At 50.2% G+C, this 109,814-nt stretch overlaps 1 protein-coding gene across 1 annotated transcript; it reads right to left on the bottom strand.

The window, feature by feature from the left end:
• Positions 1-49,049: 49,049 nt before the first annotated feature.
• MN1 (MN1 proto-oncogene, transcriptional regulator) lies at positions 49,050-103,198 on the bottom strand. The gene is made up of 2 exons (XM_003905360.4): positions 98,212-103,198; positions 49,050-51,894 (listed from the first exon to the last, which is right to left on the bottom strand). The coding sequence occupies exons 1-2, from the start codon at positions 101,987-101,989 to the stop codon at positions 51,713-51,715; spliced, it is 3,960 nt and encodes a 1,319-aa protein (XP_003905409.1). The 5' UTR covers positions 101,990-103,198; the 3' UTR covers positions 49,050-51,712.
• Positions 103,199-109,814: the final 6,616 nt, after the last annotated feature.

The following is a 109,814-nucleotide window of genomic DNA, read 5'->3' as shown; positions in this document are numbered from 1 at the left end:
AAGAAAGAAAGAAAGAAAGAAAGAAAGAAAGAAAGAAAGAAAGAAAGAAAGAAAGAAAGAAAGAAAGAAAGAAAGAAAGAAAGAAAGAAGGAAAGGAAGAAGGACAGGAAAGGGAAAGGGAAAGAAAGAGGAATGGGGGAAAGAAAGAGAGAGAGACAGAAAACAGGATGCCCAGAGAAAATTTCTAGCACAATAGCAGCCTCCCACAACTTGTGCCCCTCCAAGATGTCCAAAACAGGTATATCCTTGTTTGGCATCCATGGGTATCTGGCCTTTTCCCGCTAATAACCATGCCTCCCCTCTCTACAGGCAGCTGCTTGCAACCTTTGAATGTTCCTGGCTCAGTCTCAAAAACTAGAATCCTTGGCCGCCCTCTCAAAGGGATTAAATCACTCAAAAACAAAGTTAAACAACTTAGAGATAGTAGCAAGAACCACAACAAGGTGTAACAAAGGATCCGCGGCCATCACACTGAGCCCTTGGTGACTGTCTGGGTAGAAGGCACCCTGTTCTGCCCTGCCCTGGTTCTCTTATATACTCCTAAGGAGAGTTCATGCATTCCAGTAAATGCATCATCTTTCTTTGGGTCAGTTTGGCATTGCACTTCCCTTCTTTCCAGATTATTTCAAGAGGTGATCCTTGCTATTAACCAAACCTGCTCAGTACATGCCACACTGGTATGAAGCCCAGTTGGCCGCAAGGAGTGGGTGATCAAAATTTAGAGGCTGAGGCAGAAGGATCGCTTGAAGCTAGGAATTCAAAACCAACCTGGGCAACATAGCAAGACCCTCTCTCTACAAAAATAAAAAATAGCCAAGTGTGGTGGTGTGTATCTAGTAGTCCTAGCTACTCAGGAGGCTGAGATGGGAGGAGCTCTTGAGTTCAGGAGTTCGAGGCTGCAGTGAGCTGTGATTGTGCCACTGTACTCCAGCCTGGGTGACAGCTCAAGACTCTGTTTAAAAAAAAAAAAAAAAATTAGCGGCCCCCCAGGGAAGGGTTTCTAGCCATCTGACTTGGGAATCGTGGGGATTCCTGTTCTTCCTCCATCTGCACCCCCAGACTCAGGCATATGAGTTGCTACCAGGCCACCTTCTCACCAAGAGTTAGAAGATCTGCCCACAGAGCTGGGGAAGAGGTGGAGCTGTCATGAATAGTGAAGATCTGTGCACTCATTCTGGAAGCATCTTATTGACAAACGAGTCAGTGGTGTAGCTACAGCAGGCAGCCTTGTCCATCACATTTCTCCTCTCAGCCAAACTCCTTGGCCCGCCCTCCAGGGCTTTTCATGGACTTGTACCTACTGACTTTGTCTGACTCACATCCTTCCATATCCCAACTTCCCCTCTTTATTCCAGCCCCATCAGACCAGGCAGCAGTCCCTTTTCAGCCTCCGCACCTGTGCACATGCTGGTTCCTTTTTCTGTGCCGGGTAAATTCATGTGCGATACCCAGCTAAAATGTCCCTTCCTCCAGGAAGCTCTTCTGGTCCTGAGTCTGTCTCTCACCTTAATCTGACGTTCTGGGTCCATCTCCCCCATTGGGCTAGAAGGTTCTTGAGGGTGTGAACTTTGTGTTTTACACCTTCACAGTTGGCCAGCACCCGGTACCAGACAGTCCTATGGAGTTACGTCACTTAAGCTTCGGAGCCTCAGCTTCCTCTACTGGATAATGGGATTTCCATGCCAACCTCCTAGCATCGTGGGGAGGAGGGAATGAGCAAGGCCTGTGAAGCTCCACCAGAAGCTGCCCCTCATAGCAGTCCCAGGGCTGGGCAGAACAGTGCCAGCCCCGACCTGGGGGCAGTGAGGATGATGACCAGTATGCATGAGTCCCCCGCCGCAGAGGTACAGACTACGGGTCATTCACTCCTTGTGGCTCAAAGCCACCTTCGTCTCCTGTCCTCCCCCTGACCCTGCAGAGGGAGCAGTCCCTGCCAGGTTAACACTCACTGACCTCATACCACACCGGTCAAGAGACCAAAAGGAGAACTCGTTTCCCAGCCAGGGGCCAGCTGTCCTCACAGGAGTCACGAGGCTCAGCACAGGTGAAAGCTGAGCCTGAGTCACGGAGGCGCCTGCCTCCTGCCCCCAGCCCTAGCAGGACTCAGACAGAACAGGGTGAGGCTCTCCCAGGTCCCAAAGACCTCCTGGTGCCAGGAGCTTCCCAGATGTCATCTCACATCCCCGCACCAGCCTGGTGAGGGGTGCACCCTTAGCATCCCCACTGTACAGATGGGAAAAATGAGGCTGAGTGTTGAATGACGTGCCCAAGGTCTCACAGCTGCTAAGTGGGGGAGCCAGGATTTGAACCCATGTTCCTAGGACATTCCAGTCTTCTCCACTTCCTGACCTTGGTCAGTTTCTGCTGTGGGTGTTTTCAGCCTGGGAACTCCCTCCCCTCCCCAATATCCACACTCTTTATTCAGGTGTGCAGCTGAGGGGGCCTTTGAGAAACAGCAGGTAACGATACAGGTTCTCACCCAAAGCTCTGGGATATTGTCTCCTCCGAGGGTCAGAGGGTTGGGAGCCTAGCTCAGCCAGCCCATAACTCACAGCCCGGACACAGGGGGCTTGTGCCAGAAGATCGAGCCCCAGCTGACCCCCCTGCTGTGTGGAGAGGGTCAGGAAGGGGCCCAGATCCACCCTCCCACCTGGCGACTGCATTTATTGAGTGCCTGCTCTAGTCACCACCCAACGAGTGGCTTGCTTTCACTTCCTTGCGTGTGTCCCGCATGACCCCACCTCCCAGTCTTTATGCCCGCAGGCCCTCCCTCATCTACTCAGCAGACATGCATTGAGCCCCTACTGTGTTAGGCACTGAGAAGAGGGCAGGGGACAAGGTGAACACAGTCTCTGCTCTGTTATCACGTGGAGGAAACACAATATACAGCAAAGTGAACCAGTCGCTAAATAAGTCAAGATTGCATGGAGCTGCAGAGGAAATGAACTGAGCACTGTGCATCACGTGGGGGCAGTCAGGAGGGCTCCCTGGAGGAAGAGGCACCTGAGCTGAATGCTTAGAGATGAGAAGGCAAGGGTCTGGAGGAGGAGCATGGATTCGCGTTAATGAAACAAGAGAAGCATTTGCACAGTTCCCGCCATACAGTGGGGCTCCCTCAATGTCATTCATGGTGTCTGCCTAATATAACACGATATAACCACACCATCCTTCAGCCACCGAGCGCTTTATAATTTATGTAGTGCAGAGCACTTCACAGTTTCTATCGCGTATTCCCACTCAAGACCTTCCTAGCTCCTCACATCTGCCCTGAGGTGCAGAGATGAGGACACTGAGGTTGAGAGGAAAATGTCACCCAAGGTCACCCAGGCAAATGTCTCCCTCCTCGCCCAGGCCTCCTGCCTCTTTCTACCTGCCTCCCCACCTGCCTTTCCCTAGAAGGCAGCGGCTGGAGGACTCCTGCCTTCACCCCCTCACAGGCCCACCAGCCTCCCGGGAGGGAGGGCGGCTCTGCACCAGCCCATATATAACCCACTCCACGCACCTTCTCCACATTAATAAATGGGGAACAGTGGGGTCATAAATCCTGGGGCTGCCAATGTCCCCGGGACCAGCTCTTTCTCTGGCCACGCACTAGTACTTTTTACAACCCATTAATTAGTCCCTCTAATAAAGTTTGACAAAATGATAACTTGCCCATGAAAAGTGTTGTAATAAATACATTTTCCCTAACTTTTGACCATTCGAGCATGGCCGCCTCATAAACCCTCTGCCACGGTTCACTGCCTTATTGTCTCTCTATATTTCTCCATCACCAAGGAAGTTCAGGGCCTGGGGCCTCATGGACTCAGGACAGGCCTGGGCCTGATTCTGGGAACCCAGCATCATCAGGGAGACAGCCACGGGTGGTCCCTCCTCTGCTCAAGACCTGCAGTGGTTCCCACCCCCACAGAATGGCAGTTGCCAGGCTCTAGTCTCTCCTTCCTGAGTCCTGTTCTATCCATGTGGCCCCTGAACAAACATTTTCTGGACATTATGTTTTCTTCAAACTGATTCTCTTAAATAACCTTATTTTGCAAGGAAGCTTTAGATCATCATTATGGAAAACTGGAAACACCATGTAATAATCACTGAAAAGGGGCTGGGCGTGGTGGCTCACGCCTGTAATCCCAGCACTTTGGGAGGCCGAGACGGGCGGATCATGAGGTCAGGAGATCGAGACCATCCTGGCTAACACAGTGAAACCCCGTCTCTACTAAAAAAACACAAAAAAAAGGGCGAGGCAGCGGGCGCCTGTAGTCCCAGCTACTCGGGAGGCTGAGGCGGGAGAATAGCGTAAACCCGGGAGGCAGAGCTTGCAGTGAACTGAGATCGGGCCACTGCCCTCCAGCCTGGGCAACAGAGCGAGACTCCGTCTCAAAAATAATAATAATAATAATAATAATAATCACTGAAAAGGAAATTAAAATAAACACAATGCAAACAAAAGATGTCACTAGGTCAGGCACGGTGGCTCACGCCTATAATCTCAGCACTTCGGGAGGCCGAGGAGAGCAGATCGCTTGAGCTCAGGAGTTCAAGACCAGCCTGGGCAACATGGCAAAACCCTGTCTCTACAAAAAATACAAAAATTAGCCAGGCCTGGTGTCGTGTGCCTGTAGTCCCAGCTACTTGAATGGCTGAAACAGGAGGATCGCTTGAGCCTGAGAGGTCGAGGCTGCAGTGAGCTGTGTTCACGTCACTGCACTCCAGCCCCGGGTGACAAAGGGAGACCCTGTCTCAAAAATAAAAAATAAAAAAGTCACTAAATCTCAGACAACCATTACTGTTTTTTTCCTGGCACTTTGAGCCCAAGGTCTGTCTTCCCTCTTTTTGTTGTAAAGGAAGTTCAGTGAGGCTAAACAGGCATTAAAGACATATCAGCACCAAGCTGAGACTTTCTCGCCGGTGTAGACAGAAGGTCTGAAAAAGAATTTCAAGAGGAATGACGTCCCTTGGAGAGTCTCTGGGATTGACTCAGCATTAACAATTACATAATGAATGCCCAGGTGTCGTGGATCATGCCTGAAATCCCAGCACTCTGGGAGGTTGAGGCAGTTGGATTGCTTGAGCTCAGGAGTTCAAGACCACCCTGGGCAACATAGCGAGACCCCAGCTCTACAAAGTTTAAAAATTAGTCAGGTATGGTGGTGTGTGCCTGTAGTGCCAGCTACTTGGGAGGCTGAGGCAGGAAGACGGCTTGAACCCAGGAGTTTGTGGCTGCAGTGAGCCATGATCATACCACTGCACTCCAGCCTGAGTGACAGAGCAAGACTCTATCTCAAAAAAAAAAAAAAATTGTAAATGAAATCATTGTTTCCTTTCTGATCACTTTCCTGATTACTAACAAGAAGAAAACCTCGGTTTGGTGCTGATGTGTCTTTAACGCCTCCCCTTTTGCTAGCTCCCTTTTTAACAAAAACCAAGCAGACCTCAGGCTGAGAGCCCTCAGTGGACGGTAGCGCCTGGCTGGACTTTCACAGATCGCTCTGCTTTGTTTTTGTTGCACTTTTGTTTAAGGTCACCGTCTTTTCAGGGCAAGTGGAACGTGCTTTTCATTTACTCTGGCAGTATAAAGTGTCCTTTTTAAATACGCTCATTTAAGCTGAAAGAATGAGTTGGTTTCATGAAAAGTACCGAATCAATATGAGCATCGGTAGAAGAGAAATTAGGAAAAATGGCAAAGTGGAAAGTGGATGATGGGCTGGAGGGGCTCTTTCGGGGCAGTTGGGGGCTCCCAGGTTCACAGCCCAATCAACATAAAGAGCAGTCCCTCATTTCACAGTTTGCAAAAGGCTTTTCCAAGCATCGTCTCAGTCAATGCATCCTATGCCCGGTGACCCTGTTTTCCAGGGCCTCACCCACAGCCAAGGCCACGTCTTGTAAGCATCCCAGCTGCCAATCACAGACTATTGCGGGCACTTTATAGACATCGCTGAACCATGCCCTACACCTGGCTTGAGTGGAAGACACAACTCGGACCCCACATGCCAGAAGAGGAAACTGAGGCTCCAAGAGTCACATGGCAGTTTTTTTCCTGCAGCAGTTGTGACAAATTCGCACAAACTCATTGGCTGACAACAACAGAAATGCATTCCCTGACAGTCTGGAAACGGAAGCCTGAAATCAAGGCATCAGCAGAGCCATCCTCCCTCCAAAGCCTCTCAGGGGGATCCTTCCTTGTCTCTTCCAGCTTCCGGTGGCCCCCGGCATTCCTTGGCTGGTGGCTGCATCCTTTCAGTCTCTGCCTCCATTCCCACACGGCCTTCTCTTCTGCGGCCTCCTCCCTCCTTCTCCTTCTCCAAGGACACCAGTCACTGGCCTCCGGGCCCTCCCTAATCCCAGTTGATACCGTCTCAAGATCCTTTATTTATTTACATCTGCAAAGATACTTTTTCCAAACAGTGACATTCACAGTTTCTGGGGGACATCTTCTGGGAAGTGGGTGGGGTCACCATTTAACCCACAGCAAGCAGTATCAGGATTGATGCTTAGAACGGAGCCTGGTTTCCTTCACTGGACACACAGGCGCACAGCGGAGCCCACCTCCCCTGCCCGTACCGCCATGGGTTGCCCACCCCGCCTCCTCAGACCCACAAACTCAAGGCGCCTGGTGAAACAGCAGGCACCTGGTGTGGCAGGAACCAGGCCTCGCACCGTCTCACGCTCCCATTTAATTAGGACAGAAGACTGAACTCTGCTCAATGATACCGGCATCAGCCCACTCACCTGCTTAGGGACCCATCTCTTTGAGGAAATTTATAGCCGTAATTTAGTAGGTGAATTATGGCTGCTGGCACCTGAGCCATGAGAATTGCCCGGGAACATTAAACCCACCTGCTAACACCCCTTGATGCTGGAACCACCCTCACGGCGCCTGTAAAACAGGGAATGGCAGAGAATGGGGACCCTCCTGGGAGCCACAGGGCCCCCAGGACCGCAGCAGCCTCCTGAGCTGGGGGCAGAGAACTGGGTTTTCCTCCAAGTGCTGCCTCACTGGGTGACCTGTAGTGGGTCCTCGGCCCTTTCTGAGTGCCAGTGGCCTGGCGATGCCAAGTGTAGTGTGCTGGCCAGCAGCATCTAGGAGATGGTTAGAACTGCAGACACTCAGCAACCCTCACTGAATCCAGACCTGCACGTTACCAGGTCCCCACTCCAGGGGTGTGTGGCCAGAGTGACGCTTGGGAAGCGCTGGCAGAAGCACAGGATGGAGTATGTCTTGGTCTCTGGGAGGTGCTATAACAAAACACCACAGAGTGAGTGGCTTATGAGCCACAGGAATTCACTACTCACAGTTCTGGAGGCTGGAAATCCAAAATCAAGGCACATGGGCAGGTTCAGAGTCAGGTGAAGGCCCACTTCCTGGTTCCTAGACTGACTTCTCGTCTCACCTGGTGGAACAGGCAAGGAAGCCCTCTGGGGCCACTTTTATAAGGGCACTAGTCACATTCACAAGGGATGGACTCTCGTTACCTAATCACCTCCCAAAGGACCCACCTCCTAACACCATCACCTTGGGTGTTAGATTTCAACATACAAATTCTAGGGTGACACAAACATTCCAACCATAGCAGGGCACAAACCATGCAAGCCTGGTACACCACGAATCCAGTCCCCAACATGGACCATGCACATGCTCACAGTCCCTGCCACCCCTCAGAGACACCACACATGGTGCACACACACCTCACTTCACACATTCGTGGAAACGCACGCTCCAATACACAGCACACACAGCACACATTCATATATGCACCTGTGCGCAATCTGTGCCCATTCCCAAATGTGTCAGTGATGGTAGGATTGCAGGCAGCTGAGAAAGACTGCTTGAGGTTCTCATACACATTTGTCCATTCAGCATATTTACTAGCCAATGACTGGGAGCCAGGCATGCAACAGGTGTCAGTGTATGAAGTTAAAGAAGGAGGAGTCCCTGGCCCTCAGCTCAAGGTCACGATGTGGTCTGATTGATGCAATAACAGGTGGATACACACAGTAATGGGAGAGGGAAGGGGAGGAGATCAACCAGCCCTTGGGGAGAAGGTGGACCAGAGAGGCTTCCCAGACAAAAAGACCTGGGCTGGATCCTAGCAAATAAGTATGAGTGTTCTTGGCAGGCAAAGTAAGTGTATTCTTCTGTTTTCACACTGCTGTAAAGAACTTCCTGAGATTGGGTAACTTATAAAGGAAAGCAGTTTAATCGACTCACAGTCTATCTTGCCTGGGGAGGCCTCAGAAAACTTATGATCATGGCAGAAGGTCAAGGGGAAGCAAGGCACCTTCTTCACAAAGCATCAGGAAGGAGAAGTGTTGAGCGAAGGGGGTAGAGCGTTATTATACCATCAGATCTCGTGAGAACTCACTATCACAAGAACAGCATGGCGGAAACCATCCCCATGATTCAATTACCCCCACCTGGTCTTTCCCTTGACATGTAGGAATTATGGGGATTACAATTCGAGATGAGATTTGGGTAGGGACACAGAGCCTAACCATATCAGTAAGAAAGGACATTTTCAGTAGAGAGAACAGAAGCAGCAAAGTCTTAGAGGCATAAATAGGTGGCTCAGGGCAGGCGAAGGTGCAGAATGTATGCCTTGCCCTGATACCAAGGTTCCTAAATTGGACTCAAGTCCTCTTATCCTCTCCACTCCCCCGCCGCCCACACCCCAATCAGGCCACCCTCACCTCTTCCTTGCACCAAAACAACAGCATTCTTGCAGGGCTCCTTGCTGGACTTAAGTCTTACTCCTTCCAGACCCACTCACCTCCCTTTACAGCCTCAGGGACCTTCCTACCATGCAAATCTGATCATATCACCCTCTTGATAAGCCCTGCCTTGGCTCCCTAGTGCCCTAAGACTAAAGACTAAAGTTTCCAGGTCTCTCAGGTTCTGTCCAACTCTCATATCAAGTTGCATCTGCAATGCTGTTGTAATCTCACCCAGCTCCCTCACACTGCCTTACCTTTACATGCACCATTTCTTCTGCCTGAACGTCCCTTTCCCAACCCCCTTCTCCACCTGTCAAACTCCTATTCATCCTGCAAAACCCATGCTGCCAAAGGTCTTTTCATCCAAAATGCCTTCCATGAGAGATGCTGGGAAAGGGAGAAATAATTAAGCATTGGGGTCAGGTCTTCAGTGGTTTCTCAGAAATTCAGGCTCTGGGATGAGACAGGGGCAGGAATGTGCAGGGGTTTTGAGGTTCAAACACATCCACAAGGCAACCCCAAAACATTTTGCCGAGTTTTTTCTCTTTCTTTCTTTTTTAAATTAGATTTTCATATTTCAGAGATTAAGAAGCTGGAAACATTTTCCATGATAATCTTTCCTAGTGCCTCAAGACAGCCAAACTGGTTTTATTTTTATTCACTCAGATCTGAGCTTTTTGAGCACTTAGGACAAATGAAGCCCTATTTCACAAAGAAGGAAAACACACAGAACCCACCCCCTAGAGGCCTGCACTAGACTGAGGACATGGGTAAATAACAACAACAATAATGATAACGATGGCTGTCAGGGCTCCGGGAAGGGGTACTACAGACAAGGTCTCTGACCACAAAAGAGGCTGCACAAATCCACATAAAACTACCTCAAACCAGCGAGGCAGTAGGTCATGCGCTGAACTAAGGTGTGAGGAGATTTCAGAGGCTGTAGAAGGGCCGTGTGGCAATCCAGGAGGGCTTTATGGAGGAGGGAAGTTTCTCCTCCTACAGCCTCAGTGACCTAAATTCCCCCTAATGAAGACAGGCTACTGGGGCCTGGCCTGGGTGTGCTGGTCCCTTGCAGCTATTTCAGGCACCCTGTGCTCCATCGAGGCAAAAGTATACTCCTAAGTGACTTTTCAAATGAGATTGTTCAGAATTCCCAGCCAGTGCAATTAATGGATCCCAAACACTGTTAATCATGTTTTCTGTAGCCAGTGTATACAGAGGCTGATCGATCCTCCCTGAACAGCCAATTACGGAGGCACCGCAGATCAAGCCCGCCTGGAGAGGTAAAGAGGCCACGCCTGGTGCCAGCGGGGGGTTTTAGAGACTTTTCACCAAGCAAGGCTCCATGCGAACCCACCTGCCTGCCTTCGGGGTGTGGCACCAGCAGACTCAAGCCAGATGGAGTTGCATGCTCACACCCAGAGAGCAGAAGACCCTGAGACCTTTTCACTTGGGAGGGAGCAAACGAGCCTGATTTCTGAGTGTGCTACCGTGTGTGCATGTGAGGTGTCTTTGTGCCAGGTACGTGTGTGTATATGTGCAGAAGAGGTGGCTGCGGGTGCTAGTGAGTGAGTGTGTGTGGGGGCATGACTGGAAGGATGTATGGTTGAAGAGATGAGTGTGCATGTTTGTGTCTGAAAGCTACATGTTATTGCAACTGTGGGCATGTTTGGGTCCAATCAATCTGCTATAACAAAATACTGTAGACTGGATGGCTTGCAAACAATAGAAACTTACTTCTCATGGTTCTAGAGGCTGGGGAGTCCAAGACCAAAGCTGTGGTAGATTCCATGTTTGGTGAGGGCTGGCTTCCTGGTTGAGAGCTGGCCCCTCCTTCTCAAAGTGTCTTCACAAGATGGCAGGGGTGAAGAAGCTCTCCAGGGCCTTTTTTATTTTTTGGGACAAAGTCTTGCTCTGTTGCCCAGGCTAGAGTGCAGTGGTGTGATCTCAGCTCACTGCAACCTCCACCACCCGGGTTGAAGCAACTCTCATGTCTCAGCCTCCCAGGGAGCTGGGATTACAGGCATGTGCCACCACACTGGCTAATTTTTTGTACTTTTACTAGAAATGGGGTTTCTCCATGTTGGCCAGGTTGGTCTCAAACCCCTGGCCTCAAGTGATCCGCCTGCCTCAGCCTCCCAAAGTGCTGGGATTACAGGCACGAGCTACTGCACCTGGGCTAGAGCCTCTTTTTTTATGAATATTTTTTTGAGACAGGGTCTTGCTCTGTCACCCAGCCTGGAGTGTAGTGGTACAATCACAGCTCACTGCAGCCTCCAACTCCTAGGCTCAAGCAATCCTCCCATGGAATCCCATGTATCTGGGACTATAAGCACGTGCTACCACATTCAGCTGACTTTTTTTTTTTTAAGTAGAGACACAGCCTCACTATGTTGCCCAGGCTGGTCTCAAGCTCTTGAGCTCGAGAAATCCTCCCACATTGGCCTCCCAAAGTGCTTGGATTACAGGTATGAGCCACCACACCTGGCCTGGGACCTCTTTTATAACAGCACTACTATGGTTTGAATGTCTCCTCCAAAGTTCACATTGAAACTTAATTGCCATTGTAAGGGTACTGAGAGATGGGGCCTTAAGAGGTGCTTAGGTTATGAGGGCTCTGCCCTCATGAATGGATTAATGCCATTATCATAGGAGTAGGTCAATTATGGTGAGAATGATAAAAGGATGAGTTTTGCCCAACTCTCTCTTGGTCTCATGCACTCACTTGCTATGTGATGCCTTCTGCCATGTTCTGATGCAGCACAAAGGTCCTCAACAGATGCCAGCACCATGCTCTTGGACTTCCCAGCCTCCAGAACGATGAGAAATAAATTTTTTATTATAAATTACCCAGTCACCAGTATTCTGTGATAACATGAGAAACAGGACTAAGACAAACACTGATGCCGTATATGACATGAGGGCTCCATACCCATGACCGAATCACTGCCCAATGTCCCCACCTCCTAATACCAATACCTTGGGGGTTAGGTTTCAACATATGAATTTTGGGGCAACACAAACATTCAGTCTCTAGTGGGGTAGATGTAGGTGTTAACCAGGTTAAGTGTGGGAATGTGTGCAAAATTAAAGTGTGCCTGTGAGTGTGTGGAGCAGTGACAAAGAGGGTGTGTTGATCAGAGCCACTCTGAAAAAGTGTGTTCATGAGTGAGGGATGGGTGTGAGTTAAGTGCAAGTACACATGTGTTGCCAAGGGTAGGCATAGTGAACAAACAGTATGTGGCTGAAAATGTGTGTGTGACTGGCAGAGGTAGGGACAGCGAGTGTGTTAGTGAAGGGGGTCCCATGGGAAGAAACGTGGGTGCATTGGTGGTCTGTAGTATTCAAAGGCATAGATAGTCTTTGCCCCTCCATGCAGAAGGATCACTCTGTCTTGACAGTCAACATGGCCACAGGACTTGCTCTGGTCAATAAAATGTGAAAATACCATGTGTCACTTTCAGGTGGAGTTTCAAGAGCCTCTCCCTGGTTCACTGTCTCCTTTGCTCTTCCATGACCACGAGAAGAGAGAGGCTGCATATCAGTGTGCTGGGAGGAAAGATAAAGTGAAAGAGAGCCCTCACCCTGCCATGATGGATAGAGCGTGAGCAGGAAATAAGCCCCTATGGATCCAGCCCAGGCTGACTGATACAGGGACTGGGTGTGAATGAGGGGAAGTGGGAGTGGGTGGGGCAGAGAGAGTAAGATAGCATAGGTGTGAGTGAAACCTCTATGGCTGAACAATGCTGTGTTGAGGGATGTTTGTTACTGTGGCATAATCCATCCTGTGCTGACTGATACAGGGACTATGCGTCCTGGTCAGTAAGGGAATGTGGGAAGATGAATTTGTGAGTGAGACTGTGCATGTGACTATGTCCAGTTGCTGTGAGTGAGTGAGGTTGTGAATAGGGGTGTGAGGGAGGTCTGAAGGAGGTATTAAGGGTGTAAGGGGCACCTTCCCCCACCTGGCACCTTCTCTGTATCTGGGGCCCCAGGCAGAAGTTGTACAGAGTATCCTCCCACTGTCCACACCGGATACCAGTGGCACCTGCACTCCTTCCTCTTTGCCACTGAAATTTCTCTCAAATCATTCAGCTTCTCTTCCCCATCATGCTACCTACTAACCTAACCTATTCTCCCTACTGCTGGCCCCTATCATGTCCATCTGGAGGGCACAGCTGCTCCCTCCAACTGCACCCGCACTTTCAGGCCTTTCTTGGCACAGCAACCAGAAGGCTCTTTCTAAACCCAAGTCTGACTCTACCTTTCCCTTCTTTAAAACCCTCCGTGGCTCCCGCAGCCCCATCACTCTCCTCCCCATAGCCGAGTCTTGACTCACCCTGTCTCTCTCAGGCTCCTGCCACACTGACCTCCATTCAACCTGTCAGAGCTCATGCTTCCTCTCCCCGAAGACCCTTCACACATGCTGTTCCCTCCCAGCCTAGAATGCTTGTCCCTTCTGCTCTTTACCTAGTTCATATCTCAGCTGCCACTTCCTCCAGGAAGCCCTTCCTGATATACACTCTCATCACTCTATATGTCTCTCTCTCTTGAAGCACTGTGTGCTTACTCTGTGAGCTCCCTGTTGGGGAGTGGGGAGTGGGGACTGGGTAGGGCCAGGATCTGCTCTTGTTCACCACTGTGTCCCTAATACTGGCACTGTGCCTGGCACACAGTAGGCACACAATAAATGCTTGTGAATGAGCAAATGACTGACTATGCATGTGTGCATGTGTGTATGTGGGTGTGATGTGTATGTGGGTGTGCCCCTGCAGTGACAGCTTCTAGAACCCAGCCTGGCCCATGCTCTTTCTTCTGTGCCTCTCCCTCCCCCAACAAGAACCTCAGGGGATGGGACAGCCTCCCCATCTTTTCTGCACATCTCAGGGGCAAGCAGGGGTGACCTAAGGGGAGAGAGGGGCTGCAGGACTCAGGCAAGGAAAGGAAGATCTGGCTGCAACCAGCAAGGCAGGCTTGGAGGGGATGGCACTACCCTAATCACACGTAGAGAGTCAGGGAAGATTGGAACACAGGTCACTGGGGACTGAGACTGGTGGGGTGGCGAGGGCTGTCCATGTGGAGGGTAGAGCAGTGAGAAAGGGAAGCAAGAAACTGACTTCTTTAAATTTAAGCTTCATCACTGCAGGGACCACATCTGTTGTATTCACCACTGTAATCTCCAAAGTATAGTATCTGGCACATAATTAGTGCTCAATAAATACGGGGGAGAGAAAAGAAGGACAGTTTATTGTTCCCTAGGGCTTTGGGGGTTTTTTTAGAGATGGGGTCTCACTATGTTGCCCAGGCTGGTCTCGAACTCTTGGCTTCAAGCGACCCTCCCACTTCAGCCCTCCAAAGTGCTGGTATGACAGGCAGGAGCCACCGTGCCCGCCCTCTCCAGGATTTTTATAAATCAGTCCGGGAGTCCTGGGCTCCAATTGAGATTCTGCCGTGTATCAGCCGTGTGAGTCTGGGCAGTCCATTTGCCTTTTTGTAACTCTGTGTCCTCATTAGTAACATAAAAGTGAGATTCGCAGGCCCCTGTGATAGACAATTGTTTCTGCCTGTCCAGCACCCTGATTCTCCCTCAGGAATCATCCATCATTCTCCCACCTCCCTTGGACTGTGATGTTAGTTGTTTTTCGATTTTTTTTGTTTGTTTGTGTTTGTTTGTTTGTTGAGACGGAGTCTTGTTCTGTTGCCCAGGCTGGAGTACAGTGGCGCGATCTCAGCTCACTGCAACCTCTGCCTCCAGAGTTCAAGTGATTCTCCTGCCTCAGCCTCCCAAGGACCTGGGATTACAAGCATGTGCCACCATGCCCAGTTAATTTTTGTGTTTTTTCAGAAGAGACGAGATTTCACCATTTGGCCAGGCTGGTCTAGAACTCGAGACCTCAAGTGATCCTCCTGCCTTGGCCTCCCTCTGTGATGTTTAAGAGAGACTGATCCCAGTCCCCAGCTCTTAGAAGGGCACATGACCTGGGCTTGGCCAATCAAAGAGCTCCATTCCTAGTCCTGTGATTGGCTCAGGAACAGGCACGTGACCCAAGTACAATCAGTGAGAATGAGTCCAGGAACTTGTGCCTGGAACTTGTGCTGAAACTATTAATAAAAAGCTTTTTATGTTTTTCTTGTCATAGTTCTGACAAGAGAATATAGTTCTGGGATTACTCATGATTCTGAAAAAAAGAGCTTGCCTGTGAGGAAAATAGGACCAGGTCCTGTCCTGTGAACATTGTTGGAACACCTGGATCCAGCCATGCCTGAAGCCAGTCCTGAGCTCTGTGTGTGTGTGTGTGTGTGTGTGTGTGTGTGTGGCTGGCACATAAGTAAAGCTATACAAATGGTAGCTGTAATTAGCAGAATAGGATATGGCACACAGTAGGTACTTGGTGATGTTAGTGCCTGCCTTCTTTCATTCCCCTGCCCCTGGAAACATTGTAGCCTTACTGCCACCTCTTTTTCTGTCCATTATAGATGCTTCCAGAAGGATTGTGGGGCCACGTTCAGGGCATGAGAAAAATGTGTTAATGGTACAATGTCTGTCAGGGCATTTTCCCATCAAGCTGTTCTTCCCCACTGAAGATGCTTAAGGGATAAGACAGATGCCAAAAGTAATGAGGCCGAGAGAGCTGCCGTGGTCCTTGCCTGGCAAATTCACAGCTGCAAACCATTCAGGCCCTGGGGCAGCCACAGAGAGGGGAGGAGCAGAGAGCCCTCGGGGATCTTCGGGGACTGGGCACCTCTGCATTAGGCCAACAGTGGGACCTGGGGTTTGAGAGCTCTGGGCAAGTTCCCATCAGCAAGATTGTGAGTGCATTTAGTGAACGCCTACTGGATGCAAGGCCTGTGCAGTAGTGAATAATAAGAAATGAGGAAACTAGGCCGGGCGCGGTGGCTCAAGCCTGTAATCCCAGCACTTTGGGAGGCCGAGACGGGCGGATCACGAGGTCAGCAGATCGAGACCATCCTGGCTAACACGGTGAAACCCCGTCTCTACTAAAAAATACAAAAAACTAGCCGGGCGAGGTGGCGGGCGCCTGTAATCCCAGCTACTCGGGAGGCTGAGGCAGGAGAATGGCGTAAACCCGGGAGGCGGAGCTTGCAGTGAGCTGAGATCCGGCCACTGCATTCCAGCCTGGGCGACAGAGCGAGACTTCCTCTCAAAAAAAAAAAAAAAAAAGAAAGAAAGAAAGAAATGAGGAAACTAGATCAGAGAGAGAAGACCTACACTGAGTAGGTGGTTTTTAACTCCTTATTGGTTGAAAGAGTGGACCTTCAGAGATCCGATCCATGGATAGCCTTCACGCCCCAAATGGCCAGGTCAGTATGGGCAGGGGCGGCACTAACCTGGCTGAACGTGGGGAGGGAGCAGAGAGGGCTTCCTTGGGGTTGCTTGTGGACTGAGTTGAGCCTTAAAAGAATGAGGTCTTAGCAATGAGAAATCCTGTGTGATGGGGTAGAGAGAAATTCCTGGGAGGGGCAAAGGAGCAACATGCCCCCAGACTATACAGGGAAGCCGGCCGGCTCCAAGCGCAACAGGTACCTTACAGATCATGCTAAGGAGCTCAGGCTTTGGGCTGGAGCACAGGGGAGCTATGGGAGGGCTCTGAGCAAAGGAGTTAGATTTGGGCTTTAGATTTAGAGTTAGATTTGATTTCGATTTGGGCTTAAGAAAAACCTCTCTAGCTACTGTCGGATAGCTTCGAAGGAGAAATCCCGGAGGACGTTAGCATCAATCAGGTGAGTGATACTGGGGGCTGAGACTGATGCCAGAGATTTCAGAAGCAAAATCGAAAAGCTTGGCAGGTTTTTGAGTCAGATGGAAGGCAGCGTGGAGGAGGCCCAGGGAAAGAAATAGGACACTCAAGTTCAAGGCCTGGCCTTCTGGGGCTGGGATGCAGTTTCCTCTTCTGAAAAATGGGACTTCATCAAATCTGCCCTGCTAAACTCAGAGAGTTGGCATGAAAAGCAAGTGATAGGATGACTGGGAAAATGCCTTGAATTGTATACACCTGGGTCGGCAAAGGTTATCTGTAAAGAGCCAGATAGTAACTACTGTAGGCTTTGCGAGCCGTAAGTTCTCTGTCCCTCCTACCACTCAACTCTGCACCACAGACCATACATAAACAGGTGGGTGTGGCCGTATGCCAATCAAACTTTATTAGCCAGGGGGTTGTGGTTTGCCAGCCTGATTTAAGGCAATATGCAAATGCCAACACTTTCTTCTTAGCACTCCTGATATCTCTTCTCTCTTGGCCCTGATTTCTTCCTATTTTCTCTGTCTCCAAAGATCACAGCCCAGACAAAAAGAAAGTACACTTGGCCCTCCATATATGTGGATTCCACATCCATGGACTCAACAAACCGCAGAGTGAAAATATTTGGAAAAAATAAAATGGATGGTTGTGTCTGTACTGAACATGACTTTTTTCCTTGTCATTATTCCCATTCCCTGAACAAGACGGTGTAACAACTTTTCACATAGCATTTACATTGTATTGGTATTATAACTAGTTTAGAAATGACTTAAAGTATGTGGGAGGATATGCGTAGGTTACATGCAGATAGTACTCCCTTTGTATATAAAGAACTTGAGCATCTGTGGATTTTCATACCCATGGGGTATCCTGGCACAAATTCCCCATGGATACTGAGGGATGGCTCTACTTCTCCATAGGTACTCATTATATAAATAAGGAAACTAGATCAGAGTGAAAAGATCTACACTCAGTAGGTGGTTTTTAACTACTTATTGGATGAATGAATGGACCTTCGGAGATCCAATCCATGGATAGCATTCATGCCCTAAATGGCCAATCCTATACTCGTGGCAGACATCACAAATCAATCCCAGCATGCTTCTCCATGGAGCATTGATTCGGCTTCTAATTTCTCAAGTCAACGTTCCAAGCAGCCACCTTCAATTGAGAGTGGCACGTAAGAAGAAATGGAAACTAGTTCAACCCTTCTATTTTGTAGATGAGGAAATGAAGGCAAAATAAGGTCTCCTGGGGGGGGTCTGTGTGGACCAGCTGGTGCCCTCTGGCTGCCTGTTTCATCCAGCCTATCCAGAAGCTCCAGAGAAGCCCTCGTCCAGCTGGGCAGGCAGGGGGTGCCAGAGAGAAGCACAGCTGGGCAGCTGGCATGGGCTCATCCCAGCGCCTCCCTGCCCAGCCACGCTGCGCTCGGCTCTGGCGGGGTCCCTTCTGTCCCCTGCCCGCCTGCTCCCCACAGCTGCTCTTTTGAAAGCCCTGCATGGGAAGCTGTTGATGTGTCTCTCTGTCCCCTTTTCAGACCATTGTCCCCTCGCTGGCGCCAGCCGTGTTCTTCTCTTGGCTGCTTAATTAACAGTATTATTAAAGCCTAGAGGAAAGAGTCACCCAGATCCTCCCTCAAAGCCACTTACGCTTGGGAAGAGGAGCTGCAAGCAGACAGGAAGCAGGGGCTGGTGCCAGGAGATGCCCCCTCCCTGCCTCCAGGGCTCTTCACTTGCCAATGCCCAGTGGAACCACTTTTCCCCACCTTCCTGGGGCAGCCATTGAGGGCCCCGGAGGGAAGAGGCAGGGAGGAAATGACTTGCAGCAAGCTTGTCTGGAAGCACCCAGGCCTGGTTGATAAACCCTGCTCTCAGTAATGGGTGCAAGTCTTTGGGGAGAGGAGCTAGGCCCCCAGCCCCAGGATCAGCTCAGAACTCAACAGTCACATCCTCACTACTTCTATGCAGAGAAGCAGCAGAAGCAGTAACTGGAAAACATGTCCAGTAGCTGTGTGACCTTGGGCCAAACCATCAGCGTCTCTGTGCTCAATTTCTCCTGTGTAAAAAGTGCTTCTAATGCACCTGGTCTAGTGATAAGCACTTCATGTGCATTATCTTACCTATTCCTTGTTCCAATAATCTACTGCTATATTACAGATCACCCCAAAACATGGTGCCTTAAAGCAACAACAATCACAATCTGTAATTTATGCAGGGTGCAGGGGGAGAGCTCATCTCAGCTGCACACAGCATCAGCTGAGACAACTTAACTGTGGGGTAGAGAACCCACCTCCAAAATAGCTCACTCACATGACTGGCACGTTGGTTCTGGCTGTTAGCTGGGATCTCAGCTGGAGCTATCCACTGGGGGCATGAGGGTGGGGTCTCCATTCCTCTCCATGGGCTTCTTGGGCTTCCTCACAACATGGCAGCCAGGTTCTGGGAAATAGGAACTTAGTGCATGGCATTGTCATGACCTGGCCTCAGAAGTTATAGCATCACCTCCACGCTACTCTGCTGATTGAGGCAATTCAAATGCCCACCTACGTTCAAGGAGAGGGGACTTCCATTCAACTTCTTGATGAGGAAATGGCGAGATTCTGCAAAGGCATAAGGAATGAGAGATGTGGTTATGACCATCTTTGAAAAACACAATCTGCCACATTCTTCAAAACAACTGGGAGGTCGATGCGATTATTATTTCCATTTTACAGATTAGGAAACTGAGAATTTAAGCCATTCAGAGAAGTTAAGTAATTTACCCAAAGCCACACAGTTTTGTGGCTGAGCAGGGTCATGAACATCTGCAGTCTGACTTCAAAACATACAGTTTTTCAAACTTTTTTTTAGCTGCAAAACATATCCTCCTAATAAAATATTCTGGGAGAGATTTGTGAAAGGAGGTCAAAACAGAGAGAGTGGGGACTTGAACCCTGCCATTGCCTCCGGGATCTTCTCAGGAACTCGAGTTTCCAAAAAAGCTTGAAAATCCCAAGGTAAGCTGCTCTCCAAGTTAACAGGCGACAAGGAAATCTCCCCTCCATCGTCTGGCTGGTCTACCTGGTCTAGACTCTGCTCCTGTCATCTTATTTTATGGGCTTCCTGGATTGCTACCTATATTAGCCCATTCTCACACTGCTATAAAGAACTATCAGAGACTGCATAATCTATGAAGAAAATAGATTTAATTGACTCACAGTTCCACAGGCTGTACAGGAAGCATGGCTGGAAAGCCTCAGGAAACTTATGCTCATGGCAGAAGATGAAGAGGAAGTAAGCACGTCTTTACCATGGAGAGAAGGAGAGTGAGGGAGCAAAGGGGAAAGTGCTACACACTTTTTAACACCAGATCTCACAACAACTCCCTCACTATCACGAGAACAGCAAGGGGAAAATCTGTCCCCATGTTCCAATCACCGCCCACCAGGTCCCTCCCCTAACACTGGGGATTATAATTCAACATGAGATTTGGGTGAGGACTCAGAGCCAAACCGTATCACTGTCCCCCCTCTGAGTTTATCCCAGCAACCCAGGTGGCTTCTCCATACCTGCCACCCTCATCCCAACTCCCAGTTCTTGTTGGAAGTGATGTTTAAAACAAACAGCACTGGCCGGGCGTGGTGGCTCACCCCTGTAATCCCAGCACTTTGGGAGGACAAGGCAGGGAGATCACAAGGTCAGGAGATCAAGACCATCCTGGCCAATGTGGTGAAACCCCATCTCTACTAAAATACAAAAAATTAGCCTGGCATGGTGGTGCACATCTGTAGTCCCAGCTACTTGGAAGGCTGAGGGAGTGGAATCACTTGAACCTGGGAGGCAGAGGTTGCAGCGAGCTGAGATCGTGCCACTGCACTCCAGCCTGGCAACAGAGCAAGACTTCATCTCAAAAAAGCAAACAAACAACAACAACAACAACAAAAATAGCACTCTGCCAGGTAAAGGAAGTTGGAGGAAGGGTGGTCTAAACAGAGGGGCCACCACATGCCAAACCCTGGAGTACGGGGCAGCCAGGGCAGGGAGTGACATGAGCAGGGAGTGGCATGAGATGAGGCTGGCAGGAAGGCAGGATTCGAGAGCACAGAGTGGAGAACTTTGTTTTGAAGGCAATGGGAGTAGAACCATGGGAGGGTTTTGAGCAGGGGAGAGCGTGATTGGATTTGGTCTTTTGAAGGAGCACTCTGGCCAAGGTGTGGACAATAGATTGTGGGAAGGAGGCTGGACTGCCAGGGTTCCACCATCCTAAGGCTGGTGGCAGAGGGTGGAGAGCACCATTAGGTCTTGGTGCTCCGTGGAGGTGGAGAGAGGGCACCCGGGACTCAGGTTGGGAGACAGAGTGAATGGTCAGTTCTGGCTGGACTTACTGTCTCTGTTCCTAGGAAATTCCCAACTAGACAGCTCCCAGCGACAGGGGAGCAGAGAGGAAGAGTGGAGTGACTCATCGGAGCCCCACCCAGGCTGCACGCCTGGCTGCTCCAACATCTGCCCCAGGCTTCTACCGAGCTCTGTCTGCCTGAACGTCACTTCCCAGGACGCCTGACGTATTTTTGCATGGTGACTTTGACATGAACACTGCAAAAAGAGGGGTTTAAAAATAACCACCTTGTCACGAAGAATAGGGAGGAGAGACACCCCCTCCCCATGCAAAGGAATGAGGTGGAGAGTCACCCAAGACTTCTTGGAGTTGTGCCCATCAATGCCACTCCCTCCCCCACACCTTGCACCTGATCAGGACAACTTTATGGAGATTTACTGATGCCCCATGCTCAGGAGTCTTTCTGCTGCTTTAAACAAATCATCTCTGTGCATCAGTGTTGTCTGCCTGCTTCATTCTCTCTCTTCCCAGGACTCAGCAAAGCAGAGGAAAATAGCTCACAGGGCTACCTGGTGACCCAGGAGACCCTGCGAGGGCATTGCTTCTAGCCTGGCTCTGTACACATGTGCACCCGGCTTCAAATTTTCTCCCTCTCCCTTCCTTGCCGGGTGATGTTGAGCAAGTGATTTGACCTCTCTGGGCCTCAACTCCCACATCTGTAAAATGGAGCCCAAAACACAGGAAGAATGGAGAGGCGTGGGAGGCATGGGGCTGGTATCTGAAAAGCTGGAGCTGGAATCTCCCACGTCCACTAGACAGGTCCAGCGAGTACTTACTTTCCATCCAGACAGTCGGCAGAGCACACAGCCCTTGGGGACAGCCTGAGTGCCTTCAAGCAGTTTGATTAATGTTCCATTTAGTGCAATAAACAATACAATTACTCAACTCCTGCAAACTCTACTCTGAATGGGGTGGGCAGGTGGGGCGCGCAGGCTAGGATGCAGCTTTGGATTCATCCTTGCTATTAATTACAGGTACTTAAGCACAGCCGTAGAAAACCAATGTCACACCTTCTCCGTGGCTGAAAGGGTGGATGCAGGGAGCAGACAAGAAGGGGTCTCAGGGTCCTCCATTGTGACATCCAGCAAAGGAGACACAGAGATGGCTTAGGGAAGACATTTTCTCCCCCACTTTCTCTCCCACTATCCTTATCTGTTCTCTTTGTCACAATAAATCTGCATGACAAAATAATGACATGTCCTCAGTGGTGCCCACGTTAAGCATTTATTTGTTGCTTGCGCATCTAGGATGCTTGGCCAGGTGGCTCTGCAAGTCATGGCTGCATTTTCTCTCATGTCCGGGGTTCGGCTGGCTGTCGGCTGGTCTAGGCTGGCCTCAGCTGGAAAGACTTGGGTAACTCGGTTCTGTCCCCCACATGCCTCTTACCCTCCCGCATGCTAGCCCAGGCATGTCCTTCTCTTGGCAAGGGCAGGAGGCAAGAGCGAACGAGCCCAGTCACAACAGGATTTCTGAGTCCTATTGCTTACATCCTGTTGGCCAAAGCAAGTCACATGGCTGAGCCCAAAGTCAGAAGAGGAGGACACCATAGGGTCACGTGGCAAAGGGTGTGAACACAGGGAGGGGTAGGAAATGGGACCGTTATTGTAATCAGCCTACCGCTGCCTAACCTCTTCCTGGTCCAAAAGCACAGAGCTGAGAAAGGGAGAATAGGCACCAGAGAAAAGCCTTTGTGTAGGGGGATAGAATGTGTTGTGTGTGGTTTTTGTTTTGTTTGCTTTTTGAGACAGGGTCAGTTCTACCACCCAGGCTGCCACCCAGTACTATGGTATAATCACAGCTCACTGCAGCCTCAACCTCCCAGGCTCAAGCCATCTCAGCGTTCCAAGTAGCTGGGACCACAGATGTGCACCGCCATACTCAGCTAATCTTTTTTTCTATATTTTTAGTAGAGGCAGAGGTCTCCCTATGTTTCCCAGGTTGGTCTCGAACTCCTAGCCTCAAGCCATCCTCTTACCTCAGCCTCCTGAGTAGCTGGAACCACAGCTGGCATGGAACCCACCATGCCTGGCTAATTTAAAAAAAAAAAAAATTTTTAATCCGGGCATGGTGACTCATGCCTGTAATTCCAGCCCTTTGGGAGGCTGAGGTGGGTGGATCATGAGGTCAGGAGTTCACAACCAGCCTGGTCAAGATGGTGAAACCTCGTCTCTACTAAAAAAAAATACAAAAATTAGCCAGGCATGGTGGTGGGCTCCTGTAATCCCAGCTACTCAGGCGGCTGAGGCAGAGAATTGCTTGAACCCAGGAGATGGAGGTTGCAGTCAGCCGAGATTGTGCCACTGCACTCCAGACTGGGCAACAGAGCGAGACTCTATCTCAAAAAAAAAAAAAATTTTTTTTTTTTTTAGTAGAGGCGGGTCTCATTATGTTGCCCAGGCTAGTCTTGAACTTCTGGCTTGAAGTTATCCTCATGCCTCGGCCTCCCAAAATCCTGAGATTACAGGTGTTAGCCACCATGCCCAACCTAGAATATTAACTGACAGGCGTATATTAGAACTGTGCAAAGGACATGAAATCCAGCATCTAAAGGGCAGAACTGAGGTTGGTTTTGTTTGTTCTGCAGCAGCATGAGGAGCACACATTTTTTTCATCAAGTCTGAAAAGCAAAAATCTAGGAATGTTTGGTTTGCTTTTATTCAACCAATGCTGAGATTTCAATCATGGAATCTCCGGCAATCTAAAACAAATGGTCCATTAGGAAGTTGTTGCCTGGGGAATCCTTACTGAGCCTCTGGCTTGCCTTGGCGAGGATCTCATGCAGAACGCTGCCATGGACCCAACCCATGGAGGAACCTGCACCTCTCCTGGAATGTGAGTCATCCTGAGAGCTGGCATGGGTGACCCCCATTCCAGGGAGGTTAATTACAAGATCTTGGACCCAGAGCTAGAACTCCAACTACCCCCACCCCCACAATAAGAAAGCCAACACTGACAAAGAGAATCTCCTTGAATTCTCCCCACTTTGGGAAGTAGGTACTATTTTTGTCTGCATTTTATTGGTGATGAAACTGAGGCTGAGAAAGGAAGATTAGCAGCTGGTAATAAAGTGGGAGGCAGGATGCAAGCTCAGGAGGTCCGATACCAGAGCCTTTGCTGCTGTTTCCCAAGCCTCCCTGCAGTGGAAATGCACAGGAGATGCCAGACCTAAGCTGGCTATTGTAAGCATCCAGCCCAGTCCACAGTGGGCCACAGGAGACCCACAGAGGAGCCCACCTGCAGATCTAGTGTCCATGGACTGAGGGCCCAATCAACCTGCTTATCTGCTTAGAGCTCATCAATACAGACTCCTACTGTCTCAATTTCTATTTTCCTAAATGCCTTTTCCCAGCTTGATACATTCAAAATATATTCTCCAGCTTTCCAACCCAAGCCTCTACCCCTCCTCACTTCCCCTTGGCTTGACTCCATGCCCCCAAATTTCTTAGAAATAATCCCAATTGGGCTGGGCGTTGTGGCTCACACCTGTAATCCCAGCACTTTGGGAGGCCGAGGCAAGTGAATCATGAGGTCAAGAGATCCAGACCATCCTGGTTAACATGGTGAAACCCCATCTCTACTAAAAATACAAAAATCAGCCAGGTGTGGTGGCGGGCGCCTGTAGTCCCAGCTCAGGAGGCTGAGGCAGGAGAATTGCTTGAACCCAGGAGGCGGAGTTTGCAGTGAGCTGAGATCGTGCCACTGCACTCCAGCCTGGTGACAGAGTGAGACTCCATCTGAAAAAAAAAAAAAAAAGAAAGAAACAACCCCAATTGGATTCACTCACAAAAATGTCTCTGTATCAATTAGGTTTTGCTGTGCAACAAACTATGTTAAAACTTGCTGGCTTAAAACAAGAAACATACTTAGCTCACAATTCTACTGATCTGCAGTTGGGCTGAGCTCAATATGGCTGTTTTTCTGGTCATGACTGGACTCACTCATGTATCTGCAGTCAGCTACCAGGTGGGTCAAGGCTGGCCTCAACTAGGACAGCTTGGCTCTCATCCTCCATCATGTTACCCCAGGCTTATTTTCATGGCAGATGAAGGTTTTTTGAGAAAGCATAGAAACTGAAAATTTCCTTTAGGCCCTCCTTGGTAGTAGCACAATGCCATTTCTGCCATACTCTACTGGCTAACACAAGTCCAGTGCTATGGACTAAATTGCTTCGCTCCAACATTCATATATTGATGCCCTAACCCCCAATGTGACTATATCTGGAGGCAAGGTCTTTAAGAGGTGATTGAGGATAAATGGAGTCATAAGGGTGGGGCCCTAATCCAATCAGACTGTGGCCTTGTAAGAAAGTTAACAGGGAGATCTCTCCCTCTCTCCACCATGTGAGGACACAGTAAGAAGGTGGCTGTCTGCAAGCCAGGAAGAGAGCCCTCACCAGCATCCAACCGTGTTTGGCACCCTGATCTCAGACTTCCAGGCTCCAAAACTATGAGAAAATAAATTTCTGTTGTTTAAGCCACCCAGTCTATGGCACTTTGTTATGGCAGCCCGGGCTAACTAAGACATCCAGAGTCAAGATATGGGGAATAGATTCCATCTTTTGGTGGAAGGAGTTGCAAAGCCACATCATAAAGGGGCATGATAAGGGAAGGAGTGGGTAAAGATAAACTGAGGACTTTTCCAGTCAGTTTAACACCACAGAGCTCACAATGTAGAATTTCTGTGCACCAGCTTTGAAATAACACAGGCATTGTGGCTCTGCCATTTTCTAGCCACTTGGTATTTGGTAAGTCACCCAAACTCCCTAAGCCTCTATGTATTCATCTGCCAAATGGGAATAAAAATAGTGTCTACCTCATAAGGCCATCATGAGAACTAAAAAAGACAACATGTTTGAAGTGATTGCCACCCTGTAGGTGCTCAATAAATCTTTGCTCTTCATCATCAATACCACCTGCACAGACCAGTAACATGGGGGTTGAAAACTGGACCTGAGTTTAAATTCTAGCTCTGTCATTTGTCAGCTGTGTGGCCTGGAGTAAGCCCCTTGACCCTCTGCACCTCTATTCCCATATGTGCAAAATGGAGAAAATAATAAACACTACCTCCAGGGACACTGCAGAAATCAGTATAATAATTTCAACGAGAAGCTCAGCTCAGTAGCTGGCACAGCATTGAGTTCTTGGAAAATTGACATGATTATGATTACTGACATCTGTAAATAGAAATAGGGATACCCATTTGAAGAGTGGCTCCGAGGAACAACAAGGGTAATGAACCACACAGGTGCCTTGGAAGTCAGGAAAGGCTTGCATTTATCAATATGGTTTTAGTTGTATAAGACAGAAACACAAATTCAGTTAGTTTAAGCAAAACAGGCATTGTTCTTAGCTCTTGTTACCAAAAATTCTGTGAGAAGGACAGGTGTGAGACAGGCTTCCAGGATGCCAACCTCATCTAGACATTGCCTTTGACTTCATCTGCCTCTCTTTTTACTGGTCAATTTCTTTTTTCCTTATCTTCACAGAGTGGGGAACACAGCCACAGACAGCTCAGGACTCGCCTTCGTAGAGGAAAAGGGTCTGCCTTCATCTAGCCCAAGGGCAAATATCCCAGAGAAGAGCTCTGATTGGCCCAGTAAGAGTCACATGACCATATTTAGCCCAGTCATAGCAGTCAGAGAGTAGGACAGTATGATTGGCAGCCCCCATCAGAAGCACATATTGAGAAGAGGAAGAACAGATGCCTGGAAGGAAAGGACGGTTGTGGAATTAGTGGGAGTATATTCTGTGTAGATGAAACCAAAAGGCCTGCTTTTGATGCAGGACAGGTGAGCCCCAAAATTGGGGCTTAGCCTGGGAGGGTTCTTGGCTTTGCCTAGGAAAGAATTCAAGCACAAGCCAGTGGTGTTAAACAACAACTTTTATTGAAGTGTCAGTGTACAGCAGCAGAGGTACTGCTCCTTGCAAATCAGGGCTACCCCATAGGCAGTGTGCCCAGAGTAGCAGCTCAGAGACAGTCCTGCAGTCATATTTATACCCACTTCTCATTACATGCAAAATAAGGAGCAGTTTATGCAGAAATTTCTAGGAAAAGGATGGTAACTTCTGAGGTTGTCATGGAAAGGGGCATAACTTCTAGGTGTTGCCATGGCAATGGCAAACTGACATGGCACACTGGTGGGTGAGTCTTGTGGAAAGCTGCTTCCATCCTGGCCCTGTTTTAGCTAGTCTTCAATTTCGTCCAGTGTCTGAACCCCACCTCTGGAGTTGAGTTCTGCCTCCTACTTCACTTTGGCTCTGCTCAATTCCCTCTAAATCTGCTTTCCCCATTTGACAGTAGAAACCCTTAAGGCTCAGCAAGGTCAAGAGACTCAGGTCACAAAGTAGGAAAATGTAAAAGTAACTTTTAAACTTCATTCTTGACACTATGTGATGCTGTGCCATCTGGAAGGGTCCCTTTTGCCTGCACAGCCCTGCTCTGTACGTCACCCAGCCTGGCCCAATTTCCCTGTATCTTGGTCTCTGTCCATGTGTCCTTGGCACACATACAGAACGAGTTAAGGCATTCAGTTGCTCCCTCCTGGACCAGTTGCCATAGTCCAGCACTGCAGGCCCATTCAGCTGAGTCTTGGAGTTGTCAAACATCTCAGAAGCAGTCACCTACATATTTCAGGTCCAGCCAATGCAGCCTGCCTTTGTCCAGCACCATTCGCTGCATATTTCAAGAGAAATTGGATCCATATGACCAAATTCCTCCACACTCATCTCACTCAGGCAGGGTTTGGCATGAAAGGGCTGTGGGCTATGGAAAGGTTTCCCTCCCTCCTGCTTGGGATCAGAGCACAGCTACTGATGCCAAGGGGATGACAAGCCCCCAGCTGAAAGTGCAACCAGAGCCTTCAAAGGCTTAGCCCACAGGGTCAGAGCAGGACAAAGGCCTAGGAAGAGAGAAACCTGACATCTCAGCACCCTGGGCACAGGGGAAGGCTAGGGCACAGCCCTTCCCAGCTGCTGGCTGAAAACAGGATGCATGGAGTCCAGAGCTCAGTGCTCAGAAGTCAGGCCAATCTGGCACCCCATCCCTACTCTGCCACTCTGTAGCCAGATGGCCACAGGCAAGTCTCAGTTTCCTCATGTGAAAAATGGGGATTAAAGTGATGTCAATCCCATGGGAAAGTGGCCTCATAATGACATTGAGATGAAGAATACGAAAGTAAATGTCAGTTGGTACTATTATTATATTGTTACCACCATCATCATCACCTTCATCAGCATCACCACCATCATCATTAAAATCATCACCATCATCACCATCACCATCATTATCATCTCATCATCATCGCCACCATCACTATCACCATCGTCATCACCACTATCACTATCATCATCATCAGTATCACCACCATTATCACCATCAAAACCACCATCAATATAATCACCACCCATCACTATCATTATAATTTCATTATTACTTTATTTTCATTAATAATTTATTACATATATATATTACATGCTACACACATTTATACATTAAATATTACTTATATTACGACATAGTCACCCATTTATTATTATTACTTACTTACATGAGATATAATTATTGGCCATTTATTATTAACATATATACACATGACATGACACATTTTATATTATTATTACGACATGAGACATTGTATTAATGCATTTTATTACGCATATAATTAATGACATATTTAATTTATGATATATAATTACATGACACATTTACATATTACGACATTACTTTATTTACGAGACATTACGATGACATGCCACATATTGCCACACAGAGACATTATTTATTATTTCATTATTAGACACATTTATATTAATACTTAAATTAATTTATTACATTATTGCTTAATGACATTGTTATTATACTATTATTACTTACACATTTATTATATATATACACATGCATTTAATATATTATTACGCATTTTACTTATTATTATTTATTATTTATATTATTATTATTATTATTGGCATTTAATATTACGACATAATGCATTTAATAATTATTATGACATTATTATTATACTATTACTTACGTGACATGATATTTATTATATGGCAGGATTACATTACTTTACGCATTTATTACATGACATGCATTTATTTATATTTATTTATCACTATTATCTTCACCATATCTTTACCATCATCATCACTATTACCATTATATGAAACTTAGTGGTTAGGCCAGCTCTGATGACTTCATCCCCAAAGCCACTGTCCTCCTGCAGGTCACCATCATCTTTAGCCTGGAGCACTGATAAAATCCTGTAACTGCCTAGCTGCCTCTAGTGTCACTCCCTCCAAAACCTTGCTTCTGCTCAAAGCCATTCCATCATCACGTGGCATCAGGGGCCTTTCCCCTTGTTCCCCTTTCTGCCTTATCACTCACACCTACAATCACATCAAGTGGCTCCCCTTTCTACAAAATATGCCATGCTTCCCTATATTTCCTGTACGATATACCTGCTGTTCCTGCCACACAGAATATTCTTCCCAGTTTCCTCTCAAGCTCCCAGTGACCTTTCAGGATTCAGTTCAAATGGCTCCTCAACAAAACTCCACTCTATCCTAGCTGGACAGCATTGCCCGTAGAAGTCTCTGGACTTCTTTGTCAAAAAGGGAGACAAGCGTGAATTGGAGACAGGTGTAAAAGAGGTATTAGCACCAACAGGAGTCTTTCCCTGATGCCATGAGAGGAATTGGGAGGAAATAGCTCTCTCAATGGGGAATTCAAAATTATTTATCTCATGTCCCGCTAAGGGGAATGCACCCAGCCCTTCGGCGAGGACACACTGGCATGCATGATGTACCAGGGAGGGCTTCACACAGAAGTCTGCCTCCCCCACAATCCTCTCTGCGCAGAGCCAGCCCCACATTTGTAGGAGACATGCCTGTTTTATGGCTGAAGTTATATAACTCATCCTTCTCTGGAGCAGACATTCTTAGTTCAAACCCTGACCCCACCCCTTCCCGTCTATTTGAAGGACTTAGTTCTCCTCGGCTATACAGTGGTTGGTTGTGCTGAAGGACCTCTGGGAACCCTTCCTGTCCTAAGCAGAGAGACAATAGCCTGTGAATCTGGCAGACCTGTATTCCATCTGACAGATCTGGCCACCTTAACGTGAGAATGGGAGTTACCCTGCAAGTTTGCCGGAAGTTCCAGCCCTCTGCTTGCTGTCAGCAGGCTCTGAGCCTCGGTGTCCCTAGCAGGGCAGATAATGGGCTCTCCTCTTGCACAGGACTCTTGTGAAGTCTGAATGGTTCTTTCTGAACACGAAGCCAGGCATAGGGGACGCCCCTGCAGCCCTAGCTGTGCATGACTCATGACTCTTATCCGCTCCGCAACAAGAGCCCAGCCCCTGTGGCCTCTGGCTGGGAGGGGGTTGGAGAGCGAGTTCAGGGAAGCCAGACGCCAGGAAGGGCCACACCCAGTGCCTACTGCTCTCCCCCAACCCCCCACACTCTTTTAAATCTGCAGCCTGCGTGACAGTGCATTTGGCTGGATCCTTAAAAAAAAAATAATTTCAGAGAAAATGCAAATGACACAGGAAAAAGAGTTGCAGATGGTGCCTGACGCCCACAAGAGCACCGCCCTGGCCCCTCCCAGGTCCTGCAGCAGCACCCCTCTTGCCCACCCCCACCAAGCTGACTTATGGCCACCTTAGGGTGGCCCAAGGGAGCCAGACAAATGGGAAGGGCCCGGCCTCTTTCCTGAAGGAAAGAAAGGAGGGAGGGGGTGGAGCTGTCTATCACCTACTGGCTGACCCTGCTTCACGCCATCTCAGCTGCACACCTCCTAGGTGTCAGGCCCTGCCCTGGCGACACCACTAGGATTTGATCTGACCCCTCTGCCCCAGGAAGGAGACAGATACCTTAAAACTTCAATGCCTTAGGGAACTATGCTAAGGGAGGCTTACCTGCTTCATTGATTCACTTCCTACCAGTCTTTCCTTTCTCTTTCTGCTCCAGTCACACTGGCCAACTTGCTGTTTCTTCACACTCATCAAACTCTCCCTACCTCTGGGCCTTTGCCCTTGCCTTCCTCTGCCTGGAAGTTCTCAAATCCTTCCTTTTCCAAAGACCTTCTCTGATCACCCAGTACACAGTAGTTCCACTTCATCACTCTTTATTAGAGCACACAGTTCATATCCTTCATAACTGTTTTTACAGCTAATAACAATGTATTGGTTTGTGTTTCCTTGTTAATTGGTGGCAACAAGTCAGTGTATTGTTCAGTGTTTCCCCAGGGCCTACCACAATGCCTAGAATATGAAGGTGCTCAATTATTTGTAGGAGGGAGAAATGAAATGTTCCTTGCTTGGGTGCTTCAAAAAACAAAGAGGTATTTGAGCAGGGTTCTGAAGGATGGTTAGGAGGCCATGGGCAGGGGAGAAGGTAATGGGGACAGATGAATAAAATAAAGGAAATGGAGGCAGAAGAATGAAAGAGCAGGGAAACTTGAGCATGCAGGCCTAAACATGAGGTTCAGGGCCCACAGGTGAGCTTCAAATGGCGTGGCCTTAAGCCCAGCTCCCCTATTCACAATGATCCTGGGGTTGTAACTTCAGGTTCCTGAGCTCTGTTTCCTCTCTCTAAAACAATGGGGTTGGGTGAGGATTTGTAGAAAAGATACATGGGCTTAGCACAGTACTGGACACATAGTCAGCTGGATAAACAAGGCAGCTGCTATTTTCATGCAGAGATTCAGCTGAGGGACTTCTGGTCCCCAGGCTAGGAGAGAGAGAAGGGAGGGAGAGAGGGTAGGAGAAAGAAGAAGACAGAGAGAAGAAGGGAGGGAGGGAGAGAAAGAGAGAGAGGGAGAGAAAGAAAGAAGGAAGAAAGAACAAAAAGAAAGGAAAGAAGAAAGAAAGAAAGAAAGAGAGCGAGAAAGACAAAGAAGAAAGAGAGAAATAAAGAAAGAAGAAAGAAAGAGAGAGAAAGGAAGGAAGGAAGGAAGGAAGGAGGAAAGAAAGAAAGAAAGAGAGGAAGGAAGGAAGGAGAAAGAGAAAGAAGAAAGAAAGAAAGAAAAAGAGAAAAAAGAGAGAAGGAAAGAAAGAAGGAAGGAAGGAAGGAAGAAAAAGAAAGAAAGAAAGAAAGAGAAAGAAAGAAAGAAAGAAAGAAAGAAAGAGAAAGAAAGAAAGAAAGAAAGAAAGAAAGAAAAGAAAGAAAGAAAGAAAGAAAGAAAGAAAGAAAGAAAGAAAGAAAGAAAGAGAGAGAAGAAACCTGAGACATCTAGGCCATCAGCAGGGCTGTCAGGAATTCCTTCAGCTTCATGCAGAGAGCCAAGTTCCAAGTTGAAATCTTGGCTGGGGGCCTGGGCCAAAGAAATGCAGGCCTAGAATTTGGAGTCACATGGACCCCTTGAGCAACGCTTTGAGAGACTCTGCTTAAACCTCCGTCTTTGCCTTCACCTAATCCTCAAGGTTCCCGGCTTTGGTAGTTTCCGTTGAAACTCTTTCAGCTGCCCTTTGCCCACCAGGCTGCACCCTCTTCCAGGAATGCCCTTTCTCCAGCTGTTGAAACTCCCAGGAAATTTTCCGCCATCTCCAGTGGCACTTCAGTCAGGCACTAGCACTAATGCCCAACCCTTTGGCCACTTACAGGACAATGATAGTCCTGACCTTGGTCTCAGGGTCTGAAAGTTTCCAATCAGTGCACTTAGGCTAGGAATAGAGAATCCCACCCACCAAACTAGAAGTTCCTCAAGGAGTGGGATCAGGTTCACCTCGCCCAGCACGCAGGAAGTGGTGGTCAGCTGATGTTTGTTGAATGAATAAATAAGCAAATGCTTGAACTATAAGAGGCAGAGGAATGAGCTTAACCCCACTTCTGCCCTCACCAACACCCCATCCCCATGACACAAATCTCATTTCCAATCCAATCAGGAGGAAACTGAGGTTCGGGGAGGTCCTAGTTTGGCCATCTCTGATCTCATCTGAGTTTCTGTCCCTCTCAGAGCCTCAGTTTCCCCATCTGTATGGGAAGTAGCACCCCTGAAGCAGGGCCAGCTTCATGAGTGTGTGACGGGGGAAGTCATAAGCAGGCTGTGTCTAAGACTAGGTGGGAATGGTGACGTCCCCAGGAGGTCCCACTCTCCATACACTTTTCTTTACCTTGAGGGCAGAAAGAGGCAATGATGTTCTAAGACACACAGAGGACCAATGTTTAATTAAAGGACTCATGTTTACTTCTGCAGGAAAAGAATGAAGGAAAGAGGAAGACAGAGAACCCATAGTTCCTTTTTCTTTCAGCCTTTCCTCACTCTTCAGTAAGCCAAAAGTAGAGAGTGTTCGAACAGTATGCCTGTGGCAAGAAGTGAAATAAAAACAATCGATTTGGTCAGGCACAGTGGCTCACACCCATAATCCCAGCACTTTGGGAGGTCAAGGCAGGAGGATCACTTGAGGTCAGGAGTTTGAGACTGGTCTGGGCAACATAGCAAGACCCCCATCTCAACAAAAATTTAAAAATTTAGCCCAGGTGTGGTAGCGTGTGCCTGTAGTCCTAGCTACGCAGGAGGCTGAGGCAGGAGGATCTCTTGAGCCCAGGAGTTCAAGGCAGCAGTGAGTTAGGATAGCACTACTATACTCCAGCTAGAGTGACAGAACAAGGCAATGTCTCAAAATAACAACAACAATAATAATAATAACTGTTGAGTTAGTTTTGAGCAGCATTTCTGTCATTCTGGTAATAATGAAATACCTGTATGTGTGCAAGCTATAAATATGAATTGTGTCATTTCAGTGATTCTGCTTACAAGTTAAATGCTCTAATATTTGCACTTAATGTAGGCATTGTATAATATAAATATGAGTGATAAAATTCATGCTAATAACTTATAAAAGTTTAATTTTTCTTTACTTAGAAGGATATTAAATAGCAAATAAAAAATGCCATGACAAGGCAAGAGAGAGAGACTACAGAAGAAAGGAAAAAGTCTTTATATTTCAGTACCTTTCTTAATGCCATTTTTTTCTGCTTTTTGAACAAGGAGCCTGGAATTTTTTATCTGTTTTTCTGAGACACAAGGTCTCACTTTGTCGCCCAGGTTGGAGTGATGTGGCACAATCGTAGCTCACTGCAGCCTCCACTCCTGGCCTCAAGCCATCCTCTTGTCTCAACCTCCCAAGAGGCTGGGACTACAGGTGCATGCCTCCACATCCAGCTAATTTTTCTATTCTATTCTTTGTAGGGACGGAGTCTTGCCGTGTTGCCCAGGCTGGTCCTGAACTCCTGCCCTCAAGTGATCCTCCTGCCTCGGCCTCTGAAAGTGACCCGTGATACCTGTAATCCAAAAGCCTGTGTTTTTATTTTGCACCAGGCCCTGCAAATGATGTGGCCAACCTGCCTTGAAGGCAAGAAGCCCACCCCAACCAAATCTGAGCTCACAGCTCACAGCCCTTGATCCCCCACGCACATGTGACACTGGCCTGGCCACCTCTCCACCTGCCCAGCACAGGAGGACAGCAGGCTCCAGGATGGGACAGTTGGGCAGCCAGGGTAATCTCTCAACCTGGGATATGCTGCCTGCCCAGAAGACTGAATTCCAGAGCCTACATCCAGTGGGGCAAGTCAGAGGGTCTGGACAAGAGCCTGGGCCTCTGGGGTCTTTTAAGTGGCCCCGTGTCCCCAGCCCCAAGTGATACAGCTGCTTTCTGAAGGGGGAAATCTCTGCTCCAAGCTCCAGGGAGAAAAGCCACTTCATTTTGGAGCCTGAGCAGCTCTAGGTCCCTTCCACACCCATCAGCAAATTCAGTCCTTCCAGAAGGCCTTCAGTGGGAGCCACGGAGCCCATTGTACAGCTGACGAAACTGAGGCCTCCAAAGCCACCTGGCTTGCCTAAGGCCACACAGTGAGCAGGAAGTCTGGTGGAACTCCAACCCGGGATCATCCCATGCTCCAGAGTCGCACACAGCATTCTTCTAGCCCAGGGAGAGCCAGGCTCTGGGAATCACAGACGACTCAGGCTGTGGGCACCCGTGGCAGGTCCCTTCACACCCTGGCCTATTCCCTTATCTTCAAGTCGGCCACATCAGGAGCCCTTCACCATCCCATCGCCACGCCCACCTTTAACTCGATACGGGGAAAAGATCCTAAGAAAACACAAGTGTTCTGGATGGACAGCACTGGTTCAGATTCTGGCTACTGGCCCCGGGCAGACGCTCTCCCTCCACACTGGCTTCCTCATGTGTGAGCAAGGCTTGATGCCTCCAGAAACCCCCAGGTCCGTGTAGACGCAGGTGTAGACATTGCCCCACACACCCCATGGTGAGCCCCATGGGACAGGGGCTTCGCTCCGTCTCCCGGTGAATCAATCCCCCAAGCCTGAAACAGAATCTGGCACATAGATGCTCAATAAATATTTGCTGAATGAATGAATGAATAATGGCAGTAAAGCTTCACACTCAATTATGTGCAATCCTAAAATCGAAAACGGCTCTCAAAACAGAGAGATCTTCTCAAACTCACATGCCTGAAGGTCTTTATTTATCCCAACCTAATGTGAATATTCCAACGAGTTCTAATATTTGATGTCAGCCTGCCGGGATGTCACAGAGCACATGCTCTACAGCCCTGGCTTGCTCACCTTTCTGGGTTCTCCGAAATTCTGAATTTTAAGATACAGCTGGCCCCAGGGGGTTCCAGTACACCATGATGGTCTCTGTATCTATATCAACAGTATTCAGCTCCACACTTCATGACTGGAACAGTGAGAGGTAATAACCAGCCACTGAAAACAGTGCACGTTATCTCACTGTAACCCAATCATCTCCATCTCACAGATGGGTAAATCGAGGCTCCCAGAGTCAAGATCCTAGGGTTCATGCCAGGTTTGCATGGTAGAAGCAGGATTTGAACCCAGTCCCTGTGGGCTCCTGCCTTATCAGCTCCTGTCTGTTGCTCGCCCACCTCTTTCCTCCCCACCTCTGCCTGGCCTTGGTGCCTCAATGAGCCCTTTGTTCTCCAAAGGGCCCGGGAGCTCCTGCAGATCCCTTCCTGGGACAAAGCCATCGAGGGGTGGGGGCTGCTTGGGGTGCCCGATGGGGGCTCCAGAAGCATGGCTGGAAAGAATGAGCCCCTGCAGGTGAGATTTCCGTGGGGTCAGACTCCTCCAACCTTTCAGGAGGAGATGAAATGGTGGGGGCAAAGGCTGCGGCCACAGCACGCACTGAAACTGATTTGAGTGGTCTCCAAGGCTCACCAGCCCGCATCCCACCAGCCTGACCTGGAGAGGCCAGAGAAGCGGGAGTTCCCACCTCCCCATAGGAGGGAGGCTGCCAGGAGCTCCTTTCTGGGCCCAGGATCTCAGCCTTGTGCCACCCAGGGGCAGACAGCCATGAAAACCAGGTGCCTCTTTCTGTCTCAGCCTCTCCTCCCTGCATCCCCAGTAAACAGCAGCCAGAATAACAGGAAAAGAGTTGACCTGGACCTGCAGGAATAGGGGGCTTGGGGTGGGGGTGGGACAGTGCATTTATCCAGCGCTTACTGCATGTGAGGCACAGAACTGGGCAGAGAGAGCCAAAAAGACCTGGCTGCTTGGACCCTGAAGGACCCAAGTTAGGTCGTGTTCTGCCCTTGACTGGCTGTGTGGCCTCAGGCAAGTGGCTGTGCCTCACTGAGCCTCATTTGTGTCCCCCGGTGGAGACTTTGGAGCTAGCCCGACCTGGCCCTGTGAGGTGCGTGCTCTAGCTGCAGTCTGATTGAATCCTCATAACCCGAAGAGGGGAGCTGCCACTGTCTGCCTGGGTGACCTCTGTCAATGGTCTTCACCTCTGTGTCTCAGTTTCCTCCTCTGGAAAGTAGAGTTCATAATATAATCTGGCTCCTAGGGCTGTGAATATAACTCATCAGTGAATGTACAATGCTTGGATCAGGTCTCTGCACGTAGCAGGCATCATACATGCGTTTCCCATTATTGTTAATTACTAGTACCCCCATTTTGCAAAGAAGAAAACTGAGGCACGGAATGGTTAATCCTACCACCAACAGCTGCTGACAAGTACCAAATGTTCCCTCAGAGCAGGCCTTGTGCAAGGCCTTTTTATTGCATTTAAGTTAGTTTGTACATTATATGCAGAAATCAGCCCCATTTTGCAGGCGAGGAAACTGAGGCTTGGAGAATGGCCACTCAGCTCGTGAGCAGCATATAGACCTGATGAACTGTCTGCTACCCAGACCCCACCTTGGTATAACAAGGTTAATGTCCACTGCCAGACCCAGGCTCTAGTCCCTCCTGGGTCCTCCCTCCCTGTCAAAAAACAAGGTAACCACAGGGCCTTGCTGGGTGGGGGCAGGGTTATCCCTGTTTGCTCAAATCCGTACAAAGGTGCCAATAGGAGAGGCCCCCTTGCCAGTCCACAAGCTTGGAGCTCAGAGTTTCCCAAACGTATATGTGGTCAGCCATTCACCTCCTGGACAAACTTGGCCGAAAGACTACACATCACCAAGCTTCAGTTTCCCATCTGCAAACGAGGAAGGATTCTGAGGCCTTTGCTTGCACGGCTGCCTGAGCATTGATTGTACAGTGAGCGGCTCACCAGCACTTGGTACACGGTAGGTAATCAACAACCCCTGGCTGCACAGATTCTGATACCAACCAAGGGCATCAGCAGTGTCCTCCCACCCCTAGCTGCAGTTTACCATTTTCAACGTCCCCCTTTTCATTTTTATCTCAGGTAAGTCTTGCCTTGAGAGGTACCCGGGACAGATGCCAGTTTAAGCTCATCTGTGAGATGAGAAAACCAAAGCCTAGGATAACCCACAGCGCGGGCTTCCTTGCATCATCTGTCCAAACCCCACCATGTACCCTGCCCTGCCGGGCCAGGGCCTTCGGGTGGCTGCAGAGCAGCAAGCAGAGGTTTGGATGGGGGGGTGGATGGACCTGGGTTTGAGTCAGTTTTGTGTGTGACCCCAAGGCAAATCACTCCCTATCTCCAAGCCTCTGTTTCCTTCCCCGGAAAATGGGGTTGTTGCATGAGAAGTCCCTGGACATGTGCTCCATGAGTGGCAGCTGGTGTCAGGGGCAGCACTTACAATCCCTTCCCCATCCCAGCAAGCCAGGAATGGTAGTGGAAACCCCGGACGCTTTATAACATGGAGCTCCCAGCTCAAGTGAGAGAAGCAGCACGGCCATTCCTTTGTGGATCTGAAGGTCTCCTTTCCTGCATCCCTGACCCCAGCACTGTCCCCTCGGACCCATCCACTTCTGCACACACAGATCCTTGTGTCACCTTCCTTGGAAAAACAAAGTGAGATGAGTGGCTGACACCTAATGAGCTTTGTTGAGTGAAGACAGAGAACCTGGGAAATAGATGAGGCCCAGGTAATGAGGTAGCAGGTGAGGTCAGGACCAAGACAGACAACTTCAAGGGGACAGTCTGGGGTCCCAGGAGACAGTGATGAGGCAATGATGGAGCTGGCAGGGCACTTCAGCTTGGGTTTTCTTTTTTTTTCTTTTTTTTGAGACGGAGTCTTGCTCTGTCACCAGGCTGGAGTGCAATGGTGCGATCTAGGCTCACTGCAACCTCTGCCTCCTGGGTTCAAGCAATTCTCCTACCTCAGCCTCCCAAGTAGCTGGGATTACAGGCATGCACCACCACACCAAGCTAATTTTTTGTATTTTTAGAAGAGTCATGGTTTCTCCATGGTGGTCAGGCTGGTCTCTTTTAGGTTTTTTGTTTTTTGTTTTTGAGTCTTGCTCTGTCGGCCAGGCTGGAGTGCAGTGGCACAACCTTGGCTCACTGAAACCTCCGTCTTCTGGGCTCAAGCAACTCTCCTGCCTCTTCCTCGTGAGTAGCTTGGGTTACAGGCATGTGCCACCAAGCCTGGCTAATTTTTGTATTTTTAGTAGAGATGGGGTTTCACCATGTTGGCCAGGCTGGTCTTGAACTCCTGACTTAGGTAATCCGCCCACCTCGGCCTCCCAAAGTGCTGGGATTACATGAGCCACCACACCCAGTTTGTCAGACTGGTCTCAAACTCCTGACGTCAGGTGATCCACCCGCCTCAGCCTCCCAAAGTGCTGGGATTATAGGCATGAGTCACCGTACCCAGCACAGCTTGGGTTTTCAAATGCACCAGAGTAAGACGTTCAAGGGATGGAGACTGGATTCTGGAAGCCCCTTCTTATCCTGCCCCTTTGCAAACTCTGGGCCTAGTGGAATCGTTATCATCAAGGCCACGTTGGTGGTCCTCCAATTTGCCAGAGATGCTCCCACTACAGGGGCTTTGTCCTGCTGTTCTGATATCTGCTTGGCTCACTCCCCAACTTCCTCAGTCTCTTCCCCTGGCCGTCTTCAGGGAAGTATCTCTGAGAAATCCCCCATCACCCTCTATTGCCTTCCCCGCTGTATTCATCTTCATAGCAGAATTCACGCAGGACCTGTTGTGAGGTTTTGTGAGCACAGCCATGAGCGGCCCCAGGAGTACGCGTAAGCCAGAGTCAGCCTAAGCCATCAGCTCTCGTCCCCAGCCCCAAGCCTCAGGTCTCCACTCGTTAACCTCAACAACCACCAAAGGTGGGGAGGGCAGAGGGCATGGAGGAAGCAAGGGGAAACCACCAGTGGCCCCTTTCATTCCATCCGTATCTAGTGAGGACCTACTGGGTGCCAGGACCTGTGCCACCTGCTGTGGACCATGACGTGAACAAAACAAGGTTCGTGCCACGTGGAGCTGCTCTCCTCTCCAGCTACCCTGGAGCCAGGCCACAGGATAGGAGACAGCGCAAGGGAGGAGGCAAGGAGGTGGGATGTTTCATTCTGGCCCTTGCTTTGTTGCTGACCTTGAGCAAGACACGTGATTCTCTGAGCCTCTATTTCTTCACGTGTAAAATAAAGAAATTGAGCGAGGTTTCTCAGAAGTCTGGAGCAGGGTGGCATGCGAGGTGCCCAGATGCAGTCTTAAGCAATTCCCAGCCTCCCAGTGATGAAGTCACTCCTTTTCCAAGTCTTTCCAAGACTTCCTCTTGCTATGTGGAGAAGGTCTCAGCTCAGTGCTGCTAGGTCTTCATCACTCTCATGAGCACGTTGATCATGTAGAGAGAGTAGGTCTCAGGCCAGAGACCTTCAGCAGGCAATGGTGACGTTGCCGAGTTTTCGAAGTGGTCATTTTAGGATTGTAGTAGGACACATTGGTGTCTTTTTTCTAGATTCCCTCTCTGATCCATTCTCCAGAGGGAACATACTAAAATTCCAATGTAACCCCAGCTTAAAATCTGTCCTCACAGCAAAAGGATGGGACAAACAGATGAGTAGAACAGAGAGTCCAAAAACAGACCCCCACATACACGGTCAAATGATTTTCAACAAGGACACCAAAGCAATCCAACTGGGGAATGAAAAGTCTTTTCAATGCATGGTGCCGGGACAACTAGATATCATGGAAATATTTTCAAAATCACCTTTGCCTCACACCATATGAAAACGTAAGTCAAAATGTGTCATAGAGTTAAACACAAGAGCTAAACTTAAAAGCATAAAGCTACTGAAAAAGACCCTAGAGAGGGCACAAAAGAAACTTGATAAAACAAACACTGTGATATTTGAAAACTTTTGCTTTTTGAAAGACACCATGAAGAAAAGCCACAGACTGGGAGAAAATATTTGTAACACAGAGAAGGTGCTTGTATCTAGAATAGATAAAGAAACTTTTACAACTCAATAATAAAAAGGCAAACAATGTAATAAAAAAAATGGGCAAAAGATTTGAACAGAAAATTTCACCAAAGAAGATATACGGATAGCAAATAAGCACATGAAAAGATACTCAATATCATTAGAGAAATACAAATTATAACCTCAATGAGATAGCACCTCACACACACCAGAATGGCTAAAGTTTAAAAAGCAGACAAAACCAAGTGTTAGCAAAAATGTGAGAAGGAACTAGAACGCTCACACGTTGGTGTTGGGAATGCAAATGGTACAACCACTTTGAAAAGCAACCTGGCATTATCTGAAGAAGTGAAATGTATACCTCTTATATAACTCAGCCATTTCAGAAAGATGTTTAACTCTATGACAAATTTTGATTTTGATTTTCATATGGTGTAAGTCCATAAAGTTTTTGTCCACACAAAGACTTGTACACAAATGTTCATAGTAGTTTTATTCCTAGTAACCAAAAACTGAAAACAGCTCAAATGTGTATCAACAGATGAATGGATAAATAGACTGTGGTATGTCCATACAGTGAAATACTACTCAGCAATAAAAAGGAACAAACTACAACTAATATGCACAAGCTCAAAAGTATTATACAGTGTGAAAGAAGCCAGACCCAAAAGAGTGCACACCCATTTATATGACATTCGAGACCCAAGAACAGGCAAAACTGATCAATAGTGATAGAAATCGGAGCACTGGTTGCTTTGGGGATTGAGGGGTTGAGTGGGAAGGAGCAATGGAGAAGTTTCTAGGGAGCTTGTCATGTTATATCATCTCAATAGTGGTTTAGGTTACACAGGTGTATACATTCGTGAAAACACATCAAATTATACACAAGTACTGTGTATTTTATTGTATATAAATTAAACTGTTGTTAAAATGTGAAAAGCGGGGGCAGTTCTGGGTTAAATCCACAAAGGAAAAAATCCTCGCAACATGTAAAATGGTTCAGCGCTGTAGAAAAGAGTGTGGCAGGCCAGGCGCGATGGCTCACGCCTGTAATTCCAGCACTTTGGGAGGCCAAGACAGGCGGATCACAAGGTTAGGAGATCGAGACCATCCTGGCTAACATGGTGAAAACCCGTCTCCACTAAAAGACACAAAAAATTAGCCAGGCGTGGTGGCGGGTGCCTATAGTCCCAGCTACTCAGGAGGCTGAGGTGGGAGAATGGCATGAACCCAGGAGGCAGAGCTTGCAGTGAGCTGAGATCGCACCACTACACTCCAGCCTGGGTAACAGAGCGAGACTCCATCTCAAAAAAAAAAAAAAAAAAAAAAAAAAAGAGTGTGACAGTTCCTCAAAAACTTAAACATAGAATTATGATGCAACCCAGTAATTCTACTCCAAGAGAATTGAAAACACATGTTCACACAAAAACTTGTATACCTTCATAAAAACATTATTTGTAATAGCCAAAAGGTAAAAACAATCCAAATGTCCATCCACTAATGAATGAATAAACACAGGTGGCCTATCTATATAATGGAGTAGTATTCAGCCATAAAAAGGGATGAAGTACTGTTACATGCTACAATTTAAATGAACCTTGAAAACATTATGCTAAGTGAAAGAAGTCAGACATGAAAGACCACATATATATGATTCCATTTATATGAAATGTCCGGAATAAGCAAAATCATAGAGACAGGAAGTAGAAGGCTGGGCTTGGTGGCTGATGCCTGTAATCCCAGCACTTTGGGAGGCCAAGCTGGGTGGATCACCTGAGGTCGGGAATTTGAGACTAGCCTGACCAACACGGAGAAACCCCATCTCTACTAAAAAATACAAAAATTAGCCTGGCGTAGTGGCACATGCCTGTAATTCCAGCTACTCGGGAGGCTGAGGCAGGAGAATTGCTCGAACTCAGGAGGCGGAGGTTGCAGTAAGCTGAGATCATGCCATTGCACTCCAGCCTGGGCAACAGAGCAAGACTCTGTCTCAAAAAAAAAAAAAAAAAGTAGATTCCTGGTTGCCATGGGGCTGGGAGAAGGACAGGATAATGGGGAGTGACTACTAATTGATACAGGGTTTCTTTTTGGGGTGATGAGAATGTTCTGGAATTGGATAGTAATGATGGTTGCACAACATTGTGAATATACTAAAAAGCCACCAACTTACATACTTGAAATTATTAAAATGGAGAATTTTATGTCATATACATTTTTATGTAAATGTTACATACATTCTTTCTTCCATACATTTTTGGAAGGAAAAAAAGATTCTTCCAGGGTTCCTGGAGCACCTCATCAGGCTATGTTTTCGTTGCAGAGTTAGGGTCTTATCCTATTACACTGTGTTATAATGGAAGAATTTAATACTTACCCCCAGTCACCTCCAGGTTGGATGAGGTTGGACTGGAGTTAAAGGCTCGGCATCTCCCACACCCTCTGTCTCCTCTACAGCTCAATCATAGTGGCCCCAGGGCGGAGTCCTCCCAGCTGAAACTCTTGACAGCTAGGAAAATCTGTGCTTCACTCTGGTCTTGGGATCTTTTTCTAATCTTTGTAAAAATACACTGGGATGAGCATCCTTCCTTAAACCTCCTCTAGCTCACTAAGGACAGAGTGTCCACGTGACTCGTCTCCCATCCCCTCCCATGAGGCACTGGGGTATGCTGGGGCTGTCACCTGGTTAGGTGACCTCTTTACATTTTCCTGCTCCCTTTTGTGGGTGAGCATTCTCTCTTTTGCAGCCTGTGGCCACAGCCCTGCTAGACTCCCTACCCACCTTCACCCTTCCCAAAGCACCTAGAATGCATCCAATGGCATTAGGAGATCACGTGGTTTGACTTCTTCATTTCACAGATGGGGAAACTGAAGCCCTGAGACGTGAAGTCCTTCAGCTTCATACCAACAAGCAGCAGAGCCAAGTTTCAGATTGGGGATTTATTGAGCACCTACTAAGTGCTAGGCATTAGGCTAAGAAAGACTTTACAAACATTACCTCTTTGGATCTTTCAAGGGGTAAGTGCCACTACCCCTTATAGCTCATCTTATAACTGAGGGAGCTGAGGTTCAGAGAGGTGCAGTAACTTGCCCAGGGATACCCAGTAGTTATCCAACGCCCACTCTTTTTTTTTAATTTGTTACAGAGATGAGGCCTTGCTCTATAGACCAGAGTGAAGTGCAGTGACACAATCATAGTTCACTGCAGCCTCCAATACCTGGTCTTAAGTGATCCTTCTGCCTCAGCCTCCCAAGTAGCTGAAACCACAGGCGCATACCACCATACTTAGCTGATTTTTTTTTTTTTTGGTATATATTTTGGAGACATTATCTCACTATGTTGCCCAGGCTGGTCTTGAATTTCTGGCTGCAAGCAATCCTTCTGCCTCAGCTTCCCCAGTAGCTGGGATTACAGATGTGAGCCTGGCAGTCCACTCTCATATCCACTCTGCTCTCCCTCCCCATTCAAAGGCTGAGTAATCCTCAAGGCACAATTTAATAGGACCTCTAGATTAGCACTGTCCAATAGAAATAAAATAAAAGCCACATGCATAATACTCTAATTTGAATTTTTGAGTAGTCACATGTGTAGGTGTATACACCCTAAGGTGACCCCCCATGAGTCATGTCCTAGTATAATCCTCTCACCTTAAGTGTGGGTGGAATCAATGATTTCTTTCTCACTGACAGAATATGGCAAAGGTGATGGGATGTCACTCCTCTGATTAGGTTGCCTTATATGTCAAAAGGTGATGAGATGTCACTCCCATGATAACATCATGTTATATAAGACTCTGTCTCAGCAGGCTAGAGTGAGAGACTCTCCTGCTTGCCTTGAAGAAGCAAGCAGCCATGCTGTGAACAGCCGATGGCCCATATAATAGGGAACTTTCAGGATGTCTGGGAGCTGAAAGTAGCCCCAGTCATCAGCCAGTAAGAAACCAAGGCCCCAGTTATACAGCCCCCAAGTAATTCTGCCAACAATTTGGATGAGCCTGGAAACGGACTATTCCCCAGTTGTGTCTCCAGATGAGAACACAGCCCACCAACATCCTGATTGCCATCTTGTGAGTCCCAGAGCAGGGAACCCGAATATGTCAGACCTGGATTCCCGATGCACAAAAACTAGGAGATAATAAATGGATGTTGCTCCAAGCCCCTATGTTTGTAGGAATTTGTGATGTAGTAATAGAAAACTATGCTGAGTGCGGTGGCTCACACCTGTAATTTCAGCACTTTGGGAGGCCAAGGTGAGCAGATCACTTGCGGTCAGGGGTTCGAGACCAGCCTAGCCAACATGGTGAAACCCTGTCTCTACTAAAAATACAAAAATTAACTGGGCTTGATGGCACACACCTGTGGTTCCAGTTACTTAGGAAGCTGAGGCAGGAGAATCACTTGAAGCCGAGAAACAGAGGTTACAGTAAGCCAAGATCATACCACTGTACTCCAACCTGGGCAACAGAATTAGACTCTGTCTCAAAAACAAAAACAAAACAAAACAAAAAAACACCTAATACAGCACATTTTTAAAGTAAGAAAAAGAAGTGAGATTATTTTATCAACATTTTAAAAGTATATCCAAAGTATTATTTCAACATGTAATCAATACACAAAATTTTAACTTTAATTAATGAGATACTTTAAATTATTTTGTGTTTTTCATACTAAATCTTTGAAAGCTGGCATGTATTTTATACTTACAAAACATCTCAGTTTGGGTCAACCACATTTCAAGCACTCAGGAGCCACATGTGGCTAGTGGTGACCGCGTTGGGCAGCACATGTGTAGACATTTAATGGGCTGTTACCATATACCTGCATCACCTCCGCTTCAGTGCCCAGCATGTGGTAGGTGCTCAGAGGAATCCACAATTCCTGAAGTTACAAAGGGTTGATAGTCACTGAGCACTTACGGTGAGCAAGACCTGTGCAAAACCCTCACTTGAGCCTCACTATCTCCCTATGAAGTGGTCATTACTGTGAACATTCTCTCCGCTTTACAGATGAGTAAACTGAGGTGCAAAGAGTCAAGGCTCTGCAGTCCAGACCCTGGGCTATGACCTGCTCATCCATCCACTCTAGGAATCTGAGGCCCACCCAGCATCCCACCACATCCAAAAGCCCCCTCTTCTCTTCACACACAACCCAAGTGACCCCAACCCAGAGTGACTTTAAGAAGCCCTACACAAACGCCCATGAAAATGTCTCCTAGGCCTTAAGAGGGGGTGATGTCATTACTTCCCTGCCCCCTCTTTTCTCCTTTCCCTCCTAAGGACTGACCCATCTCTAACCAGGGTCCTCTCTTTTTCTAAATCCCTTAAAAACAATTTGATCTCAGAATGAAGCTTCTGATAACTTGCAGTTGAGGGCATAGGGCCGCAGATGTCCAAATTCAATGGGGCCTTGGGCCACCAGATCCCTGTCACCTCAGGGACCATCATGGTGCAACTCTGCTGTAGAGAAAGAAAAATGGAAGCCCAAAGCAGTGTCTCTCCAGCATACACTTTGAATTTCCTGTCGTATTTAGTCCAGAATCTTTCTTCAGATAACGTGGCCCCTTCTGAGGCTGCAAAAATGGAATTCGCTCAACATCCATCTGCCACAGATGGATAGTGTACCTTCCTCATACTCTGCACCATGCATGGGTCCTGTCCAGGTAGGGTCACCACCCTCCTAATCCAAGCTGGGCCAGGGTCCTCGGCTGCCTTCTACCCCTCGTTCCCATAGACTGTCAACTCAGAATGAAGAAGGCATTCTTTCTGAGGTGTGAGATGGGTGTTTCTCTGTTAGTATGGAAAGACCCCACCAGCAAGGTGGGCCAGCCTAGACCCCATCCTTGTCCTCCCCAGGGCCAACATGTATCCCAATGTCATGTGCAACCCCCACAATGTGCCAGTCCGTGCCATAGTCCTTTGGTTCTTAGGCCCTCTGAGAGTTCATTCATTCACTCATATGTTCATTTGACACCAACCTGAAGTCTCCCAGATGCCCATACCCAATACTCATCATTCTTTCACATTCCTTTCTCCTTCCTTGGGTTCTGATCATGATCATATACAACTGTCACTCTGAGCAGGAGACCTTTAAAGGTTAAAGAGATTTTTTAAGCTTCTTCCAAATTTAGGTGACTATAGAGGCTTCATCTGTAAAACTTTATATTCTGATAAATATGCCATTACCTATATAAAGAAAACTTGAAAAGTTGAAAAAAAAATACAATAAAACTTCTGCAAAATTAGGCTCAGTTTATGTGCTGGGATGAATAGGATGAACTCCTATTCATCCTTCAAAACCCTCTCTGGACATGCCCTGCTGGAGAAAGCCTTTTCCAAGCCTCCCACATGGGGTTCATGAATCTCTGAGTGACATCCATACCTTGTACCGCCATGGGTTACTGGGCATATTCCCTTCACTTTTAACTGTCAACGTACTTGTCCATCCACTCCTATTCCCTCTTTCTAGACTGTATTTTAAGAGCAGGATGATTCATGATCTCCATGACAACTGGAGTCAGAGACACTTTTTGACGGCACATCCTTGTATACTTCATCTCCCCGAGCCTATTGCCTCATCTGGGACATGGGATGAATCTGCCCTGGCATGAGGTTGCCCTGAGGATTAAATGAGAAAATATTAGTCTGTAAAGTGCCTAGTACTGAGTGTGGCTCTCGATTCATGGCAGTTTTATTACCTAGATCCTCCGCTTCTGCCACATAATAGGAGCTGAATACATCTGTTGAGTTGGAATGAAACGGTTTGAATTGCCTGCACCTATATGGTGTCCTTTGGTTACCAGTGAGGGGTGAATCCAGGTCTCTGAGTCAGTCCCAGGGAAGCAAATTTCCTCCATGGTCATTCTATCCTGTAGACGGGTCACAGGAAGTGGAAGCACCATGTCTAACTCTGAAGGGTCTGGAAGATGTGTCCTACCAAATGCCAATGGAAAGGTGTCACCAGGTGTCAGAAGGGGGCTGGCAATGCCTGTTCCCGCTCTGTGCCTAGCACTGTGCTCAGGAGTCTTCCCATAGACAGCTCTGTGGGGTCATAACACTCTTTCTGTCCACTCTACAGCCAAGAAAACTGAGGCTCAGAGAGAGTACACTGCCTACCACCTGGAGACCCAGTGCCCGCAGAGGTTTTTCCACTCAAGATTCCAGCCCCAGTGACAAAGCAACTATGGCGGGTAATCTTCCTAAATGTGTTCTTTGCTCCTGAGATAGGGAATTTCCTGGATGTCATTAAACATTTTACCAGCTTAATGCCAGTCTGGGGAGCTTCTGTTAACACGCTGCGTTAGTGTGATGTTTTCCGGGGTAGAGTCATTGGAGACATGTGTAAGCTATTTGCCTCCACACTGAGTGGCCGCACTGCAGCTCTCAATCTGCCGCCATCATTTCTGCTTCATCTTCCTGCTCCAACCTGGCATCGGGCCCACCTACATTAGCCCTCTGGTCTGCTGCGGGCTGTGAAAGAAGGTAACTGCACCTGTTATAATTATGTGTAAAATAAGAGTTCAGACCTTCTGATTCAGCAGTCTAGCACAAGGCCAGAAATCTGGAGTTAACAAGAGCCCTTAAGTGTTTCTGCGGCCAGGGTTCTGTGGACCATGCTTTGAGAAACACTGAGAGGTAAAGGTCCAAAAGGGAAGAACAGGGAGGGTCTGTAATGGCCTCAGGTCTGAGGCTGCAGATGCTGGAGTGAAGCCACTGCCCAAAGCGTGGCCCATAGGCAAACCGATCCTTTTACAGGGCTGGTGCTCACAGTGAGCTTCCAGCTAGATGTTACTTGCTCCACTCTAGAAACAAAAAACTAGGGGCTTAAGCCAGTTAAGCTGCTTGCCCAAGGTTCGTGGCTGTAAGTAGAGGAAGCAGCATGCGCCCCAGGACAGCGCGACTCCAGACTGCCATCAGCTGCCCTGTGGTCAGATCATGGTGCTGATGTTGATGCTTTATGCTTATGAAGCACTTCCTACATGTTGTGTCCAACACATTGTCTCCAATAACCACCCCATGAGCTAGACCCCTTTCAAAGATGAGAAAACGCTGGAGCTGAGAAGCTGCATAACTTGCAGGAGGTTCCCAGGCTTACTAGGAGCTGAAACTCAACACTAGAACTCAGAAGCGTAAGCATCACCCTACACAGCCACTTGGGGGGCACTTCCCTTGCCCCTCCCTCCTACATGAGTCAGATACAGGGTTCTTGGCTCCCAAAGGATCTTTCCCCCAAGGAGACGTTGGGCAATGTTCAGAGAGTTTTTTTTTTTTTTTTTTTTTGGTTGCCACAAGGGTGGGAGGTGCTACTGGCACGTAGTGGGTGGAGGTCAGGAATGCCGTTCAACCTCCTAAAATGCCTAGTTGCCCCCCTTACACTCCAGCAAAGAATTAACAGGCCCAAAATGTCAATAGTGCCAAGGCTGAGAAATACTGAAATGACCCAACTTAGAACAACATCAGTACACACACACAGACACACACACACTACAGCATCCAAACCTACACCCGTACATCCCATAGAATCTGAAGAGATTGATGTAAAAAGGGGATAGAGTTGGGGGGAAACAAAGCAAGCAAGCCCCACCCACAAATATACCACAGTCACCATTAACGTCATATTTATTGTTATTTAACTGCTCAGGAAAACATATACAGGTATATACAATATGCAGGAATACAGAAGACTGCACTTTACATATTTTTTTTAAAAAAGAAAGAAAAAAATAACACTCAATTTCATGAGCTATTGTCACAGTCTTCCAACCAAGCATTTCAGAAATGAATTTCTTTTAAGAGTCAAAAAAGATTACAGGATTGCCTAACACACAGCAGAGTTAAGTTTTCATATTTTACATGTGCAATAACATTTTCGTTTTCTTTTCTAAAGAGTTTGCTATGCAGTACTGATTACCAGTGTTCGGAGTCTAGTGTGTTGGGTGTGTTTTTCATTTACTTTTATTCTTTCCATTAAACCAAATTTAATGAAATAACATCCTTTTGCTTAAGGCTATTTTTAAAGCTGTTTCATTCTGGGGGTCGTGGGGAGCGAGAAAGTTTTTAAAACTTCAGGGGTTTCCGAGGTTGCCAGGACCATGAGCTAATTGGCAAAGTGTTGATGACTCAACGCTGGGAAAGTCAAAGACAGAAGTTAAGACACTTTGCTCCCCGGCCTTAAGCAATTAAGGAGAAATCATTCCTGTTTCAAAAGTAAAATGATGAAGCTCTCAAACAGCTGTACACTGCAGAATCAGAGCGGTCACGGAGTTTTGTCCAGAATACGGTCAACTCTCCCACAGCCCACAGTGGGGGAAAATTCTCTTCCCTTTCCATTCCTTTTGTAGCAGAACGCAGGAACTGCCTCGGCTCATACCTTTCTCGCTGATCAATTCATGCCACCTGCTTTGTCTGCCCTCTGAAGCCGGGGTTTGCCCCAGGTCAAGACTGCCCAGGCGAGAACCGCAGACTCAGACCCCAGCCAAAAGGGCCGGCAGAAGGAAAGAGGGGAGAAGGGAGGGGAAAGAGTGAGGTTTTTCTGAAAGCTCCTCTCCCTTTGCTGAAGAGTTCTTTGAAATAAACAATGTGGGTGTTGTATGGTGAGCCCAGAGCCTTCAGGTCACTTGCTAAAAAAAGCCCGGATCTGCAAACTCTGAGGACCTGGAGGGGGTGGAGGAGCTCAAAGTGGAGCGTTTTAGTAAGACAGGCTCGATAACAATAACTGAAATTAAATATAACCATCACCGATTTGGGTGAAGTGGTATCAGTCACTTCTTGTCTAACCCACCCGGGAATCTATATGCCCCCCACCACAAGCCATAAATGGCTTTTGCAGGCATCAACAGCACCCAAAAGTGCCTGTCCATGCCAACCACCACTCATCTCTGCTCAAAGCAGTTATTCCTTTGTGAGATGCTTGGGACATGGCTCTAGTTTTGCAACAGGGTAAGATTCCATCAAAAGTTGGGGAGGGGGCAGAAGAATTCCAGGGTTCAAAACTAAAAGGCATAGGAATCAAAGTCATTTTGTTATATTCTCTTTCTTCGTCCTCTAGCCCTCGGGAGTCTGCAGATCCCTGCAAAGAAAGACACCCAGGCTCAGAGAAGGCTGAGCAGGCTGAGCAAGAGGGTGCCTCATCCGGGGGTGGGGTTGCCCAGGTTGGACTGGGGATGGAATGGGAGAGGTGGAGGAGATACACACAGTCCCCTCCTTCTTCCCTGGGATGCCCGGCCAGGAACAGCTTTCAGAAAAGGGAAAGGGCTGAGAACTCAGCCTCCTCCAACTCCAGCGCCCGAGGCACAGCTGGCCTGACTGCAGCAAGGACAGCAACCTGGCTCCAAAGACTGCAGGCTGGGAGCACACCATCCCCCATGCAGACCAAAGGCTGCTTAGCACAGCGTGAAAATGCAGGGCCTGGGCATTTGCGAGGAGGCCCAGAAAAGGAGAGAAAACACTACTGTCGAACATTCCAACTCCTTCCCACAGAGCAAAGCTGGACACGTCCTCACGTCCATCGCAGAGAGGGGCGGCTTCCAGCAGGAGAAGAGAGAACCCAAGTGGAAGGGAACTGAAGGCTGAGCACTGTGTTTGCAGGAACGAAAATATATTTTCTTAGGGAACAGACAAAACAAAATCCCAGGCGGAATACCTAAGGGGGGCATTCACTGTTTGGCTCCTGCCTAACTGATGACACTTGGGTGTCAATATATAATATTGTGAAGACAATTTGACTTTCACCCGGCAATATTCCAGAACTACTATTCTCCAGGATTTCCATTTTAATAAGCAGTGAACAAAGCAAAAAGAAAATAAAAGGGGAGGGGGGAAGAAAAGGAAAAAGAATAAAAAAGAAAGCAACTCTTGTCTTATTATGAAATAACAATACTTGGACATACAGCAGCATGAAAATAAAACAAGGAAAGAGGTCATCTAAAAAATGTATGCCAAGATTACCGAAACATGGGGAGTATCTAGAGGAAAAAGGCTTAAGCAAAAGTTTGCTAACTGCAGAAGGGTTAACACTGGTAACATACTGTGGCAGACAAGTTTCTTTTTTAAAAAAACTTTTGAGGTTCCCCCCCCATTTTAAATTAACCCTTTCCGGTCCATATGCCACTAAGCAGGTACCAACCTAGAGAAAAAAAAAAAAATCATACACTCAGCAATAGTGGCCCTTTCAAATTAACAGAGGGGTGGGGTCAGGTTGAGGGGGAAGGAGACAGAGAAGGGGAGGGGAAGGGCCTGGTAGAGGAGGGGGTCTTTCTTGTCATTCAAGTTAGGGCGGCCACAAATGTCCCGAATCTGTTGGAGATGTCAGAATGCAGGGACCGCCAGGTGGGCACGGAGGCCCGAGCCTTGGCGTCACCCACGTCGTCTGTGCAGTGGACAGACAGGCACTGCAAGTGGCTGCCAGGCTGGGTTGCTGAGGCCTTGTTTGCCGGGAGGTCGTGGGCTGTGGAGAGAGAAGGAAGAGAGGACATTAGTGGCATGCTCATCTCTGAGGGACACCATAATGGGGGCCAAAGTGGCAGAGGCATACAAGAGAGGCACCGTCCACGCCCTCTTTCCATGGCTAAAGCTGGTCCTGGAGGATCTAGAGATGTTGTTTTGAATCCTCCTGCTGTTACCTCTGATTCATCTGTGAGATCTCAGCCAAGGGAAGACCCACCCTGTTGGGCCTCAGTTTCCCCACTGGGAAATAGGAAAGTGAGGCAGGATAAACTCAAGAGTTTGCCCATCTCTGATGCACCAGAGTTCCCAAAAGATTAACTGGACATGATCTAAGTCAGGAATGCTTCCTGGAGGAGGGGCATCTAAACTGGGCATCAAAGGATGTGTAGGAGTTCGCCACATGCCGTGAAAGGGTGGAGGGGAGGATTGTCTGGGTCCAGAACACAGCCTGTTTGTGTGTCATCCTCTGGACAGACATTTGCTCACGGTCTACCATGAGCTGGGAACTTTCTTAAAATGTGCCAGACTGCATACCAACTCCAGGAGTAAGGATGATCACCTCTGCTTTATAGCTAAGAAAACTGAGACTCAGAGAGGGAAAATGACTTGCCCCAAGTCACATAGGAGAAAGTGTGGAGTCACAGCACCCTTCCCAGAGGAGCAGGAAGGATGGAGAAGGTGCCTGTGGACACCCAGCTTGGCACAGCTGAGTCACAAAGGCTAGAAACCCACAGCTCCCCAAGCCCCAAGTGCTCCCCAATCCTCAAGCACTCCCCAAGCCCCAAGCACTCCCCAGGACTTTCCAATTGCTCCCTTTTCAGCCCCCTCCCACCTCTGAAGGTTCTGCCCCTCACTGGTGTGCAGGGGCTGAGGCTCCATGGAAGTGACTTTGAGAGTGGGGACATGGGAGAGGAGGAGCCCTTCAGGACACCTGCCTATGTCTTTCATTCCCTCCTATGCTCTGGCCATAGCTTTCTCAGACTCCATTTTACAGATGAGAAGTCTGAGCCCCAGAAAGGCACAGAAACTTTCCTGGGGTCACACAGCTCCAACGTAACAGCTGAGAGAATCCAGTTCTAGCTCCACAAAGGGACCCAAGGCCAGTCCCCTCCTCTGAAAATGGGGGTGTCTGCCCGGCTCATGCACCTCCTTATGATGGCTAGTCAACTAGGCTGTTGATATGTACAAGGTGTTTGTATAAACTATAAAGTGCTGTCTTCACAAGGACAGAGGGTGAAGTGTTCAGAGCAGGAAAGACAGAGAATCTGAGCTCCCCGGTCAGACCAGCACAAAAGCACCATTCTCAGCTGCTACATGAAAGGACTCTGGGTGCCTGGGGTGGGGGAGTCTATTCCTCTCCCATACCCTTAATGAAAATCCCCTGATCCCCCTTCTCATTGAGTCACACAATGCCAGAAAGCACCACAGATCACAGGGATGTCTGTGTTAAATGTGCTTGAGGAGAAAGGAGTCTGACAACCATTCACATCTTAGTATAAATTAGACCAGAGCAGGCAATTTGCAGGACTTCTCATTTACGGCTACCATGTGACCACTGGCTCTGTCCTGAGACCTGCCATATGTCAATGAAGACTCTCATTATTCTCATTTCCTAGAGTCTGACTTTAGAGTATGCCCACGGTCACACAGCCTGGAAGGGACAGAAAGCTGGGTTTGAATATGGGCTGATGTTGAATTTCTGCCTCAGTAGAAGTGAAAAAAAGCTGAGATTGGGGGCGGGGGGCTCTGCTCCAGGTGAGGGAGCACACCCAGATACTGAACTCCACGACCGGCCTGCCCTCAATCCTCTGTGCAAGCCCAGCCAAGGGCCCTGTGCCAGGCAGGAGTCACCCGCCCGCCCTGCCCTCTGGGATTAAGCAGGAGGCCTCCCCCAGGAGCTGAGCCACTGCGTGCAGAGAAAATCCTCCCAGAGGGATGGGCCCAGGCAGTTGAGGACAGGCCATGACTAACTGGGCTTGGGGCCCCCACCCTGGAGCCCCAGAGACACCTTGCTTTGGGATCTGCATGCTGGGAGGAGCTGGAGCTGGGGAGGAAGGCGCCTTCCTTGGCCACTTCATTCATTCATGCAATTAACATGCCTTTATTGAGGACCTTCTATATGCCAGGCATGGTACAAGCCTGCGGATCTAGCATGGAACAGGATAGACACTGTCCCCACCCTTCTCCTGGAGCTGATGGTGAGGCCCGGAAACAGTATCTCTTTGTGACCAAAGCACAGTCACTTTGGAGTCACAGCCCCACTACTATGTGGCCAAGGCTCTTCTGGACCTCAGTTTCCCCACTGGTAAAATGGGGATGACGTCATCTCCCCTGGGGCCTTGTAATGGCCTGGCACACAGAGAGACCCCCAAACAGTGCTGCTGGGGCTGTCTTTCGTATCTGGGAGGGTCAGGGGTGAGGGGGGCCTTGCAGCCACTTAGAAGCCCCTAAAGCCCCATTACTTCCTGGGGCCCAGCCAGGTGGGCATGTTCCTGGCCATGAAACAGAAGTCTTTGCCCCATTTCACAGAAGGAGAAACTGAGGTTCTGAATCCAAGGTTTCAAAGCTAGTTCGTAGTGGTGAAATCTGGATGTTGTTAATACCCCACCCAGGGCTTCCTGGAGAGAAGGTACCCCAGGAAGCTTAAGGCATCAGAGGCAGGGTTTCCAGGAACATGGCAGGCCCTGGATTCTGGCAATACTGAGGCACAGTGCCCGAACCTTTGCTCTTGAACCCATGCTTGCCTTGTTCCCAGTGACCCCTCCACCCTCCCCTGCTTAATATCTCCAAAGGAATTTTATTCCAGCACTGCAAGATCTGGATTGGCGGGGGTGGGGTGAGGGAAGTAGTACCTACCACAGAGAGAGAGAAAAAGAAAGAAAATCTGAAAGGGGGATATTTCCCCAACTTTGCACACATTATCTCAAGGAATGAACACAGCAATGCTTGTGCCCACTTTACAGATGAGGAAACAGACTCCGAGGGATAAAGCTCCTTGCCAAAGGAGAGAGAAACTCTTTGCTCTGGGGCTGCAAGCACCCAGAAGGTGAAAGAAAATTCCTGAGCAACACACCGGGCAGAGGAAGCTGCGTCTGCCAAGCAATGGGTAAGACAGACGCAAATGGCCAGATTTTCTAAAGATGCTTTCAGACATGAGCGTGCGGTGCGCTAATGCCAGAAACCATTGCCGTTCTTATTAGGGGTGGACTTAATGAGGGCGTCCCAGGCACACAACTGAACACTTCCATGTATTATCTAACTCCATCCCCCAGCAAGCCCATCAGTGGGGGGGCCCCTTCTCCCCACCCTGGCAGGGCCACCCTGGGCTCAGAGAGGGCGAGAGGCTTGCCAGATGTCACAAAGCATGGGTGCAGGATTCCCCAGCCTCCGCCTAGAATGAGCAAAAGAGCCTACCAGTCTGGTATCCACAGGGAACATTTTTAAGAGAGAATATTATTCTTCAGTTCTTGACAACCCAAGCATGACTGAACTCATCCTCCCGCCGGATTCATTCCAGCTAGGGGGACCTAACACGCCCTCAGACCGCGGCTCCCCAGGGCTGCCGAGTCGCTGCCGATAAATCAGTCTCATGGAAGCCGCCTCAAGTCACGGCCTGCCCCAGCTCCAGAGAGGCCCTCAGTCTCCACTCCTCGAGGCGGCAAGCATGCCAGCCCCCACACCAGGACCCAGAGATAAAACCACCCCCTTCCCAAGCTCCCAGGGTTGAGGGAGACCCTGGAGTCACTCAGCGCCCGGCACTGGCAGACACCACAGAACCCAGTGGGTGCTGTTCTGTTTTCCACTTGATTATCAGCCTCCCCCATCAGACTGTGGCCATGTGGAGAGGGGCAGGTTTGGCCTGTTCACCTCTGGATCCTGCATGCGCTGGGCCCTCAGTTGGGTCCAGTGCACTGACTATGAAGCGCCCTTCATCCCCATTTGACAGATGAGAAGACTGAGGCTTGAAGGGCCAGGAGCTACCCACGGGTCACCCAGGGTCAGGTCACCAGCTCTAGGGGTGTGGCTCTCTCCTCTCAGCCCAGGATTCCCAGCTGGTCAGGCCAGGGTGGAATCCCAAATGCCCTGTACCTGGGCAGCTCCTGTCTGCAGAGCCACAGTTTCCTCATCTGCAATTTGGGGATGGTGATTCCTGCTGAGTCCAGCTAACAGCAGCGTGGGGCAACCTCACAAGAGACTGGCAATACCATGTACATGTTGGGGGGTCAGTCCCAGAGGCTGGGGCAACGTCGTCTCAAAACAGATAACCTTTCGTGTGCCTCACTTGATTCAGGCAGCACTGGGCGGGGACGGGGGGGGGGGGTGAGGGGGGGGGCCTCTGGTTCTTGGGGACTGATGGACACGCCTGCCCAGCAAGGAAAGACTGAAGGACGGTTTTTAAGGACAGATACGATCAGAAAGAACCACCTCACGCCCCATGCCCAGGGTCAAGGCCCAGAGCTGAGACAGACACCCCTGCTGTTTCTCCTCCCAAAAGCACTTCTCAGCTTTTCTTCATGGCACAAATCCTTGCTGATCTTCCAGCCTCTTCCTACTACCCCGTCACCCCTGCCCTGAACACCACAGCATTTCTTCTGGTCATCATGCTGCAGAGGTTCAGGCTGCCCCCTGCTCACCCCGCTGCAATCACAAGACCCACGTCGGACTCTGTCTTCCAAACTTCTCCATCCACAATGGAGACAGTAAGTTCCATTAAGGGAAGGAGAGAACCAGGAGCAGGTGCCAAAAAAAGCAATTGCGTGAATAACTCCAAGTCACTCCATTTCTCTTACAGGGTTCAACGATGATAGCGGCCACCATTCGTGGAGCAAGGAACTTTTGGGCACATCGCTTCATCTCTCAGAACCTTGGCTCTACGAAACGGGGAAAATAATAGGACTGGCCGTCATGGAGGCAGTTAGGAGAATTTAGTGAAATGATCCATGCAAAATGCTTAGCACGTGGGGCGCTCCTGCCAACACTGGCTCTGAGTACAGCCTGTCGATGTTGTTGGCCAGCCGGCAGGTGACAGTGGGGACCTGCAGGGCTGGGTCCACGGAGGGCTGAGTGACCCTTCTGCAGGCTGTGCCTGGGGTGAAGGGAGAATGGAAAAGAGGGGACGTTTACCTGGGGATGATGCATTTTAAATTTTGCTTCTAGAGATGCCACCCACCCGTAGAGGGGGCCGAGTTTTCTTTTTTTCTTTAAAGTCAGCAAAATAGGCCTCATCATCACCCTGCTCTGCACTAAAATCCCCGGACCAGGTTTCCATGTGGGTGAGCCACGTGCTCAGGCGTCGTGAGCCGGGCGGAGGTGGCTGCCACCTCCCACGCCAGGCAAAGGGCTGCCTTGGTGGTTCTCCCAGCCACAGTTCCACCACTGAGCCCCAGGGAAGGAGACTCCTGACCCAGCCACCTCCTGCCCCGCTGCCTACCTGAGGGAAAGCCAGGGGCATTTGGGGGGAAGGACAGAGCCCAACAATTGCCCATATCAAGGGCTCCCTGGGTACTCCCCCAGAGCATGGCCCAGGCCAGGTGCTAACCTCTTCTGTCATATGGGAAGAATAAAAGAACCTACCTCACGGGCTGCTAGAAGGATTAAGTGAGATGATAGCTGGAAAGCCTTCAACATACGGTGAGCCCTTTGTCAAAAAAGGGTAGCTGCTCTGACACTTACCATTCTTCTGTTGTTGCTGTTGCTGTTTTTCTTTTAGAGACAGAGTCTCACTCTGTCACCCAGGCTGGAGGGCAGTGGCACAAAAAAAAGAACTCACTGCAACCTCAACCTCCTGGCGTCAAGCAATCTTCCCACTTCATCCTCCCAAGTAGCTGGGACTATAGGTGCCCACTACCATACCTGGCTAATTTTTTAAAATTTATTTTGTAGAGATGAGGATCTCACTATGTTGCCAAGTCTAGTCTTGTATTCCTGGGTTCAAGCAATCCTCCCATCTCAGCCTCCCGAAGTGCTGGGATTACAGGGGTGAGCCACCATGCTTGGCCACATTTTTCCTTCTAATCCCCTAACCTGGTACTACTGTTGCTCTTTACAGATGAACTGAAAGACGGTCCAGAGAGTCAGAGCCTGATCAAGGTCACACGGAGTCAGAGGCAGAGCCAGGCCTGCAATCCAGCCTCTGGTTTTCGTTTTGTTTTTTGTACAGATGGGGTCTTGCTATATTGCCCAGGCTGGTCTCAAACTCCTGGGCTCAAGTGATCTGCCCACCTCAGCCTCCCAAAGTGCTGGGATTACAGGCGTGAGCCACCACGCCCAGCCCACTGTTACTGTTCTTGGCACTGGAGGCAGCCAGAGCTAGAAGTGCCATGTGCTAGCTTCGTGCCATGGGGCAGTTTCTTCGTCCCTGTGGGTGCTGGAAGCTGCCGAGGCTGGGGTCAGGGTGCAATCCCAGGCCGAGCCAGAGAATGAGAATTCCGGGCGTATTTTTAACTCGGAGCTTATGTAAGAAGCAGTGTGGGCCCCAGCACACAATAGCGGATGACTCTCGCCCAACTCACCCTCGCTGGATTCCGACAAAGGGAAGTGTATTTTGGTTTTTCCTTTATTTGGACCTGGTGCGGGGAGACATTGGGTTCTGTGACAGCTGCCACTCAACTGGGGGGCTGGGCGATGGGCCTGGAAGCTGAGGCAGGTCTGGTGGCCACAGGGCTGAGCCACCACCTCTTGGAGCCTTCGTGCTACAGCCTGGGAGTCCCTTAGCCCCCCCGCCCCACACTTATCTGTGACCCCCAGACCTTGGCAGCTTTTCTGTTCCTCACCTCCTTAGAAGGGCAGGGCCACTGCATCCAAGCCAGCCCCAGGCATTCCAGGTCACTCTTCACTCTTCCCCATCCCCCACAGTCAGCCCAGGCACCAAGGAGCGAAGAGGTTGCCTCCAAAGTCTGCCCACTTTTCTCCTGCCCCACTGCCCTACCCTGGCCCACACACCCACCATCTCCTGCCTGCAGCTGCCACCTTGCCTCACTGCTTACACACTGCCCTCCAAACCTGTGAGCTGGAGGAGTTTCCTGAAGCACCAACCACAGCAGGCCTCTCTCCTGCTTGAAACTTCCATGGCTCCCCAGTACCTCCTAGCTTTGCATGCCCTAGCCCGACTCCCTCTCAGGCCTCCAACCTCATCTCAGTGCTTTCTCCTGCACTGCAAGCCCCAGCTATACATTCCCTCAACAGAGTCCTGATCCTTCCACCTCCACACCTTTGCTGCTACGGTTTTTTCTGCCTAGCGCACCTGCCCCTCCCCACCCCAGGTGACTCCTGCCACCCTACCTGGCTGTCAGCCCCATGGCGATGTTTCCCCAATGCCCCTACTCTGAGATATGTACACTTCTCTCCCTGCTGGCAGACAGCACCCTGGCCCCGGCTACCATGATGGTAATGATACTGCTAGCTGCAGCCTGGCTGGCTTCAGGGACATGCTCACATATCTCGCTCTGGCAGAGGGGTGTTCTGAGGTCAGGGTCGCTCACCAACAGGCCACAAAACACAGAAAACATCACGGGGGACTTTGGAGTCAGATGGCCAAGGTCTGTATCCTGGTTCCTGGCATTTTTCCCAGCAGCTCAAGCTTAGGCAAGTCACTTTCCCTCTCTGAGCCTCACCTTCCTTCTCTGTGAAATGGGAAGGGGATAAGGTTCCATTGTGCCTGGCATAAGGCAGGTGCCCAGGAAAATGCTACCAGCTATCAGGGCAGACAGAAGTCACAGGAGTAGACAGTCTTGCCCAGTAGAAAGTACAGTCACAGGCTTTTTTTTTTTTTTTTTTTTTTTTTTTTGGACAAGGTCTAGCTCTATTACCCAGGTTGGAGTGCAGTGGTATGATCACAGCTCACTACAACCTCTGCCTCCCAGGCTCAAGCAATACTCCCACCTCAGCCTCCCAAGTAGCTGGGACTACAGGCGTGCGCCACCACGCCCGGCTAATTCTTGTATTTTTTTATAGAGATAGGATTTCACCATGTTGCCCAAGCTGGTCTCGAACTCATAAGCTCAAGCAATCCACCTGCCTTGGCCTCCTGAAGCATTGGGATTATAGGCGTGAGCCACCGTGCTTGGTGGTCACAGGCTTTTGACTGCAGCGCTAAGACCTGTCTCCAAGAACGCACCACTGAGAATGTGGAGGACTTGACCCCTGTGGAGTTGGCCCCCCCCGGCCCAACTAGAACCCATTTGCAGGGCCCCACAACCCCAAGAACGACCCTGCCTTGGCTGCCTGTGCACACTTGATCCCTGGGCCACGTCCCCTTCCATAGAAAGATAGATGGGGCCTGGGAAACTCAAAGACTCTGGGCTCAGGGGCAGAAACAGCAAATCTCAGCCAGAAGTCAGAGATCAGAAAGAGGGTCTACATGGCCACCAACCAAGTGAGAAAACAGCAAATCTTAAACTTCACGGTTGGCCCCCACCCCAACCCTCCCATACACGCATCAGCTTAGAGGTTGTCTCAGCTCTGAGCTTGGAGATCTGAGTTCAAAGCCCACCACGGTCTGAATCTCAACTCTGCCCCTCACTAGCTCTGTGATCTTGGGCGGGTCTACTTGCTGAGCCTCAGTTTCCCTATCTGTAGAAGGGGATAACAATCCCTCTAGTGACAATGGCCTGGAAACCCTGAGGGCCAACATGCCCACGTGGCTCCCACCTACTTCCTGGCACACAGTAGGCACCTGGTAAGTATTTGTTAAATGTTTTAATGAATGGCTCACATTTTCATCTCAGCTCTGTCCCCTTGCTTGCTGTGTGATCCCCCTCTCTGGGCCTATTTGGCAAGTCACTAAAATGACTAGTGGTTTGGGTGAATGTATAACTCTCCCCACAAATCCCTTCTGTCCCTCTGGGGCAATCGGATTTCACATTTCAGCTGGGTGAGGTGGCTTACATATGTAATCCCAGCAATTTGGGAGGAACAGGTGGGAGGATAGCTTAAGGCCAGGAGTTCAAGACCAGCCTGACCCTGTCTCTGTAAAAAGCTTTTTTAAATTAACCAGACATTGGCTGGGCGTGGTGGCTCACACCTGCAATCCCAGCACTTTGTGAGACCGAGGTGGGCGGATCACTTGAGGTCAGGAGTTCGTGACCAGCCTGGCCAACATGGTCCCATCTCTACTAAAAATACAAAAATTAGTCGGGAGTGGTGGCGCATTCCTGTACTCTCAACTACTTGGGAGGCTGAGGCAGGAGAATCGCTTGAACCTGGAAGGCAGAGCTTGCAGTGAGCCAAGGTAACGCCACTGCACTCCAGCCTGGGCCACAGAGTGAGACTCCATCTCAAAGAAAAATATATATATATTAACCAGACATGGTGGTGCATGCTGGTAGTCCCAGCTGCTTGGGAGGCTGGGGCAGGAGGATCTATTGAGCCCAGGAGATTGAGGCTGCAGTAAGCTGGGATCATGCCACTGCACTCCAGTCTGAGTAACAGAGCAAGACCCTGTCTCTAAAAAAAATAAAGAAATATTTTACATTTGATATAGGCAAGAGGCTGGTCCAGGAGTTCTCCCTAAGTAAAGGCCACTGAGACACCTTGACCTGAGCTCAAGGAACCACCACCCACAACCCCAAGGATGGGGACTGAGGGACAGTGGCCAACAGCCTGAGTGACACTTCAAGCACCCCACCAGGGCCACGCAGAGCCCAAAGCAGGCCCAAGGGACCAGCCACTCCTTGGCCCAGCCCTGTGCCTGTGTCTCCTGCCCTTTCTCTCCCCCTCATCAGTGACAACTTCTAGCAATAATATCACCGTGGCAATCGAGAAAAAGAAAAAGGAAAACAGACCACGTCTCTGTGCCAGTCAGTTCCAGGGCGTGACCGTGAACATGGCCTGCAGGCTCAGTCGGTCTCAGTGAATGATCCCAACACCCAGTGGGAGAGAGGGCCCGACACACTAGCCCATTTTACAGCAGAGGACACTGAGCCTCAAGGAGGTGATGCCACAGGCCCAGGGTCACACAGCCAGCCAGTCGCAGAGCCAAGGTCACACCCAGAGATGTCTGATGTCACAGTATGTGGTTTTTATCAAAGTCGCATGAAAAAGGGAAACATCATTAGCCAAAGTGACTGGCTCAATCTCTCCCACCCCACCACCACCCCCAATTTCTCTCTTGCAAGCATTCTCCTCCTCTCAATCTGTCTCGATCTTGCTCGCTCTCTCTCTCCCTCAGGTCTTGCTCTTATTCACCCTCCCTCTGTCCATCATCCATCCTCTCTCTCTCCCTCTCTCTTCTTCTTCTTCTTTCTGCCCCTCCATCCATATCTCTCTCCCTCCCTCTCTCCTTCTCCCCCTCCCTCTTACTTCCTAATTCTTCTTATTTCTCTCTCTCTCTCTCTCTCTCACTTTTTGGGGAAAAAGAAAACAAGCCCGAGGCTCGCAGATGGGATGAGAACTTCCCAGGGTGACAGAGAAGCTGAGGACAAAATCCGACAGCCCCCCACCCCTTCAACGCTTCTTCCCTCACCACTGATGTCACTGAAGTTTCAGCTGCAACCTTCCCCCATCTGACAGGAGACGGCACACGGCGGGGACAGGGGCTCCTGGGGGCAGGGAGGGCCTGCATTCCCCTTCTGCCCTGGGCACAGAGCCAGGTGCAAAGACAGCCTCCCAACTCATGATAGGCGGGAGGGCCCTACAAGGCCCCCCCTTTCCAGGCCCCACGAGGGTGAAGCAGAGGCCTCGCGCCGGCCGCTGCAGCAGTGCAGTCTGGTGAGAGACTGGGCCAGGCCTCTGGAAGCCTTCGGAAATTAATTTGAGTTGACTTGGCTGAGGGCAGCTGTCATTTAGATTGAGAACTGGCCGAGGGCTCCACGGAGGAGAGGCTGCAAGGACATCATCGGAACCAGGCTGCCAGGAGCTGGGGGCAGGACCGGGAAATGCAGGAGGAGGCTGGGTCCTGGGGACCGTCCCTGGCCCTGAAGGAGGGGATGAGGTAGTGCGCGACAGCCACGGACAGCAGGATGGACAGAGCAGGCTCCTCGCACCAGGCCTGGGCGTCTCTGATTGGGCTCCTTGTCCTGGCACCTCCGGCCACGCAGCCAGTGACCTGTGACAGATGCAGCCCTGCACACCCCCGGGCCACTCCTGACCTGTATGCTGCTAAGATGTGACAGGCCCCGGGGGGCTGAGGGCTGGTCGCTCAGCCTGCACCTTCCTCCTGATAGCGGCGTTGCCAGGGTGCTTATGCAACAGCACAGCCCGTCAGTTCTGGGGAAATTCACTCCTCTGAGCCTCAATTTCCTCATCTATGAAATGGGGATGGAGACAGTATCGTTCTCATAGGAGGGAGGGCCCGGGGGCAGTGCAAGCACAGTGCTTAGCACAGTGCCAGGGACTGACTTCACCCCATAAATAGCAGCTGCCACTCCGGAGAGACTCTCAAATATAATAATAGTATTTGCTGGTAATACCGGTAATGCTGGTAATAGTGTCACCAGTAAGTACTATTATTATATTTGAGAGTCCCTCAGCCCTGTCTCCAGCGCAGTCCTCCCACTCTCTGTTTTCTTGCCTTCTTGCCCAAGATTCACCCACATAGTGTTAGACCACATACTGAGTGGCCCTGGGCAGGATGCTGTACCTCTCTGAGCCCCAGCATGCTCACATAGAAACTGGAGCAACTAAGCACCAGTGCTGACACCTCACTGAGCTCCTAGCATTCTGCCTGGCAAGTGGTAAGTCATTCAACAAATAATGATTTCTATTTATTAAAAACAAAAACAAAAACAAAAACAAACAAACAAAAAAAACAAGCAAACAAATAGAGGCCAAGTGCGGTGGCTCACCACTGTAATTCCAACACTTTGGGAAGCCGACGCAGGAGGATTGCTTGAGCCCAGGAGTTCAAGACCATCCTAGGCAACATAGCAGGACCCTGTCTCAAAATAAAAATAAAAAATAAAACATTAGCCAAGTGTGGTTGTGTGTGCCTATGGTCTTAGCTACTTGGGAGGCTAAGGTGAGAGGATCAGTTGAGCCTAGGAGTTCGAGGCTGCAGTGAGCTGTGATGGTGCTGTTGCACTCCAGCCTGGGTGACAGAGCAAGAGCTTATCTCGAAAGAAAGAAAGAAGAAGGAAGGAAGGGAGGGAGGGAGGGAGGGAGAGAGAGAGAGAGAGAAAAGGAAGGAAGGAAGGAAGGAAGGAAGGAAGGAAGGAAGGAAGGAAGGAAGAAGGAAGGAAGGAAGGAAGGAAGGAAGGAAAGAAAGAAAGAAAGAAAGAAAGAAAGAAAGAAAGAAAGAAAGAAAGAAAGAAAGAAAGAAAAGAAAGAAAGAAAGAAAGAAAGAAAGAAGGAAGGAAGGAAAGAAGGAAAGAAGGAAAGAGAAAGAAAGAGAAAAAACAACATTCACATTTATTTGGAATTAGAACCTCATTGCTTCCAGCCCATTGGAGGAAAAATGAGGTTCAGTGCAAGTCTGGATTTTTAAAACACACATTTTCAAAGTGCTGATACTTTGGGTGCAGGTCCTGTGGAGCACCTGCCTCATCCCCCCATCCATGGGTCTGCCAGGAGTTCTGGGGTGTTCTCCTGTGTCGGGTCAGCACAGCTGGCAAGGGGCCGGCTTACCCGCGTAAGTTCCCACGCACTGCTTCATCCCCGGGGAAGGGCTTTGCATAGGGGTCAGCTGGGCAGTCATGTACTTTGGAGACAGAGGCCTGGGTTTGAAATCCATCCCTGCCACTGTGGGGTTGTGGGATCCTGGATCAACCACTTTGACACCTCCATTGCCTCCTCTGAAAAATGGGTGTGGTCATTCCTTCCTTGCAAAGAGGGGGATGAATTGGTACCCAACCAACACTCAAAGTCCTGCTACCATTGTCAATTCCCCAAGCCTGGGCCTAGGGCAGCCTGGAGGAAGGGAATCCTCGTGAGGCCACTAACAACGTGGCAATGAGCTGATCACAGCCACACGTGTGCCTCCAGCCATGTGCTGGGCACTGAGCTCAGAGAGGGGAACCCAACAGAGGTCCCACCCCCAAGAGCTCCCACCCTATGGGAGAGGTATTCCAGCAAACATGAACCTGTAAAACAGAGCAGGAACTCCACCAGAGCAAAAGGCAGGCCTGTGTTGTGAGATCTGAGTGGAGAACTGGGGATCCTGGAAGACTTCACAGAGGAGGGGGTGTGCAAGTTGGGGGTTAAGAATGAGTAGCAAGCTCTGCGGGAAGAGAAGGCAAGAGGAGCACTCCAAATCCAGGCGTGACTCCTTCCAAAGCAAGAGACTGGCCCAGGGACCCTGATTTAGGGATGGGTGTGAAACGAGGGAAGAGGAGGCTGCAAAATTCAAGTGAAGTCAGTCACGGAGACCACTGGAAGAAGTTAGACCGTGTTCCTGCCACCAATGGGGAGCCAAGGAAGGCTTCTAAGCAGAGAAGGAGCATCGAGAATCCATCAAAATTAATAAAGAGGCTTGCACCTCATGCATCTAGCCTTGCCATAGAACACCTGACTTAGAAACATACTCCCATACTGAGAACCAAGTCCCTTGTATTCTCCAACTCTGAGCAAGGTGGGGGGAAAGAGTCCCACTTCCATGGGAACAGTACCTTGAGAGAGCTTGGGTCTCACTGGACTGGCCCAGTGCCCAAGGCAGCTTCTGAGTCAGATGCCTCTAACTTGGGGCCCCAAGAAATTCAGCTTAGTTCCTCATTCCAGCCCTGCCACATCTCAGGCGGTGACCTCTACAAAGGACTCCACCTCCCTGTGCCTCCGCTTCCCCTCTGCAGAATGGATGTGATCATCATGCTCTGTGCATTACATCACCAAGTCCTCTCTGAGGCTACAGGTAGGGAATCGGAAGCCTGAGAGGAATGGGGACCTGTGCCAGGTCATCCAACAGTGAGCAGAAGGGTTGAGGGCAAGTCACTTAATCTGTTTGTGTCTTGGTTTTCCCATCTGTGAAATGAGATCTTAGACCTACCGGGCAGGGCTGCCAGGAGAATGACATATGATAATATTAACAATAACATAATTACAGCTAGTACCTATCACATGTTCATTCTTTCAAATTCAATAATTCCTCATGTAACCTTGGAGGAAGCATCTATTCTCTTAGTCCCATTTTTCAGATAAAGACCCTGCTAGGGTCAACCCACTACACCCCACAAATCAAAACTGGCCCACTCCCTGTTTTTGTAAATAAAGTTTTATCAGAACACAGCCCTGCTCATTTGTTTACATTTTGTTTATGGCTGTTTTCCTAGAGGTGCATCAGATTGTAAGCACTGGGGCAGAGCTCTCCAGAGAAATGGTTAACCAAATATCTGGGCACCTCATGACCCAGTCAAGGTAACACATAAAATTAACCATCACAGTGTATAACCCACAAACCTAAAATATTTGCTATAAATAGGGCCCTTTGCAGAGAAGGTATGCTGACCCTTGAACCTGAGGCTCAGAGACGTGATGTCACTTGTCCAACTTCGCATAAGAGGAGGTTGCAAGCCACGTACCCAGTAGGTGCTCAGTCCATGCACCTGATCTATGAAGATTCATGCTGTCACTTTTAGGGAGTCAGAAATGTCCTCGTCATTTGCTATGGCCCTCAGCTTCCTTCTTGGGCTACAGCAGAAACCTCTCTTTCTACTTAAAAATCAATAGAATATTATTAGGAGCAGAGGGTTGCTGTTAAAAAAATAATAATCATAATTCCAGAACACATCCATAAAAAAGGAGAAAGGTGGGTTTTCCGAGGCCGAGTGAGTCGGCCACGTCAGGCAGGAGGGAGACTCGAGCGGGGGCTCCCAGCACTTACCCCTGCAAGGCCTCTGAGGACCCCCATGTGGGCTGTATTGCCTGCCCAGCAAAGAACAGTTCAGCTTCAACTCCAAAAGGACAGAGTGATGGGCAAAGTGGACAGTGACCGGCCAGGCAAGTGAGAACTAGGTGGACGGTAGTGGGTGGAGCACTGATCCGGGGCTGGCCCGGATTCTCTGCACAGCCCTGTGAGAACCAAGGCCACGCAGCAAAAATGGCTGAGCCTGGACTCGAACCCCGGTCTATGTGAGTCCAGAGGCTGTGTCTTCTTACCCACTCCCTGGTGTGTGCCTGGTGCAGGGGGTGGAGAGAGACAGGGGGAGCAGCAGGAGGTGGTCTGGGCTTAGAAGGAGCTGGTTAATTATTTCCATTAAAACAACGGGGAACAAAGCCCCCGGGGTGCCTGTACCCGGCACACCCATCTTCAGTGGCAACCACCCTAGCGTTCCGGCAGATCCAGCTTTTGGCTTTCCAGGAAGAAGTGCGCCTGCCGCAAACAACCCCCAACTTGCTTTCCCTCTGGACTGGGCTCTCCTCCCCAACTCAGGAAGCCAAAGCTGGGCTCTGCCGGGAGCTGGCTGTGTGATTTCAGGCACATCACTTGCCTTCTCTGAACTGATCTCCCTTTTGAAAGTCACAGGAGTGTCAGCTGCCAGGACCAGAACTCCGTGACCTAAAGATGCCACCCAAGTGGGTGTTCCCCATCCCGAATTATCCTGTGGACTGCTGGAAAATATTCGCTGGTCTTTACCTTGGGGGCAGGAGAGAGGATTGAGTGATGCTGACTGGCTTGGCTCTCCATGCTCTTGCTGGGCCTGCAACACCCACTGTCGTCTCTGGCGCTGACCTGGGAAGGTGGCGTGTGGTCTCTAGGGGAAGGTGGGGGCCGCCACACTCCTTCCAGCAGAAAGTGTGGGAAGAGGCGGGTGCAGGGGAGCAGGGTAAGTGACTAAGTCAACCCTGGCCTCACCTTCTGTCAAATTTTCTACAGACAAGACAAATTTTGCAACACCTATACCCTACCTCTCAGGATTTTCCGGATTTGGCCTATGTCTCTGGTATAGAGAAGCAGGATTAAGCCCCAGTGCCTCTTCCTCCAAGGGCGGAAGTCACAGCCCCTTGTCCCTGTGGTCTTCTGAGGATGGCAGAACCAGACCTAGGAAGACTGGGCTGGCAGATGCTATTTACTAGGGAAACCAAGGCCATAGAGGGGTAAGTCAAGGGCAGAAGTGTGACTAGATCAGAGGATTTTGGCCCTACTGCCAAAGCCAGCACTAGATTCCCTCCTTGTCCCGAAGGCTTAACCATGGAGCTTGTGGTACGCCATCACTAAGGGGTGATAACACTATTCCTGTCATCTCTGCCGTCTTCCTGGACCACCACTTTCCTTTCTCTCTTCACCTGGCTAACTCTTCTCCATCTTCCTTCATCAAGGAGGTCTCTTCAAGTCCCTCAGTGGGCTCCAGTGCCCCTCAGACTGTGACACTTCATGCCAACCCTAATTGTGCTGAACTTTTCCTGTTTGTCCTGCTCTTTGCCGTGGCCCCAACAGTATGAGTTCCATGAAGCTGGGGGCCTTGTATCACTTGTATCACCTATTTACTTCCCACTCTGACCGTAGCACCTGGCATATAGTAGGCCCTCAGTGTGCTGACTACATCAATTCCCGGGAACAGGAACAAGCCCTAAAGAGTCCCTAAAATGAGAAAGACTCAAACCACATCACCTGAGCCTCCAGACAGACCTGAAAAGGAGCTTTTCAAGGCTTCCTGGGTGCCAATAATACAAGACTTCATTGGAAGGCTTGCCACATTTACTGAGAGGGGCGACAACTCTCTCACAAATCACCTAGAGATTGAGGAATTATATCTACTCACTTCCCATAACCCCAACCCAGCCAACAGACTTCCTTCAAAGTTTGAAGGTTAGACTTCTTGTTTATTTTATTTCATTTACTTATTTATTTTTTTGAGATGGAGTCTCGCTCTGTCACCCAGGCTGGAGTGCAGTGGCCAGATCTCAGCTCACTGCAAGCTCCGCCTCCCGGGTTTATGCCATTCTCCTGCCTCAGTCTCCTGAGTAGCTGGGACTACAGGCGCCCACCACCAGGCCTGGCTAGTTTTTTGTATTTTTTTAGTAGAGACGGGGTTTCACCATGTTAGCCAGGATGGTCTCGATCTCCTGACCTTGTGATCCGCCCGTCTCGGCCTCCCAAAGTGCTGGGATTACAGGCTTGAGCCACCGCGCCCGGTCAACTTCTTGTTTATTTTAGACCCTGCTGGTGTGTGCAAAAACCCCAAAATGGAGGTGCCTGTAATAAAGACAGAAACGCAGGAGTCCCCTGGCATGAGCTGACAAGGGCCAGCAATTTCTCCCTGCCCAGGGTGATCACCCAGAAAGGCCATTCTCCCAACCAACATGCCACCCAGCCCTGAGACTGGACCTACAGGGATAATCTCTGAGATGAGTTTCAAGTCAATTCCAAGCATGGAAATTGGTGAAATTACCCTCCACCGCTCCAACATCATCTCTGGGCAGGAAGGCTGGGGCAGGTAGAGGTGTTGGTTGAGGGTTTTGGGGGTTTTGGCAGAAAGAAAAAAAAGAGAGAGAGAGAGAGTATCAGCACATTGGAGGCTAATTTTTTCCCAGGGAAGAGAACCACATGCCAGGCACTATTCTAAGCATTTCATGTATATTACTTCATCGGGTCCTCCCTTCAAAGGCAGGGGCTGTTATTCCTTTTTAAAGGATGCAGAAACAGGTTCAGAGACGTGGGGTGACTTGCCCAACACCACACAGCGAGGGAGCTGCCAACTCAGGATGAAGCCACATCAGTTTCCAAAGCATCTTCTACTTTTTCCCCACACCAGAGAGAGAGACAATGGGAGGAGGAGGCAAGAAGGGAGAGAAAGAGGGAAGGGAAAAATAAAATACGTCTCCCACTCTCCCAAACACCCATCATCCTGCCTTCCCCTTTGGCCCGCCGACTCTGCATCTGGAAATGCCTTCCTGTTTCCTGGATTGCCACAGGGAGTAAGAGATGGGCATACTCATCCAGGGGTTAGGGAGTGGGTCTGATTCAGGCCAGGTCTCATCCACTCACAGGGTCTGAGCCATGGAGAACCAGGCCCCCAAGGAGGCATGCAATGCAAAAGAGAAAAGCGTTTACCCTCGTATGCAGAGCTCACCCACCTGAGCAAAACTCCTGCAGAGGTGGTTTCCAGCTGCCTGTGGGTGGAGCTACAGAGAGTGCTGCTTGATGTCGGTTGCCAAGCAACAGGCTTTCACCCAAAGACCCACCCAGACTTTATGCACACTGGGGTATAAAAAGTAGATGCCTTGGGAGCTCCTACAAGCTCAGGAGCTCTATGAGTCTAGAGTTGGGTTGTCCAACACGGTAGCCACTAGCCATGCGCGGCTTTCACATTTTTTAAATAAAATCTGAAAACTGGCCAGGCATGGTGGTGCACAGCCTGTAATCCCAGTACTTTGGGAGGCCAAGGCAGGAGGATCACTTGAGACCAGGAGTTTGAGGCTGCAGTAGGCTATGATCATGCCACTGCACTCCAGCCTGGGCCACATGGTGTGACTCTGTCTCTAAAAAAAAATAATTAATTAATTAAAAATAAATTCCTCATTCATGACTAGCAATATTTCAAATGTTTGACAGCTGTGTGTTGTCAGTGGATACTGTACAGGACAGGGCTGATGGAGGACATTCCCATCACTCCAGAAAGTTCTGTGGGACAATACTGGTCTAGAAAAATAATCTACAAACTCTCTCCCAGTCTGCATCAGTGGCTGCCATGACAACTAATTTTCTTACAAAAAGCAAAAGCCCCATCAGTTTCAAGTAGGCAGGTTCCATAGACTGATGTAAATTCAGGGCTGAAAGGAGCTGGTCATCTTTTCTAGGATTATCAACCACCCGAGGCTCCCACCAAAGCATATTTCACCTTAAGTCCATGGCAGACATTGCTAATCAACTGCAGCACTTCCTCCTAGGGAACTCGGACACGGCTTCAGAGTCTTTCTTGACACAATGCTGCAGGTCGCCAAAACTAATCCAGATTAGCACTTGATATTGAATCTGTAATCTGACCTATTGCAATCACAAAGAGGGAGAAACTGAAGCCCAGTGAAATAAAGTGAATTGCCTGAGGTCAGATGATGAGTCAAGGCCAGAACAGGATTAAAATTCACACCCCCAGCCTCCTGTTCTCCCCCAGCATGCCTCCCCAATTAAGGCATGGTGGAAATTCGCAATCCTCAGAAATGAGGATTGGAAATACAGTGGGTGAGAATGAAGTAGAATGATGATAATAACAAAGCAAAAATACCAAGGATGCCTTTTTTTTTTTTTTTTTTTTTTTTTTGAGATGGAGTCTCACTCTGTAACCCAAGCTGGAGTGCAGTGGCGCCATCTCGGCTCACTGCAAGCTCCGCCTCCTAGGTTCATGCCTTTCTCCTTGCCTCAGCCTCCCCAGTAGCTGGGACTACACGCACCCGCCACCATGCCCAGCTAATTTTTTTTTTTTGTATTTTTAGTAGAGACAGGGTGTCACCGCGTTCGCCAGGATGGTCTCGATCTCCTGACCTCCTGATCCGCCAGCCTCAGCCTCCCAAAGTGCTGGGATTACAGGTGTGAGCCACCGTGCCCGGCAAGGATGCCAATTTTTTTTTAATCATCTGCTATGTGGCCAGCCCCAAGTCTCAGTTTTCACTGGTACCTTCCTTTATTCTCATGTCAATCTATAATGTATTGCATTACTATCCCCCAGATCATGAGGAAAAGGAGAGTCGATGGCTCAGAGAGATTCATCCAAGGCCACATAGTCACTAATTGGCAATCATAATCCAATATTGACAATGAGCATCCAGGGTGTTCAGCACTGACCACGCACAATTTCACAGTCCTCATCCTAACCTAGAGAACACAGTCCAAGCTTCATCTTACAACCTTCCCTCCCAAATCCTTTCTGGCCAGCAGAGCAGATAGCTCCCACAAGCCTTAGCCACGAGGCAGTGCAAATGCTGGTCGGGTGTAACCTGGATTTTAGAACCACTGGAAGGATGACGGAGAGAGATTCTTGTCACCCCAGAGTCACGGTCCATAGACAGTTGCGGGTTTGAAAGGCAGTCATTTCCAGGTTGAAACACTGAGGCTCAGGGAAGACAGGACTGACGTGGCTCCCAGTCCAGTGCATTTTCCAACACGTAAATTTCTGGAGAAGACTCTGGGGCCCGCCCAGGCAGAGAATCATGTGGATTCAGGATCCACCTCTCCCAGCTGTGTGACTTTGGACAAGGCACTTTCCCTCTCTGGGCCTCAGTCTCCCTGCAATGGAAGTAATAGTCCTGCCTTGATCAAAGAACATACGAAAAGTTTAAACATACCAGCATAACGTGAAAAAGAAATGATTATCACCGAACTTCACAGTACAAACCTGGTTTTTATTTTATTTTATTTTATTTTATTTTATTTTATTTTATTTTTGAGACAGGGTCTTACCTTGTCACCCTGGCTGGAGAGTACTGGCGGAATCACAGCTTACTCTAGTCTCAACCTCACAGACCCAAGCAATCCCCCACCTCAACCTTCCCAGTAGCTGAGACTATAGGCATGAGCCACCATGCCCGGTTACTTTTTTTTTTTTTTTTTTAAGTAGAGATGGGGTCTGGCTATGTTGCCTAGGCTGGTCTTGAACTTCTGGCCTCAAGCAATTCTTCCCACCTCAGCCTCCCAAAGTGCCGGGAATATAGTATGAGCCACCACATCCAGTCCCTGTTTTTAACTTACTCTTAAATATGCCCATAAAAGGTATTTTGAGTCCAGAAAATAATAGTAGTCGTGTCCATTTATTTGGCAGTTTGCCTGTGCTGAGCACTGCATTAAGTACATTTCATCTGTCAACTTGGGGGTGGCAAACCCAAATTTGGCCCAGTGGCCAAATCTGGCCCCCTATCTGACTTTTGGGTCTTGGAGGGTTAAAAACAAAACAAAAAAACAAGACAACAACAACAAAAAAAAACTCTACAACCCCATGAGCTAAGAATGTTTCGGTGGGGTTTTTCCCCTAACCTTTTTTTTTTCTTCTTCTTTTTAGAGACAAGGTCTCACTCTGTCATCCAGGTTGGAAGGCAGTGGCAAGATCATAGCTCACTGCAACCTCTGTCTCCTGGGCTCAAGCAATCCTCCCACCTCAGTCTTCCAAGTAGCTGGGACTACAGGCACATGGCACCATGCTTGGCTAATTTTTTACAGAGGTTGGTAGGGGTTCTCACTATGTTGCCCAGCTTGGTCACAAACTCCTGTCCTCAGGTCATCCTCAGCCTCCCCAAATGCTAGGATTATAAGCATGAGTCGCCACACCTGGCCTTTTTTCATTTTTTAATGGTTGAAAAAAAGTCAAAAGAAGATACTTCATAACAAATGAAAATTATATGAAATCCAAATTTCAGTGTCCATAAATAAAGTTTTATCAGAACACAGCCACACCCATCCACTGGCACACTGTCTGTGACTGCTTTTGCATGACAAAGAAAGGGCTAGGTAGTTAAGTAGAGACTTTATGGCATGCAGAGTCCAAAATATTTACTGTCTGACCCTTTACAGAAAAAGTTTGCCAACTCCTGTGTTAACTCATTCCATGGTCAAAGTTACACCCATTTTAAAGATTGGAAAAACTGAGGCTCAGAGAAAGGAGATAATTTGCCCAAGGTCCCACAGCTGGCGGAAAGTGTTGTTGCTGGGCCTTGAACTCCTGGGGAAGAAATCCCACACCTTGAGTTCCACCGCCGGATATCAGTTATTGGTATCTTCCAGAGAGGTTGTGGGACCCGACACATGTCAGGCCACTCACCTGCTGGAAAAATCAATCCCAGTACTACTTGCTGAGGCTTCTCAGATATAAAATAAGGATGGAGGAAAGGGGCTGTTGTGTGTGTCCTCCTGCCTGGCCCTCCCTAGTGCTCTCCGTCTTGGGGAGAAATCACTACTGTGGGCTTAAGTCCTGGCGACAGGGCATTCTCTGGCAGAGCACATACAGCCGTCAACAGACTCAGCACCCAGCCCAGCAGGAGCTGGGCCAACTCAGTCCTTTTTCACCCCATTGCCTCTCTGTGCCTCAGCAGAGAAATTGCCCAAGACTAATTGCAAGTAATATTTAATTTTATCAGGGATAATTACATGAAATTAATCCGACTTCTACCTGGAAGCACTTTGTTACCATTTGCCTTTCGAGGGAGTTGGGGTGGAAATAGAGCAGTTAGGGTGTGGGGAGAAGGGAGACGGTCATGAAATTTGGACTTCACAGGTAACAGGTGTGACAAAGTACAGTCATCAAGTCATGATAGAGGCTAGCATTTAATTAGTGCCAACTGTATGCCTGTGGGCAGTGCTCCACGGCTTGGCATCACTTAACCAACCCTAAGACAACCTGCAGGTGCAGACGTCTGTGAGACACCAGGACAGTGGTGTGCTGGCGAGAGCCCGGGTGAAGCTCTGCTAGGCTACTTCCTAGCTCCTTGATCTCTCACGCAGCTGCTCCCCTTTGGGCCTCAGTTTCCTCACCTGTCAAATGGGAATAAGAATAGTAAACTGTTCCCAGTGGTTTCCAGCAGCCAATAAGCTAGCCAGACAACACACTCATCAAGGTTTGGTACTTAGCAATTGCTTCATGGATGCTGCTGTCACTATCACCATCGCCATCGCCATCGTCATCATCATTATCATCATCATCATCAAGCAGTGTGGCTGGCAGCTGGGGGCTGGCAGTCTAGTGCCTGCACGAAGCCTAGTTTGAAGCTGGGGTGGGGGAGAATCAGGAGAAGAATTTGGGGAAGGCCTAGCTTTGTCAGCCTCCTCAAGGAGGCCCCACACACAGAACCTCTGAGCCAAGACACACAAACAAGGCCCCAAACAGGCCGGGAAGCCCAGGCCGCCCCTCCCCAGACTCCAGTCCCCTACCCAGCCCCCGAGGAGCCCCATTTGCAGGTCAGAGGCTCCCCTGAGACACCAAGAAGAAAAGGGGGCCCCTCTCCCACAGCTGCTGCCGTTGCCAGCCTCCCCGAGGCCCAAGGGGGGTCTGGAGCCACTCTGAAAGGCCACCGGGCGCCAGGGGGTTCATTCAGCTGTTTTCGGGTGGCTCCAATGAGTTCATTTTACCACGGCAGAATATTAAACAGCTCCTGGGGAAGCAGATGCTGGGCTTTGGTTTCAGAGTGAGGGAGAGAGGGAGGCCGCAGGCCAGCAAAGGGAGAATTCAAGCTCTGCTTCAGGCGACTCCAAACATTTCAAGGCTCAGCTAGGCCCAAGTCGTGGGGGTGCACCGTGCAGAGCCCAGGCTGGGGCCTCACATGCTCGCTGCACTTAGTCCTCACCACCTCACTACGCCCATTTCATAGCCGAGGAAACTGAGACAATAGTGTAGCATTGTGACTCACTCAAAGCCATACAACAAGAGAGGACACCAGGACCCAAACCCTGGTCCCTAAACATCAAATTGGTTTATTTATTTATTTATGTATTTATTTATCTATGATAGAGCCTCACTCTGTTGCCCAGGCTGGAGTGCAGTGGCATGATCTCGGCTCACTGCAACCTCTGCCTCCAAGATTCAAGCAGTTCTCCTGCCTCAGCCTCCCAACTACTGAGGCACAGACACACACCAACATGTCCAGCTAATTTTTGTATTTTTAGTAGAGACTGAGTTTCACCATGTTGACCAGGCTGGTCTCGAAATCCTGACCTCAGGTGATCCACCTGCTTTGCCTCCCAAAGTGTTGGGATTACAGGCATGAGCCACTGCGCCCGGCCTTGATCCTTTGCTGTACATGAGTATCTTTCACCACCCCCACGGTGCCCTCTCAGTGTTAGGGGCTCAGGGGCAGACACAGAGCAAACAGACCCCTGCACAAACCTGCAGCTGCCAAATGCTTCACCTCCCGTGTGCCCAGATTCCCCCCAACTCTGCAGAGAAATGATCCCACTTTCTACTATTCTAATAATAGTCCCTGAAGTCTAAAGAGCTCGCTGGGAGGCTGCAAAACACATCTGGGCGTATCACTTCCTCTACACTTCACCATCGTGAATGGGGATATTCCAGACGGGGCAACAGAGGCCTGGCCAGCAAGATAGATTCTAAGGCCACTGACCAATTAAAGGCAGAGCCGTGAAGCAAATCTCCCTCCCCTCGCCCTGAAGACTTGAGGTCCAGGCTCATCCCACCACCAACCAAAGAAGCTGGCATTTCCTCCCCACCAGCAGGAACACAGAGAGTTGAAGCAACTTCCCCAGGGCCACACAGCCCCAGGTCGGAGGTCCACCCCACGGGTCAGACTAGGGCAAGACCTCCTGCTTTCAGCTCCCACTGGGAACCCCCACGCTCCTGGCTATCCATGGAAGTGTTGATTATCACATGGGGCTTCTTCCCTCAGAGACTTGGTTGGTACCTACATTTTTTCCTCCAAAATTAGTAATAAATGATAATAATGCCAATTAATGTGCACTGAAGCTTACCAGGTACAAGTCGTTGCTGGTGAGCCTTTCTGTGCATGAACGGGTTTCGTGCCCGCAGAACCCCAGGGGGTTGCCACTGCCATCGTCCTCATTTCACAGATGAGGAAACTGAGGCTCAGACATAACAGTCGTGACAATTCCATAAGAGCCCTGTGTGCCAGGGGCAGCTCTGCCAGGTACCAACCTAAGCCGCTGGCAGACTAGACCCCCTGTCACCCTGACAATACCCAGGCCAGCTGCACCCCCTCCTGAGCCCCGTATCACAGACCATCCAGCTTGCATAGCCCCTTGGGCAACTCCACAGGTGATGGGGACCCCGTGGCTGGGAGGCACCAGTTCTGTGTTCTTGTTCCTGCTTCCAGGGACTGGTGACGTCGCATGCTGAGGAGCAGCCAGGCCCCGGTGGGCAGAAACAATGGGGGATAAATCAGGCTTTGCCACATGTCGTCTGTGCTCTCAGGCAGGTCCCTTCTTTCTCTGTACCTCACCCTCCTCATCTGTAAAATGGGTCCACAGTGGTAGCTGCTTCACAGCGGCTGGAGGGTGCTGTGGGTGACAAGGCACATGCTCTACCCTCCAAATTGGCCCCCCGCCCCTTCAATGGCTACAGAATGATGGAAGGAATCCAAACACCATACATGAGTCAGACTTCTCCTCTGATCGGACTCCAGAGACTGGGAGTGGCAGGGGGTTCTTGGTATGCAGGAATCGAGGGTTCAGAACTGGGAGAGATGGCCTTGCATCCACTGCAACCTCTGAGCAGCTGGGGAACTGAGCACATCACTACCCCTTCTAGGCCTCGCTTTCCCCGTCTGTAAATGGGGCTATCTCCTGGGATGCTGACAAGGTTACAGCAGTGCATACGGCCATGGCCCAGCCTGCCCTGTGCGACCACACCCATATGGGTGGCATCTTGCTCCTGGTCCGGAACACACCACAGGTGCTCAGGACGTGCTGATGGAACCAAAACCCCCACTTCGCACTCTCCTAGGTGATGCCGCTATGACTGCCCTGTCCCACCCCAGATGTGATTTGTAGCTTAAAATCCTGAAAAAGGAGTCCAGGTGCCAGAGTCCCCTCTGACTCTAGTGAAGAGAGGGGAAAGAAGTGTCCAGTATCCCTGAACCCACAGGCAGGGCCTGGGCCCCAAAGGGTTAAGCTCAGCTCTGCTCTCTCCCCGAATGGCACCAACAGCAGCTGAGGCTGCCCCTCTGCTCCCTGCCGCCTGAAGCCTGACCCCTGACATTTCTACTCCCAGCCGCACTTGCATTTAAAAAAGGGAAGGAAAAAAAAATCTAACCATCCACACAAACAAGTTGGGCAGAAGGGAGGGGGAGCCACGAGGAAGGAGTAGGGGCTGCAGATTTCCTTTAGCAGAGTTCAGTTCACCCAAAAAACAAAAAAAAATTGTTTAAGACTTAGAAGGGAGGCAGAAGGGGAGACGGGAGAATTCAAAGGTGGCAGACAAGTTCTCCGCAATCACCAGGCACCACTACATTTTCTGATTAATTAACCCTGAAAGGGGCCTCTCTCCCGGCTCTTCCTAGGGGAGGCTCCGGCTGGAAGAGTTTGCAGTGGGGCAGTCTCTCTGGGGGGATTCACTGAGGGGTCCCAGGGGGAGTTCAATCCTGTCTCGAGGACGCGCTGTAGTTAAAGCCAAGGCTGATAAGGAATTTATCAAATGAGATTTACACAGGGAAACCCTAATTAAGAGGTTAGTCTCCAGTTTAATTGCCTTCAAACCTAGGCAGGCAGGCCCAGGCAGATGGATTTTCAGTCTGACCTCATTAAAAAATAGTAATAATCAAATAGAATACAGAGTACAATCCAAAGTCTACCACAGGGCTAAGAAGGGTGGAGGTTGGGGGTGGGCTCTGAACGGGCGGGCCTGGCCTGACCTAGAATCTGCCGGTCACCTCGGCTTGGCTGTCTTTCCCCCAGCCTCTCCTTCTTTCTCCTCTCTTGAAATGCAGTGGTTCTGGCCTCCTCACTTTTTGAGGTTTCTTTTCCTCCCCCAGCCCCATCTCGCCTTGAAGCTGGCATGCTGGAATATAAATTGGAAGCATACATGCCCCCCGTCACCCGCCCCAACTCGGGCGGACGCCACATACCAGACAAAACGGCTGCAGGCCTGGTCATCTGGGGTTAAGAATGGTTTTTGTTTTTGGCAAAGAATGTGGAAGAGTCCAAAGGAATTGGTCAGGACGATTGTTCCAGGAATGAAAGGGAGAGAAGAAAAAGGAGAGGAGGGGGAGCGGTGGGGGAGAGGGAGACAGAGCAAACACCTGGGGAACCACAGCCTGAGAGATTTTTCTGTCCCCCAGGAACTGGCATGCAAAAAGTTTTTGCCTTGGTCTTTAAAACGCAAGGGAAGGCATGAGTATCCCCCCCTCACACACTCTCTACAAATAGGATTTCGGTCCCTGCAATCCCTTTACCACCCCACCTTTGTTTGATTAAACCGTAAATGAACGCTTGAGGCAGACAATCACAAGAGATTTCTTCCAAAAGCAAAATCAAGATGAAACCTCTAGTCAAATGGGCTTGTTCACCATAGCATGGATTTGGAGAGAAACACAAGCAAGAAGAAAAGTTCTGGCTGGGCACAGCGGCTCACGCCTGTAATCCCAGCACTTTGGGAGGCCGAGGAGGGAGGATCGTTTGAGACCAGGAGTTCAAGAGCAACCTGGGCAACATAGCAAGACCCCATCTCTATGAAAACATAAAACATTAGCCAGGTGTGGTGTTGCACACCTGAAGTCCTAGATACTCTGGAGGCTGAGGTGGGAGGATCTCTTGAACCCAGGAGTTGGAGACTGCAGTGAGCTATGATGGTGCCACTGCACTCCAGCCTAAGTGACAGAGCTAGACCTCAAAAAAAAAAAAAAAAAAAAAAAAAAAAAACAGAGAGAAAGAGACAGAAAATAAAAGTCCATCCCGGCGCTGTGGTTCATGTCTGTAATCCCAGCACTTTGGGAGGCCAAGGCGGGCAGATCACTTGATGTCAGGAGTTTGAGACCAGCCTGGCCAACATGGTGAACCTCTGTCTCTACTAAAAATACACACCCACAAAAAAAATTAGCCCGGCGTGGTGGTGCATGCCTGTAATCCTAGCTACCAGGGAGGCTGAGGCAAGAGAACTGCTTGAACCCAGAAGACGGAGGATGCAATGAGCCGAGATCGCGCCACTGCACTCCAGCCTGGGCGACACGAGTGAGACTGCATCTCCAAAAAAAAAAAGAAAGAAAAAGAAAGAAAAGAAAAATCCTACAGGCTACATCTTTTTATCCTGAGTCAGTGACCCAGGCTGATGACAAAGCAGTGGGAACAGCTACCAGGGATTCCTACCCACCAGGCAACTTTTAAGGGCTACACATGGTTTGTCTGGTAACTGCCCGTGGAGAACTCGTCACCATATATATGCAGAGTAGAAGGTGTGATTAACGTGCTCTTAAATATTATTAGCATTGTTGCCGTGATTTTGAGGAAAGTTTCCCAACACTAACGAGGGACTGATTTTTCAAGCCCTACACAAACAGGGAATCTAAGAAGTGGGTATATGGGGCCAGGGTATTTAAAACTCTAAGGAGTTCCAGAAAATGCACAATTTTTGTCTCAGATTCATTTTCTCACTGGTTGGCGTTGTAACACATCTAGCCGTTGAGGGAATTTCTGCCAGCTGCCGCGGCCACTTTCTCTTTCCTGAACGGCACCCAAGACCACCCTCCTAAATTCTGCAGGCAAATCTCTCACTGCCCACTGGAGAATGAGCCGTCCTACAGGGGGACGCCCACTCCTCTCCACTTCATGCAACGTGTCATCCCCTCCCCTCACAGGTTCCCGCTGCCTCCTGTGCAGGAGGAGAAGCATCTGTATTTATGCCAAGGCTTAGTGACGTCTGCGATGTGCCAGACGCTGGGCGGAGTGCTTTTCATTATCTGTCTTAATCCTCACCACGACCCCGCTTAACCCAAAAGGCAGATGAGGAAACTGAGGCCTGGGGCAGGGAGGAGATCAGTCCAGTGGAAGGCCACAGGCCTGGCTTCCTGCACTGTCTTCCTCCCCCAGGTCTGGGACATAAAATCTGACTCCAATGCCTAGCCATCAGGTGACTAATGGAGGAAATGTGAGCAGCCTCATGTACCCCACCACAGTCAGGTGGGCCCTGACGTCTGTAACAAGCCTCACTTGGGTGGGACAGTGGCTGAGGCCCAGACCACAGTGGCCCAGGCAAATGCAACCTACGAAAGGAGAAGCGAAGCTGACTAAGACCAGTGTTCTTGAGGGTGGGGAAGGAAGAAAGGAGGTGGGTGGGGCTGGCTCCCTTCCTTCCCTGCCCACCCCTTCAGAGACAGGGGTGAAGATGCCTGACCCTGAACCAGCCCCATCCCAGGCCCTCTGCAGGAAATCCCCATCAGCCCTCCTACACCTCAGGGGCCAAAGGCAGCAGGTGCTGGGGTGACCATGATGAATGCTGTCTCTGGATGGGTCCCTCACCCCCCAGGCCTGGGACCAGCATAGGATGCACTCCTGCAACAAAGCTCGTGTGCTCCCTGGCACTCAGCAGGTACCAGCTACACCGGCAGGCGCTTCCTCCTCACTGGGGTCCTAGGAGATGCCAGAATTGGGCCACTGGATAGACAGCAGACTGAGGATCAGCGAGGCAGCACAGCCTTGCCCCCATCACATCACATCACCTCCCAGCACCCAGGCTAGGGGTTCTAACCACTGTCCCGTCACCTGTGGGGAACAAATGGGGAAGACCTAAACAGCCAATGGCATGACCTGGTGACAGCCGTGAGGAGGCAAGACCCAGAGTTGGTTTTTATCTTTAGCACCTGTTGGTAGGAAATACAGCTCCTCATCTCTGTGCCCATAAGTGGTTCTGAGCACAAGCCCAGAAAGGCCTGGATATGAATCCACACTGCACCCCTGGGCAGGTCACCTGGCCTCTCTGGACTCAGTTTTCTCATCTGTAAAATGGGGCTTGGCATGATGGGAGTTTAATAACTGTAGCCTGTTAGGATTCCTTTGCCACTCAGGAAGTTGGGGAGGAATGCAAAAGAAAAGCTTCCAGAAAGTGAACACCAGGCCTGGGTCACCCAGGGGCCCGGGCCTCCACGCCTCCTCGGGCTGGCCCCAGCTGGGCCTGTGCCTTCCTGTCGGAGTGACCTATGAAGGCCTGGAGAACAATGCCTGGGGGAAGGAGGAAACAGAGTCCCCCTGGACCAGGACATAAATCGTGGCCTGCCCAGCTCAGGGGGCCACTGACATGCCCCATGCCCCATGCCCTCCCACCTGTGGCAAGCTGAACCTTTACCTTAGGACCCCAGCACCCTGTCCTAGGGGACAGCCTAACTTGCCCTAACCTATGGCCCGGGGCTTCCAAAGCAGAAGAAAAGTTTCTGCTGTCTCAGAAAGGGCCAGAACATAGGGAAGGGAAACAGACATTATCTCAGATACCTTAGGCTCAGATGAAGCACCGTTAGTTGCACATCTACTACGTGCTGTCAGATCCCAGCCTGTCTGTGCTCCACACCCTCCCCTGGCTCCTGGCCACGCTTTAGAGTGGAATCTAAACTGCTGATCTGACCGTGCCTACAAGCCCTGAGCAGTTGGGCCCCTGCCTGCCTGAACTGTCTCTCCCCTCTCACCAGCAATGCATTGTTCCTAAAATAGGCCCGCTCTGTCCTGCCTCAGGACCTGCCCTCACTCTCCCCTTGCCCAACCCACTTCCTGCAGAGCTTGACACAGCTGGCTCCAGGGTGCCGCAGCCCATTGTTAAATATTCAGGAATTCTGCAATCCAGCTGACGGCTGACATCACTTTGGTGGCTTGAAATTGGGAGTATTTACACCATGGGAATCAGCAGATGCTGCACATCAGAGCATTTATTTTTCTCTCCCCTACCCCAGAGAGCCAGATGTTTAAAAGTAGAATCACCAGAACGCTAGTGGCTGGCTCCTCATCATCACTCAGGGGGTTCTGCTTCACCATCACTGCCTCACCGAGACCTTCCTGGTGGCCCAGACTAGGAACTCTCACACACATCCCCTCTTCTGATTCTCTGCGTTCTTCTCTGTTGTCTGTCATTCTGGCCCCTCTTCTAGAATGTAAATTCCATGAGGGCAGGGCGTTGTCTGTCTTGCTCCCCACTGCATCCCACCACCTAGAACAGCATCTCCATGTGGTTAAGTGCTTGGGAGTGTTTGTTGAATGAATAAATATGCCAACACTCTCGAAAATAGACTATACTGTCTAGCAAGTTTGAGTATTATTTTTTTTCTTTGAGACAAGGTCTCACTTTGTCGCCCAGGCAGGAGTGCAGTGGCGTGATCACGACTCACGGCAGCCTCAACCTCCCAGGCTCAGATGATCCTCCCACCTCAGCCTCCCAGGTAGCTGGGACTACAGGTGTGTACCACCATGCCCAGCTAATTTTTTGTATTTTTTGTAGAGATGGGGTTTCACTCTGTGGCCCAGGCTGGTCTCGAACTCCTGGGCTCAAGTGATCCATGAGCCTTGGCCTCCCAAAATGCTGGGATTACAAGCATGAGCTACCATGCCCAGCCCTGAGTATTATTTTGAACGTAACCTCAATCACTCACTGTGGTTCAGAGTTTCTCAGTCTTGGCGCTATTGACATTTGGGGCTAGAAAGGAGAGTAGTGAGGCCTGTCCTGTGCATTGTAGGATACTGAGCAGCATCCATGGCCTCCACCCATCAGGGACCCATAGCATTCTTCCTCCCTGCAACCATGACAACCAAAGATGTCTCTAGACGTTGCCAAGTATGCCCTGGGGGGCAACGCTGCCCTTGGGTGAAGAGCATTCCCACTACCCTGCGGGAAGGGTGTTACTCTTCCCAGTTTGTAGCCAGGGACACTGAGGCCCAGAGAGGAACCGGATATGGCCAAGACGTGGGAACAGAGAATAGCTACCTTCCGGCTTACTCCAGAGCCTATGCTCTCACCAACCTGTCCAGATGCTCAGGCCCCACAGCAACCCTCTGAGAGGGTCCCAAGAATTATACCTATGTAACAGGTGAGGAAACTGAGGCTCAGAGAGGTGAATCACCTCCCCAGAGTCACACAGCACACAAGTGGCAGATCCAGGATTTGAACCCAGGCGCTTGTCTGCCTCCTAAACCCTCCCACTGTCTCCGGGGGCAGGGACGCTCATTCACTCTCAAGCTCTCTTTCTCTCTCTCTCTCTCTCTTGCTATCTCTGTTCAGCCCGAGCCTGACACGTTTCGGAGGCCCCACCTGAGGTGCCAGACGCAGGGGTTTAATTTTTCTATTGCTGGCTCCCAGACTGTTTATGATTGACTCGGGCTCCTGGCAAAAATAATCAGGAGCCGGGGACCAGCTCACCTCATGGATTCCCTCCACAGGAAGGTCTACCATTACTCATGCATATCAGGGAACTGTTCCTTAGGGTCACAGGGAGAGCTGTCGGGTGGTAAAAAATACCTTGGCGCTACCATCCCGCTGCTAGGAACCTGTGCCTGATGGTGGCAGGCTGTGACCAGACCACAGGGTCTGACTGCCCCGAACAAGGAGAAGGTCTGCACATATAATCCTCCCCTCCCTTCCCTGGCCCCACACTGGCCTAATAGTGAAGCCTGAAATTGCTGATGCAGGGGCAGTGGGTTCCAGCCTAGCCCCGCCCTATGACATGGTGACATTTATTGAGCAAGTCCCCAGTGCCAGGCCCGGGGCTAAGTGCCTGAAGTACAGCCTGGCACTGTTTCCCCTCCAGCCTGCACCACTTGCTAGCCATCTGTGCCTTTCGCTTCCTCATCCCTAAGATGGGACAAACAATAGCGACAATGCCACCACGCACTTCCTAGGTTCACTGATGCCCTACATATGAACCACCTGGTATATAGTCAGTGCTCAGTAAAACCTGGTGCTGGCATGGTACTTTCTCTGTGTTAAGCAGGCTTCTGAGTATCAACTCATATATTTATTGACTCGCTGAATCCTTCTAGTTCCATGAGGCAGGAACTATTATTATTCTCTTTCACCAATGAGGAAATGAAGGAACAGAAAGATTAAGTAACCTGCCCAAGGACACACAGCTAGGAACTGGAATTGCTGGGGTTTGAACCCAGGTAGTCTGGCTTCAAAGCCTGTGCCCTTGGTCATATAATTATAATGCTAGCTAAAACATCTTATTTGGTCCTCACAATATTTATGTGAGGTACACACTATTTTTTTTCCTTTTTTCAATTTCATCTATGAGGAAAGAAAGCTGGGAGCAGTGAAGTGGCTTGTCCGAGGTCGCCCAGCTCAGAAGAATCAAAACGCCAGGACTGAAGCCCACAGCAACCATCTGACAGGCTATGATGCTACTGCAGCTTCCCCAAGGTCAAGAATTCTCTCCCGCACGATGTCCACCTCCACAAGAGGAAGGGAACAAGGGCTGTTGTCACCAACCACAGGATGGACATCGTGGTGCCTTTTTTTTTTTTTTTTCCTTGAGACTGAGTCTTGCTCTGTCACCCAGGCTGGACTGCAATGGTGCAATCTTGGCTCACTGCAACCTCCACCTCCCGTGTTTAAGCAATTCTCCTGCCTCAGCCTCCTGAGCAGCTGGGATTACAGGCACCTACCACACCCCACTCATTTTTGTATTTTTAGTAGAGACGGGGTTCCATCATGTTGGCCAAGCTGGTCTTGAACTCCTGACCTCAGGTGATCCACTTGCCTCACCTTCCCAAAGTGCTGGGATTACACGCGTGAGACACTGTGCCTGGCCCTGTCGTGGTGCTTTTTAAACAGGCTTAGAAACCTCCAGTTTAAGAAGACCCAGCTCTGGTCTGCACAAGGCTTACCCAGATAAAATCAAATCCTAGCTCTCAGGTGAGGGCGTTGAGGGGCAGGAAGGGAAGGCCAAGGCCAAGGGTCAACTATAGTCCTTTCCTGGATCTGCGCCTGTGCTGTGTGACCTTGGCCAAGTTGCCTGCCCTCTCTGGGCGTTCATTATCTCAACTGGAAAATGTTGTAGGGAAGCGGTACAAAAAAACAGGAGAAGGTGTCTCCCATTCTAGAATTGTACCTAAAGTTTCACGTTAGTGCCATATTGATAATGAAAAACCACAAGCATGTGTTTTAGATGTTCAGTTACTACACTGTTACAGGGTCTACCACTGTCAAGTCTGGACACCTAAGCGAATATCTCCACGTACACACACCCAGGCAAGGAAAACTGGGTCAGCAGACACTGGCCCGTGGCGGCCAGTGCAACAAGCTATCAAAGACTTTCCACGATGATGCCGCCGCAGGCTCCTGCTGGTCTGCCTGAAGTCAGCCTTCTAAGAAGTTCTGAATTTCCATTCCTCCCAAAATGGCCACAGAGGCCTTGGCAGAAAGCCGGCCCCTGAGAACTGCCCCTCAGAGGGTACTCGGGAGCTGGAAGCAGCCCCTTTCCCAAAAGTCACATAAAGGGGAGCAGGACTGGGGCCCCTGGATCTACCCAGCAGTCATACAGAAGCCAGGAGCAGGGGAGGCACCTAGGGGATCACAGGCATTCCCCAGGAGCAGGGAACTGAGCCCCCTCCCAGGCCAGGCCAGGGCTGAGCGCACACAGCTCAGATTTCAGGACCAGTTTCTCTGTTTGTTGAAACCACCAAACACCCCCAAATCCACCCAAAATGTGGGCAAGCCCAGCCTTTCTCTCTATTTCGGCCTTAATGTGAATGGACTGTCAAAAAATACAACCGCCATTACCCTCCGCGACATAATCTAATGTCAAAAAGCTCGGACGCAGAGGAGGGAAGGTAGGGGCCTGCTGAGAACTAGGACACCAGTTTTTGCAGGCTTAAAAACAGATCAATTTTACTCTAAAGTTTAAAATGAAACATGCTCTTGTTTGGGAAAAGAATTTCATTAGGGGGAAAATATAATATAAAAATACCCATTTAGAAAGAATGTGCTATTAATTCTTAGCACTCTATGCAGAGGGGAAAATTGCATTTTTATCTAAATGGTTTTTCTGCATAAGCCATTTACAATATTCTTTGCCTCTCTGTAATAGGCCCTGCTACCATTAGTACTGGGACAACCAGGCTGAGGGCTGAAATCGCCCTCAAACACATTTAATACATAACCTCTGAAAATCTATTCCAACAGGGACCTTAGCAAACAGGCCGGCATTCCTTTTTTTAAGGAAGAAATAAATATTTCTGGGTTGTGGGTAGGGGGGAGTTGGGGAGTAGTGTGCTGATGCGGGAGGAAAGGACAAGATGGTTTAAGTTAAAAACAAATGGTCTGAGTCCCTTTAGCCAGATGTAAAATTGCAATCGTTTTTTGGTTGGACGATTGCAACTATTTGACCGCCTGCATCTATATAGATGTGTGTGCTGGCATCCGTCACACACATACACACACACACACACACGCACACGCACACGGGTTTCCATCAAACAAGCAAACAAGGAAAAGATGAAATTTGGGATATGAAAACAAACTATTTTTAAACACTAAAGCAAACACACCAAGATAGTAATACTGCTATTTTCCCATTAAACCAAGTTTCTCTCAATTTGAAAAGCGAGAATAATCTAAACAATACTTCCAAACAAACTGCTCGGAGTCTGGGTGCTGTGGCCTCCGCCGTTCCTGACAACGGAAAAACCCCCTCTTGTCGAGAAGCAAAAACACAGGCAGGGATGGGGCTGGCCGCTTCGCCACGTCCGGCCACGTCGCACCAAAGGAGTCCTCCCCCACATCTTACGCCTGGACGCCAAGACGTCTCAAACTTCAAAATGCAATACTTTTTCTTTTTTCCAAAAAGTTTTTTTTAAAGTCTTCCAGCTCTTTCTCTCTTAGGTTCCCAAAATAACTACTTACTTAATACCAAATGTTGGGGAACTAAATTAGTTCATTAAGGAAATGCAGGGGCCGTGATGGGCACCGAGCGTGGGGGTTCTTGCAATTTCGCTGCCATGAGCCAGAACGCCTCTGGCTGCTCTCTTCCGGCGTTACCTAGCCCATAAATTATTCCTTTAAAACCAGGAGTCTAGAAATGTCATAATTATAGCTGGTACAGGTAACAGGTGTGCCCCCCACGGCCCCTCCCAGGCCCACCACAGCCATCCAGACAAGCCTCTGGAAGAGTTAGTGGTCTTGCCTGGGGTGTCGTAATTACCGGAAACGACTCTGGTTTTAAGGGTTAGATAAAGACCCTCTCCAAATTTAAGGCCAGACACCAATGTCCATTAGACTTTAACGGGCCCACATAAAAAAAGAAATTGTATCCTCATCTCTCCAAATGCCTGTTTCCTCAGCGCCTTCAGTTCATTGCAGACTGGCTCAGCGCCGAAAAGACTCCGTCCGGCCCTCACTCTGCAAAGGCAAGGCCTTGGTGGGAACCGTCGAGATGAGTTTGGAATTAAGCAAATGGTGGGGGATGCCGAGGACACCATTTCTCAAAAACTGTTCTGGCCGAACCCTGGCATTTTGATGGTTGTTTTTTGAGTGGAATTTTAGCCCATCATCTGAAGGCAGAGAGACAGGAAGGCTGTGGGGAGCCCAGAAAGGAAGAGGGGGCCCCCCAAAGAAGCGGGGATGAAGTGCTCGCACCATCAAAATGACACATGCTCCCCTTTAGAGACTCGGTGTTAGGAAAGGCCAAAGCTGAGGGCTGTTTTGCTTTGTTTTTCCTTTTCTCAGCTTTCGAGATTTATGCATACTTTTTCTTCCTTCTCTGGAAGTCAAACGATGCATTTCTTAAAAGTTAAACACACACACACATCCTCCTACCACCACCACTACCATGTGTGAAGGAAGCGGCATAAAAGGTGCTGCAAAGAGGTTGAATATTCCCAACTGTCCACTCATGTGCAGAGACCTGGCCCACACGAGTGTTCAACTCCCAGGCAATTAAGAATTAATGCTCGGAAACTCTCAAGGTCCGAGAACCAAGGCACCAGAAGGAAGCCCGTGTTCTTTGACTGTCTCCAAGGCTCTGGGAGGCTGTATTTGCTCAACGACTGGGCTTTTTCTCCCTCCTCCTGGACGAGTGATGGTAAAAGGTGCCACTCGTCTCCTCTTCCTGTCCTGGGGAGGTGATGGGAACCTAGCCTACTGGTGACCATTATTCTATGCCAGGCAATGGGGCCCTATTAATGCGTGTGCGCATGCGTGCACAAACACACACACACACACACACACAGACACACAGACACACACACCCCTAATCCCAGCAAAATGCTTCACAGGCGCTGAGCACAAAATAAATGCTTATTAACTAAACTGACCCAAAATAGTGAAATGTACAAGTAAATTAATCATGCCTTTCCCGGAGGCCTAACAGGATTACAAATTCGGCAAAAATTGACCGCACGGAGATCAATACACGTCTACTTCAAACTGAACGAGGCCAAAACTTTGTATGAGCTTCTTCTTGGGGGAAAAATTATTTTTTCATTTCTTATTAAGACTTCTCAGGCCTATGTGGTATGTGTGCGCGTGCACGTGCGTGTGTGCACACAAGCAAAGCCTGGCAAAAGGCATTCAAAGCTTTCTGCCCAGACAATTTAGAGAAATAGTCATGGCATAAGGATCGTGAAATTGCTCCTGTTCTAAAAAGCCAAATTTTGATCCGCAGCCTCCCTTCCTTCAAATACTAAACAACGGCCAAAAGTTACATTGCAGGGGATGAAAATGGCCAATTTGTTTTCAGCCAATTAGTTCTCGCTGCAAAAGCATTAAGGGCTTCTGAAGGCTGGACCTGGGGTCTCCTGGAAGGGAGGAAAGAGGAGACTCTTAATTTCTCCAGCTTCTTTTCACACTTAGCTTGTCTCAAGTCAGGGAAATCTTCCTCTTGCTGGATTTGTCACTTACTTTGGTCCCCTTTTTGCCTACCATTCAGAAAAATGACAAATATATACATTGTGTGGGAGGGCATCACGGGGCACGCTTGCATTTCAAGGCATTGGGACCTGCCTACAAGGTCTGTGAAAGCCAAGATCATCCCTGAAGGGTCTTGCTAGGAGGGAAGTCTTAGTGGCCACCTTACAGGATCACCAGGGGAAAGGTCACTCCCTTTTCCCACCCCCATCATCCCTCTTTTATGGAAAGATCTGGGCCTCAAGGGACCAGCTCCTCTGCAGGCATTGGCCACAGGCACGTCTGGGTCTTGACCTACCCAGGGCCCATCTGGGTCTTCATCCCCTTTGAGCCTGCCTCGGCCACTAACTCAACAGAAACGGGTCCTGACTGCTGCTAACAGACCCACAATGCAGTCATCCAGTCTCAGGCTGGGTCCTCTGGATCTACTTCCCCCATACATGTGCAGCGATGTGGGAGTCCCGGGCCCCAGAGGGAAAACTTGGGCAAGAACCTTCTGTCCTTTGTGATGACCGACACCAGCTGCCAAGTAATTCATATACCCTCAGCCTAGCCCAGGTGATGTTGTTATAAATGACTTCCACATTTATAAATTATTTTCCACTCGCGAACCCCACGAGTCAGTAAACGACACTTCAACTCATGTCGTTGCATTTCTCACTGCCCCATCCGTCCCTCCGCCATGCCCCTATCCTGAGAAAATACACTACACCCCAATTTCCATCTACCCTTCCTCATTGGAGGTGCTTCTCTCTCTGCCTTCTGATTTATTTGGAAATGAGGACCTAGAGTGTCCACATTAGGATCGGGGCCCTAAAATTTAAAAGGACGCTTTCAAATAGCACACAAGGACCAGGAAGAACCCACTAACTTCTCAGCAAATTCTCAACCAACCCCTGCTTTCTCTGGAAGACTGAGCTTTGGGAATTTCAAAGCAGGCTAGGTTTTCTGCCGACTTCCCCACCTCTTCTCTGATCATGATGGTCCCTCAGAAGTATTTTACTCCTGGTGGTCGCTGCCAATCACTCAACAATGCTTGTGTTCCAAGATCCAAGGGCGTCTGAAAACACTGCTTCACAGTAACTGAAAAGGGTCATATCTTTTTTTTTCTTTTTGACACCTCACCCTGCCCTGAATGACTGGATGAGCAAGAAGCTCTGTGTGTGTGTGTGCGCGCGCGAGCGCGCGCACACACACGCGCGCATGTGTGGAGGGGTTCACTTATTAACTATCATCTCACGTTCCTGGAGTTCCCAAATACAACCAAGAAAACCAGACCAGGCACACTGGGGCCCTCAACTTTGACGCAGAGAGATTTCTCCCAGTCATACCATGCAAAACGAGTGGCATCAGAAAGACCGCCCCCCGCAAGACGATGTCACTCCAGGGAAATTTTTGTCCCAAGTGTTGAGATCAAACAAAACCATCATGCCCAAAACTCTTTAAATTCTTCTCAGCACTGAGAAGAAAAAAAGTACTTTTCAATCCTCACAGTTGAATGCATCGACGGGCCACTTAGTTCTCATGAGTCAGGCTGCTCGAAGAGCGAGCAGGAAAAACAAAGCCGCAAGAGTCTCTTGCCTCAGCACCAAAGTTAGTCCACATTTCCTCCAAAGACATGACCATGGCCATAGACTTCTGAGTAACTATGGAGATTGTTTTTGAGACACCCAGGATAAAAACAAGACCTGGTTCTCTTGTGGGTATCTTTGAAGTCCGCAACTTTCCAAAGATCTTCCATAGCAATGGGTCCCAAATATGCCCTCGCCAAAGGGTCTCCCTGTTTCCCTAAACTATTTCCCAACACACCTTGCATCTCCCAAACCAAATACCGGCACAGGTAAGTCAGACTGCAGCCCAAGAAACCAGAGGTAGACGGAAGGAGCAGAATCCTAGGAGCAAACATTTTGGGGGAGTCCAAGATTTTCCACAGAGAGATCAAAAATGGGAATAAGATGGAAGCTTCTGGTCACATAGCTGATCCTATAAACGCCAGGGAAGTAGGGCAAGGTGAGTTCGCTGGACTCGGAGCTTTCAAGATGAGAACACGGAAACACAATTTCCCTCAACAATGTGAGTTTATATGGGAATGTTTATTGGGGAATTTTTTCTCCCTTTTTGGATAAGTCCATTCCATGGAAGATATTCCTTCTGGGACATTCACAGAGAGTCAGCATGTTATTACGAATGCTCTAAGACCTCCAAACTGCTAGATTCAATTGCCTTATGTTTAAAGGGTATTTGGATCCCTATGATGATGCGTACATTGTGAAAAGATACGCATGCAATCACTATAAAGTTCTCTCTGCTCCGGCTTCACAAGGAAGCGGTGATTATGAAATCGCACCAGCTTTCTCAGCCGAGACAGAATGACAATTTGGGATGCTGTGGCTATGACAAGTCCTGACTCAGGTGGTACCCAGGGTGCCAGTCTAATATGGTCTTGTCAGGTCCAAACTGGAAGCTATCGGGAATCCAGCTTCCACCCCTTGGATTTCAAGACTGGGAGAAACCCGTGGCCGTTTCTCCCCTCCGTGCCAGGGGCAAACACCGTGTTGGGAGGAGACACTTCACTGGCTGCTCAAAACCTCGGAGGCTGCTGATTAAAATGCAGGCCGGCACACAAAGCAGGTCTCAGCATCCTGTAATAATTACATCCTGAGAACATGATGCCTTTCAAAAATCCCTCCCCGCGCAAGTAAATGAAATTTAACTCTGCTTCTCCATCCTGGTCACAAAATAAGTTTGGAGGTTTTGCCCCCTGAAGCGCACACTTGCAGGGTATCATCTCACCCACGCTCTGCAAAGCAGCTGATCACCCAGGTGAGTCTGTGTGCTGTCCTGTCATCGGAAGGTGGCAGGAAATGACCAGGGCCACCTTCGTGTGGGGTGGCCCATTGGGCACAATGTGCCAGGATCCCAGAACCATCTCTCCCTTTGGGTCCTGTTCACAGTTTCTCCGGGCCCTGGGTGGCTCTGAGCTGGGGGCTGTGGCTGAGCTGTTCTGCATCAGGACACAGAGGGTCCCTGCAGGCAGGACCATGACTAATTTGAAAGCCCAGCGACGTCTCTGCCACGTCGTTGGTACAAAAAGATTACAATAAAGGCTAGGAATTTCCATAAATGAGAAGCAGCGTTCGCTTCCCACAACTGGTAGGGGTAGATGCGGGGGGGAGTAAAGAAGGGGAGGGGGCACTGATTCAAAGATTCCTCTCCTGGCAGGAAACTGGTGTTAGCTGAACTCAGCCAGAGAGACACCTCCACGCACGCTCACGCACAAAACCCAGCGAGGGGCGACGTGCGTCTGCTACTGAAATACTCCAGATCAAAGTCACCCACAGCCCAGGAGGCCCGGGAGGCTGAGATTTCGTAATTAGGATCTTCAAAATCCTCCCTCTATTTTTAGGACTCACGCTCATTCAGTCCTTTGCAGAATCAGAACCTGTCAGCTAAGGCCATTGAGACTGAAGGGTGAGCTCCTTTCCCTGCTCGCCTTCAGAAAGCAGATTAAGGGTAAACTGGAGGAGTGACTCCAGATTGGATGGAAATACACTCGTCCATGCATATGTATATATGCGGATGCTGGGATGGGACGAGGGGGAGAGAGGGGGGCTTCTTCCCATGCTGAACTGCATGGGGCCCTGCTTTGCTCCCCTGAGATACAGACCCAGAGCTTCCACCCACCTCAGCTGTTCTCTTTCGAGCTGGTCCCCAGACCACTTCATTTGGCTCCAGTATGTGTGAGAAGGCGAGGAGGCTTGAAAAATTTCCTCCAAATGTCCCTCTTCTCAATCACGCACTCATGTATACATCAACATCTCCACCAAGAGCGATCAAATCCCACACTCAAATCTGTCCACCCAAGACGCGCCTAAATATAGACACCATCCTAAAACAAACACATCGTCGGCAAGTCAAAATCCTGACTTGAGTCAAAATGATGAGGTTGGGCGATCCCAGCCCCTCCAGACCAAAGAACTGGGTGGAACAAGCAGTGGGCAGTGAGAAAAGGACAGAAGGTGAACCCACTGGTTGCAGCCCCCCACCCCCTCCGACAAACAGAGGACCCCTCTGGCATGAGAGGATTTGGTGTTTTTACGTTGCGGTGCGCTTGGGAGGCCTGCTTGCTCCCACACACTCCCCAGACATTTGATCCTATTATATAAAGCTACAGCCTTTTAATCTCTAAAAATAGCCAAACAGAGGTAAATACGGTATTCCTTACCAAGAGTATTTATCTCTCCTAAATGCTTTCGGCAAAGCTGATCACTCCCTGGGCCAAGAACACAATCCGACGTCATTGTCATTCAAGTGGAGAGAAACGGGTCACAAGTGATTGTGCTACATTTTCCAGCATAGAGTGAGTTTAGGAGATCCCGTGAAATCCCAGTGACCCACTCAAGTTGGCCCTTCCACAGTAGGAAGAATTTTCCTCCTCTGATTTCACCTGGTCCTGCCGGACTATTTATTAAAAATGTATATTTTATATCGGCACAAGGTATCAAGTAACTTCTTGGCAAGAGTAGCCGCATTTCCAAAACCTATTAAGATTCTTTGTGGAAATTTAAATACCTCTGTCAGGCAAACAAAATCATATCAGGAATCATAGAATTTCATTGCTAGAAAGAGAAATTAGATTAACTAACTCTCACTCCTTTCCTAGAAACCTCAATAAACTAGAAGAACATTTCAACAGTTCCTTATTTCCGGTCTGAAGGGGCCTCACAAGAAATATAGGTGAATATATATTAAAGAAAGCTATACTACTTGAGGAAAGCCCTTCAATCTGCAAAAATTGCATATATATATATGAATACATAAATATATTTTGCATATTAGAAAGCAATGGCTATTTAAAATCAAAACAGCCAGAAAAACCCAGTGGTAGAAAACCATGACAAGTTCAACACTGCCAGCCTTCAGCCCCTTAAAACATCCTTGTCCTTTATTAATATTTAGTAGAAATGTATGATTGCAGATGTGTGTTAGGTTGGGGTTTTATGTCGGGAGGCGGGCAAAGTAGACAGGTTTATTACAGCCATGAAATATTAAACAAGCACCAAAGAACAGTAGTTTGATGTCCTGGGATATCCAGGGAGCAGGCAGGCCCAAACGTCAGCTGCACAAAGGGGGCCCTATCTGTTTACATTATCCCTTATTAACACCTGCGAAGTTTTGGGTTACATCTTCCGGAGGCGCAAAAGTCACATGAAGGCATGCAACTCGTGCTGGGTAATTTCACAGGGAAACAGGATTGCAAAGCTCTTTGCCTTCCCCAGACAAGTTCGAATGAGCCTTAAAAATTCTCTCAGGAAAACAGCGCTTTGCTCTGAGGCTAGGAACTCCCTGCCCCCCCCCACCCCAAGTCTGCCCCATGTCTAAAGAAATTCCATGTTCAAATCATGTCTGCCTAGGATTGCTCAGTGCTGTTACTGTGTTCTGACTGCAACACTGAGAGAAGCATGAAATTCCAAAAATTTCTCTGGCATCACTGTAAAAATATCATACTTCCAAAAAGAGCAGGATTGCTTGCAGAGTGTGTATCGAGACTGCTCCCATTTCAATGTATGTGAAAGAGTACTTCAAGACTGCCCTGAGTTTCAAGATAGAGCTACCAGGGGAGAGGCGGTTTGGCAAGGATAAATGTATTACAGAATACAGTTAATTCAACTTTTGAAAATTGTAAGGGGCAGGAGGGGAGAACACGTACTTTTTCCAACTTCATATACGTTATCTATAATCTATCATTATCTTTCCTTCTCTGTGTTGAAATTCTTCCATAGCCACACACCTATTACAAAGACAGGCGGATGATTTTGCAAACTCTTTTTAAATTCATGTAATTCTCACCAATTTAATTGATGTTTGAAAAGGCCCAAACTCAGGCTGGGTTTGTTGGTTTGTTTTTTTTTTTTTTTTTCCTTTTCACAATCTCACCCTTCCCCCACCACAACTTTGTACAAATAGAGCCTCATGATCAGAGGTGAAGTTGCATTATATAAAAGTTGTTGGGTGGGTTGATTAGAAGTCAAGAGAAGCATGATTTGGAAAGACTAGCTAGATTTCCTGGTTTAAAAAATCATCATCCCATGTGATGTTGGCCTAGACTCTGAGAGAACGACAACTTGCCAGTCAAGTTCCCTCCCCTCCAAAGGACATCTCAAGCCCATAAGACAATCTGGGCACGTCCCAGTGGCTGCACGCCTTGTGCAGTTCTGAAGACTGATTCGTTCCCTCCAATCCGAGCACGGATCATTTTGTTAAATACCGACTAGTATTTTGTCATTGGAGCGAAGAATTTCAGAAACGGTGTTAATATTTAATCACATTAGTACTGGCATGTTTTACGGGGTGACAAAATAAAATATCATTACAAAAATGGGCTTTGCCTGCAAGGGGGTTAGAAAAAAAAAAATGGTGGGGCTGGTACCTAGAGAAGGTCTATTCAAAACCACTGGACACCACTGCTCAAGGCTAATGGGACCATGAGCATGTTTTTAAAGGAAAAGCAGAACATTTTGCTATGGTTTTTTTTTCCTGTCTCTATTTTGAAGTGGCACACTTCACTCTGATTTTCCGCCAGGGGACTCAGGGGCCTGTAGAAACCTCTGTGTACCTATTTATACAACATGTGCAGATGGAACTACAGGGTGCTATCATAATGAAAAGTTTAATCATCCTTATTTACTACCAGTGAGGGAGCGGGATTCAGATGCAGATACCTTAGAAAGCCTTAACTAGCAACCCCAAGGCTACAGAAGCTTCCAGTGACCTCAATTCGCTGCTTTATCGAGGAAACTGTCCTTCCCATACCACAGAGTAGAAAACAAAGGAGGTCAAGTGGGTGTCCCTGCTGGTGCTTATAAGGCAGCCAGCCCTGCTGGTCCCTGATGGAAGTCCCTGTCGTCCCGCGTGCAGGGGAGGGCTTCCTTTAGCTTACAGGGGAAATCAACCCTTAAGTGACTAGCATCTGTTTCTAAAAAATATTTTCATTCATCTGACTGTGATGATGACACAAACAAAACATTTCTTTGGTTGACATTTCTTCATTCACAGCCTGCATCTTCATCTCTAAAGGAAGGGTTGGAAAGGGGATGGGGAGAGACATTTTCTAAAAATCTCATTAAAATGACCCTATACCTGTCCACCTAGTCTATGAAGGCCCTTTAAAAGACTTGAAGATGAAGTGCTACTGTTTTTCTTTAAATTAATTCTTTAAATCAGGGTTTTGTTCCTTGTTTTAACTTTTCTCACCTCATTTTGGCTAATATGTTCTTAATTACTAGGGGTGGGTGAAGGATGAGAAGGGGAAGGGGGAGGGGCGGCCAGGCCAGGCCAGGTAGAAGTGACAGGGGCTGAGATTTGTGCTAACCAGCTATCGATCGATCGGGCCAGATCGAGATGTTGTGTACAAGAAAATAAAGGGGTGGGGGGAGCAAGCAGGATGCTGTGTCCAACTCGATTTTAAAAAGGGGGAAAAAAAGGGAGAAGAAGCTGAGGGTCCCAAACTAACCAATTTATGGCCTTGCCTGGGAGAAGCCTGGAGAATGCTGATGCTGGCCGCAGCGTCTGCTGTGCATGCTAAACACCCGGCTTCAAATGAGAGAGTGCGTCCCGGGCGTCCTGGGCTGGGCAGTAACCGCGGAACAAAGAGAAAAAGCAGAGAGGCCGCATTCATGAATTAGAAAACCTAAGCGGGAAAGCTACCCGGGATGGGCGCCTTGAAAGCCCCAAGTTTGAACCACCCAACTCCCAGCCCACTCCCGCCTCCTCTCCTCTTACCTCCCCCAGCCCCCCGTGCCATTCTCCTAAAACCTACCCTCACCTTAAATCCAGGGTCAAGATATGGCAGGATATAGGGAGGATGAGGGAAACGAAGGCAGAGGAGGAAAGAACTGTAAAAGAGGGCAAGAATCGCATTGAGAGGGGGTACATTTTTAAAATCAAGGTTAAAATGTCAGCCACTGGTTCCATGGCGATAGTCTGTCTAGGGAAACCAAGGGAATTCAACTATAGTTTAAAAGAAAGAGGTAGAAAGAAAAAAATGATGTTATCTGATTTTAAGAAGCCATTCGATATATATAGATACATATATAGACACACATACCTATATAGACACACATACCTATATAGACACCTATATATATACACACCTTTTATATATATACATTTTAAAGCTCCTTTCAGATAAAATAAATATCTACGGCAACCCAGTCATCCTTAGGTTAAAGAGAACTGTTATTACTTTAACTGGAAAGGCAGCCCATTTACTAACCCCACCCCTCCCACCTTAAAGGCCTCCAGGCCTGGTGGGAAGGGGGTGTTTAGAATGCAAACGAAAGCTGGGACAGGACATCTGTCACCAAAGCCAAGCGAGATATTGACAAACACGGATCCTTTGTGTCTTAAGAATATATATCCATATCTCCATACACAAATGATGTCCTGACTGAGTGGTCTGGTCTCTGCCAGGCCGACTCCACCCCAGCATTCCCCCTCCCCAAACCCACCAAATGTCAAGGCGGTGCACCCTGAAAAGGTTCCCTGCCTCCTCAACCCCCACAGGTCTCCAGTTTTTCAATGAAACTCTGATAGTTAAGAAGAGACAAAATAGCTATTCATTAGGAACAAATGTCAAATTAGGCGTTGCCTCTGAGTGATGCTGCTGACACCAGGGCTGGTAACTTTTTTTCTAAAGATGCTGGCACCTAAAAGAACTAGAGCTAGAGGCTGACTAACTAGGAAAAGGTGGGAGGCGTTAACACAACTTCCCAGGTGTCCTGCCAGGGAAGGCAGCACACAGCTGCTAAAAAGTGGAACCTGCCTAAATGTTGAGGGTGGGGAAGGGTCTTAGTGTGAAAGGGAAGGGGCAACTCAGCTAAAACTGGGGGTGTGGGGGAGGCTGTGCGGTGTACTCTACAAGATTCCCAAAGGGCTGCCATCTAAGTTTTTACCACCCTGTGGCACTAGAATCTACCTGGCAGCATGTGGGGGGCTTGGGGGCAGTGGGGGGGTGGTCTGTCCTCACAGCCCTTGGTGTAAGCAAAGGTGGGATAACCAGCTCCTAGTTGGGGATTAGGAGGGTCTGTGCCCTCCAAACCTCAAAGGACCCCAAGGCGCAAAGGCTAAGGCCTGCCCTGGGGATGGGGCGGGTCACCCGGGAAGTGAGAGGAAAATGGGTGCGCATATACCTTCTTTGCTGTTGGGGTTCTGGGGTTTGGCCTTCTCCCAGGGCGCCAACGTCTTGTCGTCGTCCGCGCTGTCCACCAGGGCCTTGTCAGCGGGCATGTACCAGGCAGCGCTGTGCTCTGCCATCAGCGAGTCCAGGTCGATGGTGCTCATGGCGCTCTTGACTGCCTCGGAGCAGCAGCTGCCCAGCTCGCTGTCGCCATTCTGCGCCCCTGAGGCCCCGACGGCGCACTCACCCTTCTTGCCACCCTTCAGCCCCAGAGGCTGGTCCTCGGAGATGCTGAACTGCTGCCTCTGTAGCTGAATCTGCGCCTGAAGGATCTCCAGGGGGTGGATCTCGTCGGGTGGTGGGGCGCCACTGCTGCTCGTCGGGGTGCGGACCTGCTCCAGGCCCGGCGTGCCCGGATGGCCCGGGCCCCCACCGCCGCCGTAGCTGTCAGGGGTCGAGGTAGAGTTAGACATGATGCCCAGGCCGAGGGCGGGCGGGGGCGCCTTCGGTCCGTGTTCCCCGGCGCCTACACGGGGAGGGAGTTTGGGCGAGCCGGTCACCAGGGGACTCCTGCTCGCTTTAACTAGTGCCTGGGGGTTGTCAGAACTGGACGACACCTCGTCCTCATTGGCGTAGCTCGTGCTCACCTCGTCCGAGGCGAACTCACCCACGTGCGGCGAACTACTGTCCGATTTGGCCCCACCGTCCAGGGACCCAATGAGGTCTGGCTGATCCCCCAGGAGCAACTCAGCCCCCTTCCCCCAGGATGGCGACGTGAGCGCCTTTTCGTGGGGCGTCGGTGCCCCGCGCGTCTCGCCTGCGGAGCTTCCCCCGACGGCTGCACCTGACGCTTGCTGCTGCCCTGGGCTCACCCCAGGTGCGCCCCCGCTGTCCGGAGCCGCCGAGTACTTGTCAAAGAAGGTGCCAGGGCTCACGTGACCACTGTCCCTTTTTCTGCGACCCCGTCCCCGGCCGCCGCCCCCGGGGACCGGCTTGCCGTCATTCCCCGACGTGGATTCCAGGGTGTAGTTGGGGGAGAGGCTGGTGCCGTCCCCCTGGGCTGGAGGGTTGGGTGGCCCCGAGGCTTTGGAGCCGCTGCTACTGGTCCCGGATGGGCCTCCGGTTCCTGGGGCCCCAGGAGCAGTCCCTCCTGGGAAGTAATCCGAGCCCGGGTTGCCGGCCACTGCCGCGCCGTCGGTCTCGTTCTGGCTCAGTTTCCTCTTGCCCTCGGGCGGGTTCTTCTTGTTGAAGGTCACGTTGAGGTTGGGGGCCCCGAGGCTGGCGATCATGTTCTGGCAAGCGGTGGAGAGCGCAGCCAGGCAGCTCTGGCCGAACAGGTTGTCCTTGGAGCTGGGCTTGTTGAAGGAGCCCAGCGAGAGCGCGCCCAGTTTACTGGCCGAGGTGCGCTGGCTGGGCTGGAAATCAGGCTGCGGCGGGTAGGCACCCCCGCCACCGCCGCCACCGGAGCTGCCACCGCCCCCTCCCGCGCTGGGGGGTGAGTTCACGCCTGGACCACTGTGCGGCGTGGCCTGCCGGCTTGCTGCACCAAACGGAAAGCCCGGCTGGCCCCCAAGCGCAGACGTAGCGAAGTCCGGCGGAGGGGGCCGGCGCTCGGAAGCAGCGCCGGGGAGCCCCACGCCCGCCCCGGGCGACTGCAGCTGACCCAGGCCGCCCAGACTGCCCCCGAACTGCAGGCCCGGTGAGGGCAGCGCGGGCACGTGGCCCTCTCCGGGCATCCTCATCGGGTCCTGCAGAGGGCCCCGGAACAGCACCCCCGAGCCACCGGGCGGAGGAGGGGGCGCCAGGCTGGGGTCGTGCGGGCCACAGTCAGCGGGCAGGCCCGAGCCGCCCATCCTACGGGGCAGCAGGTCTCCGGGCGGCGGGTGCGGACCTGAGAACCACGCGCTTTCTTGCGCCAAGTGCGGTGCCTGCTGCTCGAAGGTGCCCAGACGCCCGGCGCCCGTGCTGCCGCCTTCGCGCTCAAAGTTCGGCTGAGCCAAACCGCCCACCGGGCCGCCATGCACCAGGCCGCCCTGGCTCACGTCCCCGGGGTGGCCTAGCTGAGCCAGGTTGGGCTGGCGCAGCCGCTGCTGCTGATTCCGCGACGCCATCTGCTTAATCATGAGGGCCGCGTTTTGGCGCTGCTGCTGCTGCTGCTGTTGCTGTTGCTGTTGCTGCTGCTGCTGCTGTTGCTGCTGTTGCTGCTGCTGCTGCTGCAGGGACTGGTGGTCCGGGGCCGGATGCTGCAGGGGCGGCCCCGAAGGGAAGCTGTCGGGCACAGGCGGTGTGAACTCGCCGGGTAGGCCTGGGTAGGCGGAGGGGGAGAGGTGGTTATCCAGAGCGCCGTTGTGCATGCTGCCGTTCCACGAAGCGCAGCGGTCCACTCCCGCGCTGCCCGGGAAGTCGAAGCGCGGCCTCTTGGCCACGTTCATGTAGGGGGGCGCGTCGAAATGCTGCAGCCGCTGGTTGGGTGCCTGCTGCGGAGGAGGATGCTGCATGCTGAAAACAGGCTCGGAATAAGGGTGCATGCTCCGGTTCTCCAGCCGGTGGATGGGATACTCGAATTGCGCGTGCTGGCTGGGCAGCATGGGGCCTCCGTCCTGCAGGCCGCCGCTGGGCGTGCCCGCCTCGCCCTGCTGGGGCCGAGGGAGCGCAGGCGGGCACGAATTTTGTCGGACTAGAAGCCCGGGTGGCGGCGGCGGCTGCTGCTGTGGCGGTTGCTGCGGGGGCTGCTGCTGAGGGGGTGGCGGGGCCTGCTGGGGAGGCTGCATTAACGGGTGCCTGGAGCCCACTGAGGGCTCCAGACCCACAGGCATCTTTCTGGCCCCACCGAACCTCTCAAAGAACACACCATGCTGCTGCTGCTGCTGCTGCTGGGGTTGCTGCTGCTGCTGCTGCTGCGGCTGCTGCTGCGGTGGCTGGGCGTGCATTTTGGACAAGCCCACCATGCCCGCAGCCCTGGGCATGGCCGAGGCGCCCGGGAAAGCGCCCCCGGGAACCTGGCGACCAGCTGCATAATGAGGCAGCTGCCCTTCGGAGTCAGAGGGCGAAAACATGTCAAAATGTCCCGAGGGCCCCTCGCCCGGGTAATTGTATTCCAGCGAGTCGACGGCTCCTTGGTTCGTCACCCTCCGGGGCTCCAGAGTGTGGGAATCGGAGCTGCTGGAGGAGGGCAGGCCGTGGAAGGAGGCGGCTCGGTTAGGGCTCTGGTCCAGCGGCAGGCATGGGGCCGGCACGGCGTGGCCGGAGGCACCCGAACTGTGGAAGTCCGGGAGGTTCCCCGGTCGCTGCGGGCCGAAGCTCTCAGGCCCCTGGCTCTCCGCCATGTGCTCATAACCCTCGGCGAAGGGCGGCTGGCTGCCCAGGCCTCCGGCTGCGCCGCCGTAGCCGAGCAGGCGACCCCCGTGCAGGCACGAGGCCCCTGGGTCCGGGCCACCGAAGTTGCCCCCAAAGTGGGGGTGATGCTGGTGGGGATGGTGACTTCCCGGGTGGCCGTGGTGAGGCTGCTGGCCGCCAAAGAAGCCGTGCACAGGCTGCGCCTGCAGCCCCCCTGCGTGCAACTCCGAGTGGCCGCGCGTGTGGAAGCCGTAGGGCTCCATGTTCATACCCAAGATCGGGGGCTCGCCCAGCGCGCTCATGGCAGGATCCACAGGGCCAGGGGGCCCCCCAGTGTGGAAAGTCGGGGCCTTAAAGTGGGTGTTCATGCTCAGTCCGGTCTCGTTAAAGTTCCTCTCGCCCTGGCCAGCGTTCCTGCTGTTGATCTGGGGCTCGAATTGGTCCAGCCCAAACATACTTGGCGGGGGGCAGAGGGAGATCAATAGGGCATGACAGCCTGCTCTCCGCGGCGCGCCTCGGGCCAGCTACTCGTTCCAGCCCAGGATTGGGCGCTCCGGGACGCTCAGCACCGCGGGGGCTCAGGGCGCACCTCCACCCCGCCTGATGTGAGGGACGGGGGGCGGGTATCAGCTCCTCTCCCGAAGCTCCGATTCTGCCCGGGGAGGGCCTCTCACATCTTGCGAGGCCGCGGGGCCTCTAGGAGCCGTGTTGGGGGGCCCATGCCCCGGGCGGTTGTCACAGCCGCGGGTGGGTCTGCGGGGAGGGGACGAAGCCGCGGATGAACGGAGACAAAAAGTTAAGTGGGGGGAATAGGGAGGGAAGGGGGTTGGGAGAGCAGAGCGATCACCTTCTCAAGTCCGATTGGGTCTGTTGGGGAGCCCCCAGGACGCCGCCCGCAGCCTCCCGGAGTCCGTGGCAGAGCTGCTAAGGGCAGGGGAGGGAGACCCTTCAAAGCCGCGGCTAGCGCCGGGCACCGACAGAGCGGTCCCTCCCCCCGCCCCCCGGAGTCCCCGCGCCCCGCAGCCCGAGCCTCCACCGAGCACGATCCGCTCGCACAATCCCTGTAGGCTCCGGGCGAGCCGCTGCTGCTTCTTCAGCGGGTCAGAGGACTGGAGGCTCCGCTCGGCATCGCGGGTGCTGGCCCCCGAGCCGAGGACGCAGAGGGGCTGGGAGGCGGCAGGCGCCGGGGGTTGGAGCGGAGGGTCGGGGGAAAGGCGCGGCTCCTCTGCTCGGCAGCGGGTGCGCTGCGTCCAGCGCGCAGCTTCGCGGCCACGTCCGCCGCCTGCCGCTTCTGTCCTCCGCCGTTGGGTGTCTGAGTTCGCTGGAGTCTCAGCGCACCGTTGCAGGCGCGGGAGGGCAGCGAGACGAGGGGTTGGGTCGCTCCAAGGCTCCGGTTCCCTGCCTCCGCGCTGAGGTGCTTCGCGAGTCCCTCTCGGACCTGAGGGAGGGGGGCGTACGCGGGTCGGGGGGCCACGCCGGGCGAGCAAGCTGAGGCGTTCCCGCTGCGCTCTCAGAGCCTGGAATGGGGGGAGGGGGGCGCGGGGGCAGCTCTGGGGGGTCTGCGCAGCCCTCTCCCGACTAGCGGGGGGGGCTCTGCGTGGGGCGTTCCGAGGGTCTCGGCTCCCCTCTCTGTGTCTGCCTCTCGCCCAGCGCCGGGAAAAGCAGCAACAAGTTTTGCATTTCAGCAATCAATTTCAGCCATTACATTTGCACCAATCAGCGCCGCCCAAGCTCCGGGCCCGGGGCGGGGCTCGCTCTTAAGGTGGTCCGGGGTCCTGGCTGCCGAGGCCCCCGCCACGAACCCGCATTACCCCAGCTCTGGGGTCCCCCGCGCCCGCCTCGCTTCGGGGTCCGGCGTCAGTGCGCTGGGGGCGCGCCCTGGCCTCCGGGCGCATCGGGCTGGAGAGGGTGCAGGAGGAGGAGAATGGCGGGAGCTTGGCTTTGTTCACCCCCTTCCCATTCACACAGTTCCCAACTCCCCACCCCCAACTGGAGCGAGACCCACCGGGTGGGCAGGGGGCGGGGAGGTGGGCGGTGAGCGGTACGGGGCGCTCAGACAATGAGGTCGCCAGGCAAAGACCCTGGACTCGCCACGGAAAGTCGCCAAGTGTCTACTGCGCTTCGGCTCCGGGGTGAACACTCCGTTCTCCGCTAGCGGCGCCCAAGTTAGCCGGCCCTGGGATTTTCTTGGAGGGTAAAGCAGACGGGGAACCTCGAAGTTAGGGTTATCCTCGAGAGACCTAGGCGCTTGCTCACTCCTCCGTCACTAGGACGCTCACAATTGTTCCCCTTCCCCACTGCCTGGGGTTCCCGGTTCTCACCCGCCGGCGTGGGCTCCAAGGAGTCACAGTCACTCAGCCACTTTATGGGGGAGCACATCGGTTGAGCCCAGTAACCGGAGCGACTTGCGAGGCGGCTGGGAACCCCAGAAGACACGCACGAAGAGGGCGCACCCGCCGGCCCGCACACCTTGCCCTGGGCCACCCGGTCCAAGGCCCAGGCCCATTGCGGGTGCGAGGTTGGCCTCCTTAAGAGATCAATTAAACTGAAGAGGCCGAGGAATGGAATTGGACTGTGATACTAAAATCAATAGGAGTAATTTAATATCTGCCCTGCTCTTTATGAAATATTTATCCTAATAATCTTAGTTAAAATGTTTAGATCTTCCCGATCCCCACCGAGGCTGAAATCTATCTTGCAATTAGAAGTTGGAAGTTAGAGGTGATGGAGGATAGAGGAGGTGTTTATTCTGTGCGCCTGTGTGCGTGTGCGCGCGCGTGCGTGCGTGCGTGTGTGTGTGTGCATGCGTGTGTGTGTTCCTCCCTAAAGTGTGTGTGGGGAAGGAGAGGGGAGAAGGCCTTTAATTTTCCTTGCCATAAAATAGCACCAGGCGATTTTGCTAGCAGATTCGCATTCTTAGGAGAAGGGCGAAAAAAGAACTTTCTTTGAAGTGCCCCTGATATCGCTATTAAATCTAAATAAAATTAAGCATGGTGTATAAAAATGCCTTTTCCCCCCACAAAAGAAAGTGTTTATCGCCCGAGTCTGTCTAGCGTTTGCTAAATTGCGCATGAAATCTGAAATGAAATAAACGTTATAATAAAACCAACCCCTGAGCCCTTTTTATTTAAAAACCTTAGATTAAGCACTCCACCGTCGCGGGCAGGAGTTAAAAAGTTACCATGTCGTACGCGCAGATTCATTGCTCCCCGGAGTTGCGGCTAGGAAGGCAGTGCAAGGTATGCCAGAACCACCCCAGAACCGACGTGCCGGGGGTGGGGGGATATGGGTTCAACTTTGCGCTAGTGGCGGAATTCCTAAGAAATTGCCCCCCGCCCAAAAAAAATTTTAATTAAAAATAAACAAACAAGAAAAACCAACAACTTTAAAACCCAGCCAGAGCAAGCTCAGATCCAAGACCTTTCTCGGGGCCTTCCTGTTGCGGAAGTTTACAGACGTATATATATTTTTTTCTTTTTTGAAATTAAAAATGAAAATTACCCCCATCAAAAATGGGGTCCATAAATAAGCAGGGGAAGAAGTATTTGTACAGGGCGGTGGAGTTTTTAAAGGATTTTTCTGCAGGATCAGGTTGTTGGTCTGTGATTAAATATTGATTTTGTGTAATTAGTTTTCATGTGAACTATCCTCTTGCTGATAGCTTAGAGGTTTCAGAACTAGAAAAGAAATGGAATTGGACATGGAAATTATTACTTAGCAAAGTGACAGGGAAGTGAGAGGCAGAGAAAAGACTGAGGCTTTGCTGATTTAGGCACAAAGAAATAAAGGCTTGGGTAGGCCTCCAGTGACACCCTCCTCCCGGGGCTTAGGACCCTGGGGCTCTGGGGTTCCCCAGACAGAGCAGCAGGGATCTTGAACCTCCTGGACAAAAAGGGGGAGGCAATAGGAAAATCTGGTTGTGAGGAAGAGGCCCCACATGGGCAAAGGCCTGGGCATAGTCCAAGACACTGGGTCACATACTCAGTCTGCTCTCGACTATAGGTGTCTCCTGAGGCACCTATGAGCCGCCTGTGATTTTGTGTCTGGAGGAAACAGGGAAAAGTGGGGACCTGTCTGGAGCCTGGGGGTGGGCCAGGAGGGTGGGAAGAATGGCTCACAGGCCCGTCGTCTGGGGAGACCTGGATAGGGGCCTGTGCAGAGCTGAGGCATGACTTTACACGGGCCTGGGCGGGGGTCTCCAGCACACCTGGGCAGGTTTCCTGTGGAATAATTCCGTGTGCTCCAGAGAGCGCGGGGTGTGGGAGTATTTTTCTGGGGCTGTTTCCAAGAGTTAGCTCTACAAGGTGTGTGAGTGGCTGAAAGAAGGGAGTGTTTGGGCCTGGTGGAGTTTCTGTTCAGGATGTGTGTCTGGGCCACCTTTCTTTAACACAGCAAATGTTGTGCGGGTGTGTGGCGCACATCTGCATGTTGTGCCTTGGCTTGTGTGCAGGTGGCAGGGCATCTGTGTGTGTTTCTGTCCATGCCTGTGTGGGCGTGCGTGCATGGATCTGTGGGTGTCTTGGTGCATGTGCATTGTCTGTCCTCCAACCCCCCTTTTCTGTGTGTGTGAGCCACTGCGTTTGTACCTGTGCGTGTGCAGCTGCCTCACCCCTTATATGCCTGTATCTCTGCTCTAGTGTAACTGTTTTTTCTGTGAGTGTGAGGGCGTGTGCCTCACAGCCTGTGCCCATCTGTGCCCATGTATGCGCCGGCGTGTGCGCCTCCACAGTGTGGGCTCCCCTGCGTGTGCCTGTGTGTGCTTTCGCCCGCAAGGTCCCGCAGTGTTTCTTTGGAACAGACACATTGCCCCCTAGCGCTCAGACGAATTCAAAGTCCCCGCAGGCGCAGAGCGGGGAGCAGCAGGAGCCTCAGGGCCCTCCACCCACCAGGCTTTCTCCATCCTCCTCCCTCTCCAGATCCCCCTCCCGGGTCGCTGAGTGTGCTGGCAACGACCAGAGGAGGCTCCCTGGGCAAGGGAAGGAGGAGACACAGCTGGATGGGGCCCCGGAGCTGGACAGGGATGTTTTAAGCTGGCGACAAGTGGGGAACTGTCTGGGATGGCCCCCAGGGAGCTGCCCCGAATACTGGCCACTGATGTGGACAGCCTGGCACAGCTCAGCTAGTCCAGGACCCCCAGCCTGCAGCCCCACCAGCGAACTCTCACTCTATAGAAACACAAAGCAACCCACACCAAATGCCCTTCACCCAGGAGACACACAGCCTTGTGCCTGCCCCATAGGCCCCCAACACCAGCACACACACATGTACACACTTACCTCCATCGTGTGTGGCTATGTCAACAAATACGCGCACTTGCACACACACACAAAGCAATATCGGCATCCATGTACTCACACACACACACCCCCCTCCATAGTGTGTGGATGTCAGCACACACACACATATACACCACCATCGCATGTGGCTATGTCAGCACACACACACACACACTCCTCCATAGTGTGTGGATGTCAGCATCCATGTACTCACACACACACACACCCCTCCATAGTGTGTAGATGTCAACACATTCACACACACATACACCTCCATAGTGTGTGGATGTCAGCATCCATGCACTCACACACACACACCCCTCCATAGCGTGTGGATGTCAGCACACACACACTCACACACACACACATGCATACACCTCCATAGTGTAGGGATGTCAGCACACACACACACACACACCCCTCCCCATAGTGGACGAGGCTGCCCACTGGCTTCAGGACATGGAAGTCTCCTTCTGTGTCAGGCTTGGTGCTTTGTGCGTTATACCCGTGGTCATCCTCACAGCAACCCCATGAGGTGGGGACTCAGAACCCATTCTACAGATGAGGAGATAGAGGCTCACACCAGTCAAGGGACTTTCCCAAAGTTGAGCAGTGGCAGAGCTGAGATTCGAATCTCCCTGACGCTGAAGCCTGGCTCTTAACCACTGCCTGCCCTACCTGAATGTGATAGTTCAGATAAAACACTTAGCACAGTGCAGGGGACATGGTAAGTGCCAAGAAGTGTTAGCAACCTTTATTACCACTGTGATTATTAACAAATATGATCAAAATTATGATTCATGTTATTCTCAGTGTCTCCCTCACCCACACAAACATGAGAAACTAGTACAAACACACACACACGCAGAGCAATAGCCTTAGCCTTCTTCCTCTAATCCCCATATCCTTTGAGCTTGGAAACTCACGGGGATCACAGAAGCTCAAGTCCTTCTTGCAGGCAGTGTTCCTAGAAGGACTGGAGGGGAAGCTACTTCGCCGGACACCTGGGGTTGACAGAACAGGCCCCTCCAGTGGGCCAGTGGCAGAAAGGGCAAGGACTTGGGCATTACAGACCCAGATTCAAATCTTGTCTTCACCACTTATGAGCTGTGTGACCTTAAGCAAAATACTTTTTTCTCTGAACCTCAGTTTCCCCTGTTGGAAAGAGACATCACAGCCAGTTGATATAGAGCATAGGGATTGGAGACAATGCTTTCAGAGTGGAATGGAGTACAGCACAGGACAGACCTTCATTAAATGGCGGGCCCTCTTATGACCATTATTATTTCTTCTGTGTTTGGATGCAGGGAGATGCAGAACAGAACCACAATCCCAGGAAGCCTCAACTATGGCCAGGACAGAGGAGAGGGCAGATGACTAGAGTCAGAAGACATGAGACCCTCATGAAGCTACAGTCTGCTGTTTGCTAAGCAGCAGCACCTCATCTGTCTCGCTACATACAATGTCTGTCTTTTGGGGTCTCTCCTCGATCTGTTCATTACTTGTATACCAGATGCTTCTAATATGCCAGGGCCTGGTCTAGGAACTCAAGAAAAAGTGTAGAAGACACAGTCCCAGTCTTCAAGCCAAATCAAAGGAAACCTAGTATTCGATGTGAAAGGACTACATTACACACTTCTAAGGGATAAAATAACTGCCGGGAAGGAGGGAAAATAGAGAAGGATTCCCAATGTTGGGTTTTGAAGGTAGAATAGGAGTTTGACAATCAAATAGGGTCATAGGACTTTCCAAGAGGAGTAATCATGTTAGGTGGGGTGCAGGAAGGTTCAAGCAGAAGTGAGTTTAGAGCAGGATAAGGAAGGGGCAGGATCAGGAGAACCTCAAGGCCAGGTAGGAAAGTTTGGACATTGTTCTGGGGAGCTATGGAAAGGTTTAAAGCAAGATCAAGAGACATTGTCCAAGGTGAGTTTTAAAAGATTCCTGGAGACCTGAGAGTCTCCCTTTTCTCTGCCTTCAATGTGGCCCCAGGAGCCATCTTTACCTGGTTTCCTTGGAAACAGGGCTTGGGAGAGGGGAGGTCTCAGGTTTGTACCCAAGCAGCTGGCACAGAGCAGGACCTTGCCTGCTGGCTCTCCCATCTCAGGCCTGTGCACAGAAGAGTCCCCTCTTGGTTCAGTGATTATAGATGCTGCTCTCTGCGGAGCAGAACCTCCTGCCCATTTCTCAGTTGGGGTAGGTTTAGGGGCATTTCTGAATGACAGCCAGATCTCCTAGGTTCAAGCCCAGTATGGCCACCCACTGACCTGTCTCTAAGCGTGTGGGGGAGGCAAAAGTGTGAGAAAGCACCCAGTCCCCACTATATAACTTATATAAATTATATGAGTACAATATATTTTATAGTGTTAGTATATTACATAGCTACCCTGTGAGGTAGGTTCTATTCTTTTCCCCATTTTATAAAGGTGAAAACTGAGGCACAGAGAGGTGAAGGAACTTGCCCTAGGTCACATGGCAAGTAAGAGTCAGAGCCAGGACTCAAACCAGGCCTGGCACAACTTCACCATTAGGCCACATATCAGTCACAACGATTCTCCCTCTCTCAAACCCAGGGCTACCACCTGGAAAGAGGACGCCTTGCCCACAGTTCTGCTGCTTGGCCCTGGGTCTAAGCCCCTGGAGAGTCCCAGCCCTAAAGAGGGGTCCCTGCTTTCTCTATTGCTTTACTTTGTTGCTCCCCTGAGGTCTTTGGGGTCTGATCACAGGGTTTCAGTATGAGAAGCCACTGAATTTCCCCTTAAAAGATACCTGGAATAAGAAGTATTGCCAGCGCACTTGGCCTGGCAGAGCTACCTGCACAGGAGAAGAGCTGTGGCCACCATAGGGCATTTCAATTTCCCAGGTACCAGACACGTGGGGCTGAGGCTCCATAGCTTGCCGCTGGCCTCCAGATCTCCTGGACAACCCAACCTTCCCAGGAAACGCTCTGTTTTCATGAGTCTAGCTCAGAGCCAGAGACAGTATCTCAACCACACAGCAACACGCT

The sequence above is a fragment of the Papio anubis genome, chromosome 16, assembly GCF_008728515.1.
Source record: "Papio anubis isolate 15944 chromosome 16, Panubis1.0, whole genome shotgun sequence".
NCBI classification, from domain to species: domain Eukaryota; kingdom Metazoa; phylum Chordata; class Mammalia; order Primates; family Cercopithecidae; genus Papio; species Papio anubis.
Note: the sequence above shows the minus strand (reverse complement) of the source record. Positions and strands in the feature narration are given on the sequence as shown.

What these genes read in the sequence shown, in the direction of transcription:
- MN1 (XM_003905360.4), bottom strand. Translation starts at nt 101,989, where the DNA reads ATGTTTGGGCTGGACCAATTCGAGCCCCAGATCAACAGCAGGAACGCT. An exon ending in GAACCCCAACAGCAAAGAAG is followed by an intron (nt 51,895 to 98,211) that starts GTATATGCGCAC and finishes CTCTCTCCACAG; the next exon opens with CCCACGACCTCCCGGCAAAC.